We start from the raw sequence: 144,179 nt of genomic DNA on the forward strand, positions 1-144,179 counted from the left end.
TTCAGCAGTGTTACAATTCAAGAATTGTAAATTTATTCATATTCTATTCAGTAAGTTTCCCTGAGGAAGAAATTGAATTTATTTTACTTTTCAAAACCCTAAAAATGAGAGCACATTCTTTATCATAATTGTGACAAATCATAAAGGTCACAAAATTGGGTAAGTTTTTACTAACTGCGAGTTTCAGAAAAAGTATTCCTATTATCTGTGGTTTGTCATGTAAAAGGAGAGAAAGCTTTAATACGTTTGTATTAGAAGAAGGTAGCTCAGGTATTTTCTATGTAGGGGTGTTTTTAAGTTCCCCAAAGAAGATGAGCAACGCTGAGTGAAATAACTTGCCTCACCAAAATTTCAGCTATCAATTTTGAAAGAAATACACCACTGTTGAAAAAATAAATTATGGAATTACCATTATCGTCCTCTGCTCTTTGATATCAGAAGCATTAAATAAAGGTAGGTATAATTGACAAATCCATCCTAAATATGTGGGGCCCCTATCTGCCATCTTGTTGTTGAGTTGGTGCATCATTTGAATGCATTGCCACTAGTATACCAGAATTCTACAGGCAGGTCGAAATCAAAAAGCGCTCCTTATCAGCTGAGCGTTTAAAATGATGTAATGAACCAATTTCCTATGAAAATGTGAGGCATCTCTCTGCTACCTTACTGTTGAGTTGGCACCCTATTGAATTGATGCAGCAACAGTACTCTAGGGTAATAGTGGTGAGTTGAAAGCAAAACGTGTTCACTGTCAGCTGAGCACTTTAAAGACCTGGTTACCGCTTATGCTTTAAAAATATACTGAGGTAGGAGAGACCATAGTCAGGAGTTGATGACATCATCCAGTTTTTTCTTCAAAGAACATTATCTCTGTCATTATTTGACAAAGAAACTTGGCATTTGATCAAATCTTATTATTTTCAGCCTTTCTTACCCATCTTAAAGAAAGTACTCACTCAAATTTTGCAAATGAAATGACAATTCTAATTTTAATTCATCCACAAATACCAATAGGAAGTTACTTACGAGGTCTATCCGGAAAGTATCCGACCTTGTTGATTATCTCGCCATCAACCGTTGATAAGAGGTTGGGGCTTGAGATTATCTTTGCAGGAACTCTCCTGTGTGCAGGTGCACAGCCGGATTATCACACGTCGAATCAGTCGTTGGTAATTCGCTAATCAATGCGTGCTATTCTACTGTGATCGTCGGATTTTGTTTTTCCTAAAAAAGAAGAAGTTCAGGAGAGTGGGGTGGGAAGAGTTTGTGAAGAAGAGCATCGCAAGGGATGCGTCTTGGGTCTACAGGTATGACCCTGGGATAAAAGTGCAATCGTCAGTTTGGACCGCACCTGGGAGACCTCGCCCATACAAAGCTTGGAAGAGTCGCCGCAATGTGAAGACAATATTGACTGTCTTCTTCGATCATGATTGTGTCGCCCATCATGAATCATCACTCCCCAAGGCCCTTTAAGCTGCGTAAATTTTCTTGGTAGCTCTCTCCATTGATAGTAGAACATTGGGGAGCGTATTCATGATGGACGACACCTTCATGATCAAAGAAGACAGTCAAAATTGTCTACACATTGCTGCGACTCTTCCGAGCTCTCTACGGGCGAGGTCTCCCAGGTGCGGTCCAAACTGACGATTGCACTTTTATCCCAGGGTCGTACCTGTAGACCCAAGACGCACCCCTTGCGATGCTCTTCTTCACAAACTCTTCCCACCCCACTCTCCTTAACTTCTTTTTTAGGAAAAACAAAATCCGATGATCACAGTAGAATAGCACGCATTGATTAGCAAATTACTAATGACTGATACGACGTGTGATAATCCGGCTATGCACCTGCACTCAGGAGAGTCCCTGCAAAGATAATCCCAAGCCCCAACCTCTTATCAACTGTTGATGGCGATATAATCAATAAGGTCAGATACGTTCCGGACAGACCTCGTAAAAGAAGAAATTGACCAGGAATTGCAACTTGAATCCTATAAATTTTTTCTCTGCAATTCAATCAAAATTCTGAAGCAATTTTATCAGAAACTTTCCGTTTTAAGCTAGAATTCACCTTAAGAAATCACAATCAGAGTTCTTAGTGTCTCTCTTTTAACAAAAATTTTCCTATACTTTTAGAAACAGAGGAAGATTTATCTTTCACTTGGTGAAATAATCTTGTAATAATAGTCGAAAAATATAAATTGATTATTTCTCATTTTAGTCACTTGTTAAAATCACCTAAATTAATTTAATTACTTATAAGCACCCAGATAAATAAAATTTAATGTTTGAGCCAAATTTTGACATTTTCAGCTCCTGATGAACCCTCAAATCCTCTTCTGTGATGAGCCAACGACAGGTCTAGACAGTTTTAGTGCAATGAACGTGATAAAATTACTACGCCGCTTAGCGAATGAAGGTAAAATGATAATCTGCGCCATTCACCAACCGACATCAGGGGTGTTTGAAAAATTTGATTCTGTGTCTTTGCTAGTCAGTGGAGGAAAATTGGCCTACCATGGTGAAGTTTCCACAGTTTTGGATCATTTTAAAAAGTGAGCACCTTTCAATTTTCTTATGGAGTTCATAAATATTTATCTCCCGCGCGGCAAATAGTTGACAAAAAGGTTTCAGAAAGATTTTGGCAACGTTACTTGCGGTGGCGGCGGAAAGTGACGTGAAAAAACATTGCTGCAACCTTGTTGGCACCCATTGGCTGGGCGAGATAATTTTACAAATACATATGTGAAAATGATTTTTCTAGGTTTCTAAAGGCTTTTTTCTCACAAAAGTGATTTTAGAACAAAGGCCCGAATCAAGATGAAATGAATAACTAAAAACATATAACTGAGACCGCAGTCATGATTCTCTCATCAAGCAGCCTGTGAACATAAAAAAAAAACCCCTAATGCACATTTTCCGGAGTATTCACACTTTATGAGTTAAGAAATCCAAAGTCCAAACATGAACCTAAGGTTGTATCCTGAATGTGAACAAATATTGAGTCTTTTTAATCTAGTGATCACCTGGGAAGAAAAGAGAGTAGCTTAGCTCTGACTCTTGAGAACTAGTCAAAATCTCTTGTTTTAAAGTGTGATACTTTTGAAGACTTTATAAGTACATCAAACATTGATTAAGTGGATCGTATTCAGCAAATTGGAACCAGCGCAGTTACGGTGTTGTAAAAATGTGCTTCTCCATAATTATCTAAAAAATCTTCCAGAATGGCAAACAGTTTTAGCTTCCCATCAAAAAATTGTTAATTTAAAAGGAAAATTATTGTGTAAATTTTAATACTGTACATACACTAAGTATTTTTAAAAGAAAAGATAAAGTTGCACGATTTTGAAAACATTGCAATTGTGGTAGTTCCTTTTTGCTAAATTTGATCCAAGTAATCCTCCCGTCGTCAAAATGCTGAAAAAATTCAGGCTATAGAGTAAATCTTATTGCACTTTTTTTGTCGTAATATAATTCATAAATTGTAGTCAATCGGTAGCAAGGTGTTCAAATTGATAGCTGTTGCTGTTTTGTGTCTGTTTGTGTAAAGTTTTTTAGATAATATTATTACTTTGATTTAATATTCTGTTTTTCAGTATTGGTTTGATATGCCCTCCCACGTTTAATCAGGCTGAATTTTTGGTCTCTACAGTGGCGACTCTCCCCACTGAAGATGTAAATAGCGAGCAGAAGAGAGTGAACCGCATTGCTGATAGCTTCAAACGCTCAGCCGCTTGTGCTGCTTTATTGAATGAGTTGGATGCAATTGGTTTTGGATCCAAAGACAAATGTAACCTCCAATTTTCTGACCTTTGCAAAATGTAGGTATTTATCACTTTGCTCATTACGAGGTATCATCAACGAGTCGAATCGTTTTAAAATGGGCCTGTTGCAAATTTTTGCTAGAGCACAAATAAGAGTTGTTTCTTATAGAAAATGGCTCAAAAATCATAGTGAGCGCATCAGCAAAGTCTGAAATGCACTCCTAACTTCACAATCAGCGTAAGAAATTCACGTTTTTTTGAGCTTCCCGCTTCAAAAACGATACTATGGCACCAGTGAACATTTCGTCAGAGGAGTCGTTCCATTTAAACCTTGCGTACTAGAATGTTTTGCAATACTCAACATAACTGACGATATCCAGACGGATCTTTATCAACAGGAGGAAAACGTGAATGGAAATATGCCAGGTTGTTAATAAATGGCTAGAATTTTGTCCCGGTACCTGAGTTTTGGCCAGTTTTGGCGGATTGGCGTTGGCCATGTTGAATATTGTGTAGTGTCCTACTGCACCAAGGTTGGAAGGAACGACTCCTCTACCGAGAAGTTCACCTGTGCTGTAGTATCGTTTTTGAAGGGGGAAGCTAAAAAAGACGTGAATTTCTTAAGCTGATTGTGAAGTTAGGAGTGCATTTCAGACTTTGTTTATGCACTCAACGTCATTTTCGAGCCATTTTTTGTAAGACACAACTCTTATTTTTGCTCTAGCAAAAGTTTTGCAACAGGCCCATTGTACTGTTGTCTGTTGCACCTGAAAAAAAAAATGTCGTTAGGAAATTAAAATATCTATTCTCTATGAAGTTTTCAACACTCTCGATTATTTTCAGGCAATAGGCCACACACTAAAAACGAAATTAAAAATCAAATTCTTCTACTTTTTTACTTTATCTGATTTCCTTCAGGTTTCAATGATACAGTTTTTCACATCTCAATTCATTTTTTTTTTCTTTCTTTTAATCACTACAGATCCAAGAAAAATTTTTTGTGTATCAAGAAGGAAAGAAAGAAAACTATGCCGTTCTCTCTGCAATTAAATACGTGATAGTTGTTTAAAACATAGAATCATATATGGTATCTAAGATCGGAACGAAATATCCAAGTAGTTAATGAATCAAATAAAAGTTGTGAGTCTGTATGCTTTGTGCTTATTTGCCTATATTGATCATATTTTGCCAATATTATCCATATTATGTTTTTTTTTTTACTTCAGCCAACCAGCAAAACTCTCCACGCAGTTTGTGTGGTTATTATGGAGATCTTACATCAATTTACGTCGCACATCTCAAGCCAACTTTGCTCGATTCTGTTTGTACGCGGTAAGATTTTATGTGTTTTAAGTAATATTCATTCAGGTCAGTTTTTCTCACAAAACATTTTTATAATATTTGACTTTACTTTTCAAGCCAATTTAATGCACAAGCAGTCTCACATTACGACTCATTTTGGGTATGAGAGCTGTCTCAAAACAACTGTAACTAATTCTCTCAGAGAAAAGCTGCTCCAAGCTGCCTGCTTATTGAAATGCAGTTTATAGGAGACCTTTTGAAGAAAAAGTTGTACAAAGCTTGTGAAAATTTTCTTTAAAGGGTTATTCGTTAGTTGGAGGATTTCAAAATTAAAAGGAACACTTCTTTGATAAAAGGATGTACTTGCACTTGCACTCACTTTATGCCTAATTTTTCTGAATCCTTGTACTACAAGGTAGTCAATAATAAATAGTCCATACATTTTTCTGCAAAGAGAAGTGAAAAAGAGATCATAGAGTGAGAGAAATTTTCTCATTTTGCAGCGTTTCTGTGATAAAAGGTGCAACTCATCATCAATACATCAAGTCGCGTAGTAGACATTTCCGTATTTCACGGCTTGTGGGTGATGGCTTAAATTGCTCTTATTTTCTTGTTTCAATCAGAAATGAGACGTGTTTTCAACATCTCATCCTCCTTATTCACCATACAAGTAAAAAAAAAGAACAATATAAAATACATGAATATGTAGTAGGAAACAAATTACCACAGCTCAAGAAAGTTGTGCACCGGAGAAAGAGCATATAACATGTTTTCATAAAAGCTGTACTGTAGTATAACTGTATGCTCTGGACATCTGCAATTTTGATCACTTAATTTTGAAAGATTTTTATGCCAAAATAATCTTAAGGTTGGAGGTCAACTCAACTATTTCAGAAAGTGCATGCTTTTTTATATTTAAAATTTGTTTTATCCTTTCACCGATAAAAGTCCTCAATCATGTATCTAAAATCATGTGTATTTTTTTTTCAATTCTAGTTGGTCATGTTGATGGTGTCAGTTCCATACGCAGATCTTCAAATTAATCAAACTGGAATCCAAAACCTGCAGGGTTTATTGTACAGTGCAATGGCTGAAATTATCTTTAGTTCAGCGTACAGTGTTTTATTTACGTTTCCCGAAGAAATTCCTGTGTTTCTATATGATGTTGGTGATAATGTTTACTCTACATCAGCTTATTATACATCAAAAGTAGTCATGATGGTAGGTGACTTGGTTTTTATTCCTCTGTAGTTTTATAATTTTTATTGTAACTGGCCTCAAAATTTCAATTTCTGTTGAAGAAGCACTTTTTGTCCTTATGTTGCAAAGAAATTTCTGAAAAAATTGTTCATGCTGCACTCACAAAACTTAAATCTTCAGTACTGAGGTAAATTCCATTCTTAGACATCCTCATACAAATAGAAATTAGTTTGAAGCTACTTGATTGACGAGACAGTGTATAAATAAAACAAAGAAAATCCAAGGTCTCACTCTAATATTGATCAGAGATTTACAAAGATTTAATTATCATGTCGTACTACAGATTAATTTGCTCAAGCTCTGAAATCAATTCCCTGTTAAACTGTTGAAAATTGCTGGTAATCCCAGATGAGCTTCATAAGTAATTGTATGGTTTTTTCCATATCATCTTGCAAGCTGTTTTTTATCCTAAGTTTCTGCTCAAAATATTTTTGTGGAAGATTCTATTGCATGTTAAATACTTTTAATTTCATTTTTAGCATAGATTTTCACTCTTAGCATTCTGATTTTCTTTTAGCTTCCAAGGACAATAATAGAAACGTTCTTATTGAGTAGTATCGTTTTTTGGATAACTGGTCTGAGAGGTGGCATTTCTGGTTGGTTCGAATTTGCAATTCGGATGATTTTCGGTGCAATAACTGCCACATCTTACGGTGAGGATCACTTCCATTGAAAAATGTACGATCAATGGGGGGGGGGGGGATATAATCGAAGGAAATCATTTCAATTACAAGTTAATTGCTGGAGGCTTGTAGTATTAGCTTTAAGGTCCTTTCATGCAATTCAATGAGTCCTATAGATATGTATGCCGTTTGAAATGGACATGTGTAGGCCTAGTGAGGAAAGTTGATTTTCTGAGCCACCCACTTGTTCCTATCCCCCCCCTCCCTCTTTCCCCTCCACCCCTTCAACAAAGGCTACAACATTTTCGTTACCTTGGGGCAGCAAAAAATTAAGCTTGGGCATAACAGAGAATTTTTTACACACATCCTGAATCAAAAGTCACAAAAACTGCACAAACTTCAGCAAACAGAAAACAATTAGGTACATGACTATGAAAATAATTCTGAGTAACATTCCAAAACATGTATCTTGGTTAAAACTTGTATGAGACCATAAGCTTGAGTTTTGAGGACAAATTAAGCTTTGTTTGAATTGGAGCCTAATACACAAATCCCATCACCCCCATTGATGCCTGATCAAAAGAAATTCCTATGTAAACTCATAACCAAAGATAAATTTTAAGAAGGACTGCACAGCGGTACAAAAAATGCCTGATCTCAAAGTTGGTGGATTTCAGGTAACGTTATGCACTTTTTTTTAATCCATCATTTAGGTTAATTTGACATTTTTCAGGAAGGAAATAAAATATTTTGTAGTGACGCAAAATCACTAGATCACAAGAAACGGTCCGCCTTCGGGTACTTTTTGCACCCCTGTGATTTTAAAACGTGGCAAACATAAAAACTTTTTAGTAGCTTGCAGAAATAATATTGTTTCAATTTGTTGCAGGTGCTTGCTTATCAGCAACATTTGAATCCATTAACACAGCCTCTTTAGTATCAGTTCCTGTTGATTTTATTGGCTCTACTTTTGGTGGGCTGTTCATTCAATTGCGGTCACTGCCGTTTTACATGGCCTGGATCAAATACATCTCCATGTTCTTCTACACATTTGAGTTGTTGTCCATTCAACAATGGAGAGGCGTAACAGATATTCGTGAGTATTTTTCTCAGCAGTTTTATAAAGCAAGTTGGCATTATCAAGGTTTCCAGGGACCAGGAAAGCTTGGAAAACAGGGTGTCTACAAGTCCGGAATTTCCGGAAAGTCGGGAATTAGTATTGATTTTTTAAAGGTGGTCTGGAAGTACTGGAAAAGTGCGGCAATTCTGCTAGAAAGTCCGGAATTTTTAAGTTTTGTCACAATTTGAGAGAAATTCAAAATGTTGAAATTTTTCGAATTGTATCAAATGGAGGTACTGAAAAAGTACTGAATTTCTCGGGAATGTACTGTAAAAGCACTGATTTTTGGCCAGCCTGTTATAGAAGACACCTTTGAAAGTCCGGAAGATGAAATCAGTCATGGAGAAGTTACAGAGAGTCAGTCATGGAAAATGCGTGACTGGGAAAGTTGCAATATCCCGTGCAAGATCGTGATTTTTTGCATAATTTTTTGGCGCTGAGAGACTGAGCCATGTGGCGCTCTCTTCCAGTCTGCATTGAATTTCCCCCTGGAAGTTCGAGCCCCCACTCATCTGCTACAGTATTTTCCGCTGAGCTTTGTTTATTTTTGCGTTTCTTCTAATTTGGAAAAAAAGGTCAGGGAGAATCGGGTGAAGAATTATAGAGATGAAAAATCCTAAAGTCAGGGGAAACCCAGGAGGTAAGATAGGAGGAGAAGAAAATTTTGTTTCACACCCTGTATTTGATCAATTGCTTTCATGATGGATGCTTTCAAATACAAAGTTTAGAGTCATGCATAAACTCAACCTGATAATCCTATTCTCAGGATGTCCCCTAGGAGGAAGATCAGATAAAAATTTGAAAAAAAAAACTGCCATGAAAAATTTCTGCGAATTCTATCGCCTTGTCTCCACAGGACGTTTCACAGGACTTTTCCCAAGTTCAAAGCGCAGAAAGGAAACTTGTGGGCTTTTTTCCCCGTAAAAAACACAACAAAATTTCTTCTCCTTCTTTTGAAGTTGTTCCTGGGACTCCATAAAGACTCCTAGTCGGTACTGTGATTAGTATTGACTAACTCAATATTTTTCCCAACTTCGCAAGGGAGATTTTTCCGAGGGACGAATCCCATAAAACGTCCCATGGACACAATGCGTATGAGTGTGATGAGATGTTTTCTGTTATGCTGCATTTTTCTATATTCACCAAGTGAGGTTGGTGGTCCACAAAGTTTTCATGATCGTGGCAACAGCTGTTTCGGAAAATGGAACCTTTGAAAAGTAAAACTGAGGGGATTCTGAAATTAATTCTAAATTAAATGGTGGAAGTAGTGTTTGACCACTCAATTTCATCGTCGAATTCTACCCATCTTTGTTAGGCAAAAAGAGGTCGACTGCTAGCCTAATGCTTCATTTTTGGTTAGCTTGAGGCTTTTATCAAATATTTACTAATTCTCGGGTATAAGAATCACCAAAAAAATTTTAATTTTCTTGTACACCAGAATTCTTTTCTAGAAACGAATATCTGGAAACCATTGCTGACATCTAAAGAGAAAACAGTTTCAATTCAGCTGTATTTATTCCTGAAAGGTTTAAAATTATCATCATTTTTTGTGTTTCAATTTCTTGTGGGTAGTTCTCCCTGGATTTTTGAGAATTCTGCTTCATTCTTTTGTACTCATTTTTGTTTCAGCGTGCTCTAAAAGTGTCGACAATGTCTGCTACACAACAGGTGAGCAGGTCCTGCATTCGTATGGACTACAGTCAGAGAACAATACTCTGGATTTCTTTGGACTCATCGTCATGTTTTGCATATTTCATGTCATAGGATTTTTTTCTCTTCTGCGGCGGAGTCAGCAAGTTGCTGCTTACTAATTGCTCATTACTGCATCATATTAACGCACATCTTTTTTATCTCACCCAATTTTTTTCTTGGTTTATTTATTTCTCATTCCTGTTTTGAGAATGAAATTCGATGTTGTTGTACCATTAATGCACCTCTGAACTGTTCTTTAATTTTCTGTTTTTATAGTTGGCTATACAAATTTGAATTTTCTCCCTTTCAAAATTTTAACTGAATTTCGAAAGGAAAAATTCTATCTTCAACTAAGTTTTCCTTAAAAAACAGGAAAAAATTGATGGACATTTATTTTTCTACTTCAATTGAGCGAAGCATAAATCACTGAAAATTTGCTCATAATTTTGTTGGACTGATTATAGCTGATTATTAGAAAATTATTTGGATGTATGCTTTTTCTTTCTTTTCTTTTTTTTGATCGAATTAATAACAAAGAGAGAATAAAGGACGAGCTGATTATAAATTAAAGGAACAATCAAATCTCCTTCTAATTTTATGAGCTTTTACTGATCATAAAAATTTGTTTTGTACATTTTCTTTAAGTTTTTGGTCATTTTTAAATAGATATAAGCTTGAAAATGAAGGTACTTACAAATGTACTAGCAATATATGTGGGAGAAAAATATCAACAAATTGCACTACTTTTCAAATGAAATAAATGAGAAGTGTAATAGTTATGTGCTCGGCCTAATCAAAATTGCAGCTTTGAATAGTTTGTTAATTTTTTTGTAGTTTATTTTCAATTTTTTACTTTATTGGATCAAAGGAAAGTAGTTTCCATTTTTATGCAGTCACATATCCAAATGATAGAAGAAAGTTTCTCTTGAAAGTAATGTAACTATCTCTTTTTTCTTTACTTTTTTTTAGAAAAAAGCCAATTGAAACTCGGATACAATCATTAAAGCTGAATGTTAAAGGGGGTTATCCCTGCATTATATAACCCTTAAATAATAGTCATCTGTTACCCCACTTCACCTCATGGTGACTTGATTTGTTTTTAGTGCTCTAGTCAAGAGGAAAAACTGCCAATTTATAAATAGTGTATCACTTTGCAGAATCATTCACTATACCTTGTAATACTCAATACAACTGGCCAAAATACTCCTCTGTCAAGTTTTATCTAATTTTAGAATGACTCCAACAAGAACTTATGAGTCTTCTTTCTCCATAATTTGTTTTTTTTTTTTTAAATTTTTTTCTTTCTTTTTTTTTTTTGAACTAATGTATCTATTGATTTAACCCCCTCCAAGTGCAGTCTCAGAGGGAAAAAAAAATATTTCTGCATTTTGAGTGAGGATGTCAACAGAAAATATTCTGATGGTCACTACAGAGCCGTCTTGCAAAATTAGACCTCATAAAAAGACAGTTTGTTTCATATCGCAGAGTGTTTTTCACCTAGCTCTCTCATAATCACAAAGTGTCATTTTAGCATTATTTTTTCTCAAGTGAAGAATTTTAACCATGATCTAAGATCTGAGTGCTTAATTAGCCCAATCTGCACAGTAAGTTCCCTACACACCAAGTCTTGGCAGATAATACTCTCAAGTAGTTTAAATTTCATGAATAGAATAATGTTCAGCAAACAAGCATGCGTAAATATTGGGTATATTTTGTAAAATCTCCACCTCTGCTAAAATTTCAAGTGAAAATGTATTTTTTAGAAATTGGCGTATCCATTAGGCTTCTAAGTCTCTCCTTTAAATTACGTATTAATGTCTTGGTTGTTTTTAAAAAGTTAAAACTAAGTTTTAAGTCTCTCAAAGTGCCATCGTTTACAATATTAATTTTACCCTGTATTTAGTTTTTGGCTTTGCAAGCTCTTTTATAGTGATCGGCGACGTCACTATTTATTTTATTTTCACTATCTTTAATTTTTTCTTGGTGTAAACAATTTTATCTTTGCTAACCGGCTGTTAAAAATATACTGTGTATAGAAGTAGGCTTGAATGAATCATTAGGTGCCTTGATAAAATCAAATTGATGACTGAAGTCTGAACCACACATCTCAGTTGCAGAATTTTCATTCCTATTTTATTTTTCTGAAGAAAACTAATCACATTTGCTTTAAATCACATTGCTTTAAATTTGCGCAGATTGCATTCAAGCAGTGAAACAATGATGACTTTGATCAGTTTTTCATTAAAAATATCAAGTATGATTGGAAATTTGCAATATCGCAAACTGAAAAATTCCATATCAGACTTTATCAATCAAAATATTGCAATTTTGTAATTAAATTAGGTCAGTAGGGAGCTATTCTCAGTCAACTAATAATAAGATTGTTTGAAATAAATGTTAAGATCTGAAAGTTCCCCTCTCGTGTTTATGCTCTCTCTTGCTCTTTAAGGAGCATTCAAACGTTCAATAAGCAGCAAAATTGATTTTTTTATCATGTCTTCTTACAACAGTTATGTATTTAAAATCGTGTGTGTTACTCAGGGTTGCTAAAAGAAATTTCATCGAATGAAATTTCATGAAATTTCACAAGAAATTTCATGAAATTTCTTTTTTCCCAATGAAATTTCTTTCGACCGACAAAATGTCAAAAATGCTTATTTTTTCTAACAGAATTTGTTATTATTTTTAAAGAGAATAATATTCGTCAATTAGACCAGTTGGAGCGCGGTCTTCTCTCAGCTTTTCTCTTCTGGTCTTCTCTTACTCTTTCTCTTCTGGCAGTTCTGGCTCATCAAGGGGAGGGGGACCGGGAACCCTAACTTCAAATTTCAAACTGTTAATTTCTGAAAAAAATCAGAGACAAATGAAAAAATCATTTAAATTGTTTCAAAGATAGTTCAAGATCCCTCCCTCCCTTTTGTACAAAAAAAGAAGGATATACTATTCGGGGGTACTTAGTACTCGGATTCTTTATAGTCAAGAAATTTGTTTTGCTCCAAATATGAAAGCTAACGTCTTACTTTATCCGTAAAATGTATTTTGGTGTTCAACCGGTACGGCTGTGCGCTGTGTGTTCAACCAAAATTTAAGAAAAAAAATTCAAAATTATGTTTTTGCTGTTTTACTCAACTTTCTGGGCATTTCTAAAGTTCCCTTTCACAGTTTACCACGTGCATACAAATGAACTTAAGGAGATTCATAAGTTTCAAGGGTTTAATCCTGAATTCTGCGTGTTAAATGAAATTTCACGAAATTTCATGAAATTTCATGAAATTTCATTATGAAATTTCTTTTTATAATCTTTCATGAAATTTCTTAACTCTGGTGTTACTGTTGTCTTTTCGTTAGTTTTTTTTTATATTGTTTTCATTTTATATACTCTCACTCTACATTTAAATGTTATCTCGTTAAATATGAGACTTTGTCTACCTGGGTGAATCAACTCGAAACTTTTTGAGGATTTATTTCTGATAATTTGTGCATAACTTTTTTGAAAAAGTTACAAGAACTCACAATTTTACTCATTGTGTGCCTGAAAAATTTGCTACAAAGAGGTTAAGTTCAGGTAAAATTAAATACCTTTTCTCGGGTTTTTTTTTTAAAGTTATTTTTACAGGAGAAAAATCTTGCCGATTTTTTGTCCAATGCTGTTTCATACTGACCCCTTATTTATCATTTCTAAGTGTTGTTATTGTAAATATTAGGTATTATTAATGCTTATGGCTCAGAAGAAGCTTACCGGTATGAATCATCAATCAGATTTTTATTATTTTTGAATGAACCTCTGACGTATGTATTGTGCCTCTATCAACAAATAAAATTTTTCTTGCCACAGAAGATCTCTGAACCATATTTGCCTCATCCTCCTTCCGGTGTTTCTGTTCAACCATTCAAAGTTCAATTTTTTATAATTTTCTCTTACTAATGAAGAACTCAATTCTGAGACATCATGTCAGAATCACTGTAAGGGGCCGTTCATAAATTGCTCAACGTTAAATTTCGAATTTTTCGACAAACCCCCCCCCCCCCCCCATGTTTAACGCTTTTGTGCTGTAGGTTCCTATCCTTTATTACATAAGAGTAAACTGGCGTATCTCTTTGAGTTCCCCTCCTTTTTAGAGCATTGCGTATCTTTTGAATGGCCTTTCAGATATTAGAAGTCCAAGGATGGAATATAGGGCACCGTAAACTATTGAATATCTGAGCATACAAAGGACCACAAACGTAATATCAAGAAATTCAGTGCGGGTTAAATTTTGTTATTAATTGACATAACATTCCTTATGCTCTCATAAACACAATGAGCTTTAGAATTAAATTTTCTAGGTGGTCATCTCCATTAAAGTGAAGCTGAAAAGTAAATTTTCAGAAACGTTTTGCAACGTTACCGAAAATTTACACACACAACGTTCTTGAAACGTTATTGGTGCAATGTCAAAAATAACAATCCCGAAACATTCGGTGTGTTATCTGGTCAAGAACCAAAGGCAGGAAAGATGTGTTAGGAAAATTTAGACATCGCGAAATCCCCCCCTCCCCCTCATTCAATGAAAATTTTATCTCAGGAAAATTAGTTTTTTATTCTGATGAAATTTTCAAATGCTTTATATTAAATTGAAAATTAAATTCCATTGTTTTGTTTGAACAATTGAAGACCAATACCGACAAGTTTTTTCAAGGGAAGTTTAGCAACGTCAGAAAGCTCATACTGCGCTCTTCCTTGGCATGCAGAACTCGGATCTCATCAATAATTCAAGATGATGAAGGATGAGTGGTGAGTGGGAGCTCTCTAAAAAAAATACCGTGATAGTGTGCCTGAGACTTTTGGTCTGTAGAATTTTGGTATTATACAGATGAGAACTGGTGGTAAAGGTTGAGAACATATTTAAAGATTGGAATTTTCATCAGAAAACTGACACCGATGGATGAATTCATCACATTTTTTATTCTTTGCTGACTGAGTTTTCCCTTAGTGCGCCTTCAATATGGTATCCGGCAATTGTTGTTAGTGCCACGTGGCGTGGGCGTATCCACTTCAATTTTACAAACACAGGTGCATATTGGTATTTTTTGTGAGGGCAATTTACGTGTTCCGAGTTATTTTTTGTTGTCATTGCATCTAAAAGTCTACTGGTGCCTATGTGATATAATTTTATCCATGAATTTACAGTTAGTTCAACAATGCCAAACAGACAATCTATTTTTTGTCCAAAGGGGGAGAGAGGAAGATGTACCCCGGTGGCAAACCATTTTTTCGTGTGAACTTTCTTCCTTTTTTAAGGAACTAGCACCTTCATCTAGAGAAGCTAAGTTTTAAAAGAACATTTCGCAGCGCGTTTTCAGCTCTGTTTGTTAGCATTTTGCTCTCTTAGATTTCTGTAATCATCATCATCATCATCATCATCATCATCATCATCACCATATATAATTCCGTAAGCCTTTTCTTTGCGTCAAAATTCAGCGCGAACCGCCGGGCCGATCCGTACGCGGGTGGTACCGGCTCGACCGTCCCGGTCCCCCGACGGCGGGAAAAATATAGGGATCGGCCGGCGTGCCCGGCCCCCCTCGCCCCCTCGGGAAAAACGGTTGTCCCGTTGGTCCCGTCGGGAGATGCGCGGTTTTTCCTTTTTCCCGTCCTATTTTTCTTCGGTCTGATGACTCGGCTGCCCGGTTCGTTCGTTTCCCTGGAAATGGCCGTGGATGATGGATTTACTGCGGAAGCGTAGTGCACCGTCGACCGTCGTTGTCTCGCAATTTTTTTGTCTTCAGTCATGGAGAATCCGTGTTCAAAGCGTAGGCGTCCTGCGAGGCGTGGGCATGTTTTTCGCAACCCCTCCTTGCGGCGCATCGAACGGCGTGGCGTAATGCGACTGGTGCGTGATTTACCGTATTCGTTTCGACGGAGCATTTACGATGTTAATGAAAGAGATTCTTATAAATTTAATATATTGAGATATATTAATACTGAAGCTTAATATTGAAGAGATGAAATGAGAACGGAAATTTTGAAACACCGCAATGGAGATACGTGGTTTCGCACTTCAGTCGGTGCGATACGGACATCCATCAAGTTTAAAAAAAATGCATCAAGTCCCCGTCACCGCCGACCAACGCGTTTGTCGATCGAATCAACTACAGGTAGTATGAGCAGGGGTCAAAACGCCTTCAATTTTTTGAACGCAATTCGGACATCCGTCGAGGTTGTATAGTTGTATCAAGGCGCCTTAGCAAACGCGTACTATTTTTTATTGTTACATACGAATATAAGTTGAGAGAGGCCAGCCATAATGCCTTCAATTTTACACGTACATATTTTTGGGGAAAATGAGAGACGACGTTTCTCCTTTTGCGACGTTGCAGACTTCCTTAGAAATTTCATTTTTCTTTCTAGAAGCTGGTCAAGATAAAACTTAAATTCTCCATTTATTCTCGTATTCGATAGCAGAAGATTTGGTTCAAAATTATATGAGCTTTGGAAGCAGACAGAGATGCAAAAGCCATACAACTGTTGTACCTCAAAATGTTGGTCATGAAAATGGTTTTGGAGAAGAGGTCGCGAAGTTGGTCTTTGATTCCGGGCTCGGCAAGTCTGAGGAGACCATTATGACAACATCTGTTAAAACATCCTCCTCTTTTCTGAAATGCAAGGCATCACAATACTGGCACTTCACATTTAAAAGTCCGAAATTATTTTCCGGAATAATTTAATTTTTCCAGATTATAAATTTAAATTGTTATTAAATGATGATAAATTCAAAATTCCAATTTCAATTTCCAAAATTTCAGAGCATGTTATATCTTCTTTCAAAATTTATCGTCAATTCAAGTTGCTATTCAATTATAATAAATAACTGGAACGTGGTTGTTCTATGATTTCTTACGAGCAGTTCCCTTTCAGTGTTTAGCGGCCGCGTAGCGGCCTCAGGCCCCTAGTTATGTAATAATTCCATAGATTGCATGGAGTCCTATTATTTTATTAATTATTTCACGGGTATTTGACAACGCCTGAGTCTCTGTTGTGCGAACCATTCACTGTTGCCGTTTATTTGCATTATTAGTGGGAGTAGAGTAACTGAAAAAGTCCGCCACATCACTCTCGCCACATCGCCGTGATGTGATAATGAATGATGATTCTCATGCAAACTTCACTTTCGTCGATAAACACCACCTTCCATATTTTATTTGTCACCACATGGAGGCAGGGACGCAGGGACTAGGTTTTTTTCTAGTTGGCAAAGGTCGGAGGCCTCAAGTGAAGTGGTCATTTGGCAATGCTGTTCGGATCGACGCGACTTTACCCGATTCCTACCGAAGTCTCTCGGCTTCTGCTCTGCCTGCGCCAGCCTGCGCCCTCTCTCTACTCAACTTCATCAAAGCAAATTCAGCTGTTCAAGTGTTCAGTTTCAGCACAGTTCGGACTCTACCTAGGAAGGACTACAAGCGACATTGTAAGTTTAATTCTTACTTGAAATTATTCTTGCAAGCTTTTCCCTGCGATTTTCTTGATCAATGGGGTTATGTTATTTGTTGCGGAAATCTATTTGTCGTGTAAAACCGCCGCCCTTTTGGCTGTATTGTCACGTGGTACTTGACAGTGACTCAACCCTAATATTAGTTACTTATCAGTTATCCTTATCTTGCTCTTGCACTACCCTCTACGCATCCAACCAGCATCTACAATACCAAATATCCTTATCTTATTCGCATATTGAACCCACGTCAGGAATTCTCCATAGGCGTGTTGGCGTGTTTCGTACACTGGTACTTTCTGGCGGCATGACTCGTACATGCTTCAAATATTGATGAGAGTATCCCGGGACACGAAATTTTTAATATCGATGGTGTATGTCGGCAATCACTTAACTCTGTTTGCGACGTTGCAGACTTCCTTTCAGCATTTAAACGGAACACTTCTCGACGGCAATTCTTACAAACTGTCGTGATTTTTCATCTCATCTGTGCAAAGAAAGTTCTGCCAAAACTCCAAGGAATGATGTCAATTTGCTCTCCTTTGATATAATAACCTAGAGGCGAAGATTTTCAGACACCACAAACGAGATATCGACGGTGCAAGTTGGCAATCACATAACTCGTTTGCGGTGTCAGAAAATCTCCGCCTCTATTTTATTTTTTTAAAGGAGAACAAATTGACATCATTCCTTGAAGTTTTTGCAGAATTTTCTTAACACAGAGAAGAAAAATCACCGCAGTTTTAAAGAGTTGCTGTTGAGTAGCTTTCCGTTTAAATAATAAATCATAACAGGAAGTCTGCGACGTCGCAAAGCGAGTTATGTGACTGCCGACTTACACCGTCGATATGTGATTGCTGACTTCCGCCATCGATATCCTCCAGCCAGCTGTGGCTGCTTTTTAACTTTCGTGGTGAAGAATGTACTTACTGCGGCCCGACTATCCAAAGCCCTATATTAACCGAGCAATATGTCGCAATTCGATGTCTTATCGGGCTGATTTAAACTATCAATAATCGGCCTGCAGGATGGCTGTTTAGTCATGATCTAAACAAGTGAGATGTTGCATGTGTGAGGAATTTGCGATTTGACCGATGATTCTTATGCAGAAGTTTGCGAGAATCACGATGGTGCCACTGGTTTTCTCTGAAATCAACTCCCAAGCCTCAAAAAAGCTCTCAAGTTGAGGCCTAAATGGAGGGGATATCCCACGCTATCCTGAGAGTCCACCAATACATCAAGACAAACTCTCCATGCAAAGACAGGCAGCAAATACATTGATAGGGCTGCCACTTTATTTGGGGACTCTAAAACTGAAAACACGGCATTACTGCTAATGTATTTGCTCCCTATCTTAGCATGGAGAGTTCGTCTTGATCTAGAGGTGGACTCTCAGGATGGCGTGGGATATCCCCTCCATTTAGGCCTCAACTTGAGAGCTTTTTTTGAGCTTGGGAGTTGATTTCAGAGAAAACCAGTGGGACCATCGTGTTTCTCGCAAACTTTTACAAAAGAATCAACAGTCAAATGGCAAATTCCTCACACATGCAACATCTCCATTCACGCTTCGCAACTGGTAGACTGGAGTAGTGTAAACTCCATCCTTACGGCCAGTTTCTTGAATTTCAGAGAGAATCTCCGGCGAGAAGACTAAACTAAACTCAATTTCGCAATGCGAGGGGTTGCAAGATCGTTGAAGGCAGCTGTCAGCTGTCGATTTGAGGGTTGACATTTTAGACGCTATGAGTATGACGCCGACATAGACGAACTTGTAACTTGATGCGCTCTACTCGTCGTTACCTTCAGGAAAGAACTGTGCTGCCATTTCCCGGAATTAATTCCGAAATTCGGAACTTTTCCCGGAATTTTCAGCTGTTTGCGGAATTTCTTCGAAATTTGCGGTTTTCGCCGGGTTGACCATTTATTTGATTAAATTTAGGGACTTTTTGATCAAATTTGACGATTTTCGGAACTAATACGGGCGTGTTTCGGAATTCTTCTCGGAACTTTGGCAAATCGGACTGTTTCCGAAAAGAAGAATTATTTCGGAATCTTTTGATAAAATAAAATGGCAGCACTGCGAAAGAACGTAACTGCATTTCATGGTTGCCTAGTTTACTCTAGCTAATTAAATTTAACCAGGAGAAGCTTAGGCCCCTCTTACTGAACATGTCACTAATTGCCTTCTATTTATCTAATGCAAAAGTCAGAAAAAAAATTGAACTATAATTGCACAGGTTCACCCCTGTAAAAAATTGAATTTCAAGAGTCAATTTTTCAACCTCGGAATGAAGTTACGTTTCTTCGTCAGGACAAGGACGTATTGGGTTGCTGCTCATGCGGAAAAAAACCTTTGCCGCGTTTTTCCTAGAAATGGCATTGAAGCCGGCGACCATTTTACGTTTCCATGCGTGAAACATCAAAGGTGAGTAGCAAGGGGGGGGGGGGGGGCATTGTATAAACCCCAGCGACCGGCGACCGATTATTTCACAGAGGCCACATTTTTCGTCGGGTTGGGGCGGAAAATCGTACTTCGAGTATATATACTGAAAATAAAGGCGGCTCCGATCATGTTTGTCTGGTCAGGTAATTCAGTTGGGCACCTACCAAAACTCGTGAATGGCAGCCTCCAGCCACCCCCGAGACCGGGACTGGGCAATTCGACGTACTACGCCATCGTTGCCCCATTGCGCGCCTACCCGAATCCGACCCTCCTTTCAAATACAGTCAAGCAGCACGAGAACAATTTTTTTTTTAATTTCTCACAGAGTTATGTCACAATTCAGAATCTAAGATTAGTGATGGAATTTTGATCAAAATGATGGTCAAATTAATGCAAGTAGGCAATCGATTTTGCAGTAATTTTAGTAGGGCGGATAAGGGGAAAAAGTTCCCAGAATCGTGCATTTCTGGAAGAAAGCATGGAACTTTCAGGATATCATCTTTACCTATGGAAGGTTCAATTTCGCAAGTGAGCCCAAAATTCTGAGGCCATGGGGGCCGGGGGGGCAGGGGGCCCTGATTTCGCTATGTTTTGCCAGATTTTCGCGTTGAATCATTGTTAGAACGCCGTTAACAATGTTAAATGTAATCAAAACTTGTGTAAAAGTCATTAGTAGGCTCTCTCAAACAGTATCCTAAAATTTTATCACTGTCCGATCCTGGAGCACCCCTCAAAATGCCTAAAATTCAAAATGGCGCCCATAACAAGGCCTCCGAAATATCGGTATTTTCACTTGTGCATATCCTGTCATGTGAGGTATCATTTCCCATATAATTTTGGTCGCAGATTTCATATTTGAAGTCAAAACAACCCCCCGGTCAAAATTGGTGCCCCCAATCCAAGATGGCGGCCAGATTTGAAAGGCAGGAGGGTGCATTTTTTAAACTTTTACGCGATAAGGCAAGTGATATGTCATTTCCTATGTAATTTTGGTCGTAGATTTCATTAATGAAGTCAAAATAGTCCTCCGGTCAAAATTGGTGCCCCCAATCCAAGATGGCGGCCAAATTTGAAAGGCAGGAGGGTGCATTTTTTCAAATTGTTACGTGAAAAGGAAAGTGATATGTCATTTCCTATGTAATTTTGGTCGTAAATTTCATTAATGAAGTCAAAAAAGCCCCCGGTCAAAATTGGTGCCCCAAGTCTAAGATGGCGGCCAAATTTGAAAGGCAGGAGTATGAATTTTTATGAGAAAAAAAATCACATGAGATGACAAGTGAGGTATCAATTTATATGCATTTTTAGTCAACAAAACGAATCTAAATGAAATGTAAACAAATCTTTTAAACAAAAATGAAACGAGATAATCAAGATGATTGCCATCATGGCTGACAAGTGAAAAGTGATGGGCCACTAATAGTGAGGTGTCTTACTGATTACTGCACAAAAACTCTGAACTCAATTTCAGATGCCTTAGACATAGAGGATGAACAATTAATAAGTACCGAAAATAATGTAGAAAACTTTCAGTCGGTTTCAGATGGTGGGTCTAAACTCCATCGAGTGCGATTGAAGCATAGGCATACTTACTTACGAATCCATTGCACAAACCTATGTTCCATCAAATTGATGAGCAGACACCAATGTTTCTTTGCGTTTTCGAAGTGATGCTAAACGCGCAAAATCGGAGATGACCGCTGTTCTTGCATGCGTTTACTGGTTTCGGTTCAACTCCTCACATCCATAAAATAGGAACAACAACTTTATTCTGTACGCTTTTAACTGATCCTTACCTGCAAGAATGTAAAGAAAGGTTCTTGGAACCTAATCAAAACCAGGAACGGATATAAAGAGCTGGAATCAATTCGATGGAACATAGGTTTGTGCAATGGATTCGTAAGTAAGTATGCCTATGCTTCAATCGCACTCGATGGAGTTTAGACCCACCATCTGAAACCGACTGAAAGTTTTCTACATTATTTTCGGTACTTATTAATTGTTCATCCTCTATGTCTAAGGCATCTGAAATTGAGTTCAGAGTTTTTGTGCAGTAATCAGTAAGACACCTCACTATTAGTGGCCCATCACTTTTCACTTGTCAGCCATGATGGCAATCATCTTGATTATCTCGTTTCATTTTTGTTTAAAAGATTTGTTTACATTTCATTTAGATTCGTTTTGTTGACTAAAAATGCATATAAATTGATACCTCACTTGTCATCTCATGTGATTTTTTTTCTCATAAAAATTCATACTCCTGCCTTTCAAATTTGGCCGCCATCTTAGACTTGGGGCACCAATTTTGACCGGGGGGCTTTTTTGACTTCATTAATGAAATCTACGACCAAAATTACATAGGAAATGACATATCACTTTGCCTTATCACGTAACAATTCGAAAAAATGCACCCTCCTGCCTTTCAAATTTGGCCACCATCTTGGATTTGGGGCACCAATTTTGACCGGAGGACTATTTTGACTTCATTAATGAAATCTACGACCAAAATTACATAGGAAATGACATATCACTTGCCTTATCGCGTAAAAGTTTAAAAAATGCACCCTCCTGCCTTTCAAATCTGGCCGCCATCTTGGATTGGGGGCACTGTCGCGTACAAGGGTACGACGGCACCATGGGTGAAGGTACCATGTCGCATCGACGGGTTAAGTTGCGCTTTTAGACGGACTGAAACATCTAAGTACCCTTGACGTGGCGGAAGATGTAACGGAGTTGTGGGAGAGCTAGATTGTGGGAGAGCAAGAATTGAACGAAAGATATTTGGAGGGCCGAAAGATTGTATTAAACGAATTTTGAAAAGATTGAAATTACAGAGTCACACTTGAATAAATAATGCCTATGGAGAGAGAATGGCATACGTAGTACTACGGGTTAAGATGGAATGAACCAAGAGAAATGGGCAGCTCAAGCTTTTATAGACTTGGTGACGTCACAGGTGGTGAGACAACAAGTCTACACGCTATTGGCTGGCTATAATCAGTGGAGCTATCAGCTGCAAGTTCAGTAATAAAAGTAATAGGCGATTTAAGGTGATGGCTGGGAGATATGACTGAAAAAGAGGAAAGTGTATGAAATCCAGCCATCCCTAATGATTGAACTGAATATGAATAGAAAATTTATAAGTTGAAGAAAAGAACAAGTTGCAGGTATTTCAGTAGCTGTGACAGGCACCAATTTTGACCGGGGGGTTGTTTTGACTTCAAATATGAAATCTGCGACCAAAATTATATGGGAAATGATACCTCACATGACAGGATATGCACAAGTGAAAATACCGATATTTCGGAGGCCTTGTTATGGGCGCCATTTTGAATTTTAGGCATTTTGAGGGGTGCTCCAGGATCGGACAGTGATAAAATTTTAGGATACTGTTTGAGAGAGCCTACTAATGACTTTTACACAAGTTTTGATTACATTTAACATTGTTAACGGCGTTCTAACAATGATTCAACGCGAAAATCTGGCAAAACATAGCGAAATCAGGGCCCCCTGCCCCCCCCGGCCCCCATGGCCTCAGAATTTTGGGCTCACTTGCGAAATTGAACCTTCTATAGGTAAAGATGATATCCTGAAAGTTTCATGCTTTCTTCCAGAAATGCACGATTGTTATGCTTATCCGCCCTACTATTTGGTATTGAACTTCTTGGACAACTTGTTGAACGCCAACTCCTTTACATATCAACCGATCGCGAAGAATAGTTTCCTAAATATAATATACTGATTTAGTAGAATTCAAATGTACTGAAAAAGATGACAGTGGGCCGGATCCCTACTAATTTTTTTTAGAATCATAAGCCATAGGCACGGGGGAAAAGGGTGAAATATTGATGTCAAGCGGCATATTTGTGAAATGAAACAGGAAAAGTTGGCGCCGGTGCTAGCGTGTGTCAGTAAACCCACAGACCACTCCTAAGTACATTTCTTCGTAAAGCCAGAGCGTAAAGCGCCCTTAGTACAGGGCGGAAGAAGTTTTCCGGTCTTGAGCAATTAGTTACCAGCCGTTCATTTGCATTTTGCACCCCTGAAGGGCGTAAAGCTGCAATTATCCGGTAAGAGCCTCGCCAAGTTTAGCCCTAGCCCCTTTTTTTTATACCCGAGTTGGTCAACCGGACTGTGCTTAAATGAAAGCCTATGGTAAGGCAAACTTCCATGCAAAGTTTCAACTTGAAGTGACCCCTCGTTTAGGCTGTACAGCGTTGCCAATTTTCCAGTTTCATGTGCTAAAATCAAGGATATTGGACTATTAGTCCGGTGCATAAGTAGACTAGTACATCCGAGTTGGTCAACGGGACAAGGCTCAAACGAAAGCTTATGGTAAGGCAAACTTCCAGGAAAAGTTTCAGCTTGAAGTGAAACCTCGTTTAGGCTGTACGGCGTTGCAAATTTTTCATTTTTATGCGCTATACTCCAGGAATACCGGATTCATCATGGTTCTACAAACTAGTATACCCGAGTTGGTCAACGGGACAAGGCTCAAACGAAAGCTTATGGTAAGGCAAACTTCCAGGAAAAGTTTCAACTTGAAGTGAAACCGCGTTTAGGCTGTACAGCGTTGCCAATTTTCCAGTTTTATATGCTAAAATCAAGGAATTCGGGACTAATAGTCCAGTGCATCATAATTAAACAGACTAGTGCATCGGTCTACGAGCTGAATACTACCCTGAGATCGAATAGAAGCGCAACTAAAGGCCATCGTGAACTTTTCGAAGCAGTGTTGCCGATATTCCTCCAAGTAAAATCCAGTGAATCCAGTATTCCTTGAGTATGGCGCATAAAAATGGAAAATTGGCAACGCTGTACAGCCTAAACGAGGTTTCACTTCAAGTTGAAACTTTGCATGGAAGTTTGCCTTACCATAAGATTTCTTTTGAGCCTTGTCCCGTTGACCAATTTGGGTATACTAGTCTGTTGAACCAAGATGAATCCAGTATTCCTTAAGTATAGCGCATAAAAATGAAAAATTGGCAACGCTGTACAGCCTGAAGGAGGTTTCACTTCAAGTTGAAACTTTTCCTGGAAGTTTGCCTTACCATAAGCTTTCGTTTGAGCCTTGTCCCGTTGACCAACTCGGGTATACTAGTCTGTTCAACCATGATGAATCCAGTATTCCTCGAGTATAGCGCATAAAAATGAAAAATTGGCAACGCTGTACAGCCTAAACGAGGGGTCACTTCAAGTTGAAACTTTGCATGGAAGTTTGCCTTACCATAGGCTTTCATTTCAGCACAGTCCGGTTGACCAACTCGGGTATAAAAAAAGGGGCTAAAAAACACCACTTTTTGGCGAGGCTCTTTCGCACCGCGATTAAGAAAGATTAGAATTTGCTTACTTAATTTGTTTATCCAAATACGTCAGTCGAACTGCGAACTTCTTAAAGTTTTAACACCAGCTCGGCTTGACAGTTTTGGATGGATTTTTTTGTGCCCGGTCTCAAAATGTTTGGAGATTACCCCTCGATACTGGGATACCAATAGGTAAACCTATTTTAAGTTTTTTTTGACCAATGTCCCTTTTCCTGTGGATGGCCTGACTGTCACAGATCGACGGCTAACGTAAGGAACCATGTATAAATTTCCATTGCGGTGTTTCAAAATCTCTGCTTCCGTTTTATTTTTCGTTGTGAAACAAGCCAACTGTATGTTTTGAAATTTCCACAATATATCTTGCAAATAGAGGAGAAAAATCAAGGAAGTTTTCAAGAAATGACATCGTCTAGTTGTCCAAAGAAATAACACAGTATGACTGGAAGTCTGCAACGTCGCAAGCGGAGGGTATGTGGTTTCGAACTTTAGCCTTCGATATTGACTGCATCAAGATGACCGAAAACCCCTCAAATACAAATCAATTATTTGAAACATGTGTCAACCCCCCCCCCCCCCAAAAAAAAAAAAAAAAAATCCATCTGAGCATGAAAGAATTGTATATACTTAGGCACCGCCCATCTCTGGTGACTGGAAATGTTTTAGGCGCATTTAATTTAGCTCTGTAAAAAAGTCCTGTAGCCGAAGAAATGAAACTACTCGGTCCGGTAATACTCATAATTTGAACGTTTTTAAATCTCGAAGTTGAGAAGTTCTCGAAACGAACAATGTGCGTGTTAAACTAGTCCATGTTAAGTATTAAAAATTAAAAGATTTTCAATTGAGCCAAAACTTGGAAGAGAAACTTAAGATATAGGCGTGACCGTATTCGTCGTTCCCTGCACCAAGGAACCTAACTTCATTTCAACGTGGCAAAATCGACTCGAACAGTTCAATCTTTTACCTGCTTTATCTCGGTCGAAAATTGTCCGATTTTTGCATGAGGTCGGAAGATCAATTAGTGATATTATCAGTTAGAAATTCTCGAAGTGATCTTGGCAAAAGTGGAATTTGCGCGGAAAAATCTGGCAACATTGAAATGTAGTTAAGTTTCGTGAAAGGAAGGACGTACTAATCATAGATGGAAAATAGTATGTAATTTGTAATTTCTTATTTCGTCTTCTTTTTCTTTGGGAGGATAACCAGCATGGAGACTACTAGTTCAATTAGAACGTCATATAATTTCCCTCGTTCTCCCTCCCTTGAATTGAAACTTTCTTTGTCGAGACAGCCGATGTAGAAGCCTAGCAGTGCGTTATTGAAGCAGGTGAAAAGAGTCGGAACATTTCATTTTCCAACAGAGGCAGGCCCCCCCCCCCCCCCCCCCCAGACCGTGAGAGATACTCCGAGGGGGTGGTGCCCGTTGCCCGTTGCCCCGCGACTGCCCGGAAAGACCGGTCCTCCAAATTTTTGTCAGATATCCTGTGGCGCAATGTTGCCATGTCTTATGGAGGCCATGGGTTCGATCCACATGAATCGATCGAAAAACCAAAAAAACGTGAAACGATGGACGAAATCGGATCCATTCACAGACAGGGTTGCCTAATGGCCTAAATCCACGATCAGCCTGAGCTTAAGTTCGGCGTCAGCTTGATGAGTTTGTTGCTTGGTGATCAATAAACGTTCCGAATTAGATGAATTCCACTCGTCCTCTCACCCTTTATCCATTTAAATACTAAAGTCAGTTGAAAACGATCAAATTCAAGAAATTCGATCGTTGAGCAAATGCCAAACTGACGCTAACTTGAGCTCAGGCTGACCGTGGATTTAGGCCTAAAGTCAGGAAATACCGGGAAACCGGGAAATGTCAGGGAATTAAGGAAAGTCAGGAAAAATGGCGAAAGTGTTAGAAAAAATTGTTAATTCCCCTTTAGCTCTCTAGAATGCAAGTTGACGTTAACAACAACAAATTGTCCCTGAAAACTATTTCAAATTATGTCTTTTTGTTCTCATGGCATATCTTCAATTGTCAGGGAATTTCACTCAAATGTGTCAGGGCAATGTCAGGAAATTTCATTTTCCAAATTTTGTGGCAACCCTGCACGGATTTTGTCGGTCCAATCCTGCGTTTGTCGATCGAGTTACGGGTTCGTCGATTCTTTCACGGGTTTGTCGATCGATTCACGTTTTGTGTTTTTGATCCATTCTTGTCGATCGAATCGACACCGGTTTTTTAATGATTTATGGATCGAACCGGTGTCGATCGGTTCACGTTGGCATTTTTCGGTCGATTCATGTGGATGGAATCCGTACCCTCCGTGTCACATTGGCCCTGCCCGCTAATCCCGTGTCCTGCTCGCTCATGGACTAATTTAGTGGCCACGTTGTGTTGTAGTCTGGTCATGGTTCATATGTAAACAAAAACATTAGCATGTTTCTGATTCGCGCCCTTTGCGCCATGGTGGTGAAATGTTTTCCAAGTGTTGTTTATTGCAATCGATATTCCTCTTGTGCAATGAGTTCCTAGTTGATTTATGACCGGACCGGTCAATGGCGAAGTTTTAATGAATTGACAAAATTAATTAACTTACGAAGAATTTGTATATGAGGTTGAACCAAGAGTTGGATATTACATCGAATGACGCAGTCACCTGAGATCGCCCTCGAAATTTCACGCAATTTTTCACTTGAAATTCCAATAAAATGTCTGAATTTTCATCAAAAATAGCCTGAAATTTCAAATTATTGAAATTGCTCAGGAAAATGTCATAAAATTTCACGTAAAATTCTAATTTTTCATGAAATCTTCCATCTCTGACAGTCACGAAATCAGTCTATCGAACGGCTTCAACTAGAATCTTCAGAAGTTTAGTAAGGAAATACCACAAGCATGGGCGGAACTAGGAATTTTTTGTGGGGGGGGGGGGCACAGAAGGATATATGACTTGCGCTAAGAGGGGTCTGGGGGGCCTCCCCCGGAAAATTTTTGAAAATTAGAACGTCTTGAGAGCAATTTTAAGCCATTCTCAATGACAAATTAAATGGAATTAAATATTACAGATGACGGAAATTTTGCGGACTTGTTTGTAAAAATATCATATCTTCATGTGGGTTTTGATTGAATATATCTTAATTTAACTCTCATGAAAACAAGTATTGCGCTAAAACGCGCGAAAAACCATGACCGGATACAGTCAAACTGCATTCCATGTTCCTTACTCGGAGGAAGCTGCTCTCTTAGCAAGTAATTTTCATTTTTCTGACATCTTTGATCGATTACATTAGGATTAAGCCCATATTTATTACAGTCCATGCGCCTTTTACCTCAAAGTTAATTAGTAGCTTGGGTCCGTGACATTTTTGGAAGGGGTCGAGCAGCATTGTGGGGGGGGGGGGGGGGGCCTTTTTTCCGCCCATGACCACAAGAAGAGACTTTTAGAACCGCGTTTCGCTGGAGATACGTGGTTTACTTTTCTGACCTTTTGTTAAAGTCTCTCCGTCCCAGGTAGATGCGCCCCGTTTCTCACAAGAGATCCGGTAACCAGTACGAAACTTTTGAGAGCGTTTCATATAATGCGGCTGATTAACAATGACTTTCGTTGTAATCTTCCTGATTTCAAGTAATGACTACCGCAGCGAAACATCCAGTAATTGTAACTTGATTCTCCCCGCAATAAAGTATATTGATAACAACGTTTGAGATGGAGAATTTAGCACCGCGCTCTTATGCTAATGTCTAAATAACTGAAAACAGGAGCGAGAAAGCAAGACTGCCTTCAACTCGGTTGATACAATTTGAGCGGCTCCGGAGTTGCAATAGTTGTATCACCGCGCTTTCAGTTTAGCGTGACGTCGGAAAAATTAGCAGGAAAATATTCTGATTTTGGCGGCGAGATAAGTTGCAATAATAGAATGTATCCCTACTCTTCCGCTCATACCAGTAAAACTAGAAACTGTAACGAGGAATTAAGTTCGCCTACAACTCGATGTTTCAGGATTGTAAAGGTGAGGGAACACTTGAAATGCCAGGGAATTTGAAAACAAGTTAGAAAGTCAGGGAATTTCGCTCTGAGTCAGGGAAATTTCCAGGACTGTGGCCTATTGTCAGTAGACTGTGGCCTATTGTCAGTAGCTAATTAAACCATTGAACTCCGATACCGCACTTCAGCGTTGCCGAGTTTCAGGAAATTTCATGCTGCAAAGTGAGTGATGCGAGCACGCAATCCGCGATAGTTGATCTTGAAAGGATCTAATTATCAACACATTTCTGCCCTTGATTTGTTATGTCCTGCCCCTTCCTCTAATTTTCCTCATTCAGGGGTGGAATACCCTTAGAAAGTTCCAAATATTTCCTAAGTTGGAACTTTTATAGAACTTGAAAAAGTGAAATTCCATGATTTCGTGCGCAAAGTTTCATGAAATTTTGTATGGCTGACCTCAATTGAGATTTCTCGTGGAATCGTTATATTCCATGAAATTGACCCTCTGACCCCTCACTTGTTTTATTCTAGTAAATAGCTCTTTTGAAGACGAGGTGAGAATCATCCCCTATTTACCCCACGAAGAAATGCGTTCCTCTTCAGCATAATTTCATTGAGAATTATTCTTTCAATCCCATGGTATTTAGTGATGGAACCGGGTCCTCTCCCCCCCCCCCCCCCCTTCTTTCTTTGAAATTTGGAGGTTATTCATGACACGCAGTGTCATCAATCTTTGTTTACATCGGATCCATCGACCTCCGGAAATGGATAGATTTGATCGATGCGGTTGATCAATAGATCAAACACCATGCATGTTACGGAATCTATCGCAATTTTCCGCAGATTGCTGCAGCTTTGAAACGCTACGCAGCTTCGAATTGCGCATTCAGTTAATTTCCTCTAACTCTTCGTTTCTCAGGTGACGGTAAGGAGTGGAACTTGATGCTCACAAGTCGTAATCGTAATAAGAGCTGCTGAGTTTGACTTCCGAGAAAGAAGATAAATCCTTTTGCTTGGGGTGGTCTCACGATGAAAAAGTTGCTTTTTCCGAGTGAGGGATGTCAGACTATTATGAACCAGAATCTATTAATAGTAATCGCTATCCCGCCCAGTTTCAACGATCGATTGCCTCGATCAATCGAAATTTACCGATAGCCATATGATAAGCGATATAAAATCAATGATCAATAATCTATATCTATACTATAAGCTCCGAGACCTCCTAATTTTGCGTAACTGGTAACGCTTATTATTAGTTCCAGCGTTCTGCCGGGCCGATTTTCATGATTTTTGGGGCAATCGACGGGCAATTGTCTCTAGATAAGCCAACTTTATTTAGATTTTCAAAATATGACCCAGGTTTTTTTATATTACGTGGTAAAGTTGCGAATTCTCCCATTTAAGCAATGTAAATTTATATGTTTTGTCAAAGTTCGTTTGAGCGTTCTACCGGGCCGATTTCCATGATTTTTGCGGTTATCGACAAGTGCTAGCTCCTAGCTGAGCCCGCTCCAATCAGATTTCGGAAATAGGACCTAGGTTTTTTTCCAATCAAGTTATAAAAGTGAGCGAATTTACAGAATGCTCCGCATCAGCTCTTCTTATCAACACAAGATTCGCCCCAGGCATTTCAAGATTAGCGGTGGCCGAGTCGTCCAACACGTCGGATGCGCCATACTTAAAGATGTGGGTTCGATTCCTGACTCCTCAGCTTTCTTAGTGGTGACCTGATTATTACTATTCGTTGTTTTACCGCAATGTTTCATCAATCAGTCATTGCAAAACGCGTCCTTTTGACTTCAAATTTTTTTTTCTTTACTCATCAAAAACAAAAATCATTTCATTCTAAAAGTAAAGTATACCTCATATCGTATATTTTTAGGGGGAAAATAAAACCAATATTGATAGGAGGGTAAAAATAGGGGCGCGAAGCGGCCCATTGATGGCGCGGAGCGCCCTCAGGGGGTTGGGCCGCGTAGCGGCCAGGGGGCACAGCCCCCTTGTACAATACTACCTTCCAGGTGTTAGTGCGATGATAATGAAATGGTGGTGGAAAGCAATAACTATATTAGTTTGTGAGTAACAAGGGGTGAAAAAGAGAGGGGTGTTAGGCGGTGTTGCTAGCTCTTCCACGATGCGATGATGAGCAATACTTAATCCTCGGCATTTCTCGTCCACAACGGCAACAGCGCATCAGCCGTAGCGGGTCATTGACTGCAGCTGCCAGTCTTTTAGAATTTATAATGCAGCAAAATGCAGACTCGTGAAATGGAGGTTTTTCTGAATTTCTGTCAGGGCGGGCCGCGCCGCGGGATACGAACACAAAATAGATCCTTCGCTGTCTCTGGTCGAATAGGGACTTTTTAATGTGTCTTTATTTTGTGAACGGTCAACATGGGAACCATTTGGGCCCACGTAAGCTCGTGGGTAGCCACTGCGGCTTGTCCGTTGAAAATGTCATCTAAAGACATCGAAAATCGATAAATTACATGGCACATATTTCAGGGTGATCCAAAAGTCCCTTCCACCCCCTCTAACTTTTTACCTAATTGAGGCAAAGATTTGAAACTTGGGGGATATTCCTAGGTCAAAGGGAGCTACTTTTTGGCCCCCCAAAAATTTTCAGGGGGCCCTCCTTGGGGGGCAACGGCCCCCAACTTTTAATTTTCAAATGGGAAGACCCCCTTTGTGATAGCTCGTTCTGAAAGAACATAAAAAAAGAAAACTTTTCGCGCAAACCCGAAGTCAATATCTCAAACCGTTTCAAAATGGCGGCCGGTTAAAGTTCAAAATGGCCGAAAATTCACACCGGTTATTTGTCGATGGATTTGCGCGAAAATCGGTATGTAGGGGTATTTTGACACGAGAAAAACGAATTTGACGTTAGATTTTCAAAAAAACCAAAATTTCAAAAATGGCCGCCGGTTAAAGTTTAAAATGGCCGAAAATTTTCACCTCGGTTTTTTCCCGATGGATTTGCCTTAAACTTAGAATTTGAGAGTATTTTGGCATAAGATAAACAAATTTGAACTTAGATTTCTAAAAAAATCAATTTTTGGTCATTTTGAACTTTAACCGGCGGCCATTTTGGAAATTTTGGTTTTTTTGATAATCTAACGTCAAATTCGTTTTTTTCGTGTCATAATACCCCTATCTACCGATTTCCGCGCAAATCCATTGACAAATAACCTGTGTGAGTTTTCGGCCATTTTGAACTTTCACCGGCCGTCATTTTGAAACGTTTTGAGATATTGACTTCGGGTTTGCGCGAAAAGTTTTCTTTTTTTTATGCTCTTTCGAATGAGCTATCACAAAGGGGGTCTTCCTATTTGAAAATTAAAAGTTGGGGGCCGTTGCCCCCCAAGGGGGCCCCCCTGAAAATTTTAGGGGGGCCAAAAAGTAGCTCCCTTTTGACTTAGGAATATCCCCCAAGTTTCAAATCTTTATCTCAATTAGGTAAAAAGTTAGAGGGGGTGCAAGGGACTTTTGGATCACCCTATATATACATAATGTCTCGTCTTATCTTGCCGATGAAGCCAGATACAGTTTCAATAACCAGGCTCGCAGTGCATTCCTTTTTTGTCCGAAGGTTTAACGACTTATTATAATCCTGTTGAAGAGCCCTCAGCCAGCTGTAAACAAAAATGAGGCACTCAAGAGGTTTCGAACGGTTTCATATGTGCTCACTGCACCCACACCCGGGGGATATCCACGAATCTGTGAAGTTGGGAGAGAAAAGAGTCGAGAAATCCGACGAGAATTAAGGTAGAATTCAAAGGGAAGGATGTTAGAGGTGTCGTCAGATAAGTGAGTGTCTCTAAGATGAATAGTTGCGAACGCGGATTTGTACAGAGGCGTAAATTCGTCGTCGGCGCTTGCAAACCGAAAAGAAACAATTCTCAACTTTTCTGACGACACCTCTACTCTACAGTATACCCGTATAAGGAAGAAGACCTTCGGCTCTTCACGAGTGCAGTTGGGTTTTAAAAATATTCTAAGGGTTAAAGTCCACTAACGGCAACACTGACATGGCATGACAAGTCCCGAAGAAATGCCGGACACGACTCATTGTTCTTCGTTGGCTGTCGTTTGGGGCCGCTCTAAAAGTTAGTAACGTTCGGGGGGGGGGGGGGGTGTTACGCCATTTTGTTTTTCCCGAGTTTCACCCGAGTGCCGAAACTTTTATTTACCGCACTAAGTATATTGTTAATTTTTGTGAGGATTTCTAATCTTTCCGCCAAGTTCGCGGTAAAGGCTTGTAAAATTAAATGCTGAACGAGTTACTTGGATGAGGAAGCAATCAGAAACTTCGTTTTACCCACCAAACAGCTAGTTTCCTCATAGTTATGCCCATACGCCGAATTTAACTCGACGCTTTTCTTCATATTTTTTTTCGGGAGGGAACAAGAAGTAATTTCAGTAATGTGGAAGGATCAATTGGACGTATTTCTATCAGACGGACCGAAGCGCCGCAGGGTGAGGAAGGTAGAGGGGGACTTGGATTGGCGGCGGAATCGGGCGTCCGGCTTATTCCGTCCTATACTCGGAATGCTTTTCCATGGCGCTTAGGTCCGTTTGACAGAACGCGCTATCCGGGATTCTAAATTCCTCAAAAGGAACTCAAATTGGCGCTTATTCCCGTTTGATAGAAATGCGTCCAATTTCTTTTCTGAGAAATACATGACAGAGAGGATCGGCAAGTGTCGCCAAGCAGCCCCTCTTGTCATTGTTTAGCGGACTAGCGAGGCCCCTGCACGGGTCATTTCAAGGTTGTTTCAAGGTTGCCTCCGCATACAAGGAACACCCGCGGCCCCGCGGCACAACAGAACGCGTCAAAACGCGGCAAAGGTTGCTTAGATGACCTGATTTGATGACCGAGGCTACATTGACGGCTTCAACTCAGAAAAAACTAAGGGATGCGTCGTTGTCGGGAGCAACAGCAAACCCCCCCCCCCCCCCCCCCCCCCGACCTCCCTTTTTCATTCTAACTATTGTCAAGGCTATTGAGATGAAAACTCGGAGCGATGGAAAAAAGGAAAAGAGAACACCGTGCGGGCCTTAGTCCTTAAGCCCTCCCCCCCCCCCCCCCCCCGAGGGCCGTTCTTTTGGGCCCTTCACTGACCCTTCACTTGGGCCTTTCTCTTTTGGAATCGCGCTGCCCGCATCACCGGCCGCAGGGTGGGTGCAGCGCGTTGTTCCGTGAGGGTCCGGAGGGAGGGGGGGGGGGGGAAGCTGGCGATCCCCATAAAATGAGGCAACCCTTTCCCGGAGTTGCGCGCGGACCCTTTTGAAAACCTGGACTTTCTCCTTTTTTTAGGGCTTTCTTCGTTTTTGTTCACCTGTCGGGCTCCGCGTGTCCATCCCGAAGAAATGTGAGGTGGACGGGGGGGGGGGGGGGGGGCGACGAAGGGACGAGTCCCGGTCGAGATCCCGAACATGTCTTATAGGCGGCGTTGCCGTTTTTACCCTTGTTTCCCCTAATTCAACACATATCTTTACGGTCGGGTTGTTGTCGGTTACTATGGCTAGCTATGGCTGTTTCTATTCATGCTGAATCTCTTGTTTCAAACGGTAGTGTCCAACTCCCCCCAACCATCCCCCCATGAAAGGAAGACATTCCGCAAAACGGAAATAACCTAGATTCAGCCGAAAATATTCGGTGAGATTGGATTTTTTCCTCCGGGGGACCATGCTCTAAACCCGGAAACTCTGAAGAGGCAATTGTACGATTAGTTGTATATTCGGGTTATACCTGTACAAACTCTGCCTCCCTAAGAAAGTGAGACAGAGCGCTAGCAGGTTCTCGAACGGAAAGCAGTGATACCTATGGCTGCCGATCGTGCATTCAGTAGGACTTTCGTGCCTTCTCTTTTCCAGCGCCACTCACTCAAAACTCGGTGAAAGGAAAAAGTTTTCAGCGCATACTATTCAATTCTTGAAAATAATCCTATAGCCAAACTTCCAAAACTTTTGTTCTGCTCATATTGCAATAGGAACGATTTTAAACCTTTGAGTCGGACCTCTTCTGAAATGAACAATTGGTGAAAAAAAAGTGACGTCAGGGTCTGCCGTAACCTCCTCTCTTCCCCGCCTAGGTACCTACCTGACGCCATTCTCGGGCGGTCCCTATCGTGAAGCAAGTAGAAACAAAAGATACCTAAAGTTTCCATCGCGTCAAAAGTTGCACAAAATATCAGACGCGTTAAGTGATGAGTAGGGCATATTGGCACCCTTCCAGTGATAAAAGGGTTTCAAAATAAGGGCAACCGTGAAAGGGCAGGAGCGGTTTAAATAATGTACGGTGATTCGCAAAAAAGTCCACTCGAGTGTGAAATCATCTTTTCAGCTTGAACTACAAGCTTATCCGCTTACCCATCTCTGAAAAATGATTTTTGAGTTATCGAGGCATTGTTATTACCTACTGCATCATCTAGATAAGAGTTATGATTTGATAAAGGTGTCTTTTGGAGCATGAAACCTCAATAATCGTCCATGTAAGCTATGCAGTCAGCGCGAGAATTCACATTGGTTAATGAATTTGAGGTAGAGTTGTGCTAAGTTGCTCACCCACGCGGCGGATCACTGCGTTTTTCGACTGTTGCGATGCTTCATTCAATTTTAGAAATAGAAACTTGGCGTCAGATCAAAATATCTCAATTCTTTTTTTTTTTTTTTTTTTTTTTTTTTTTGAGGAAACCATCAGGTCTAGGTTGAGGCTTAATTTCTTTCTTCTCTTCCCATCTGCTCTCCCTTGTGCACAGCGGCGATTCTTACAAGGTGACAACATTGTGCTTCCTTTTAAGCATATATAAAACAATCGATTCTTGGTGAGGCAGCGTGCGGGCGTGCCTCATCTGAAATCGATATTTTTAATGAATTTAAATGGAGTATTGACATTATTGTCAGCTGGCAAAATCGCTACTGCTTGTGCACACCACCTCATCAGTGAAGCATAAAACGTATGCATAAGCAATACCACCTGAAACTTCTCTGGGGATTTGCTTCATTCTGCATCTGTTAATTTCAAATTTTCCTAAAGTCTGACTAAAAAGGTGACCAAACTCATGAACGTCCCCGTAAAGTTGGTGAGGTAAAAGCATAATGAAATTGGCAACCCTTGTTATCATTGCGATATTAGGGATGGTCACCTCTGTGGAAGTAAACTTCGGACTTAACAGGCAAGCCTTATTCACTCTGGGTTTGAAAGCGAACCCCTAATAAACCTTGATATTTACCAGACCATACTGTGCTAATTTCGTAATTGCACCTTGGAAATCATATACGTCTATTTTGGCTTTTGATGTTTCAGATTTCCTGTCGCATTTCATTTTTCTCTTTATGAATGGTCATCACTCTTGTTTCAAATCCCGTGCGATTCATCAAGATTGTTCTTTGAAAATTTCGCACCCTAACGTCAGAATTAGATTTTCCAAAGAAAAAAAAAGCCAACGACAAAAAATCCTAACAGAGAACGACTCATTCCACCAGGTTAAAGGAAAATCCACTTATCGTGCTCAGATTCCTATTTTTTTTGCGAATTTGAGGTTCGGCAATGTTGCAGTACATTGAATTAATGCGTTTCTCGGAAAATTAACGATGTTGCGATAAAGATCAGTAATGGTGTACTTATACACAACATGCAATGCTGGAATTATAGTCTGGCCGAGATGGGAAGGTCCGTGGAAAGTCGGAATAATTAGCACTATTTTGCAGGGTGGGGGTGTCTCGACCCTCGTCAACTGTCACTTATCGATGTTTCGCGCACGCCGCAGCCACTGCACAGGAGGCTATGGGCCTCGGAGCGGCGGTTTTTCCCGGGATATGAACCTGGAGCCGCAAATTCCTGTGCTAGGCGCCGAGCTGCGCGATGCGGCAAGCGACTCATAAGGAGTCAGCCCTCTGTGCGGTGCGCCACGACACAGGGTTGGTTCAGTGTCTTCATCTCTTACAATGGCTCGAACGCTACCCTTGTTTCTACATAGTGCAATTAATTCCGACTTTCCACGGACCTTCCCATCTCGGACAGACTATAAGCTAAGGCGTGAAAGAAACATTCCAAGTTTCGGTTAGTGTCTCATGCGACGGACACAAAACGAAGTTATTGTAACGCTCGGGCCCGGATGCAACTATTTGGGCTTCACGGATGTCCGTGTTGCGTATGCACGGAAGTGTAGGCGTTTTGACTAGGGACACAATTAGCCTCACCAGCGACGCTCAATGAAGCCAGTCAATGAGAGGAATTCTGCAAAATGTGAAAATATTAAAAGCTTATATTGATGTTAATATAGAACGCAGAGGTTTTAGAATTGATTTCATTGTTTTCCCCGCAAAATTTCCTTCCTGAGGAACCTCTAAAATTTACAATGTGAATCAAGTAACATCACAATTTACAGTTTCAGTCCAATATTTTATTTCCAGCCTTTCTAAAAGGTTATTTTCATTGTGCGGCGGGGTTTTCTGCTAGGATCTAAAATGACAGTGTCTTTAATAATTCCTCATTTATGCTTCGAAGACATCTCTCAGGGGCCGTCCCTTAGTTACGTAACGCTGAATTTGCGGTTTTTTGACACCCTCCCAACCCCCTGTAACGATCCGCAACGCGGTGCTAGGACACCCCCCCCCCCCCTCCGTCTAGGTTTAATTTGTGATCTTACACTCGCCGAGCGGACTGGAGTTTCTATTTAGTGAGGAAAATTAAAAGTATCTCAGGGAGTAATTTTTCATGACCTCTTAGGTAAGACGACCGACGAAAAATTTTATACAGAAACTGGAAAGAAAATAACTTAAACTCGTTTGGCAACGCTTCGCTCCATGCTCTCGTCCTCCTCTGACGCCGCGCCGCGCAACGCTGGAAAAGACAACCCCCCGGCGTTGCCTAATTTAGGGACGGCCTAGGCATTAGTAGATGAAATGCACAATTTGTTTACAGCTTGAATTTACCCACAACTAGGTGGCTCCGCCCCCTGGCCGCCACGCGCCACGCGGCCCCACCGCCGCGCCGCGCGCCGCCGGGGCCAGGAGGATCGTCGAAATCGCCCGGACGAAACGAATTGAAATTGCTTAAGGTGAATTAAGAATTCAAAAAAAAAGGATACCTCATTAACTAAGAGCAAATCAAAAACGGACTTTAAACTCCCCTTACTGACTCTTATCTAGCGCCAGCCGATCGACCTTCTTAATCCCCATCCTCACCCCGTCTATCGAGCGTCTTAGAAATGATTAGAATAGAGAGGATAAGAGAGGATGTACTTTTTCCTTACCATAATTAACTTGTCAACGGTTAGTTAAAGTTTCACAACTGAACTGGTGGGCGACCAATAAGACTTGGGTCCTAATATCCCCAGCGAGGCGTGAATGATCTGTCATGGATATTTCCCCATTTGAAGCTATGGTAAAGGGTTGATTATTAGGGTTTCGTCAGCTAAGTTCACGGTTGTCTACTTTCGGTTTGCAAGCGCCGACGACGATTTTGGGCCTATCCACAAACCCTCGCTCGCTACTATCCATCTCAAAAACATCGGACTCTCGCGGTAATGAATGATTAGCAAAGTAACACAAGCCTGAATTGGTTTTTTAATACTTTCAAACATCGAACAACTCTACTTTTCAGCTACAACGAAATTACAACCACGTAAAGGTCGTGAATCATAACTGAAACATAGTTTGTTTACAATATGATCATAAGACGGATGTTTTCAAGATGGATAGTAGCGAGCGAGGGGTCTGTGGATAGGCCCAAAATCGTCGTCGGCGCTTCCAAACCGAAAGTAAACAACCGTCAACTTAGCTGACGACACCTCTACGGTGTTCATTGCCAACACCCTGTTTTTCGATCTCTTTTCATAGGTTAAAATGGCAGATAAATCGATATATCGCAAAGCATGTCACACCACTGAGCTCAGCGCTTTCTTCCGACCCGGCGCCGGTACTTGGAGGACCGTTATTAATTATCCGGGCGCCTTATAAACCTGATTCTCGGATATGCAGTTCTATTCTCTTCAAATATGTCGCTGATCGTTGGATCTTTTGATTCGTTAGCACCGAAAAATCTTCGGCTGACGCGGTCAAAAGGAGTCAAGTCATAAAAATGTTTCGTTATACTCTCCTCCCGGATGACCGGGCAATTCAATAGATAACGAATTAATTTATGATTTATTTTGCTTACTCTAAAAACCTAGCCGCATTCGACTACCCGCCTTTCGCACTGGAAGATCGTGTATTTGGTTTTATTTGAGCCATCACTTCGAATGACTCGTGTTCAGCCTCTTAAACAATGTACCTACCTTCTATCCCGAATCCTGCATTGAATTGGTAAAGGCCGTTGATAAAATCTGTAACACTGAAAATCGGATTTTTGACTTTCCCCCCAAGGCGTAGCACTCGTAATGTAAGTCTGCAAAAAATTACGTTTGTTTTGTTTGCCTCCCCCTCCCCAGGGCGTCTACAAGTCCGGAAAGTCTGGAAATAGTACTGATTCTCGAAAGGCGGTCCGGAAGTATTGAAAAAGCACGGAAATTCCGCAAGAAGGTCCGGAATTGTTCTCATTTTTGTCGCAATTTGAGCGAAAAATTCCAATTTTTGAAATTTTTCGAATCTCGTCAATTAAGGTACTGAAAAAGTAGTGAATTTCATGGGAATGTACTGAAAAAGTACTGAATTTTGGGCAGCGTGTTTTAGTAGACACCCTGCTCCCGTTCCAAGTAGCGTTCCGGGGTGAATTTTGGATGAACAGTTTCAGCTCGCGTCGATTTTTCATTTGAGATTTTCACAAAATCGGCATTGTACCCAAACCTAGAGCCCGTTTCAGATTACTTTTCCTCTTTTGCCATATGCGCGGGACAGGGAACTACACACACCAAAAGTAAAAAAGTAATGTGAAACGGGTCCTAACTCTTCCCTGATCGTTTCATGACCTTCCTCCACATAAATTGTTTTTGGAGGGGCATTCGGGACCCACGAAGCCTTGACAAATCCTCTTGGATTAATTTTTCCAATTTAAGTTATTTAATGTCCTTGAATATTGGGAAATCGGCGATTAACTAAAAATCACCCAAGCTGTGAAACAATGAGGATTCCGGTAGTGCAAGTTGACCAGTGCATATTCATAGCAGATCGTGTAAACGTGGCCAACGCACCGTGAACTCAAGACGCAGGCCGGCGTCTTGTCGCTTCTCGAGACACTTATATTTGCTGACAGAGTAATTTTATGCATCTACAATGTTGCACTCATGGCCGTGTCTCACCCATGAGCCTTGCACGCTCGCCGCCGCACTGTGGAATGCGGCTGGGAGAGAATGGACATGGACATGTCAATGATTTTGAGGATAGGTGGTGAAACTCTTAGGGTCCAAAAGGGCAGCTAATCTAGGAATTCAAATTATACGGAGTGATTTCCATTTCAAATTCACGGTTGCCACAGTCAGGGAAAACCGGGAAATGTCAGGGAAAATGACGAAAATGTCAGGGAATATATTTTAAATCACCTTCATTTGCTTTCTAGAATGCGTCGGAGGTTTCGAAAAACGAATTTTCCCTGAAAACTATTTTCAATTATGCCTCCTTCTTAATCATCCGTCACCTCTTTAATTGTCAGGGAATTCCACCAAACTGTCAGGGAAATCAGGGAAATGTCAGGGACTTTAACTTTCTAAATTCTGTGGCAACCCCCTGAAAATTGTTTCGATCTGTTGTTGGCAAAGCATCTTCTATTCGACTTATTTTCTGCATGCATTTACTAAGTTTTGCGGTTGAGCGCTTCTTTAAGAACATCGTTGTCGGCTGTTCTTTTGGGCCCTGAGAGCTCCACATTTCGTCGCTCCTCTTATATCGATATATCGGGCGTATATCGATTTTGGGATGAGGTCTGGAAAGCATGACTTTGTATGTAAACCAGGGTTCACGTTGAAATTGAGATTACGTCAGAGAGGCGACGATTTACCCATGTCCGTACTCTCCCTCCCTATGAAGATAAATTGTAGCTTGAGATAGGTCGGTAACGAAATTTTTGACAATTATTGCAATTTCTTTTTGTTTCCTCGCATTATTACTTTTATAGGTTGACTCTCGGAAGAAATTCACAAGATGACACATTGATTCTCTTTCGCTTTTTCATGTTTCGTATTAATGAAAGATATGAGCTTTCTCCACATCATCTCGGTCCACTCACGGTGATTTGGGCATAGAGTACATAGAGTCGTAATGTAAGTGGGTGAGCTGGCGCCACTTTTAAGAATTTTCCAGGACCCGAATTCCAAGACTCCTGTGTGACGCCGGGTCACTTTTTCGATACATAATCGATTTCTTGCGATACACGGGTACCCGGCCATCCGATGTAAACAAAGAAGATAGGAATCACCACGTATTCCATACCGTCATTTTGGATCGATCATGTATCGAAAAAGTGACCCGAACTCGGCGCACACCGGGTTCGGAACTCGTCGAGCAGAACATGGCGCCAGCTCTCCCATTTACATTACGACTCTATGTACTCTATGGACTTGGGCCACTGTGCGCAGCGCCACTTGGCCAATCGACAATCGAATCTGGAGGAGGTTTGCGTCGGACGTTCCCCGCAAGTCGAAGATGTTGCCGAATTTCAAGCGATGAAATGGGTCTCTTGCATTATTCTGCAGACGGGACAAATATAAAACCAACTGAATAAACTGTCCGTGCTTAAAATCACACCGAAACAATAACCTAAGCTGTTTAGTTGGGCGAGGTAGCCGTTAGTTCAGGTCTGGATACACGATCAAATTCCTGATCAATGGAGGATTTGCACCCAAAAATTGTATTGGTTCATCTTAAAGTGCCTAATGAGCTGAGTTTGCAGTATTTTTCATAATTTTTTTTTGGAGATGAGAAATTGGAGAAAAATTGATTTAAAAGTGAGAAAATGTGCCGCCTTATGACGTCATCTGGCGGCATTTCCCATTTAAACACATGTATTTTAGCAGAATCGGTTATTTTGTCATATCTCCTCTAATAATTGCTCAATTTATAAATCAAGGGTATATTCGTGTTCAGTTCATTTCGTAGATTCCACTAAAACACGAAATTCATCAAATTTCAGACCCTTGCAAATTCTCCATTCTGATCAACGTAGACCAGTTGATGACTGATGGTCACCACGCAACAGTCCTCTTTGATCAAAATTGGACGGGTCGTCAAATTTTGGGCAGAATGGAGTGCCATCATTCATCTTTTCCTGCCGCACGAAACATTTCTACCAAGTTATCATTTTAAAACTGAGGAAAGTAATGATTGTAAGACTGATGCCTCCCGACACTTTGACGGTAATTGGCTCGGGAATTCGATCGTGTATCGAGACCTAATTCTACTTTCTCGCCTAATGATGACTGATGAATGCCGGGTCGGGGCGAGCATTAGGCATGGGAAGCGATCTTTGCAAATTAGGTCAGGTTTGATAAACCCAAAGTAAGTGGCAAGTAGTTATGTTCTTGCTGACTCCTCTGACCAATGAAAAAACGACCATACTCGTCGCCATTGGTCATGGCCCACATGGTCCCTTTTCACATGAAATGCGGCCCTGTCCCGTCACCGCACCGCTAAAAACCGACACCGAGACGAGGCATGTCGAGTGTCCTTCAAGTGTGCTGAAGTTGGGCAACTTGGGTGCCTTCGCTTGCAGGTTGAAACCTGTGTATCATAGCAGTTTCCGTCTGTTTCACTATCGGTGCTTAGGCATTCTCGTCGAAAGGGAATCATGTTCGCACTCCCGAATCCAATATGCCGTCTGATGACCGTCAAGGAAGTCGGGGTCTCCCGATAAGAGTTCTCATGTTCGCTCCGTGCGTTGCTTCCCTTTTGCGGGGGCCGGCCGTCGCGTCGCGTCGTCGCCCACTGCGATTCTCTCGAAGAATCAGCAAAGAATCCCCTCTAGTCTACAAAGCCGACCGGACCGCTCTCCGCGCGGTAGGGATGGCGATGTTTTCGAATAAATCGATTTCGGGAAATCGATTTGATTTACGGTAGAAAATCGATTCGATTTTAAAATCGGATGGAAAAAATCGATTTTAAAACACATGAAAATCCACCTTCAACGCTAAAAACAAATTTGAACCTTGAAATAAAACTCGGGTTTCACAGAATTTAGGCCTTTTTGTGCCACATTAACGTAGAAAATTTCGATTTTTTTCAATAATTCGATTTCTGCTCGAAAAATCGATTTCGATTAAAAATCGGCTACCAAAAATCGATTCGATTTTTCCGATTATTTTTTCCAAAAAATCGATTTACCAAAATAATCGATTTGATATCGCCATCACTACCGCGCGGCATTTCTCCAACTTCACTCGGCAAGCGTACCGAGTCCGAGCGCTTGCCCAGTCCCGCACTCCCGCGCTTGAAGTGATTCGTCAAGCTCAAGTGACGTGGTCCAACTGGCATGCGACATATCGAATTGAATAGGTCATAAATCTCGGCTGATTTTGAATTGTTAGCACAAGAAAGACGATAACCCCTGCGCATGAGCCCAATGAATCATTCTCAACCCAAAAATCGGCAAAATTCAGAGGAATGAAAGCAGAATAGTGTTCGGACAAAACCTCGCATTCGATTCAGCCATCGGTTTCTGTGACGAATGCGAGGTTTTTTCCGAACACTTGATTCTGCTGTCATTTCTCTGAATTTTGTCGATTTTGGGGTTTAGAATGCTTCTTTAGGCTCATGCGCAGGGGCTATCGTCCCTTTTTTTGCTAAAAATTCAAAATCTGCCGAGAGTGTTTACTCTATCTATGCGATATATCGCATGCCACTTCGACCATGCTGCTCGAGCTTGACGGATCACCTGAAGGAGGATCTGCGGGATTCCCCCAGTTCCTAAGGAGGATTCGAGAGGTTTCCTCAGTGTCAAAGGGGCGGGAGGTCCAGGGTGGCTCTCCCGGAAAATTTAGAAACAACGAGTCGTTTCAGGAGCAATTTTGAGATGTTCTCATCGTGAGGTTGACCAAACTACAAGTTTTAAAATGAAATATACGTGAACACAGCCGCTCCTTTCTGAATCCCCGAATCGGGAATGTTGTCTCTCGGATCTCTGTGCGGCGGAAATCACGTGAGTGTGTGCGTTATCAAGTCCAGCCTCTGTTATCAGGGGGGCACCCCCCCCCCCCCACCTCATTAATTTTAAATTACCCTGCGGTGATGGTGCTCCGTACGAGTCGAACCCGTGCAAGCGAAGTCCAAATTTCGTAATACTGTGACTCATTGTTAGTTAAAATAATGATATTTTGAAGTACGATTAGTATTTCCAATTTTCCGGTTCATGAAACCCGGAGAGGAATTCGTTTTGCACGGCTCAAACATTCAAATTTTATTTACTGTCGCTCAAATCTCGCGTGTGCAATCATCGCTCGAATTGTGTCTTGACGCGTAGCGAGTGCGTGGCTCTGGCTCGAGAGAAGGGAGGGAGGGGTGTGGGGTGGAGTTAGGGTGCCTCCCGATGTGATTATTTTTTACGATCGACCCCTTCGGTACAAGTTGCGAGTTGTATGTCGCTTGTTTGCGGTCTATCGGTGAAATCCATCTCGAAACAGAGAGCTGATAAGTGTTTGGTCGTCAACTCCAGCGACAGCAACCTCAACGAGCTGAAGTTCAGTTTCAGCCCGTGTTTGTCAACATCGTCAAATTCTCCAACTCGCGTCTGGGTTTCATCGAATCAGGGTTGCCGCAGTCAGCGAAAACCTGGAAATGTCAGGGAAAATGACGGAAATGTCAGGGAAAATTTGCTTAATCACCTTCATTTGCTTTCTAGAATGGGTTTAAGATTTTGAACAAGAAATGCCCGAAAACTATTTTTAATTATGCCTTCTAAACCATCCGTCACATCTTCAATTGTCAGGGAATTTCACCAAAATGGGGGTTCCCATCATCTATATTTTTCTGTTTTTTTGGTACTCTTGTTTTCTTCCTTTACGGGTTTTTCTTTATGGTACTTTTTGCAAAATTTCAATTTTTAATTCTATTTCGTTATGTTCTCATAGGTAGGCACACGTAAATATTTTAATCTTAAAGTCATTCATACTTCTTTTATGAGCAATTGTTTGGTATTATTGTTTTGGTTTCTTGTTCTTTTTAAATTGTAATTGGATCCAGACCCTTATTTCAGTCAAGTAGAAACCGAGTCTTTAAGGTGTGTTCTCCGTATATCTTTGTACATATAAGAGAATGGAACAAATATATAGATAAATAGATAGATAAATAAATGAATAGATAGATAAATAGATGGATGTAAGTAAATAAAATGTGTCAGGGAAATGTCAGGCAATTTCACTTTTTGAATTCTGTGGCAACCGTGTCGAATGAATTGCGTCGATAAATAACTTGCTAGATAGGGATCCATGAATCAAGGCTCCTTGAAATCGATTCGACAATCGAACTGCAGGTCCACTTGCGCCTGATGCGTCGCGTCGGTGCTGCGTCCATCGGATTTCGGTTTCGTCTTTTCCATCGCGGTTTATTTGTCACGTCTGTTCCTTTCCCCGCATCCGTGTAGTAGAGTACCTATATTGAGAGAGTATGGCCACTGGGGTTACCACCTCTGATTGGCTAAGCCATCTTAGGCTAAATGGAGCCCTTAGGACCCAAAAATGGCGGACGCCATAAATTAATGTAATGCAAAATGACTCAAAATGTAGTTTTCTTTGCTGATCGTAACGAGAAATTTACTCAAATGCACTATTGCGACATCTTTACATATTTTTAAGACTAATCGTGTGCAATTTTTGAGAAAAATTATCTGAGATGTAGTAAGGTTGGCAGCAAGTGCGGTTGGTGATAACCGTCAAAAGTTGGCAATGACCCCCCTCCCATCCACAAAAACCAAAACAAAGCACCGCCATTTTTGGGTCCTAAGCCTCTCCATGGGGCCCAGTGGCCATACTCTCTCAATATAGGTACTCTACCGTGTAGCTACCAGAAGCACCCCCAAAACGGACCGAAAAAAAGGGACCGAGTGTCATGGGAGATAACGTGGGGTCACGATTTCTCGAAAATGCAGAGCATTTTGCCCGAACCAACCTATTTTTTCCTTCAGTAGCTCTAGTGTTCCTATACCTTACAAAGTACGGTGCCATGCCATGTTTCCTCTTCATTTCCAGCTCTATTCATCACTAGCCTAGCGCCTGTCTCACTTTTCCATCTTTTTATCTTTTCCTTTTAGCACCTTTTTACCTTTTCAACCCCGCGTCAGGCGGCACCCTTGTCCGCGACTCCGCGACCTCGGTAACTAACCGTAAGCCTGGCACGGATTGTTCCTTACCTTTTTCTTCGCAATTCTACGTAACTTTTCGCGTAGAATCCAAATGCTGAAGTCAAAACTTACCCTTGCCTTTTGACATTTTCGACTTACGGCCCTCCAAAGCCCCACAATTTTTGGGGGGTCGTGCCCCCCAAAATTTTGGAGCAACAGGGGTCATGTGGCACATCAATAAAAAGGTATTGACCTCTCCTCTCAGGAGATTGTTAGATTTTGAAATTTGGATGATTTGGCCGCTTACATCTTCGAATTGAAAATTGCCCCAAAAATGCCCCATAACTCCAAAAAGTGGGGGTTCAGGGAAAAAGTGCAAAGAATGAAATGTTCTAATTTTTTATCGTAGATTCCGAATCCAAAGTCAAAACATACCCTTCCCATTTAAAAATCGCGAGAAACGGGGGTCCCCCCCCCCCAAAAAAAAAAACCTCCCCCAAGTGGCCATTTTGGGGGGCTGAAAATATTTTCATTTGATTCCTTGGGGTCGATTTACCCCATGAAAGTTTTTGTCCCGAAGCTCAATTCTCCGCCGTTTTCGAGAAAAAGATAGTGGACGGGTGGTCTGGATCACCCTGTATGTATTCTTGCACTGACCCTACCCGCGTCAGCACTATAGCCGGACTATAACTACTTTGGATCATCTATGATAGATATTTTAAAGTCGTCCATTGTTGTAAGTTCGAAGGAAGACTTAATCGAACAGGTTTGGTCCCTTTGCTTGCGAGCATGGCCGGCGGGGGTTGGACCGTATTTTTTCGTAACTACCGGAGATAAGGCACCTATATGTCTATTGTTTTTTATTTAATGTAATAACTGTCCCCTACTTGTTAGGCCAAACCAATCTCGAGGTTGGTCATCAGCAACATTCTAATGATACCTTACTCTATATGAAATGATAATTCCCTACACAGTAGTATTTTCCCAGCGGAGGCAGTTTTCCGAGGATATCAGAGTCCATTCTGGCGCTTGTAACATTCTGTTTTGAGATCTCATGGCGCTTGTGCTAATATTTTTTTTTTGTTTTTATTTCTTTAGTAAACGTCAATTAAACAATTAACGAGGGATGTTTGAAGGTTTTTTATTACTAATTTTAACAGCTGAAGTGTTTTAAAACCAAATAAATATGTGCGTTTTTAAACCAAACAGACGTTATCGACGGCGTAAGTGTAAGTCCGCAATCACATATCGACGGTGTAGGTCGGCGATCACCTAACTCGGGTTGCGACTTCCTGTCATACTTTATTTTTTAAACGGAAAACTACTTTGCGGCAATTCTTTAAAACTGCCGTGATTTTTCTTCTCTCACCGAAGAAAACTCTGCATAAACTTCAAGGAATGATGACAATGTGTTCTCCTTTAAAAAAATAACACAGAGGCGGAGATTTTCAGACACCGCAAACGCGTTATGTCTTCCAATCAGAGATGGAAAGTGAAATTTCTTAAGGCTCAAATAAATTTCACAAAAGTTGAAAATTAATTTTTTTTAGATTTATTAATTAAACCTTTGGAGGTCTGAAAGCGTTTCAGATGGTCTTTCTGTTGATGCTGGCTGCAGTAATATGCTACTCTACTGAAGGTGCCAGACACAAAGGGGGGGGGGGGGGTAAAAAGAGAGAAAAACCCCAACCTCATAGCCCCAACCTAATAACCTTTACTTAAACTAAACGAAAACATTTGCAACGCGCGAAAGTTTTAGGCTTGGGGAAAAAAATTTCAAAATTTTGAATCACTGTTTCTAGGCGTTTCTTGGCATCCTAGACTAGGGAATTTGGATTATGAAATAGGTTAGGGCAAGTAGGGTTGGTAGCCTGAATTGAATGGGATTAGCCCTCGAGGGCTATTTGAAGCTCAAAAAAAAAAAAAAATTCCTGGATGCATCCCCAAAATTTTCACGCATGATATTTAACACGAATAAATTTCATGAAATTCTCCCTCTCTGTTTCCAATCCAAAGTCCAAACCCACATTAAGTCATTCTTTATTCCATTATGGCAACAATGGCGCACGATTTATATAGAACACCGGCAACATTGGCTAGCAGAGCAGATGTGAAGAGAGGATTGTCGATTGTCGTCACGGCCTCACGGCACGGGCGCCATTTTCATTGTTCGTTTTCCACATTCCCCGCGGCAGACTGCACGAGTACGATCGTGTTTGCTCTTTCTCATTTCAATTTGTCAATGGACAGTATCTAGGAATTACTTATTCAATTGGTAAGTGTTATCTTCTACATTGCTGATTGTTCAAATTTCTCTCATCTTTATCAAGTATATCTTGCTGAATCCGTGTCATGGTCGTAAACCACTTCTGTCCTCGAGCCCTCATTTCCGTAGGCCTGGAAAGTTTGGCCCGCTCAAATTCTCCCCTCACTCCTCATTTGTTTTGTTTATTTTTCCGTGAACTTTCTAACCCTGCTAATCTTGCTCTTATTATTAAGAAGTTTTGACACTCAGGGCTTGAAATTTCTACGCCACCACGTACTTACGGTGTCGTGCCTTTCGTTGCCACGAGATGAATCCGTGACAGAAGAAGGTTCAAATTAATCTCCAGCCGCCCGATACTGCATATGTTGGTCCTCTTTGATGTAAAATTTTACTTCGTATAGCATTTTGCTAATTTTTCGTTGCTGGAGCCAAGTTTTTTCACGATTACCTTTCACACCACCTCTTTAGGCCTCAGTTGTTGGCCTACTTTTGTTGTTGATAAATATATATGAACGCATGGAGGGGATGGTTTAGTGACAATCACTCATGTCTGAAGGTACACACAGTTCTCCTTTCATACGTACCGTCTATATTCTATTCTATTCCTTCTCGGTTCCTTTAAGAAGTCGCATTTCCTTCTAAATCATGCCTATGCCATTTCTAACCTTGTCGATGAAGACAGGTTAGGTTAGTAATCCAGAAGCCTCTTCGAGCCAATTTGTTTTAAATCATACCTACCGAATCCCAATGTAATAATTTCATGCACATGAGGACCCATACATAACTATAGCGGCTGCTGATCTGCAATTCTTAGGGAGAACGCTCAATTCTGGAGCCTCCTAGAATGCTTGTGCTAAGTTTCAGACTTCCAACGCAATTTCTTTCGGCGAACTGCGTTTATATGAACTGTAAACAGTGTCATTGGTGTAAACAGCGGTTATGAAAATTCCACCATCCTCCCTTGCTGGAATGGCAGGACACTGTGGAGATTCGAACGCACTTGCGATAACTGCCTGCACACTGGCCATGGGCTGCAGCTGACACTCAAATGATACTTAGCGAGACTGGCTCGCCAGAATTCTTTATTTTTTAATTGATTTTGTAATTTGCTCCTCATTTTTGTCTTTGAGGTAACAACGATTTAGTTATTTGTTCAATTGTATTTAATGACTCAGCATTTACTTACTTTTGGTTCATTTCAGTCGTTTCACAAGCTCTACCCCTCCTGGAGACTTGTTTCATGCATTAAGAAAAAAGCGGATGTTACTTTTTTTTTCAAATTGCCATCTTTCCTTCAATTTTTCACTTACACACATAATGAAATGCACGGTTTTTAAAGGAAGAGTTGCTCTTCATGAAAATCTTGATAAGAATCCTTTCAGTTTGACGGGCGGCAAAGTGTCAAGCTTCGAAAACCAAAGCTATGTTTCGATTTTGTATTACTATCAACTCGACTTAAAACATTTTTCTTGGTTAAGTTGAATATGCTGATTTCATACTACTGTGTGCACTGGAAATTTCACCAGTTTTTACTCATGAGATTTACTGCTGCTTGCCTAACACCACCATACATTGATGGGCTTGGTATAGTTCCTGTTCAGTTGTTTTTTATGATCATTAATAGTTCGCCTCTGTATGTTTCAGAAAAATGTCGCAGCCACAGGCACCTGCTGGAAGAGGGCGGGCACGGGCCACTGCCCGGGGCAAGCCACCTCCACAAACGCAAGGCAGAGGAACCGAGCCAAGGCGACCTGGACCACCTGCTAGCGGTCCTGGTCCAAGTACAGCCCCGCCTCAGGTAATTTTTCTTATCTTGGCTGGGAGAAGGAGAACACGGAAGAATATTATACGAGTAAACTGTTCTAGAATGCGAAGACACAAGACATGCAGAGATTTCCCATAGTTTACACTGGCCATTCCTTTTTAAGTGTCCTGTTTTCTGCAACAATTTCGAAGTGGTGTCCTCTTTTTCTGCCGAACATGAATAGCTGCCACTTCACAAATGGTGCTTGTATTTCCATGCCGATCTAACGTGTCTGTCCAATTCTCATGGTTCCTTTTTGTGCTTCCCCAATTTTGATATTAATCAGTTTTTTCAACCTGTGCCAGGGGCCCCTCCATTTTTGTGGCCCTTCCGATTGATCTAATCTCAGGAGTGCAGATTACGCTCATCTTGCAATCTGAGGATTGTGGCAAAGGTTAGGCAAATTTTGGGTTGTGAGGCAACCTTTAAGAATGATCACCCCTGAAACTCTATACTTTACAAATTTTGAGGTAATTTGGTCATTCAACCATGAAATCGGGTCGTTAGCCTCAATCTGAAATCCAACGTTGTGAAGAAAATGGGATGTGCAACCGTTAGACATATGGTCAGCATGTTGTAACTTTCTGCTTTCCTGATGGGTCCAACAGTCGGGAAGTTTCTGCATTGTAGGAAGAAGGTGTAGACATCTCGAAGTAGTTGAAGGGAAGTGCTGGTGAAGCAATGGAAGTACCATTGGCCCCCTATCTTTTGTGTTCAATGAGATGTTTCAATCAGTTATTTGAATCGTTTTGGCAAGTAATGAAACATTATTTTAAAAAGCAGAAACTAAATCCTATCAGAAAGTCAATTGATGTATATGGACGGGGAAACTCCTGAACCACATATCTCATTTGCGATATTTGATAATCTCTGCTCCTAATTAATCTTTTAGAGAAGAATGAATCAACTTAATTTTTTGACACTTTTACAAAACTTTCTTCAAACATATAAGTTACGACCGTTTTGTAGAATTGCCACTGATAAGTTTCTTTTATATAAGTCATTAAGTATGTCTGGAAGCCTGCTGTGTTGCAAGTTGAAATACATGGTTTGAAAGTTTCCCCACTTCTATGTTCCGTATGTTATTAAGTGTTGAAATCCTGTTTCGCGAAACATCTTAAATCGATTTCTATGTAATGAGCACATAATAGGATCTCAAAACATTCTCACCAGAGGTTAGTTCATGATTAATTCAAACAAAGTCGTGCACCCTACATTTGTCTCCTTTACTTGATATTGTCACTTGATATTTTATTTTTTTATCCTTTTACAGCCCACAGTAGCTGGTCGAGCTGGCGCTAGAACTGTCGAAAAAGATGCTGCACAAGGCATCACAAGTGGCATGGGCCAACTAAGTGTTGGTGAGTTTTCAGCTCTTACTTGTTCCTTCTTTTCTGCTATTTCTGGCATGGGTATATCGACTAAGTTGGTCTACAAAAGAAATGTCCTCAAGCACCAAGTCTACTTTTCTTGGTCTATGGTTTAAGTGTTTACACCTCAAAGGTAGACTATTAAATAATTCCTATATAACAGTGTCCTGAGAAAAAAGCTACACCCAAAAAATGCACACGATGGCAGAGGAGCTAAACCACCTATCTGCTGGCTGACAATTTTGCGAGATGAAGAAAAAACTTTGCCATTTGTATTAATTTGAGGTCTGATTTGCAATTTTCTTCATGAATATCAGCATCACTACAGCGCTCCCATGCAGAGTTGGCCAAAACTTGGAACATCAGCCTGAATATTTTATACTGTAGAATGGAACGAAATCTTGAACTCATTTTTGGCAACATCGTGAGTTTCGCGGTATGCCTGTCAGATAGTCCTAGTAGCAATCTAGCCCACAATGAGCCTGTTGCAAACTTTTGCTAGAGCAGAAATAAGAGTTGTTTCTTATAGATAATGCCTCAAAAATCTCGATGAGCGCTTCGGCAAAGTAATTTGCATTTTTTTAAGCTTCCCGCTTCAAAAACAATACTACGGCACAGGTGAACATTTTGTTAGAGGAGTCGCTCCATCGTCGGCGATATTCATCATGGCCGACGCTTGCGCGTAATTCGAGGAGAGTTCAAGGTCAATCAATTCGGGCGTGGAAAATATGAACGTTAACACACCGTTTGTTCTCTGGTCTAATCCAGTTCAGGTGTTATCTCGTCCCATCACACGTGTTTTGGCGGATTGGCGTTGGCCATGATGAGTATTGTTGACGATGGAACGACTCCTCTTACAAAATGTTCACCTGTGCCGTAGTATCATTTTTGTAACAGGAAGCTCAAAAAACCGCAAATTTCTTACGCAGACTGTGAAGTTATGAGTGCATTTCAGACTTTGCCGATGCGCTCATTGTGATTTTTTAGGCATTATCTATAAGAAACCACTCTTATTTTTGCTCCAGCAAAAGTTTGCAACAGGCCCATTATCCAGGATTCATCTTGAAATGTTCTACGTCAGTAGCGAGTATCCATGCTCACTTCCTTATCATGTTTTGAAGCTAATGATTACTTTGAAATTTAAATATTGGAAGAAAAGAAACTCTCACTGTAATCGGTGAGGAAACAGGGTTTGCATTGGTCTGTCTCCTCAATCTCAGTTGAAACAAACATTCCAGTCTTCCTTTTATCATGCTCCTCTACTGCTGTTGGCTCAGCTCCTGTGTTTAAGTCTCTCTTCTAAAAATATGCTTGCATACTTTACCTTCTCTGTTCACGAATCCTCAATTTGTTGGCCAAGAGGGAATATCAGCAGTTTTTAATCCCCACTTGGAAAAAAAAATATCACTACCCAGTAACTGATCTAGAAATTTTGACTCATGTTTGGCATGGCTTTTGGAAACCAAGGCCTATCAGTGAGAAAATTCTGAGGCTGCCATCTAATTCAAATTGAAAGCACATTTTTGCAAGCTCGTCCGACTTCTGTTATTACTTCGGTTCTCCTCTTGAAATTTTGCTTATATTATTGCAAAAATTTGCTAAGTTTACTTACCTGTAGATTACAACTCATACTTTCTGGTCAAGTTGTCATTGTCTTATGAGGAGTATTTTTCCTTTGAACTATTCTTGAAACTTCTAGTTGTTTCAAGAATCGAAAAAAGGAATACATCAAAATTCACAATTGTTCAGTTCCTAAGTGTCAGGGTTTCATCTTCCCTGTTTCACTGTTATGCAACAAGGAGACAGTATGGCTGGTTGTGATGCCCCACACCAGTGCGAATCAAAATCTTACCTCTTTTATCTAGTCGAGCTATAGACCGTATTCTATAACGGTTCGATGTATCGTTTGGTCCAAAGCAATAGAACATAACCTCAAACCAAACTGTAAGGATTTTAATTGGAAAAGCTGAAAATGCGAAATTTCCTGACAATTTCACTTTGCTTTGACATTTGGTACTCAAAAGAATAAAAAATCTGTTTCAAAAGATCCGTTCTCTCAGATTTCTGAATTTACTTTTGAGGCTATGTTTATGTTTAGAACCAATCGATATCGATACAATCTCACCCGTTTGATGTATCGAATACGATCTATTTGCAGCTGTTTAGAGGTTTAATTCATTGGGTCTTTTGAGCTCCGGAAAATTTGGGCTGCAAGGATTGTCTCCCACATTTTTTGGTACCCAAAAAATGATGTGCAGAGCAAAAATCTCCTGTGGAGAAATAAAAATCTTGCATGGTCTTGTAAAACACGTTTGAACGATCTCATTCATTGCCACTATCAAACCTAAAATTCTTGCATCTTCAATGGAAAATGGTGGCCACGACTACCAAGGTACCCAACAGAGACTTTCATAAGTAGCGCATTGGCTCATCAACCTCATCCATTGGCATTCAAGAGAGTGCAAACACTTTCCGATTGATCTTTTCCATAATTTGAATCCCTAAAAGTCTGGAAGTGGAAATTCCGTTCAAAGATCAGTAAAAAATCAGTAATTTAAAGTAAAAAATCTGAATGAAAGTTTCGTTGATAGGTCAGTGGATAAAAGTCAAGGCAAGTAAGAGATGTAAAGTCGGGGAATGGGGAAATTATATAAGTAGGAAAACTGTACACAATCAAGTACCTTGACTCTTCTGTATGAATCGTTGTTGAAATCTCACTTGAGGATAGGTGAAGTTTGGGGTGTCAAAATAGCATACCAACCGACAGTGTTGAGCAGGAAGGAATTGTCCATTGCAGTGATTTCAAAATTGTACAACTGTCATACTGTAAAGATAATATAATGCATGTGCAACAATGAAACTTACAGGATTGTGTCAGGTTTGACCCTCTACTAACAGTTTCCAGAGGGAAAATCAAATCTGTTGTATTCAAATGCAAAGGCATTTTCCCGAAGAAGGTAGTTGCACAATCTTAAAAACACTGTCTTAGGCTTGGTCTTTTCTCCTGAACGCTGTTCTAATTGTACTTGAGACGATAAAAACATTCTGAAGGCATGGATCATGGCCATGGGGAAATCCAGTAAGTAAATTAGCTGAAAGCTGAACTCGATGAAATCACAGGGCCTTAACTTACTGTCTCAAACTGATAAATATCACATTGCAATTCTGCTGTACATTCTTCCTTAATGGATTCTGCTGCTTTATTGATCATGGCAAGTAAATTTTACAGCATTAAGCATGGAACTCTAATCGCTTTTTCAGCCACCCTAATTTTTTGCATCCTCAAGTGGATTTTTCTCCTGATTGCTGTTGTCCAAAACTTTGGGGAATCTAGACCTACAAGCAACTTAGTTCAATACTTTTTATAGACTGAAAAAAAATTTTACTAATGACTTAATAGACCCATTGAATTTGGAAGAATCGACAAGTACAAGAAGATAGATAGGCTACTTACAATTTCTATATATGAAGGATAGGGGGGGTGAATGTAATCCAAATTCCCACAGGAATTGCCGCGTTCACCTCTTTAATCATTTTTTTTATATGTTGCGGTTCCATTTGTGAATTGTATCACTTAGTTCATAGTTGTACTTTCGAATTATTTATTTACTTTCTTGTTTTTCCAACTTCAATTAGTTCATATTTTCTTCTCTGATGCTTTATTTTATGAATCCTCTATATTTTTTCAGGTTCTGCAACCAGCGGCTCAACAACAGGTAATGGCAATGGCGGCAACCCGATTGGTCGTGGTGCTATGCGAGGGCGTCGCCAAATAGACTCAAGCTACGTCCCTGCTGAGCTTCTACAAACAAGAAACAAGACTTTGGCAACAAAACAAGGTACGTTTCTGAAAATACTAGTGCAACCCCATCAGGGGTGCATTGCCTGCCTTGTCTCCTTAGTTGATGCCCAATGATGTGAACATAAATCATGAAGGAAGTCCGATGTGAGATAACTTGGGATTTCCACTCTCTTCTCCACTGCTCCATATCCTGCAATTCTGCCCTCCCAATCATTTTTTCTCCTTTTCCTGGAGTGTGAGGTTGCGAAGTGCTCAAACGTTGGAAGTGGTCCTAAAGATTGATGATTATGAGAGCTGAGGGCATCCATCCCCCCTCGCCCTCTTCCTCTGTATTTTTCGGGGGATACAAATATGGTATTACTTGATGAGTGTGTCAGAGTATCAAGCATTCATATCTTGCTTTGTTGCCTTGTCCTTCATGCCTGTCCATGAAATGTGACAGTTATCAGCAGGCGTGGGACTTGGTGCCCTGAAATATTTCTGACTCTCTATTCAATGAAGTCATAACTATTATCAGAGTTTCTAATATTTTCCTGTCAGCGCCTCTAATAAACTAAGAACTATTGAAAGGAGCTAGCAAAATGTATTCACTACATCATAATGTTTGAAGATTGCATGCACGAGTTCTTATCTTCCTTTTTTCTGAAGAAACATTCAGAGTGCCTCTGTTGACGGTACCTAGATGCTGACCTGCAATTTCACAGGTGAGAACTGCTCCGTCCAAACATGCTTGGTTTAGTTGTCAAAACAAAACAAAGTGCATACAATTTCTCTGGTGGTATTATTGTGGTCAAAACCACATTGGGTGGAAACCAAGGGTGGTTATCTGAAGTTCCATGGAAGCCTCACAAGGAAGTGTCCCTAGCTTTTATTATAGGACCAATTTGACAGTTCAGCGCAGATGAGTGTGAGAGTATGAGTGACTAAATACTCAAGACAAGAATTCTCTACTGAAAGTTCAGTTTGTATCGAAATACCAAGAGTCACCCTGAACTCCAAATGTCATGGTTTTTCAACTGAAAAATTCTAAAAACTGCCACCAATTTTAAATTTTAGTTCCTTAGAATGATGGTTTTAATGTTGAATTCTATCCTTTTTTTTTTATTCTCACGTGAAGTCAGGATAAATTCTGAGTCCAACTCCTGAGAAGCAGAGGATTTGAGATTTTGTGATCACCATTTTGGTCAACAAATCATTTTATGTCCTAATCAAGTTAAAAAGTCTTAGTAATTAAATTTCTAGCTATGGTTTTGATAAAGAACTCAGATTTTCTGGACAAAATTTGTTCTGTTTCAAGTTTTTGTTCCGGAAAATGGGAATTTTTCTATTAAAGATCTGGTTTTTCCAGGTAATGTCTTGGTTTTTCAAAAACTGTATCCATGTTTGAGGAAACCAGTGTCATTTTCTGATTTTTCGAATCCAAATTCTCAAGAACACACTGCTAAAAATGCCTTCTTTCCCTCATGCTCCATTATTTTGAGCCCATCCCTTATTCTTGAAATGACATGAGTGAAAAAAATTTTCCTACGTGTCTAATAGAGCTACTCCAATACTCCCACCTACTATGTATTTGCTGCTGAAGCGAAGAATGATTTTAGTTTTTCCAGTACCTTCAGATCAGTGTTCAAAACTCACATGCGCCTAAGATATCGGTCATGGTGCCTAAAAAAAGAAGGCTATGCGCCAACGTGGCCCCCTAAAATTGCCCCTCCTCCTAAAACAATTCTAATTTTTCTGTTTGGTGATTTTTCGAAATTTCCCTCAAGTTACTGTCACTAGTTTTGTAACTAAAACATCTTGCGTCTAAATTTTCACTAAACGGACCGTGGCTTATCGGCCTAAAGTCAATTTGGCCCCTAAAAATCGAGCTTGATGTGCCACATGGCTCCTGAAACTCAAAGGTGAGTTTCGAACACTGCTGCAGATAAGCAAGATTTCTGTAAGAGGTGGCAGGGTGGCAAGCATCAGGGAAAACCGGGAAATTAGGGAAAAGTCGGGGAATTTTGAACTACCGGGAAAAGTCAGGGATTCTCGTGACTGGTTAAAGCGTATTTTGGTTGATGATCGGTCGAGCAAAAGTGCCGCGGTAGAGCAAACCAGGGCGTTGTTGTTGTTGAAAGCAGTCGTCAGAATCCGACCAATCAGAGATGAGTTGCGAAGAGTTGCCCGGATCATAAGAAAATACGAAAAAGTCACCCCGGTTCTTTGGAGAGGGCGGGAAATATGAAAAGTCTGACAAAAGCTAATTTCAGAATTGACTCATGGCTTTATCTGCTAAAAAATTAAGTCTAGAAATTATAAATGAATGACATGACTGTACTTACTAACTACATTGGCGAATAGTAACTGACCATCCTTTACCGAAATCTTGCCGGTCGGGCCTATTATCGGCCTATACGAGTTGTCGCTGCTCATAATTAAACCAGACTAGAAATTATTATTTTAATTATTAAACACAGAAAAATTAAACGTTTAAACTAACAAATGACAGGTTTGGCGTTTGGCGGTCTTTCTAATATATTTAGAGGTTAGGCATTCGGCATTGATGCTTGTTGAATGCCATCATTCACATCGGGGTTACTCATGATCCTACTTTTTGTAGGGTTCACTTTTGGCTCCAACGTTTGCAAGAATTCCACCGTCCATCTGTCTGGTGAGTCCCGAAAAAGTTTGATCGCGTCAAAGCAAAATACGAAAATAGCATGATCCACCCATTTTGGTTCGACCGATCATCAACCAAAATACGCTTTTAGGGAATTTTCGCGTATGAACAATTGCATACCGTGATGAGCGATACCGCGCTACGTCGCGATCATTCCGCGACCGTGTGATGAAGAAGATCGGCCGTCTCTGTCCAATTCCGCTTGTTACAGCGGATTCAGCGCGCCCGTCCTCCCGCCGCGGCCCCGCGTAGCGCAGCGTCGACAATATCCGCGACAAGGACCTCAACAACCTCAACCAAGAAACATGTTCCTAACCCAAATCTTCTCTGAGTATGTATTTTTGCTCATACTGATTAATATTACTTTTTGATCTGAACTTCTAACTCAATTTCTTCCTTTTCAATTCAATAAATGATATGAACTGTCCCATTTTTCTTCCCACTATACGCCAAGCAATTTTCCCTATTCAAGAGAATTAATTCTTTTTCAGACCAATGTTTACTTCCACGATTCCTGAGTTCCTGAATTCCTTCTTTATTTTAAACGACAAAAGAGGAATAATTCAACATTTGTCTTTTCTTCCTTCATCATGTAGCATTAAAGCCTTTACAGGAATAGACTTAGTTGGCTTTGAATTTTGAATTTATCCAATTATCATATATATAAGCTCCAAGACCTCCTAATTTTGCGTAACTGGTGACGCTTAGTTCCAGCGTTCTACCGGGCCGATATTAATGATTTTTGCGGCTATCGACGGACAATTGTCTCTAGATAAGCCATCTCTTTTCAGATTTTTAAAATATGGCCCAGGTTTTTTTATATCAAGTGGTAAAATTGTGAATTCTCCCATTTAAACAAGGTAAATTTATACTTTTTGTCATAGTTCGTTTGAGCGTTCTACCGGGCCGATTTCCATGATTTTTGCGTAAATTGACAGGTAATAGGCCGTAAATGAGCCCGCTCTAATCAAATTTTGGAAATGGGACCCAGGTTTCGTTAAAATCAAGTTATAAAATTGAGTGAATCTACGGAATGCTCTGGGACTGCTACCGCTATGCGCGGGAGGATGCGCAGTGGTCGAGGAGGTTGCGCAGTAGCTGGGTAGCCTGCGCATCAGCTCTATACTTATCTACACAAGATTCACGGCTATTATCACCATTCGAGCGGTGGCCGAATCGTCTAAGACGTCGGATGCGTCCACTTCACGATGTGGGTTCGATCCCCGATTCCTGACTATCTTAATTATTACCTGATTATCATTGTTCGTTATTTTACTGCAATATTTCATCAAGCAGTCATTCCAAAACGTGTCCTTTTGACTTCAAAAAAAAAAAAAAAAAAAAAAAAAAAAAAAAAAAAAAAAAAACCTTTATTTATTGAAACCAAAAATTATTTCATTTTGAAAGTAAAGTATACCTCATATCGTAATTTTTTAGAGGAAAAATAAAACTAACACTGATAGAAGGTAATAATAGGGCGGCGTGGAGCGCCTTCAGGGGGTTGGGCCGCGTAGCGGCCAGGGGGCGTACCCCCTAGTTTTACTCTACTTTGCAATGACTATGAAATGGTTGCCTCCTTTTTATCGAAGCCGATCAAGATTTGTATTTCATGCTCAACTGCAATAACTGACCAAAAAAACCTTTTCGAAACACTAAAACCATCCAGCAAACAAATCCTGTTTTCATAATAAAAAATGTGTCTCATTTGATGGTTTGCGATAATCACCAAAGGTCAGGGAATTCCATCGGCAAGTCAGGGAAAAGTCAGGGAATTTTGAAATAGAATTTGTCTTGCCACCCTGGGTGGGTTTCCAAGTTGAAGATATCCCTTTCTTTGGAATTCAGCTCGAGTCATTTTCAGCATAAGCAGCAAGAATGGAAGGGGATAGCCCCATTAAATTTATCAGGGAAACAATTTTCCCATCCTTTTGTACCAATCATTGCATGAGCTTTTTATAGTATTCAATGAAGATAGTAGTAAATACCTTGTTATTAGGAAGAAGGAAGAAACTTAGTTGGCATGCAATACTAGTTGATTCAGGGAACCTTAATGTCCTTCCTGATACAGTGGTTGATTATTGTTGATAACTCTGTAATTGTTTTGAGGCTTGGGTGTATCTCTCTCTGTAACACTGACTGTTGGAGTTGAAGGACCAGACCCCCCTCCCCCCCCCCCCCCTTCCATGAAGTGTCAGGTTGGTAAAATCGAACTACAGGCCTGTGAGAAAAAGTATTCTCTTCAGTGATCAACTGGGAGGAATTGAAAGCTGGTACTGCCAAAGGTCCCTGGGGTCTTTATAATAAGGCAAAGAAGGATCCTCGCTTTACAAATTTAGTAAGGATTCCTGCGGGTTGATTCTGAATGTATCTTCACAGTCCTCAACCTCATCCTACTCCCAAAAATGGAAGTTAAAGTCTGGTATGGGCAGCCTGGAACATCCTGTACAATTACTCCTCCTCTGCTTTATAGCACATAGTTATCCACTCAATCAGATAATGCCTTCAAATTTATGTCAGTACATAGGCTGATTTTCCTGTTTGCAGGTTCACAAGGTACGCCGGTAGCTTTATGTGCAAACTACTTCCCTTTGAAAACAGTCACCAATTGGTGTCTTTATCACTATAATGTTAGCTTCAACCCTAGTGATGAAGACCGTGTATTTATCAAGAAGCAGCTGATAAGGGACAAGCTACGAGAGCTCACTCAAGGAAGTGGTTTCCTATTTGATGGAAATAGTCTGTTTCTGAGTGTCAAACTTCCTCAAGATGTAAGTAATCACTTTTCAAACCTTGTGGACAAGCACCTCTGCTCGGAATCCGAACTCAGGATTCTTCCTCTTGTCCTTTAATCTCAACTAACTCCAAGCAGACTAATTGAATTGTTTAGTCAGAAAATTAATTTTTTATTTAAATCACCTCTTCGATGGATCTGGAATGTATAGCAATCGCAGTCTCATTTCAACAAAAAAAAAAAAAAAACTCATCAAGCGTCTAGAATGAATTATCTGTAGGAGAAAGGCATTTTGAACTTGTGAGCTTGATGAGTGGAGTTAGTGACAATAGTAGTTCGTCTTTCACTCATTTTCATGTTGGGTCTTCTTATTTATTAAGTTATTGGACTGGCCTTTTATCTTTTTACTCATCAAGTATCACCCCCCGCAGGCTCAGCGGCTGTTTGATCTGCTGGGAGGTTGTTTTGATGACTTGCAAATGCCCTCAAGTAGTTGAGTTTCAGCACGCTCATGCGTCCACCAAGTTTGTCTTGGTTATTATGCTGTTGTTATGCTATTCCTCACAGTTAAATCGACTTAGGAACAAAAGCAATGATGTTCCTTTTTTTCTTTTTTTCCCCAAGTTTTTCAAGTGCTGAGTCTTTTGGTATATTAAATTCATGGTCAGATGCAGCTATGAAAGAGGTGTGAAGACTAGTTTTGAGATCAAAGTAACCCTAAACCACCATTTTTCCCCCACTATCATAGTTACGCCTGTCCCTTAGAAGTATGTTGAAAGAAATAAACTCAAAACTTGAAAAAAATCGGCATCAGTGGCAGGATGTCTGTAAGTCTGGGGTACTTGGAATTGTCAGGGAATTTCTTCCGAGAGACTGAAAATGTAACAAATTTTGAAACATAAAATCTAGAAAAACATTTGTGTCGTCTACGTAATAAAAAGCAAGAAGTTCTCCAGTCTGGTTCTGGGTTAAATGCTCTGAATCCCACTCTCACTGATGATTGTAGAGGTATAAGTTTCAGCTAGGAATCAAAACTCTTGTTAATGGATCGATTAATATATTTAAAAAATTGCAATGAAGTTGATGTAAAAAAGTTTCATTTCCAGTTCAATATGCGTAAAGTGCTAATTAATATTCATTGAAATGAGGCTGTAGACACCTTACAGTAAACTACACACGCCAATTCATTTGGATATCATTCCCTCACCACTAACGAAGTCCCCTCGCCTGACTGTTGATGTCCAGGACCTGAGAATTCTCAGAGCAACTGATCCATAAGAGAGTGGCTTTAATGTGTGTATGTTGAAGAATTAGTGCCAAAGAAGAAAAGTTCTTCTCTTTTTGTGTCCACATCAATTTAAATGGCACAGTGCTTGTTGATCTGGATGTGAACAAATAGACTAAAGATAAGAAAATCCCTATTGTTCTAAACTCTCAAGGCTAGTCAAGTTTTTCTCAGAATAGTCCGAAATAAAACTAATCTTAGTGCACTTCAGCATAAAATTTTTCTCCGCAAATTTACAAATTCCAAGCTTCAAAAGCATGAGAGAAATGTAAAACTCACCATTTGTCATTTGTGAAATGATAATTTTGGTGGATTTGATCTACATTAATGTAGCGGAGATTTTTAATTCATGGATATTATTTATGTAATTTTTCAGCACCAATTCCTTGTTCACCAATTAATTTTGGACTGGGTCAGCGTATTTAATGCTTTCTATGTGAAATTTTGATGAGGAATCATACGCAGGAGAGCTTTAGTTCTAACCCTACTCAGTGGCCTTTGTGCATGTAGAATTCCATCATTGTGTGAATTAATTTTATATTTTAACCCTTTCAGTTCTGAATTTTATTTTTGCTCTAAAATCGTTTTGAATGATAAATTTAGGCCTTAGAGACCGCTTTGACTAACGTGAAGCGCAATTTCAATTTTTCAGTTTTCCATAAACGCTGTAAATTTATGATTGATAAAGCTGAGAAATACTATCCTACTGTTAAGCCGTTGGCAGACGCCATACAATTGTCAGTCTTTACAGCCTCTGGCCCTAAGTAGTATGTTATCTACCATTTTCTTGAAGATTTTAAATGACCACATGTCGCAGCTGGACTTTCCTGTCTCTCCTGTTCCCTAGTACATGTGCACTTAAGTGATGACTATGCTTTTTCCTGTTACAGAATATCGAATTCATTGCCAAGCGTCACTATGATGAACAACAGTTCCAGGTTACAATTCAGTTTACCAATGATCTTCAACCCTCGGACCCGCACTATCTTCAGGTCTTTGGTGTACTTGTCCGCAAGTGCCTTGGAGCTTTGAACCTCCAGTTAATCGGAAGAAACTATTTTGACAAAGAAGCGCGGGTAAGAGCACAATTCTTCCATCCGCACTTACATTTCTCGTCAATCTAATTTGGAAAGTGGCCTATGATTGTGACTCCTCAATATGTCTGAAATTTGACAGAATATTCTTTCACTTTTAGTCCTGGAACATCATGGAATTCTAGGCAATTATCCTAATTCATGTGAGAGCCCTTCAATTTTGTATCACAGCCAGCAAGTTTGAAAAATATTTAATTTGTCCTCATTATCTCATTAGAGTGTTAAAATTTTATTATCATAGTTTAGTTCTCAATAAAATTCAATTTTTTTATCCCTGTTTCCTGCTGTTCAGGATAATATTGCAGAGTGATTTTAGCTACCATGAGTATCTGAAGTAGAAGGTTGTTAAGTCAGCGAATTATTTATTGGTTCCAAATTTTCAGATAATAGGGTAACGTCTGAAAATGTTGAAATCCAAGAAAAGTACGTGTGACTCGGTTACTCAGGTAAAATAGAGAACGGATGAGATGAGTCTCATTGATTTTCTCTCTTTTTCAGCAAGACATCCCGCGATTCAATTTGTCTCTGTGGCCAGGGTACATTAACTCGATCAGACAACATGAGCGTTCAATCCTCATGTGCGCTGAAATAACCACTAAAGTTATGAGGAAGGATACTGCATTGGAACTTGCACGAGCGTGCTACCAAAGTTCCAAGGATGCCCAGGCGGTAAGTGTTAATATTTTCCCGTCTACAAATTGAAATGGTAGTCCTAGAAAATGAGCATGAAATATTCCTAATTCTCCAGGGCATCTTGAGATATTCACTTTCCAAAAGCTGAGAAATGGGGCTCAAGACAGGTTATGAATTTAAGTACTGTGCTACTTGTTTTCGTTTCAAAATTGCTCAAGAAAAAGGAATCGCACAACAAGAACTCTGAAAACCAACTCCTAAAAAATATGTAAGTGAATACAATCAAAATCGACTAAATGGTAGAAATACAAATGACATCATTTGTATAATCTGATTTCCATTTGAACTGTGTTATGAATACTTGTTTATATCTCGTTCAGAAGTTAATATCGAAACTTAATGTTGTGTGAATTGTTTACTACCAACAATTCGTGGAGGAAGTAAGTAAGTGAAGTTTATTTTAAGTTTTAACCTTGTCTTAATGGCCTGTTGTTAATAATGAGCTTCATTGATTACCTTGTATTTCGTTCTATGTGTAACGCTGACTTTAAATAACTTACTTAGGTCAACTTACACTACTGGTAAGTTGACCCTCATCTGGGAAGCAGTTTCAAAACCGGGAAATGTGATAGAATTTTATTGAATTAGGGCAAATGATTAAAGTGTCTGGATAAAACTATCAAATTGCCTTTATTTGCCCTCTAGAATGGGTTTTGAGTTTTGACAAACTAACTTTGCCTGAAAATTGTTTCTGAGTAGATTTTGTCATTGACCCTGCATTTCTTCAACTATCCAGAAATTTTACCAAAATGTGTCAGGGAATCCCATTTTCTAAAAACTGCAGCAACTTCAATTTCCAAAATATTAATTTTGGTATTTTCATTTTGAATTGTTCAACGTTTGTAAATCCTATTATGGTTTGGCTGTATTTCATCAAAGGGTTGCAAAAGGTTATTATGTATGAACGTTTATTTTTAGATCCTCTTGAAATCTTAATTCTAAATCTAAGGTCATTTATAACAGCTCGAAAGAAGGATGGTTCTTCTTTTGCCGCAGAGACTACGAACATCTGTTACCTGTTGCTTGTGTAGTTCAAAAATTCCTGCACCCCTTTATCTCATAAATCGTCTTACACCCAGGCGGTTCATCTTGAGATGCCTGGAAAAGTATAAGTCTTGTACATTTTTTACGTCCGTGTTTCAATCACATTTTATTGTTTGTTCAGTTCCAAGACACGTTCAAGAAAACTATTATTGGTACGTCAGTCATGACCAAATACAATGACAGAAATTACCGGGTTGATGATGTGGACTTCAAAGTAAACCCCATGTCTGAATTTGATACGAAGGATGGAGGCAAAATGAAATATGTTGATTATTATCAAAACGTGAGTAATATCTTATGGTTCGTATCTGTATCAGCCACTGTCGATGGTGCATAATTTTTAGATAGATCTTTTTTTGTACCGCTAGCTGAGACGCCCTATTTTTTCACCTGTCATACAAAATCTCTAAATTATTCCTATTCCAACTCAGACTTGAGTTTTAGAATTTCCCATCTCTTTTCTCCTTCTCAGCAAAATCTGTAATCAAAACCTTGCGCTGTAAATTGCTGTTTAGTGAAATGTATAGATAAGGAATCGACTATAATCTACAAAGTAGTGAATAACAAACTTTCATTTACCAAAGGACTTTGAATAAAGTAGGAAAATAAACTTTGACACCCTCTAAAGTAGGAAAATAGACTTGGACACCCTTTAAGGCAAGGCCTTGCGTATTTCGGTGAAGTCTACAAGCTGAAAAAATTTAGTGGGGGGGGGGGGGGGGAAAGAACTTCCAATTTTAAACATGTAATACATCTCTTCATGAAAGAAAAATTTAGGGGAAAAATCGAGAATAATGCAATTGAGAAAATTTGAGAAGTTAAGCATACTGGGGAAAAAAGTTGAAGGTTTCATTTTTTCATGTCAATTTGATGAGAGTGACTTTCCACCAAGAACTGATATGAATCACTTTTGAACACCAGTTCTTCGGTGTTTTACGGAAATCATCTGTGCATTGCATTATAATTTGGGACCATGAAATAGCTGCATTGCATCATATATTTGGCTATTTCGTGAGTAAATGGACTATTATGCTCTACTGAACAATTTCTTACCTGGCATGTTTTATGTAGAAACAGCATACTGTCCATTATTTTTCCTATGCAGACATGTATGTGCTTTCATAGGTTAGGTTAAAATAGTAGTTCCTTATTACAAAACATAAACCCAAAGAGGTCCAGAAGTCATCATTTTCCTATTTTCTAGCTGAGGTTTTCTCCTCTATATGGCCTTGACACCCCAACAATGGACGCGGAGTAGAATAAGTGGATGAAATGTGTTAAGTCTCTATGCTAATAACCTCTTCTTGTTTCAGAAATATAATGTTAAAATAACTGATCTCAGACAGCCACTCCTTATATCCAAAAGTAAGGCCAAAGAAATCCGCTCGGGACAAAAAGAATTCGTTTACCTCGTACCTGAGCTCTGCCAGATGACAGGACTGACCGATGAAATGGTCAGCAATATTCAGCTCATGCGAGCTGTAGCAGATATTACTAGAGTTGGACCCGGTGAGCGAATCAACCGTCTTCTCAAGTTAAATGAGAGATTCCGCAAAGTGCCTCAGGTAAGGAAACTTTTGATTTTCTGTCTTTGACCGAAATGCATCAATTTGATAAGCACAGGGGATCAGGAGATACTGGAGTGCAAGAGTACATTCCTACAATTTTTTGTCAATGTTCAGAAGTCTCTTATGAAAGTAGTCAGTTTATTTTGTTTGTTTTTTCTCTGTAATTGGTTTTTGTGAACTGTTAAACAAATCGTATTTTGTCATACCTATGGCTCATTACATAGGACTTCCCACACTCTTCATTATCTCAACATCGTTTTTCCATCTTTCTTCTTTCCTCCCTCCCCCCCCCCCCCTCCAATTAGACTCACTCATCAACTCGGATCATAAGATAAAATTGTTTCATAGTTTGTATTAGCCACTGTTTTCATAAAATTCTCCATCATTTTCTTTATGATAGAAGCCAGTGCAAGATAAAATGAGACTAACTGCTCCTCTTTCATACTGCACTTGCAAACCAGTTGACTCTATTTTACAAACAGATAATCCCAGCACAGCCTCGTCACATACTTGAAGGCTATGCTGTGCCCCTTAAAAGGGCCGTTTTCAAAGATGTGGAGCAAAGTGCTTGAAGAGGGGGTGCGAGGAGCAGAGCTGTTGGGAGCCGGAGCGTCTGTGAGAACCTGGAAGAGAGTGGTAGTGAAAGCCTGCGACAGCACATATTTATGTGTGGGAGCGCGAGAAAGCACAAAAAGCTCTCCTCCAATTGGTTGGTGGCGATGGCGCCACATACTTATGCATCTCTTCTATCAAAGAAACACAAATTAACAGTATTAAGAGCGAGAGGTAAGAGAAGAAGGAAGGCAGAATAAAGTATGTGGTAAAACGTAAAAGGAGGAAGCATTTGGTATTGGAGACTATAGTGTATCCTTGCAGCAGTGGTCTTATCAAGCAACCCCATGACATGCCACCTTCATTTACTCGGCAAAAGATTGGATCTTAAATTGGTGTTAGTGTGAACATGATGACTTGTGGAAATTTTGCGCTATGATAACCTCTGATCAGGATCTGTTGATGACAGCAGTGCTATAAACGAAATTGGGATTCAGAGTGATCACAAAATCGAGTGAGGAGTTTGTGGCGTTCTCCCAATGAATGGACAGAGTTCTGATGCCTCTCTTGATAATATGACTTGATTCATTTAGAAATATTTTTACCGTCTGAAATATTAATTTAAAATGTTGCAATAAAAGGAGGCTGTTTTACGGACAAGATCCATTTTTATACATTTAGATTACACTTTATATTCACATTTTTTCCATTCTGACAAGTATTATCTTGAATGTTAGGTATCGGTGGCATTTGTAAACGTAATTGCGAATTTTATGCGCAGAACTGTCATGAATGAGGTTTTTAATAGGGAGCGTTCATTAATTACATCACCCATCTTTTTCAATTTTTCGACACCCTCCCTCCCTGTCACCTACTGTCATCTACACAGGGTGGCACAAGTCAAGGAATTTTCGCGTATGAACAATTGCATACCGTCATGAGTGATACCGTGTTCGCTGCGATCATTCCACGACAGTGTGGAGATTGGCCGTTTTCGTCGAATGGGGTAGTTGCATGCAGCTAGGATTTTAGATCTGATGACTGTTTCCAGCAGAAAGAACCTTATGGAAGTCCTTATGGGAAATGGCTCTCTACAATCTGATGAAACTTGGATATGTTGCTCAGCTAGTCATCCTGATTATAAGTTCTCTTGGGCCGAAAGAGATCCCACGAGCGGTTTTCAAGATATTCGCCGTTTTATGTGCGAAAATTCAGGTTTTGCTGGCTGGGCAATTGTGCGGCGCTTCTCGTGCCTTTCCCTTCCAGTCCACTCCGGTCGCTCTCCGCTTCCCCGCCACCCATACCCGAGGCTTTGCTCATTGTTGCTAAGCCAGGCGGTCTTTTCACCGTGAGCGTCGGAGTCCGAGCCTCGGGTATGGGTGGCGGGGAAGCAGAGAGCGGCCGGAGTGGACTGGAAGGAAAAGGCACGAGTAGTGCCGCACGATTGCCCGGCCAGTAAAACCTCAATTTTCGCACATAAAACGGCGAATATCTTGAAAACCGCTTGTGGGATCTCTTTCGGCCCATGAGAACTTTTTATCAGGATGACTAGCTAAGCAACATATCCAAGTTTCATCGGATTGTAGAGAGAGCCGTTACGCATATGGACTGTGCGGGGTTCTTTTCGTAATTGCAAGTTCCGAAATTAAGTCGAAGACCCCATAAGAGCCTAATTCAAGTCGCCAAATCGCGGTAAGAAATGAACGAGTTCTATTGGCTGTGACGTCAGTTGGTATACAAGGCCGCCCCGCCCACTGCCATTATCCCTATGCCGACATGTGCTTACCGAGCCGAAGGGTGATCTGTTGTGCTACTTAAGTTTCCAAATTATCTTTTTTCCTCTTAAAATACTGTCAAAAATCATGCCGAAAGGTGCCCAGAACCGCACCTCGATCACAAGCTCAAACACAGCACAATTTGAGATTAGAAAAGTGATAAGAACAAGTCTCTGTTACAGTGTTGGTGTGATTTTTGATCACCAGCGCCTCTGTCGCCAAGTATAGAGTCCCTTTATACTGAGAGCTAAGACAAGGTGAATACTATTCTGATTGGTTCCCGTATGTTAGGCCTCCACTGTGTCACGAACAGGAATAAAGAGTACATTTTCACCAATTGCAAAGATTATAATCTGGAATGGACCAAGGAATTACGGGTTCGACAAGGAATAAACAGAATGAGAGAAGGAACGGAGAAAGGAATTTGAGAGTGGGCTGATCAAAGATTACGAAAAACTTTCAATTTGTGTAATATTTATTCCCGTTTGTGACTCCATAAGAGGAGGTTGCTTGACTCTCAGTATAAATTGACTCTACCCAAGTAAGCCCAACTCGAGCTCTGATTGGCTATGGCGCACGAACATTGGATCTGGGTCCACAGCATGTGATGCCACGAAGTTTGAGTTCTGAAGCGCAGGAAAAGACCCATTTCAAATGGCTTTTGACTTTGAAGAGCTTTTTTCCAAAGTTCTGGCGACAGAAATTTGTTTTAATAAATACCTCAATTCTCAGTAGGCTTGAAACTTTCAGAAATTGAATGAAAAAAATTCCATGTAACTACCCGATTCTGCTTGTTAGCATGGATTCAGCGCGCCTGTCCTCATCGTTTTCCTTACCCTCCCCCCGCGGCCCCTGTGAAAAGGACAAGAAATAAGTTCTAACCTAAATCTTTTTTTCCTAATCTTGCATCAGCATCATCTTTCGTCTGTCCAGTCAATCTGATTAGAAACCATATGGCTGTCCTATTTTTCTCCCCACTCTATGCAAAGCAATTTTCCCTCTTCAAGAAAATTAATTACTTTTCAGGTCAAAGTTTACTTCCATGATTCCTGAGGTCTGAGGTCAAAGTTTACTTCCACGATTCCTAAGGTCAAAGTTTACTTCCACGATTCCTGAGTTCCTGAATTCCTTCTTAATTTTAAATGACTGAAGAGGAATAATTTAATATTTGCCTTTTCTTTCTTCATCATTCAGCCATAAAACCTGCACAGGAATAGACTCAGTTGGCTTTGAACTTTGAATTTATTCATTTATTTTACTCCAATTTGCAGTGATGATGAAATGATTGCCTCCTTTCTATCCAAGAGGATCCAGATTTGTATTTCATGCTCAACTGCAATTACTTACCAAAAAAATCTTTTCAAAACACTGTAACCATTCAGCAAACAAATACTGTTTTCCATGAAAACCATGAAAAAAGTGTATTTGTTTTGATGGTTTGCCATAATTACCCAAGGTTAGGGAATTTTGAAATAGAATTTGACTTGCCACCCTGATCTACCGCTAGACCTCCTCCCCTTTTTTGAGGAACATAATTAATGGAAGGCCACTAGTGTCGGTTGCAACCTCTCACCTTAATGATAAAAGAGTAGCAAATTTTCTCCTGTTTTGCCTAGCTCAACTTCCCTCCGAATTGACATCTCAATTAAAATAAGTCAACATTGACCTTTCTACATACATAAGGCCGCTTTTATAGCGCTGCCTCGCGCTCTGCGACGCCCAATCGCCATTGCCCCCTATCCTCCCAGAGATCATCAGGCAATTTGCACCTTCTGATCTCCTCCTCCACCCCTTGTCGCCAACCTTTCACAGGACGTCCCCGCTGTCGCCTTCCGGGAGACATTGACCTTTCTCTAAGTGAAAACTTCCCTAGGAACAAGGTAGTTCGATTTTTGAAGTGTCTCTGATTTGAACTCCTATTTTTTTTCTCTTACTCTACTAATGACAGTCTCCGAATGTGTATAATTACAGGTCATGGCTGATTTGAAGCAATGGAACATGTCGCTTGACACAGATCTCGTCCAGTTTAAAGGCCGTATCCTACCTCCATTTACTATAAAGGCAGGCAATAACATAACCTACCCTGTTGGCAGAGATACTGACTGGACGAGGGAATTGCGTTCCAATGCGCAGTTTTTCTCTAAAGATATACAAAATTGGGTTGTGATAGTTCCAGAGCGCAACATGCAGAATGCCCAAGGTTTTGTTGGCATGATCATCAAGGCGGCGAGCGGTATGAAGATTCACTTTGCGCATCCTAAATTGTAAGTACACCGATGCATTTTTCTATTTCTTTTGCATTTACCACACACAAGCTTTTTTATTAATTTACCTAGGTTCTTGTGAGAAGTCGAGAAGCGGGAAAAGAATTACGGTTACACAGGCTACCTCACGAGCTAGTGAACACATGCTGTCCTCTTGCAGTAAATAATGCTGAAAACATGATCTTGGTCTTAAAGTAAAGATGAAATCCCAAGGTGTAATCAGTGATCAAGATAATTTCATCCAGTGTTCCTTCTTAACAGGATTTTCTAATTCCAAAATTGCAGGCTTGAGCTCTCGCTAGACTCTTATCCGCCTGTTTCTGGGAAGGCAAAGCAGCATTAGCCTCCTGCCTTGCGTATGGTCGGTCTGATTTCCAACAAGCCACTAATAGCAGATACATTGAATCTTTCATTTAAATTAAGCTAGGAGCTTGCCTTGCAAGTGACTATCATTCAAGTGATACAGTTATTTAAACCTGCTCAATTTTGCCTTTCATCGGAACTATATGCTAAGATGATGAGGAGGGCAGGCAAATGTGAAAGTAAGTCATTAAGGTGATTCTAAATTATCTAAGACAGAGATCAGTTACTATGTTGTCGCTACACAGGCTGTGCCTTTGAGAAGCAGTAATTATCATAATCTACAAATTAATCAATAAAACTGATCCATAACTTTCTGCAGAATTAACACTGAGCAGTTCGACATCAAATTGGTGAAGATTTTTTGAAAATTCATATTGAAAAGTACGATTCCGGAATTTGCTTAGTGACTCAATATGAAGAGCTTTCATATTGGACCCTGAATCGTTCACCTCAGTGTATCAATTTCCGTGAAGGTATTAGCAGGGTTGCAGGAAGTTCTAAGACCTTTCCTCAGTTGCAGTCAACCTTCCCACATTTTTAATATACGAAGGAGGGGGAAAAAGTAGTCCAAGACCCCCTTGACCTGTAAAACTGAATTTTTTCATTTGTTCTCAAGATGCAGCAAATGAATTATGTGGGTTTTTCGTCAAAATGGAGTAAAGGTTTGCTTAATTCACAATCCCACTTCAACTTATTCCCAGGGTGTAAGATTCTGAAACTGAATGGGAGGAAAGGGAACGGACGCTTCCTAAATTTTTGGTCAGGGGTGTCCGGAGTGTCAAGTCCAGAAATAGTGCTGATTTTTAAGGGAGGCCCGAAAGCACTGAAAAAGGGCTGAAATTTTGCAAGAAGGTATGGAAGTTTTTTTTTTTGTCATTTTTGCCGCAATGGGCCTGTTGCAAACTTTTGCTAGAGCAGAATGAAGAGTTGTTTCTTATAGATAATGCCTCAAAAATCACGACGAGCGCATCGGCAAAGTCTGAAATGCACTCATAAATTCACAATCTGCGTAAGAAAATTGCGTTATTTTGAGCTTCCCGCTTCAAAAACGATACCACTGCACAGGTGAACATTTTGTTAGATGAGTCGCTCCATCGTCGGCAATATTCATCATGGCCGACGCTTGCGCAGTTTCTCGCGTAATTCGAGGAGAGTTCAAGGTCAATTAAGGCGGGCGAGGAAAATATGAACGTAAACACGCCGATTGTTATGTGGTTTAATCCTGTTCAGGTGTTATCTCGTCCCATCACACGTGTTTTGGCGGACTGGCGTCGGCCATGATGAGTATTGCCGCCAATGGAACGACTCCTCTAACAAAATGTTCACCTGTACCGTAGTATCGTTTTCGAAGCGGGAAGCTCAAAAAACCGCAAATTTCTTACGCAGATTGTGAAGTTATGAGTGAATTTCAGACTTTGCCGATGCGCTCATCGTGATTTTTAGGGCATTATCTGTAAGAAACAACTCTTAGTTTTGCTCTAGCAAAAGTTTGCAACAGGCCCATTGGAGCTAGAAATTCAAATTTCTGAAATTTGTCAAATTTTGTCAAATAAGGTACGGAAAATGCATTTAATTTTCCTGTGGAGGAGATAATAAATTTCTTGGGAATGTACTGAAAAAGAACATTCTGTGTAGGAACAAATTTTTGACCAGCCTGTTTCGGTAGACACCTTGTTGGTAATTTCCTAGAGATCTGTTGCAAAAACCTGTCTGGTTACCTGAAGGTCTTCGCCTTCGAGGCTTATGAGAAGATATCCATTTTTCTGTTGCTGCTCCTTGTTAAGTGTGCTTTTCGGATCCTCATACCTTCATTACCATGTATCAGACTCCCTTTATTTTGAATTGTTGGACATTTTTGTGACAAGAAGCTCTTTTCATTCATTGTCTTATCCATTCTTATCATTCATTTCCTATGCTCAAATGCCTTGCAGCGTGCCAATCCCTGGTGTTAGAATCTCTGACTACATATCGGCAATCGATAAAGTCCTAGGCGATGGGTTACCCGAATTGCTAATGACATTCTTACCCAACAACAGAGCTGATACATATGCGGCAATCAAGAAGAAGTGTTATATTGATAGAAGTGGTAAGAATTTTGATAACTTTCCTATTTCGAAACCTTCAAACCTATAAGTTGTCAAGTATCAGTATTTCTAAAGCTAGAGAATTCCTGTCGATGAAGCAGACCTATAGCGGATGTTGCCCGTTTTCCTTTCATGCTCTTTATGTTTTAATGGTTTAGCAACATTCTGCTTGAAAATTCTGTGAATGAGGTCTTCATACTCAAAGGAAAATTATTAGAATAATAATTCAGGACCTCATCTTGCCAAGTTTTCCTGTTTGAAAATGTAATGAAGGAGGAAAGAACCCCGCACAGAACATTGGGTCAGCGGCTCTCGATGAAAGTCGATGAAACTTTAATAGATTGATATAAAGTTCATAATTAAGGGAAAGCCAAAAAATTAGCTCATTTTTGCGAGTAGAAGCCGAGATATTCGCAATTAGATCCGGACTATTTTCTATCATGCCGCAGCATGGCAGAAGAATTCTGAGTCCCCTCTCCTCTCGTTGTTAGGCGTTCTCGATCAGACCTCACGTCACTCACGTGAAGATAGGTGCTTATGCGCTCGGCCGGTGCGAATGCCGTACTCCCTCCCTCTCCTCGCATCTGTCAATTCTGTTTCGGCAACTACATTTCAGATTAAACAGGCCGCTGGCCGAGAAGTACAGAACTCCATATTGCACAGGCTGAATGGAGTGTCCTAATAAAAGGAGTGAGTGTAAACAATGCGACATCATAGTTACCTGGTGGGGAGAGGGGGTTTCCTCGCCAAAGTGTTCAAGCAAGGTAAGGCGACGGCAAAGCGGAGCGCCTATTTACCTCCGCCGCACTGAAAATAGTCCGAGTTCAATTGCGAATATCCCGGCTTCTACTCGCAAAAGTGAGCTAATTTTTTGGCTTTCCCTCAATTATGAACTTCATATCAATCTATTAAAGTTTCATCGATTTTCATCGAGAGCCACTGGGCCCATGCTCTGTGCGGGGTTCTTTACACATTGTGAAGTATATTCTCTGAATGCAGTCTCTAAAGGTTTTTTGGATAAATTCCTTGTAATTGGTGAGGAGTCATACCCTTTTCTCATTTTAATTCATTTCTAAATGGCAAATTTTTAACCCATCAAGCTGTTCTTTGGAATACATGCATTGATCAATTTGCAGACTGCATTCCTAGTTGAAGCGCCGTCATGACATCTTTAAGATATCCTGTGTCCTTCCAGCTTATAGAAGATTTTACGGCTAATATTAATTATTTTTTATACTTTAGTCGCAAACCAGGTCATCCTGGACAAAACTACACAAAACAAAGGAGCACTCTCTATCGCAACGAAAGTAGCAATTCAAATGAATTGTAAAATGGGCGGTGCGCCATGGGCCGTACCAGTGCCCCTCAAGGTAATTTCATGCTTTAAAACCATAGGGTTTAGAACTTGATCTTGCAAGGCAATTAGGGAACTTTCATTAGTTTGTCCAGTGCTATTAGGCTACAGGAAATCAAGGAATTGTTTTGAGAATTCTATTCCCAATTGGGAATCCTTGTACAGTGAAACCTCAATAACTCGGTTCCCGGATAAGCCGGTAACCCGCTTTAGTCGGTAGAATCGCCCGGTCCCGTTTATCACCCATATAACACAATGCTAATTAAGTCTGGATAGCTCGGTTTGGTCAGATTCTGAAACCGCTTAACTCGGTGAAATTTTTCCATCTCGACCTGTTTTTCTTCGATCGTCACCTGTGATATGCCCGTGATCAAGCGTAGGTAGTGTTAACGTGTGGGTCGGGTCAAGTTACGCCACGAAGGGTGAGCGAATCTCCGAGAGAGCGCAGCGCAGTGCGAGAGACGACATCGGAAATAGAGAGATAAGGAATCAAAAATACTTGATAACAACACGAAAGATGAGAACAGTAGAGAATAGGATATCTTATACCGCGTGTTGTTAATCTTATCGCGCCTGTGAAAACACGCATGCATAATTAAAATTAAGCAATTTCACGCATCAATGAGTTGACAGGTCCAGTCGGCACCAGCCCCTCTCCCCCCACCATCTTGCATTGCCCTTCCCCGCTCCCCCCAGGAATCTTTCCAGGATTTTAGCGAGTATTGATACGTTGCATTTTCAGTGCAACGACCCGCCATAGCGGGCGGCCGCGGCGCATCACCGCGCGGCACCCCAACAAAGTTTGACCCGATGACTTCATGATGCCCTGACACTTTCAACACGCAATTTCAAGTGCATTTCATGAAATTTTACCATTTAGTACCATTTTCTTCAATCAAATGGCTCTCCAAAACACTCCTATGAGTCACTCTACACGCACGTTTGCGTTTGTCCAATTTAGGGCGCGAAATTTGAAAAAGCGCGGCGGAAAAGTGGCAGTTCGCGTAAGTTAGTAACCCGCTTAACTCGGTAAATTTCCTCGGTCCCGATGCAAACAGAGTTATTGAAGTTTCACTGTACTTAAAAGAGAGTATGGAGGGTTGCCAAAAGTTTGAAAACTCCAACCGTTTTCCAGGTTCCAGCGGTTTTGCCTCACAACCAAACATAAGATTTTGTAGCAAAATGCCGGATTTCCCTTTTAGTTGTGTGGTTTGTCCTACTTTTTCAAAGCATGGAGCAAAAAAAAAAATAATTCCCAACTAAATCAAAAGTGCAATTTGTTTATTAAAAAGAAAAAAAGGAAATCATCTGTTTTGAAAATTTCCTCATAAGTGAAGCTTCGCCTCATGTATCCTAGGGTACCTTTATAGACAGAGTATGGCCATTTCTGTGCTGGTTTTTCATTGCAAGAAAATAGGCTGACTCGATGTTCTTTCGGCCGTAAATAAACAAAAACTAGATGGCCGTTTTCAGCAAGCAAGTTTGAGGTTATGCACATCTTACATCCTCCTGTGATTAAGATGAAAGGCGATTCAACAGTGTTTTCATGTGTTACTCGTAGACATGCTACTTAATATTGTTATTGCTGTATAATTGAAATTTTTGTCAAATTTTAGCTTTTTATCGATGTCACAGTGAGCCGCCATCTTGTTTGTTCATTTACGGCTGTAAGAGCATCATGAAGCCTGAAAATTTGTGGACTACTTACAGAATTAGCTTCCTACTAAGTCCGTTGACACTCTGCAATTCCGTGCCAAAATCAGTTTATCCATACTAAAACACTAGTTCAAAAAATACTTCCAAGAAATTCGCCCACTCCAATGAAGAGAAACCACCACGATAATCCTTTAATCCAAAAATCAAAATTCAGTTTACTGGTACTTCCATCGCTGTAACGCACAATAGTGAGCGCAACTATTTGTTTAATACTGAAAATTGTTTCCTTTTGCATCAAATCTCATACTAAATCCATCATTTTAGAATTTTTTATGTTTCTCAATGCAGTGATGAGATACATTATTAATTTTCCAATTATCAATGCTGTTAAATGTGCAATCTTTCAATTAATGTCCTAACTCTCTGCCTCTTTCATTTCAGAATTTAATGGTCGTTGGCTTTGACGTAAACCACGATACCAACCAGAAAGAGCGATCTTTCGGTGCCCTTGTAGCCTCCCTGAACAATTCCTTTTCCAGGTATTTTAGCGCTGTATCAGCGCACAAAGATGGCGGCGAATTGTCAAGAGATTTCGCTTTCAATTTGTCCCTCGCTCTGCGTGAATACAAAATACATAACAATTGTTTGCCGGAGCGTATTGTCATTTACCGAGACGGTGTCGGTGAAGGGCAGATTCCATATGTGAAGGATACAGAGATAAAAGCAGTAAAACATATGCTGCCGGAAGTTTACAGTGGGTCTCCACTGCCAAAACTAGTTGTCGTCGTCGTCACAAAGAGAATTAACACAAGAATCTTCACTGCCAAACGTGAAAACCCAGTTCCGGGAACTGTCGTTGATGACGTCATCACGTTCCCCCATAAGTAAGTTGCCGCCAATGTCTAGTTATTAATGCTCTCCAACACTGACTCACCTCAGTATTCCAAGTCTCACATTTCCACTGCCAGAGATCACTATTTTTGTGAGTCTATTGCATGAGCTTTGAGCATGTGCTTTAGTGTGTTGTAGGAAGTCATTCAAGTAAAATTGGAGTCCAAAGAATGAGCCCTTGTATTAAGAAAACAGCAAGTTGTGTGTGTTCAATTACCTTACAAAGGAAAGGCTTCCTCAAAATGTTAAATGATAAATATCTTCGAGTCATTCCTTATCAGTTGATCAGATGATGTAATCCTCCTGGCTTCGATTTTAAAGAACAATTTTTTGCTTAATTACTGTGAGAAGTCAACTCCAGCCCATTTTTTAAAACCTCAGACCTATGCCTTAAAAAAGTGTGAGATATGTCTATTCTTAGCATTTTGAAACTTTGTTACGCCCTCAATTATCTCAAAATCATCTATTTCAATAAAACGAAGAGATCGAAATGAAAAGTTGAAGATCTGCAGCTTATATTGTCAAGATCACAAAACAAATCGAGAAAAGAGCCTTCTCGCCATGGAGGTGCTGAAATGAGGCCTTGTCACTAAATTTTGGACAAAAATTCCTTAAACAGTGCAAGAAATATCTCAATACCGTTGCATAAATTGACAAATTTTTTAATTCTAATTATCCTTAAGCCTAGGAGATAAAAGTTTATTTATTTGTTTGCTTTCAAAGCCATAAATGAAATAAACCAATACAATATGTTACAACTAAAACCTGGAAAGCCAACCAGCTTGCTAGACTGAGAATTTGTTGAAACTGTAAACTCAGGTTCATTTAGGATGAAGGAGGCCTAAAATGTTCTCATTTCATTTCTTAAGGAGCCCAGTCGGCCGAAGCGGAACCGTACGGCAATGCTGTGTCGTCGTCATCCCCGTCGGGGGTGCCAAGAAATTGTTGAAACTGCGAAATCTTGCCACCCTGTTAAGTTTCTGCCTAATTATTTTGATGAGCCTTGATTTGGAGTTTAACGACTGAGTAATTTTTTTGCCTTGTCTGTTGCAGATATGATTTTTTCCTTGTGTCTCAGACGGTGAGACAAGGAACTGTCAGTCCTACGTCATACAATGTCATTCATGATGAGTGCGATTTCGCACCAGACCACCTCCAGCGTTTGACGTATGCCTTAACGCATGTGTACTACAATTGGAGTGTAAGTTTCTTTATAATTATTCAAGTATTCTTACATTATTCTTCCGCTTCATAGTGCAGAATGAACATTTGCCTAACAGCACACTGCTGTAAGCTTGTTTATTTACTGTATTCATAATCAGTGCTTGCAATGCATGGCTGACAGCCTCCTGGTTCCATTCAGTTTGCCAGCAAAGTTGCTGTTGCACAAGTTGCGGACACCTAATAACTTCTGTCCCCCCATCATCTCACTGAGGGTGCTCTCGTGACTACTAATCATCTCACACATGCAAAACTAGAAAGTTCACACAAAGGAGTCTCTTTCTTTGGCTTTAGACTCCTTATCCTTCAAAATTTTCCCCTCCATCTGCATTCGTAGGGCCTTTCCTCATTTTTGTGTGTCAGAGCAGGCATTTTCTGCACCCCCGGCGTAACTTAATGAATCCCGATGTTCTCCATAGTTGAAATTTCTGGTAGCTCAGGAATCGTCAACATGTAAGGTTTACAACTGAAGTCAACATGTATGGTTTACAACTGAAGTCTGTTGACAACTAAGAATTTGCAGTAGGTTTCTCTACTGCATTGGAATCCTCAAACATTGCAGGAATGGTGTAGCTACTACATCAGCTTGGAAGCAATCGAAGTTTCATGATATTCTTACTCAAGCACAACTCAAACCTTCCGTAAAGCACCTGAAGGATCCTCTTTGAGCTTTCAGGCCGTCAAAGTGAAGGACAGAAATTCTCATTTCGCTGTAGACTATCAGTTGATAGGTTTTTGATAGTCTCTAGTAAGTGCAGATACAGTATTTAAAGGCAAGCATGGAACTGTCAAGAAGAAAGTGCCTCCGAACCCTGCTTACTAGGGCTGAAAACATTTCGTTTTTTTCTCATAACGGAGTTGATGCTTGCGTTCTAACTAAATATTATTCCATTACTAACTTGACCTTGAATGCTATACCCCAAAAGTTAAGGACATCCATCTCCAAGTCTGTTATTTATTACTTCTGCAACTCAACGAAATGTAGTAAAATTGAATGGCTTACTTGAAGAAGAGTGTAACCGCCAGAAGTCAGGTTTCAAGAAATCCTACCGAACTTACTTCAATGATTCTCCATATTTCTGTTCGACAAAATCAACCAACTTTTGATATACCATCTGAACACGACCACACAAAGAGAATTGCAGAAATTTGGCAAGAATTAAAATTTTTCAATCTTTTGGTGGATATGTTCTTCTTCCACAAAACAGCTTAGTATTGCTATTTTTAGCAGTACCTCTTATGACAGACAAGTAGCTTGCGGGATTGATGAAAAAATTAAACATCGTTGTTTTTTCCTTAAATCACAAGAGAGCAATTTTGCTGCAAACACTTGGTAGCAAGATGTGTCCACCCTCAAAGAATAGTATTCCATCAAAAATTCAATTTCTAATAATCGGGTGGTTACGCCTATCTTCACACTATCTATTCGACTGGCGGGCTGACCACCACCAAATTACAAGTCCAAATAGTTCTTACACTCTGAAAGTTACTGTTGAAGTTTGATACCTGTTGTGATACCTCTTTTCTCTTAGAAAGAGGTGCGAGTACCTTCAGATCTACCCTAATTGAGATATTGCATGTGTAAGGAATTTGTGATTTGACTATTGATTCTTAGGTAAAAAAAAAAAAAACGAGAAACACGATGGTGCCACTGGTTTTCTCTGAAATCAACTCCAAAGCTCTCCAGTTGAGGCCAAAATGGAGGGGATATCCCACGCTATCCTGAGAGTCCATCTCCACATCAAGACTAACTCTCCATGCAAAGAATGGGAGCAAATACATTGACAGGGCTGCCACTTTATTTGGAGACTTTAAATCTGAAAACACAGCAACCTTGCTAATGTATTTGCTCCCTATCTTTGCATGGAGAGTTTGTCTTCGTGTTGAGGTGAACTCTCAGGATAGTGTGGGATATCCCCTCCATTTTGGCCTCAACTTGAGAGCTTTTTTTGAGCTTGGAAGTTGATGTTAGAGAAAACCAGTGGCACCATCGTGTTTCTCACGAACTTTTACATAAGAATCATAGTCAAATCGCAAATTCCTCACACATGCATCATCTCCATTCTGATGAAAAGCACACTGATTTTTCATTTCGCTGATTCAAAACTGCAGGTGGTTATTAGTGAAATACGAACTTCCCCCACCCCTCTCTCTCACACACAATTTTCAATCTTCTTTTTCAGGGTACAGTTCGAGTACCTGCGCCGTGCCAGTATGCGCATAAGCTGGCGTACTTAGTTGGAACCCTTCTCCACCAGGCGCCGAGTGATGGTATGAAGAATCTGCTTTACTTCTTGTAAGAAATAGCGGAGTTTCTCTTCTTTCGCTCTTTGTAATGGTATGTTTTAATACCATGGTATGTGTGAATACAATTTCTTTTCATTTTTTTAATTTTCTCCCCCCCCCCCCCCCCCCCTCCGAAAGAATTTCTCCCAATACTTATCTGTCAAGCTCAACTGGATACTATCATGTAAGTCTCGAAAATTCGCAAAATCTTACACACGATTTTATATTTACGATGCACTCGAAGCTTTACTGACAGACACACCTACAGGATGTTCATTTCTTTGACAGCAAAGTTGGATTACCCATGCGCCTGGGGAAGACTTACTTCGGAGTTGTTTCAAATTACCTTGGATAGTACCTAATCAGGGAACATTTATTTTGAAGAACATCTTTCGTTACATACCCTAGGCGCTGGTATCATTTAATTTTTTTCCATTTCAATTAGGCTTAAGTTTATATTTTGTTTCAAATTACAGACTATTCTTTTTGTTAATTCAACATTGTAAAATTTTTAAATTTGATATTGCTTTTATACTTGTTGTTTCAATTTTCGGACGATCCTTTTGTTTGATAAATTTTGCAGAACTTAAAAATTTGACATTACCTAGATAGTCAACAGTGAACTGACCTTTCTTTATTATTGCCACCTGATCTGCAGTTTGCCAAAACCCATATTTAGTTGCTAACAGTTTAAATGAATAGATAATATAAAGGCTCGAAAATTTGCTGAGACCATTTTAGAACGACTCCAATTCAAGTCAGACAGATCAAGCCAGGCAAATCTTATGAATTTGCAAGGTTGGCCTTCACATTTAACTGTTAACCTCTGCCAAATCATTCACCAATCGCGCCAAACCAGTGGTCACCCTCATGACCACCAATTATTTGTTGGATCATGATGCCCGTTTAATTTGGGCTACATTTTGGCTGATCCTCTTATGTGATCTATCCCAAAAGGTTCATGAATGTTAACGTAAGTAAAATGAATTTTCAAGGTGTAAATTGACGAAAAAAAAGTGCCTTAAATGCAAGAGCCTTTTAGTAGTAGATATCTGGTTTGTATGATCTTTTCTATCGCAGAGGTCCTGAGCCGTTTTTCCGGACCTTACTGAATAAGATTAATTTGCTGCAAAATAAATTAAAGCTGTGAGACAAAACGAACAGCTTCCTCAAATCATGGAATCTCCGCCAGAAATAAAAGCCTGATCTAGTGCCTTTATCTTCAGCTCTGCTGTTAAAATTTCTACAGATCTGCCTCGGACAGCTACAGATATTAGGGTGAAGAAACCATGGTCATTGGTGAGCAAACTTCCCAGGTCAGTTAGGCTAGCAAATCCTCCTTATTTTCTCAGGTGTTCTAGATTTTCAAGTTTATTCTTGAAGTAGAGTTTTTTCTTCAAAGAATTTCTTACTGTTTTCTGTCAAAATTTCTAGAAGATTGATTTTGTCATAGTTTTTCTCACTCATGAAATTATTTTTTTCTACTATATAAATTATTTTGTACAGATTGTTTAATTTTGTACGGTTAGTGGTCTTCGATCATTTAGGGTGATCAGGAGTCACTTTTCTCATGTACAGATTCTTGTTTTGGAAGACTTGTTCTCCTAGATGTATTTTTATATTTTAGTTTTTTTACAATTATAAATTTTCCTTTTTTATTATGTGAGTATTCCATTCCATGGTATCCCGTCTCCTATTTTGGAACAACGAAGATAAGCTTAGTTCTTACATGTATTCTATAGTCCTTATCATGAGACATTTGGGCTGCACGAATATTCGCTTCATCAGACTCTCGCACTATTCTCTAATTGCGAATATTTGCGCTGTCAGGTATAGTGAATTTTAAAACCAACAATTTCAACTATTCGCGCTGTCAGAAGTAACGAATTTTCGAGTGGCCATGGTGAAACGTTGTGAGGACCTGCGCAAGGCTTTCACCCAAGACGTATCCCTGGCATATCCCTTTTGATCTTTACCAACTTTGCCAAGTTTATGGAAAGCGCGCGTGATCGACTTAGGCCCACGTATCCCGGTTGCCCCAAAAGTACCACACATTGTAAGTCAATTGACCAAGACAGAAAGAGGGGAACACAAAAACACATTTTGATTAACACAGAAAAAAATAAAATACGAAAAATGTGTCGGGTGATCCATAGATACTAGCTTGACTGCCTGCGCAGTTATCTTCAAATCCTGGGAATGCATACCTAACTGTACGAACAGTCAAGCCAGCATTCAGGGATGATCTTCTAACACATTTTTAACAGCCTAGGCTATCATAGCATTTCATTGTTCACTGTGCAGGTGTAGAAGCAAATGGAAAATTCCCAGAAGAATTAATCACACTTATTTGTTGACTTAAGTAATGTTTGCGAATTTATACACTTAAAAAGACATTTTAAATTATTCGCTTTACTATTCGTAGTTGTGAATAATTGACTTCAATTCTTCCCTTGGTTTGAAAAATTCACTATTCGTACAGCCCCATGAGAAATTATGATTTGGACATAACGGAATTCTCATCAGTTAAATTGAAAAAGGTTTTGGAAGTCTTGGGAAACAAAAAAAAATAATTTTGTTTTCATGTAAAAAATGTGCGGCAATGCGTAGGGCAAGGGTTCTTATGACCTGAAGATTATTCTACAGCAGAAATTCCGAGTCAGCTCACTGGTGTCGAGTCGGCCATTTTAGCCATTGAGGAATCAGAATTTTTCTTTCCCTTGCACCTCCCTATAATGACAAAATTTTGACTGAAGCTACTTGAATTTACAACTGATAAAGTAAAGGATTTCAGGGGGAAGGGGTGGTCATCACCTTAACTTTACTCATTACTAGAAACATGAGTTCTCTCTCAGGGCTCATGTTGGCAATTTCGGTATTAGTAAGTTTAGAATATTTTTATTGAAAGCATCTTACTAAAATAGCAAATTTTGACTGTAGCTATTGAAATGTTGTCTTTCTCAAGTCTTCAGGAGAAACTCCCTTTAATATCACTCTGTATGGTAACACTTGCACAGTAATAATTATTCCAAAAAAGCTGGACTCCTTGCTTTTTCAATTGAGGAAACTATTCCCTGTTAATTGTTTAATGCCATATTAAGTATCCGCAGGTGTAATTCAACCAAGTCATTTGAAATCTGATCATTATTTTACCTGCCAGCTGAGCGATGTTATGAGACATGTTTCAAGAGAGCAATTCGGCACCCTGATATTAGCACTCCTTTGTCCATTCATAACTTTTCACAAGTTATTCCATGAACAGCGTTTTTTGCCCTTTAGATACTTCTTTCCCAGGATATGTTTGATGGATTTTCAAGAACTTCTATTTTTTCCTCTCTTTTTTTCCCAACTACAGGCAAGAGAGTTTTCTCCAATTGATTTTGAAGAGATAAAAATCAATCTGAAGGACCCTTTGGGTTATATTTTGTTTCAATGACTATGAAGATTTCGAATTCCCAAGAATTCACTCCTCTGGAGCTAGAAGAATCACAAAGGAATAAAAGAAGAGTTTAGGGAAATCCATTCAGTAGAACCTGAGGAGTGCATCGTACCTTAGCTTAAATACAATTTACCTCAAGACCAATCCACACAGGTCAGCCATTCCTGAGGACGAGTTTTAGAACTCCACTGCGCAGTGATGTAGTACTGAGTGCCTGCAATGTATTTCTTATGGGAGCACCCATTGTGACGTAGCATTGAATGCTGCGAGTTAGGGCTGGGCGGGAGAGTGGATTTCAAAAAAGCTGCGCAATTACTGACCTGTGTGGATTGGCCTTGATTTACCTTATGAAGGTAGGAACTCACGATTCCCTTAAATATATTTGTGAAGTTTGGAATGATAGTTCCAGGACAAGTCACAAGAAATTACAGGATAGGATTAGAGAGTCATTAACACCAAACAGAAGAAATGCACCCCAAACTCATCTTCTGATTTTTTATTCTAATTCAGAACACTGACCAGAGGTTTGAAATAGTGAAGTTATCAAAAAGTAATTATAAGAACTTAAAACGGTTACGACAAAAGTAGGAACAATGTATCAACAACAGAGAGAGATTACAATTACCAAACATTTCATGAACAATTTTCAACATATGAAAGAGCTATGTACAAATATACCGTCATCATTATAGTGGGAAAATTTGCTTATCAATGTGTACATTTTGCCATCGGCCTTTGCATACATGTGGGGCTGTTCATTTGATTTTGTGAACAAAGCAACAATTAATTGGCAATAAAACTGACACCGTACCGTCGTCTCTCGCCCAAAGGAACACATCCTGTCAGCACTGTATGAGTACTTATATGAACATTCAATTTTTTAAAAAAAGAACTGTTGTACGAAGTAGTCTGAAAAAATCAAAGTCTTTTTTTCACATGAGTGACAGAAAATTATTGTGATTTTTAGGCAAATTCATGGAATGGTTCTTCTTTAAAACGTTAGAAGCAAAGACATCGAATCATGTAGACCGTGCGTCCGGCTGGGTTCAGTACAGGCGAAGCGAGACAAGTCTCCCAGAGCCCTAGGATGGGCGGGCGCGGAAGGGGGAGAACGTGTGTCCCAAGCACTCGAAGAGACTGCAGAGTGGCAATGGAGAGATCATTCCTGCGCTTGGTTTTTCATAAATATCTCATTTAGAGTCCATTTTCAGACAAAATTTCTGAGGAGAAAAGTTTCAGAGCTTATAATTTTACAACTGAATAGCGATGTTTCATTTTTCCGAGCTAATTGATAACCGAGAGAAAAAGCCTCACAATCCAAAAAAATTCACTGGAGCCCCTACTGTGCGCATGTGCAGAAGTGGGCAACTGGGACACACGAACTCATCGATGCAGGTCGGTGCCACCACTCATCAGCATGCGAATTTCTAAGAGTTGTCTCGCCTTCCATAACACAGGATGCACGGTCTACGTGATTCAATGTCTTTGGTTAGAAGTAAAAAATACCCTGACAGTGCAAACGAGAAACGTTCCTTCATCGAGGAGACATCAATTTACCAAATTTCACGAGATTTATACAACATAATCAATCTGTTAGACATCATAACATAATTCAAATTTTGATGCCGATACCTCATGCAATTCTCCATTTCTGACTATAAAAACATAGGCTCGAAGAGCCAATACAGAATGCAGGAACATAAAATTGGAATTATCACTTTTTTTAAAAAAAAAGGAAAATAATAGAAGAAGATACAGGAAAGCTGAAAAGAACGGTAAAAATTACAAAATTGTATCATCTAAGTATCATTCAATTAGCAAGAAGGTAACACAATTAATTGCTTCACAATTAAGTATTATTGAAAGCAATGCAACTCGGAGACTGAAACAGAGAGGAAATGCGTCAAAAGCACCAGTATTAAAATTTTTACTCGCACTCGCCCCTTCCGGGGAAATTGTTGTCGAATGACCTTGATTGATAAAGCCCTGTCTTGGCGAAGCAATTTATCGATTCAGGTTATTTGATAACTTTTCAACAACCAACCCGCTGCTTGCTCAAAAATGAAACAGTAGAATTAAAATTTTAAAATCCTAACATTCAATTCCTGGAACGGTCTCCAAACCAAGTCATTGAAAGAAGGCAAGATAAGGCGGTAATCTTGAAAATCAAGTTGAAGGCTATCATGAAAAAAATAAAGGAATGGCCACTGACAGGAGGCACATAATTATCCTAGAGTAGTCCTTCATTCACAATTTCAACAGGGTTTCTCATTTTACTATTTTTCTGGTTTACCAGTCAATCCTTTCAAGTTTTTACTGGGTGTTGAGGTAATTACTTGACGCAATGTGCAATCCCATGCACAGATCTCTGTGCATGGGATTGCACACATGAGAATTGATTACAGATCACCCCAAACAATCACTTAAGACATTAATTTGGCCGAGATTAACAGAAATGCACCAAATTTTGACGCGAAACAAATAGGGAGTTAAAATTTAGCTGGTCATAAATTGTGACCTTCCAAAAAAATATTTTGAACGTAATAGAGTCTTCGAACTTAGTCTTCATCATTGACTCTCATGGAGGCAAAGAACTGGTAACTTTTTCTCAATTCAACCTTGATGCACTTTGGTGCGATTCTTTAAGACTTGGTCCAATTTTTCTTTTAACTATGAAGAAATTGTACATATGTATGCACTTGATCCATACTCCTACGATCTCACAGAATTGTTCTCCGCCTGTAGAATAATGAATATTTTTACTAGGAGATACGCCCACTGACCTACCTTAAGAGGAGGCAACTTCAGGGACAAGTCTAGCTGTTGAGAACCGAGGTAATTTTAGGGATAACTTATATGACAGGGATGCGTTGGTATACCCACAATCCTCACACAGGGGTCAACGTAGGGAAAGTGTTTCTGGACGCAATGTTCCAGAGTCTCATTAGACAAAAGAGAATCTTTATTTCAGTTCAAGAGGGAAAAATGTTCACAGTTGAATAGCAATTTTCCTATTTATGCTAAACAATTTTAAAACTTGTGAAAGAGAGTTTCAGGATCACCAAGTAATTTCCTCACTTAAAAGAATAGATAATGGTTCTAGAACAAGGTTGTAATCACACCATCCCAATCTTTCCTCTAACGTTGACTAGATGGCGTTATAGAGACCTCTCATAAATGCAAAAATCTTTGAAAGTGTGCGATAGTTGTGGAAAATGAGCTGGTGGGCTACAATACAACCGTGTTATCTCCTCTCCAGCCGACTTGGTGAGACGAGCTGCCACCATCACCTCTGGTATCGATTTCTCTTCCAACAACAGACTAGTATTTTCATGGTGGATCTTAATCCTTCGAAATAGAACATGCTGAATACAAGTTTCTACACTTTTGTCAAGGTTTTTAAGTAACCTGGACAGTAACAACATTTACCATTGAGGAGTTTTGTGAAACAAGGATATATTAGCAGTGTAACGCTATTAATTACTGCTATTGCGATTTGAAAGCCCAACTGGGATTTTTCTCTCAACCTTCTGTACTTATGTATTCTTATTTTCCGATTAAAATTATGAGCACACAATATTTAGGAAAGCAACAAATGGACCGCGTTAAGGAGAAAGGAAATAAGCCACATCAGCTACTTGCCAAATTAAATTGAGCAATTTAATTTTTTGCATAAAAACGGTTGTGCGGATTTTTGTGCAAATTTCATTGAATTTTCTGCACAGCACGAAGCAAATTGTTTAAAATTTTCAAAGGAATCTGCACTAACGTTCTCTTCTAAAAAATTAAATTGCCCCCTTAAATTTGGCAATAACTGTTGTGGTTTGGTTCCTCTCTGCTAAACGCGGTCCAAATGATACCCGAATTTGCACGATCATAGCAGCACTGCAAAGTTAAACCCTTGTTCCAAAGTGCTCCTCAATTTTTTCTTATTCTTTCCTTAACAAAATCACTGATTTAAAAATGGTTGAACCACACATATTCATGCCATTGGCACCAAGTCGCATCAAGTTTGAACCAATTAAAAGAATATGAAGCTTCATTCCTACGCAAGAATCAATGCTGGCAACAAAGTTTAATAACTATTCTCACATTTAAAATAATTGTTCTCTACTTTGTACTTTTGACAGGTGAAATTTAATTTTTGTTCCCCAAAATGTAAATTGATGAGTTTCCGTTAACCTTGATTCAAGTGATCTAATTCATGTAAGTAAACTAAATACAGCTTTAATATCAGATCAAGCTACAATGTAATTTTAATCTCTACCTGATTAATGGACTACTAGACAAGGTATAAAGAAAAGGGAGACGTTACATGTTTTTCTCTTCAAAACTTACATAGAAAACAATTCACACAAGAAAAGTTTTGAAATCAACTCCTGAACGAGATATTAACAAGTCTTTTAAACACAAATCAAGAGGAAGTTCGATCGTACAAATAACAGCTTTTGTAATTTACCATTAACCAATGTTAATAGAAAACATTTATATCTTGTTCAGGAGTTGATTTTCAAACTTCCTGTAGAGTGATTTGTATTTCCTTGTGAAATTTTGAAGAGAAAACACGTAGCGCTGCATTGTGCTTCAATTCATCCCTTGTCTAGAGGCCCGTTTAAACTAGCCTCTTCACTTAATTCCAATATCAATTCAACCTCTTGATTTGATTGAATATAATTTCATAGAAACACTACCACTTCTACAATATTCATAAAAAAATAGCACTTAGAGATCATAATAGAGACATTCCTTTTCTTTACAGCAATTCAGAAAATTCTTAAATAAAATCTACTTGCTTGGAGGACTTAAATTGGAAGTTTTCTTAAATAAAATCTATTTGCTTGGAGGACGTAAATTTGAAGTTACAATACTGTCCTACCCTATAGAACACACTCACAATTTGAAGAGCGACCGGGGATGTTTTTAGTCTAATGTTTTTAACTTTCAAGGGAAATTTCGACCCCTCCTGTAGCTACAAACTTGAGGAAATTAACCTCATTAAAAATTAATGTAGAGGGATATTGATGAGGGAAACCAAGCCATTGAAATACGAATGTAGTTCTTTCCAGTATTTCATTGCAAATGTAATTTTTTCCAATTTCAGCAGTTAGTACCTATTTATCATCTACAATACTTTAAATATTGAAGTGAGTAAGTAAGTAACCTATACCTGGACATTTTCGAGTTAATTGCGAAAGAAGTAATATTTTTATAAAATTGAAGCGTTGTTGAACTGAAAAAGAAAACTTGCATTTGATTGAAGTTACTCAAGTGAAAAATCACTGTAAGGGACTCTTAAAAAATTACCTTGACACAGTATCTGAGACAGAAAAGTAACTGCCCTTTATTCACTGCCTTGCCCCGCTGTGGAAGAATGCCTGCCGTATGAGCGTACGAGAGTTGGTAAACCTCTTCAGATAAAACATGTATACTTGAAAAAAGTTATGCATATTTTTCCGGGACATTTTCAAATAGTTTAGATTGAATTACAAAAGTTAAAAATTTTGAAGAAGGACATTATTAATTTTCCCGGTAAATTCGTTTTTCCTTGAAGAAATATGGCAACGTCTGAAGGCTCCTACAGCAATCTTCCTTGGCACAATAGTGTATTGGTTGGAATAAATGATAACAGAATGATAGTTTATAGGGGTTGACACATTCTCTGCCAAGGTAGACTGTATGTCTGAAACCATGCCAGTTGAATTGTCAGATGTGCATGCAGACAGGGTTCTCTAGTAAGCCTTGTCTACTAATCTCTCAACAATAATAATACTTTTTCAGCTGTAAAGTGTGCGCAGCAACTGATAACACTGATAAATTTTGACAGCCGTTCAACTTCAGCGTAATTATGACTATGAATATTTGCACCTCTTTTGGCCTCCAAAATGAAACATTGGGAGAAAAAATTTTGGTGAATCTTGATTAACAATTGACTTTGTCCGTAACAAAATGTTCTCAACAGCATGGCACTTGCTCTGTGGGAATGCCAAAAAAAGTGAAATCTCCTGAAAATTTACAAATAGTAACTCCTATTTTCTGTGTTTCAAACATGCATTTTAAACCTTTGCTGCGTACACTTAAAAAGTGAGAAAAATATTTTCCGTCTCCAACTATTTTCGGTCATAATTTAGTAAACCTAGTGTTTTTCCTTAGTAATATGGTAAAAATCATTTAAAGTTGTACACTTAATATAGCATAGGCCAAACAGCTTAAAAACTATTACTCTTCAAGTTTTAAACAAACATCTTTAGGGAAACTGTCTATAACGTACTATACATTTTTTTGATTTCTTGGTACACTGATTAGATTGCACAAGTGACAATAAAAAGGTTTGAGAAGGAAATATCTCGAACTGTGCAGTTTTGTAAAAGCGACTACACAGTAGAACCTTGATTATTTGAACTTATGTTATTTATGATTTTGTATCTCAACTCAAGCTTTTCAGACATGTGATAATACACACTCAAAATATTCAAATCCGCAGTTATCCACTTCAAAGAGGGTTATTCAAAATCGGCGATTTTACCCTATGCTTGGATTTTGCCCGGAGTTGGATATGTTGTTCCCTATCACGAGACACGCCTTTTTCCGGCATTGGCAAGTTCACCCGAAATTTTTCCCGCGCGCTACAGCGTTGCCAAGTTGAAAACAGGCAAATTCCGTAAGTGGCATTAAAATTGAGCTATGAAGTTGCGGTTTTAACGAAAATTCTCTAAAAATTACGCACTTTTAGGAAATGACCATGTTTTTAATGTCGCATTAATTTTAACATGCATTATTGCCAAATTTCCGATTTTTAAATTCGACAAATGTTACATATCCGCAAATACCCAAAAAGCTATCTTCAAATTTGAATAAAAAGTTGTCTAATCGATAGTTCGTTTGATTCCGCATCCATCGATATATTATAGCTCGCTGGGAAACTTTTGGTTCGCGAGATATCATCATTTTTGTGAACAGCTTTATGGAGCGACGACGCTTTTTGAGTCCGGGCGGATAGAAATTTTAGCCTCCAAAAACACCGGGTAGCATTAATTCCATGGTTTCCTATGTAATTTTTGGCGCTGAATCCGAATTTGACCATTTCATAAAAAAATTGTCACCAAGATGTTGCCAAATTTGGCAAAAATTGCTTAAAATCGGCCTTTTTGGCGGATTATAGCCTGTGACTTGCCAGGAGTTGATCAGACGACAAAATTGGTTATTTCCACAGTTTAAACTCGTTAAACTATCTACAAGCTGAGTCAAATTCTTTCTGCTCACGGTAAAATTAAACGCGCGACAAGCAGCAAACTGAAAAAAAGACACCGAAATTGGCGCTTTTTGCGGTTTTTGTCGTAAGTTTCTTGTTTTCCGATTAAGAGAATGTTTCTTAGGAAAATCTGAATTACGCTGAGTGTAACGACAAACTATTGTATTGTTACATATATAGATAAAGAGCCGCTTTAACAGCGGTCTCTCGGGCCCCGCGACGCCTAACCGCCATAGTCCCTTGTCCACCCACAGGTCCTCAGTAATTGGAGCGCCCTTGTTCCTTTTTAAGCCCCTTCTTGTCCTTTCCTGGGCGTCTTCTTCAGTTTGGTGTCGTTACTTTTTTCTATTAAACTCCATTATCTCAGAATTATAAAATAAAATTGTATACTAAATATAGGGTAATGAATAATAACGGTCAAATACCGCCAAAATTCAACGATTGTACGTAATTTTGGCAATATTGCAATGCGTCTTGTCTTGTTTTAATGAAGTCAGTCTGAGGAGTACATTTTATTCATTAATTTTTAGCAGAACATTTTCCATTATTATTTCAAAATGTGGTTTATTGACACGATTCGATAAAACTCACTATTTTATGAATTTTTCTTCTCTGAACTAAATACCCTAGTTATTAGTATATCTAAGTTGAAAATTAAATTATTCTACAGAAGTGTATTATTTTGCAAGAGAGATACATTTATAAAATTTAAAAATAAGAGGTGAACAAAGAATATAGGACAAAAATATCGAAAAAACCAGCGAAAATTAAAGTATTTTGTTTAAGCTTGGCAACATTGGAATATGTTCGATTTTATTTTATTGTTCAATTTTATTAAACTCTGCTCATGTTGTTCATAAGTATAGTCAAGAAACATTCTCTTAATCGGAAAACAAGAAACTTACGACAAAAACCGCAAAAAGCGCCAATTTCGGTGTCTTTTTTTCAGTTTGCTGCTTGTCGCGCGTTTAATTTTACCGTGAGCAGAAAGAATTTGACTCAGCTTGTAGATAGTTTAACGAGTTTAAACTGTGGAAATAACCAATTTTGTCGTCTGATCAACTCCTGGCAAGTCACAGGCTATAATCCGCCAAAAAGGCCGATTTTAAGCAATTTTTGCCAAATTTGGCAACATCTTGGTGACAATTTTTTTATGAAATGGTCAAATTCGGATTCAGCGCCAAAAATTACATAGGAAACCATGGAATTAATGCTACCCGGTGTTTTAGGAGGCTAAAATTTCTATCCGCCCGGACTCAAAAAGCGTCGTCGCTCCATAAAGCTGTTCACAAAAATGATGATATCTCGCGAACCAAAAGTTTCCCAGCGAGCTATAATATATCGATGGATGCGGAATCAAACGAACTATCGATTAGACAACTTTTTATTCAAATTTGAAGATAGCCTTTTTGGGTATTTGCGGATATGTAACATTTGTCGAATTTAAAAATCGGAAATTTGGCAATAATGCATGTTAAAATTAATGCGACATTAAAAACATGGTCATTTCCTAAAAGTGCGTAATTTTTAGAGAATTTTCGTTAAAACCGCAACTTCATAGCTCAATTTTAATGCCACTTACGGAATTTGCCTGTTTTCAACTTGGCAACGCTGTAGCGCGCGGGAAAAATTTCGGGTGAACTTGCCAATGCCGGAAAAAGGCGTGTCTTGTGATAGGGAACAACATATCCAACTCCGGGCAAAATCCAAGCGTAGGGTAAAATCGCCGATTTTGAATAACCCTCTTTTTAAACATTCAACCATTTCAATGCAGCTATTTTGAATGGTTTCAGCCTAATAATCTTGACCAATAGAACTTTGAAGAGGCACATCATAAATTTTTTTCTTCTTTAGATTTGAACTCGTCGAAATTTTGATAATTATCATCAAGAAAGATAAGCTAAAAAGTTAAATTTTTCAAGAAAACACCAATAACTACGTAATGATCTCCATGCTCTGGGAAAGAGGGTTTAGGGAAGACCCCCTCCCCCCCCAGGGAGGGGGTTTGGACAGAGACCTGCACTACAAAAGCGTAACGAATGGGGGTGGGAGGTTGAGAAATTCGGAATTTAGCGTTAGGTATAATTAGGTTAGGTTAGGTTAATAGACGCCACCATAGTGCAATGTTCACATCCTTAATGAAGAACTTAAATGCTTACCTATTTGACCACCCTCCAAGACTTTTTCATCCACAACCCGCTAGTCCCTAATAGTTCAAATAGTCAAGTTCTACTAAGTTCACAAAAAACAAACAAAAACATCAAACACATTAACTAAAGTTTAACATCGCGGCCTTTTCCTCCTGGATCACAGTCTAAACAATTGCTCATCCATGAACAGAAGCTGGCAATGGATGTGATCTGTAGAAGAAATTAGGCTTTTTTATTTAGTACTCTGGACTTTTTAGGAGTGTCTTGTCCATTTCAGATTGGCAGAAATTTACTTTATCACCGCTTGTTGCGGTAGTAATTGCTTGAAGAGAACCCCAAGAACTTCCACTTCTTATTTTAACTGGTAGCAAAACGGATAGTGTAACAGCTGACGTCATGGCACTTTCTATTATCTTGGCAGCTTCAAACACATACTGATCACTGACCTGCAAAAGAAAAAAATTGATGATAGCTGATTACTTATTGAACTGTCGACCTTGGTGCAAGCCGACGAGAAGGAACCTCAAAATACTCTTCCCTGAGTTGGCCGTCTTGAAGCCTTTTCAGATTTATTCATTTATTTTTTCATTTTTTTTATTAAATCACCTACAGATGGGATTTTGAAGACCCTGAATTAGTCTCTGTGGTCAGCTAAGCAAACTGAACTGAAACCTGAAACCCAGAGTGTCTCAGTGTCATTCGGACTAGAACAGCACCAAACAACATACCTGTGCGACTGGTACAACTAAACTGAAACCTAAGCACTGAAGCCAGAACCACGTTATGAACTTGCTCAAAAACGGTCCCATATGCGCTTACAGCTTCACTTCACAGGGATAAGATCACCATCAATTTTTCGCAGTTTGTAATTAGCTGCTTTCAAAGCACCCTTGGTAATGTTTGCATGAATTGGCTTTTATGACTTGTGAAATGGAAAAGGTGTAAAATGAGGTAGGAAAAAGATGGAATTTGTCGATTTTTTAAACACGACGAGGAAGAAGTTCAATGTAAGTTGGGCAGTCTTGAAAAACCACTTTATCTCATTCAGCCACCGCAAAATTTGTTGATTATTAGTTTATATTTCTTTGTGGATTGAGGATTGCCAGAGCTCTTCCTTTCTTGGGATTCTTAATTAAATGATTAGTATATACATAACTAGGGGGCTACGCCCCCTGGCCGCTACGCGGCCCAACCCCCTGAAGGCGCTCCGCGCCATCAATGGGCCGCTTCGCGGCCCTATTTTTACCCTCCTATCAGTGTTAGTTTTATTTTTACCCTAAAAAATTACGATATAAGGTATACTTTAATTTTAAACTTTACTTAAAATTACTTTAAAATTACTTTAAAATTAAAAGGACGCGTTTCGGAATGACTGCTTGATAAAATATTGCAGTAAAACAACGAACAATTTTAATCAGGTAATAATTAAGTATTCCGGGAGACGGGGATCGAACCCACAACTTGTTCTAGATAGACGCTTCCGACGTCTTTGACGACTCGGCCACCGCTCGTCTGTAGGAGGTCAGAGCGAATCTTGTGTAGATAAGTGTAGAGCTGATGCGCAGGCTACACAGCTACTGCGCAACCTCCTCGACCACTGCGCATCCTCCCGCGCATAGCGGTAGCAGTCTCGGAGCATTCTGAAAATTCACTCACTTTTATAACGTGATTGTAAAAAAACCTGGGTCCTATTTCCAAAATCTGAAAAGAGCGGGCTCATCTAGGGCCAATTACCCGTCGATTACCGCAAAAAACTTGGAAATCGGCCCGGTAGAACACTCAAACGAACTATGACAAAAAATATAAATTTACATTGTTTAAATGGGAGAATTCGCAACTTTACCATTTAATATAAAAAAACCTGGGCCATATTTTGAAAATCTGAAAAGAGTTGGCTTATCTAGAGACAATTGCCCGTCGATAGCCGCAAAAATCATAAAAATTGGCTTGGTAGAACGCTGGAACTAAGCGTCACCAGTTTCGCAAAATTAGGAGGTCTCGGAGCTTATAGTATGGATTATTTTTGGAGTTTCAATTTTTAATTTTTGGTAAGGTTAATAATTTTAGTTTCTCTACTGTAGTCTAATTTTATTTACAAATATTTTTTTTGCCACGATAATCTTATGGAAGGTTACTGCAAAGTTGATTTAGCAGGAACGTTGAGAAATTTTCGCAACCACTTATTGCCAAACAGGGTAACATTCAGAACTTTTTTAAATGGAGGGAAAATTACTTAGATCCAAAATCTAAACCAGAGCCTCAACCCAAGCCTTGATCTTTAGGAAATCGGATCTCTTAAACACATAATGGTTCCAAAATTCTTTCCAGGTCTCAGCCCACTTTCTCATACATATACAACACGACAAATAATTAAGGAGAGTCAGTTTTTGAAGAGCTGTCAGTGCTCTGTTAAAGCAGTTACTTTTTCACTACTGCCAAGCTGTCATTGAATTTTGTCCTGACGGTGATGCAAAAACACCGAAAAGCTTTGGTTTGGTATATTTTCAATAAACCACTTACAAGTTTTTTCACTCATGAACTGTGCACTATCTTTTACCTTGCACTCACCTACTACATTATCATTTCTTGAATTCATAAATTATTTTGTCTCCAAAACAGCTTATTCAATTGTTTCCATGTAATACGTTTTCCTCAAGGTCTGAGGAGTAGGAAGGGGAGGAGAGGTGTATTAACCTTAAATATTTTTCACACTGACATGTTTTGTGACAAATTTTTTTAAAGACAATTTAAATTTTGTCCAAATTGCAAGAAACTACTCAAGTCAATTGAGTTGAGAAAAGTTTCTCAGAGTTGCATGCATGTATAGTTTGAATATCCACCTAATCAGTTGTATTGTTTACTGATAAACAATTGCAGAAGTCATTAGTCCCCCGATGATAAATCTTTGAATCAATATTTGACAGATGGACATGGGTGGCTGTTGGTAAAATTTTAGCAATCTTTCAAACATTGATTGATCGTGAAGAGCTGTTGAGGGATACACATACTTCAAAATTATCAGTGAAAACTAAATTATAAAAACCAAAAAATAATTAGTGCCAGGCACGTAGTTCAACTTCATATTGTAGCTTTCTGGGTTAGACCAGGCAACTATCAAATGATGATTAAGAATATTTCTGTCAACAGGTATTTGATTTGAGACTGAGCTAACCTCATAAATCAATTCATCGTGCATTTGCAACACCAAATGCGCGGTGACATCATTTTTATCTTGAGTGAACTGCCGCAGTTTAGTGTCAACTTTGATCATGGCAGCTTTTGCGACATCAGCTGCAGACCCTTGGATTGTTGAGTTCACTGCCTGCCTTTCAGCCTGACCTATAAAAAAATGGGAAAACACATCTGTTGTCGATGAAAATTGCTTTAGGGGTTTCAGTGTTTAAAATTTTGGTAAAAATTGATAGTTAAAATCTAAAATTATAAGAATGTTAAATACTTAGTGCAAAGGTTATACATATTTAAATAGGATAGAGATTAGATTCATTAGTGCAAATTGGACTTAACAGGTGAGGTTGCAAATGGACTGTCTTTTGCAATTTCGAACTATAAATTCTGGCTCATCTGAAAAAACACTTATGTGCATAGGGAAACTAATGGCACATATGTTGTTTTTTAACCAGGCTAGAATCTATAGTTCCAGATTGCAAAGTGTAGTCCAATTATTCATTTAACGCAAATGATCTGATCTTCATGGCTGTTGCTATAGTCTGTTTCACGAAAACTGAGACTTTTTATTTGGCATTAAAATCCGTAAATGGCAACGCATCAGTCTTGGACTTGGGTGCTCGTACTGCTTGCCGGACACCCTCCTTTTGTTCAGCGACCATAGGCCGGCAACCCATCCATTGTAAGGGTAGGAACAATAGGCACCCTTTACCTCTCCTTAATGGGCCCTAGTACCCGGACCAAAATTTTTTTCTTGCTGAAAAATTCATCTTTTGGCGTGAAAATTTAGTTCCAGCGCGAAATTTTGATAAAAACGCACTAAAATTCAGTCCAGTTATCTTAATTTTGAGCTGATACACGGCATTTGCGTGTGACCGCGATTTGCTGCGAAATGCCGTATATCAGCTCAAAATTGAGAAAATTGGACTGAATTTTAGTGCGTTTTTATCATAATTTCGCGCTGGAACTAAATTTTCACGCCAAAAGATGAATTTTTCAGAGAGAAAAAAATTTTGGTCCGGGTACTAGGGCCCATTAAGGAGAGGTGAAGGGTGCCTATTGTTCCTACCCTTACGATGGATGGGTGTCCGGCCTATGGTCGCTGAACAAAAGAGGGTGTCCGGCGAGCGGTACGGTCACCCGAGTCCAAGACTGATGCGTTGCCATTTACGGATTTTAATGCTGAATAAAAAGTCTCAGTTTCCGTGAAACAGACTATAGGTATTTGTAAATATCAGAAGTTTGTGCCTTGCTTGCGTTATATTCAAGCAATTACTCTAGGTTTCTACAGTATTTTCCCAGAAATTTACATATAATACCGTTGTACATCCAGCAATCAAAGAGTAGGTGTACGAGGCTTTCGGGTTTTTGCATGTTACAGATAGAGCAAACTTCATTTAGGCAAATTTTATACGAGGATTGATGTACTTGAATAATTAAGAAGTCTTTGTTATTTAATCTAATTTGACTGAGGAGCCTCTTCTCTTTAAAGTTACAATTGGAGTTTAAGTGACTATTTCTATTACGAGGCTGATTTGGGACAAGTGGTATATAATGAGGAATAAAGGATGATGCTTATATTTTCTCTATGTCCTGTGAACATAACAATTCCTCTGTTTTTTGTAAGTAACAATTAATAATTCCTTTTATCTCAGAGGGTAGTAAGTATTCATCAAGTATATTTTCACAGCCTACTTTACTGAGGAAAATTTTTAGTTGCGAAAACCAATTGAATTTTGGAACATTTACATCACTGAAATCTAGTTCCTTTAGACACTTTAAGCAAATTATAGGGTACCTAGAGTCATCCATACTTTCAACTTTGACTAACCAATTCAGTGCCTTTTTGATAACTTTTACTTCTAGTTTACATTTGCCAGTCTCCATTCTAATGGCACAGTGGGGCGTACATCTTTTCCATCTAAATACTGATTGAAAGAATCTGCTTTGGGCAACTTCTATTTGATCACAGTATCTAAGACCCCAAATTTCAGCGGCATACAAAAGTGAGACCGATGAAATCGAGTCCTACAACCTGTTTATAGTCTCGAAAGATTCATTTTTTGACTTTGATAAGATTTCCTTTATGACACTGGCTGAGATGCTGGCACGACTAATTGCGTCATCCACTTGTTGTACAAATACACCGCTACTTGAAAATTTAACACCTAGGGTATACATCAGGTTGCCATCATAGTAAAACTTAGGTGTCCTGCCGGGGTTGCGCCCTTTGTTACAAATTAAGATTTATGTTTTTTGGTGTTCACTACAAGGTCGTTATCAGTGCAATATTTTTGTACAATTCTAAGCTTTTTCCGGGCATCTACTTCGGATTCAGCAAGAATGACTAAATCATCTGCGTAGGCAAGAAGAAGTATGTCGACTTTAATAGTGATATTTATTCCTCGCACTTGTTTTCTGAGCTCGGATTCAATATCACTGATAAACAGTATGAAGGTTAGCGCGCTGACGGGGTCGCCCTGTAGGACACCATTTACCATAAGTATGTTCAATTCATTGATAATTTAGTATAAAGATTATTAGATCAAAAGTAACTCACTTCTAACACCTGGATTTGTGTGACAGATATTCTCCAACACACGGTAACGTCCAGCTAAAGTGAAAATGCGCTCTGTTTGTCGACACTCTTCAACAACACGTTTGATATATTGTTTGACTCCGGGATAGGCGTCTTTGAACTCCTCAGCCATTTTTGTGGCAGTTTCCACGCTGACACCAAGTTCTGTGCTTAGGGTGTTTGAGCCCATTCCATAGATCAGACCATAACAAAGCTGTTTTGTCTGCTGTCGCATTGTATCCGACACCTACACAGAGACAAAAAAGACGAATCTTAAGAGGCTTTTAAATTGTATGGAAATATATTTAATAGACTTAACCTTCTAAAAATATGAGATACTGTAACTTTTTTTTTTTTAATTTGTCGTAAATTGACAGTTTTCAAAAGTTGTACACTTGGTTTCTTAATCTCTAGTTTTTATCTTTGCTTTGCTTTACTCGTAAGACTTTGAGATGCAAAAGAAACAAGGATGAGATTTTCATAATTCTTAAGTATACAATTAGGAATGATATTTATTTCCAATTAATTATGAGGTATCATGAAATTTTTAAAATACTTGTTGCTTGTCTGCAGACATGTCAAACCACCTAAGTAATTGGTTGCAAAAAGTATTTTCAAGATGAAAGAGAGAGAGAGAGAGAGAGAAAACTGATAATTGTTCCTAGGACCGTTCAGAGTTGTTTTTAAAGGTTCTCAGAAGGGTTACTATAGGAAGTAGACCTTTTATCTGATAACTTATGTGTGGTTGTACCTCTTCTGCGGGGACATGATTCCACTTGGCAGCGATGTTGATGAACACATCTCCAGACAGTAATGCCTCTTTCAATGATTCATCTCCTGATAAATGAGCCAAAATACGAAGTTCTAGCTGCCGAAAGTCAGCCGACAGAAATTTGTTTCCTGTGAACAGTAAGAAATAAGTCATTCGGTGACAAGGAAACACGAAACAAGTTCCATTTGTCTTGAGATACGGAACAAATAAATATCTAGGAAGCATATGATCTCCTCAATACTTCATTTTTAGGTCAAAGCCATTTCAGTAGGAGGCTGATGCTCATTTTTTGATTTGCACTCAATGATAAATTCCGTACAGATTAGGAAATAAGAAATTTCTTATGCACGCAAAGAAAAGAAGTATCATAGTAAACGGGCAATTCAAGAAAAGAAGAGTAGATATTTTACAAAAAATAACTTTTTGATTGCTGTAAATACTATTGAAAAAAAAAAGAAGTTTTGATGAAAATAACTGAAAAGGACCCCGCACACCTCTTATGGGAAGCTGCACCACGACCGATTGCCTTCTGACTTATGTATTTCGATTCTCCTCAAAAAGCTGATCAAAAGTTATGATTCCGCCAACTTTCTACGATGCACCGTTTTCACAAAAAATCAAAGCAAAGATTCAATTATTCGGCGAATATGAATAAAAAAGAACAAAGCATTTGAGGACAGGCCCGATGTAAATAAGGAAAAAACGTAGCGTGTGTCCGTCTTCGTATCTGTACCTGCCGACTCAGGGGCTATCTCCCTCCCGCACTCGCCTGGTAGACGTTCAGACTTTCCTGTTCTTATGCTTCTCAAGAATCTGATTTGGATGGTCGAGCAAAACGGCGTACGGAATCCGAGATAAGACTGCCGCTCGGTGCGGGAGTCCCCATGATTTCCTTGTTGACACATAGCCGCTTGTCAATCGAGCATTGAAATGAGGTATCTTTCTAGCTTTTTATCACCGAATAATTGAATCTTCTCCTTGATTTTTTGCGAAAACGGTGCATCGTAGAAAGTTGGCGCTATTATAACTTTTGATCAGCTTTTTGAGGAGAATCGAAATACATAAGTCAGAAGGCAATCGGTCGTGGTGCAGCTTCCCATAAGAGGTGTGCGGGGTCCTTTCGTGTGGAAAAAGCATTCTTTCAAACTCGGAGACAAGGATTCAGGCAACTGTCTCAAACTTCGAATTTTCCATGACATAAGTAAAATGAAAAGTTCCTAGTTGTTTCCGAGATGTAGGAGGCTGTGACTAGTTTTCTCTTTTCAAACTAATAAATATTTTCAGATAACAACAATCATCAATCAATCATCAGAATCATTGATAAGAAACACAGCTATCAGACAGCTACTTGAGCAGTTGGAGTTAATCATCTATTGCTATGAACATCAATGATGTAAAATGGTGATTCCGCTAAGGGGCCTAAATTCGAAAAAAAGTTCAGTTGTGCGAGGAGAAAAATTCTGAAAGACAGCAGCGGATAGGTATGTTGCTATACATGCAATGCAGTAAAGTAAAAGTATAAAAATAAAAAATCCATTTGGATAGAGCTGTAAGGCCGTAATCTATGCTAGGATGGTACAGCTTATTTCATTCAAGACATGCTAAGCAACAGTACAAGAATTGAAATAGGTAAGAAAGATTTATTACGAATTACTTACATTTCTACATGGGTGTATATTGCCAAAACGTTTGTCAGGAGAAACGTAAGTTATTTTTTTCTTACCCATTTCTATTCTTGTACTGTTGCATCCTGAATGAAATAAGCTGTACCATCCTAGCACAGATTATTGCCAAACAGCTCTACCCAAATGGGTTTTAATTATTATAATTTGAAATTAGACGGCTTGAAAGCAAAAACATATCGTAAGAGTATAAATATATTATGGTACAGTATTTAGTTTATATGCGTAAGTATAGTATAGTAAAGATCAGAAAATTTACAACTACATACTTCTCATTTAGAATAACAAAGAGGAAGTCTCTTTCACTCCACTGTATTGAATCTTCCAAAATACATTTGGGCAGTATTATTTTTTACACAATGAAATATTTAGATTATTTAAAGCACATAACAAAAAAAGTATTTTGTGATGATAAGAATAAAGCACGAATTTAAAATAAAGCAAAAGAACATAGAAGAGAAACACCAGACAAAAAAATATTACCTGTAGTTTTCAACGACCAACCGGTTTGAGTTTTTGAGCTTGAGAATTCAGGACATGACTATTTATGTGGGGTACTATAGACTCGCAAGGGTCATAATCTAATTCCAGACAGACAAAATGAAGATTTTGGGAAAACATATGGCTGCACACGATCAAGACTGGAAACAATTTGAAGAAATATAACCACACATAATGACAAGGCATAATCCAAGCCCAGAAAATGAGAATGTTAGATGTCCATGAAAGGTGCGCGCAAATACCCTCAGAGTGAAACATGATTTATGTAGACATGAAATAAAAAAATTCTTCGAGTGGAGAAATTTTCTCCAAGGACACCTCTTCTTGGTGAGTGTTAGCTCTGAAAATTTTTCAGTGTACTCATATTCACAATGAGACTTCATTTAAAAAAAAATAAATAAAATAAATTCATAGGTAAAGTATAAAGTTAGTTGTTTACACTGAGGATTGGTATGGAAAAATAAAAATTAGTGCATTTTTAAGACAATTTTACCTAAAAAAAGAGGGAGAAGGGATGTAGCAAACCAAATTAGAAGAATAGCAGGCAGGCGGAGAAAAAACTTATAAAAATTACTCTATACAAGCGATACAATGAAAAAGAAAGAGACTTGGCGGTATCTGGACTAGATTTTTCAAAGCTGGCTGCAGCAGGCGCAAACTATAAGATAAGACTTTTTTTATGCTTCATCACTTGGAAATATCCTCACCAAGATCTGCTAAGTTGCTCAACATTGTTACAACACCGCCAAAAATCAAGTAAGAACATACTATTGTTAGGTTGAAAATGCAAAATTTCCTTTATCCTGCGGGAACACCTATTAGTGGTTTAGATAACTCCCTCCTCCCCTCAGTCAATAATCAACAAAAAGGGAGGAAGCAAAATATGCTGAAAGAGGGTTCATTTTGTAAAGGTGTTTTCTTGCGACCCGTAGGTGCTCAGCGGAGATTAGACATGGGTGAAAAAACCAATGATTAGGAATTAGAAAGACAGAGACACGATAAAGAATTTTTACCACACAAATTTTAGAAAAAATGAAGAAGGTAAACTTGGCAAGAGAGCCTTGTTGAAATAAGGGGAGGGGGAGGGAAAATTCAATATATACGGTTTTATCACAAGAATATTCTTTCAGTGGGTCATAATTATTTTGCAGTTGCGTAAAATAAGACAAATGAAGTGTTTAGCAGCAGAGAAGCATGAGCCGATTCCTTAATTCCACAACCGCCCAAAAAATTGTATTAAAATATCTTCAACCCCCAGGAAAAAATGCTTAAAAATGTTAGAGATTTTTAAAGACAGCACAAAGAAAAATTACTGACATTTTGTGGAGTATTCATCCCCAGTCTAAAGGCAAGTCGATAATATACAATATTTTAATTTTTTTTTATTTTTGCAGGTTTAATGGCTCATACCCCAATAATGTGCAATATGTTGTTATGAAATTGAACAATGGGTCACTAGCAAGATAGGAATTAGAATGTAGCTGATGCTACTGGTAGCATGTTCTATTTAGTTTGATCAATCCATTCATCAAACGCAAATATATGACAAGTTAAGCATAAGAGGGAAAAATCTGGCTTTGCATTTGGTTCAGTGGTGAGAAATGTAATCTTAAAACAAAAAGTACACAAATGATGGAAGGATGCAATGGTAGTCAAACGCTGGAAGAATGAAATGTTGCACAATTTTGTAACCAAATGCAGGCAAACATTTTCGTAGTCAAACGATGGGAGAATGAAATTTTGCACAATTTTGTAACCAAATGCAGGCAAATATTTACAGATAAAATTGATTTTACATCATGGCTCCTTTTATACTTCAGACTTAGAATTTTGTAACCTACCTTTGGCAGAAAGGAAGGCTGATCGAGGGCTAAAAAAGTGACTTGCGATAGAAAAATCACGAGGAACCATTTGCAAATTCGGCTCCAACATTGAAACTCGTCCTGTGACAGTGTGCGTGTAACATGAGCCATGAATCTTGCTTGAATTGGAACTTGCCAGCAGCAGCGGATTCAGAACCTGAATGTTTAAAACGTGATTGGCATGTTAGTTGCACAACATAATTACAAAAAATAGCCATTTAGTAAGGCATCGCAGGAGGAGCAATACTATGTTGATCATATGGTGTACCTTTACTTACACTTTGCACAAGTCGATACATAAATATCCTTGCGTCATAGTTTCACAGAGATATGGATAAGAACTGGATTCATAGGTCCATAAAAAATATTGATTAAATTCTGCCTTCATCTTTTTGCTAGTCAAAACGAATGGTAAACGTATGGAATAAGCAAAAATATAATTCAGAAGTCATGTTCCTATCAGTTTGCTCGGCACAGCGAGCGTCACAGGGATAATCTGAGCTTATCAACCTGACAAGCAGTGTTTGCAGCTTAGCATGAACTCTTAGCAGCAGCCATCTGGCCTCCAACTTTTTTTCTTAGGCGCCAAAATGAGAAATTGCCCTTTCAAAATGCTTCAAGTCAGGAATACCCCATTGAATAGCTCAATGCCATAATGTTAGGACAAGACCCGATGGGTCACGAGACTTAACGAAGACAGAGGGGAAGAATGGATGACCCAACACGACGTGGCACCTTGCAGAATGCGCCCAAAAATCCCGAAAACGGAGTTTAACAACGATTTCCTTAGTGGCCAAGGCTCGGCCACTGGTTTCATTTCTTAGCGGCCAAAGGGGACTTCTTACCGGCAAATTTCTGTTGGGCCAGCAAGTGTTTCGAACATTGCTGACAAGGTCAGATTTCTAGGGCTCTGATTCGTTCTGGCAGTAGGCAAAAGCCTGGATTTCGAAGCCTGCGCTCTATCCAACCAATAAGAATACGATGCTCTATCAAATTGAAACAGACAGCATCAATTTAATGGCGGTGCAATCTAATTGAGGAACAAACAACCAATGGTAGCAGCAACCTGGTTGCATTGATGCACTTTGTTTGATCGCATGACCCAGGCTCATAAATAGATGTGAGATAAAGATTGAATATTAACCAACCTTCGAAAGGAGATGATGAATTTTGCGCCACTGAGACATTGATACTATGATTGGGTGCGTTTCTTCTAGTTTCATCTCTGCTACTTTCAAGCTTTTCTTGACCTAAAAAGCAGTTGTTGAGAGAATGAGAATCATTCAAAATACAATACTAGTCCTGACAATCAGACATTCCAATGACGATAGTCAGAGAATAATAATTACAAAAAAACTTGTGAAGGATTCAATTCTATATTGTATTTATATATTATATATTTATATATTATTGTATTATATTTGGATACACTTATTTTGACTACAAAATTGTTAAATCAGCAATTTCCTTTTTTTTCCGTGAGAGATAAGCGAGGGGGAAGTGGGTAAAAAAAATAAAAATAAGGGGAAAAAAAGGAACAAAAAATGGGAAAAATGAAGCAAAATAAAATAAAATCAAACAAAGAGGCTCCATCCGACACAATGGCCTAGTGTCATTAGAGGGTGTTTCATTTTCGTTTTTGGTTTTTTATTTGTTACCTATTTGTCTATAAGTTTTGTATACCTCTGTACTAAGACGAAAATAAATTAAATTCAAATTCAAAATTCAGATATAAAACATTAGCAAGGGATAGGATTTAGACACATTTCTCCTTCATGTGACAACAAACCACCTGCTCCAATCTGTACTGCCTTCTGGCAACAGCCTGCACACTTAGCGGTATTAGCACCTATACAAGCCGTGGTTGGTGGCCCTGAGAGGTGCCATTAGAAAGGCGAGCTGGCTGGCTCCATGATTTTTGCTTTGAGATGTGTATCGTGTGGCTGACGGGTGCGGAGTGGACACAAGTGATCCGAGTGTCATTCGGATAGCCACGACTGCCACTAGAAGTGCAGGCTATTGCCCAAGGGCAGTTTTGACTGGCTTAGCGCCACATCATTATAATTTTTCAATACATGAATGATTCAAGCTTTCATCTGCTTCATTAAAAATTGGCCAATTTATGGAAAATCTAAAATACAAACTTTTATGCACGAGCAAGGACAGGAGAGAAGGTAAACAAAACAAAATAATATTTTCTGACTTTTTACGAGCATTCAGTTTGCTCAACAATTTTTACAGACAAATTTCATGGGAACAAATGAACCTACAAACCTGCTTCCACTCTTTCGGTGAATTCAAGTTGAATTTTTTCCCAGCCAATTTAAATATTTTTTCCTGAACGGCATTCATTGCAACTTCAGCTTCCAGGCTCATGTGATTGGCCAGCGGCCGGTCGAAAATGATTCCAGCCGATTCTAATTGCGCTAAAATTAGTTGACAAGGCATTTCTAATTCTGAAAATATGAACAGAAGCTTTGATAAAAGAGGAAATGATGAGCAATCGGCAGAGAAAAAGTATTTTCTACCCTAAAACGTTTTGGAAAAAGCACCTTAATTTATTTCTACTTCCAGAGTTACTTAAAAATATTACAGTAAAAATGCGAAACGACTTGCTTATTTCTGTTTAAACATTGCGGACTTCTTGTCATACTTAATTTCCTCTTTGCAAAACTGGTCGATGTAATTTCTTGAAAACTTCCCTGATTTTTTTCTCTCATAACAGAGTATTCTAAGTGAAGTTCGAGCTATAAAATTAGCTCATTTTTCTTCAAAAGATTAAGAGCAAAACTTTTGAAACACCCTGATGGAGATGCAAGGGTTTCTGATTTTGGCCATAGATAAGATAACACTTTTAAGTTACACATCAAAACCTTATTAATGTTTCAAGTTTGAAGATATTTTGAAAACAATTGTTTTAAATCTTGGGATTAACCAAGTATCATTTAAAAAGCAAGATAAAGTACAATGTGCACACCTTGTTGTTGCAGATAAATTAAATATAAAAATAATTTCGCTCGAAGCATTTTAGAAGACTCTTTAAAGAAATTATCAGATTAAAAGTAATAAAAGTAATACCTAATTAACATAAAATGTCGAAATGCACATCAAAATATTTGTTGAAACTGGAAACTTTTGATAGTTAATTCAGACCAAAAAAAAAAAAAAAAAAAAAAAAAAAAATTAACCCCTGATCTGTGTGCACTACTTTTCAAGAGACTCAGACTTTTTTAATTAACAACTACAATTATTTCATAATTTTGAGAAAACAGGAACATGATACTTTAATTTGTTACAAATTTTCGCATTACAAAAAATGGATGGTAAAAACGTTGAGATTTGGAAGTATAAATATTGAAACCAGATTTAAAATACTAATGATTTCTTTACATACCTTTGAAGACATGCATCAGATTCCTTTCAGTCAGTTTTGCTTCCAAAGCTCTATAAAGCTGATAAACAATTCTGACATCTTCCACCATACTATTGTGAAGTTTTTCCAATAGGTAGTACTTGGCCTTGGGGCAAAAACCGAGAATGAAAAACGGAAAACATTACACAACAGTGATGAAACTAGGCAAACAAAAAATAGTAAACGAAAAATTCAAATTCAGTATTTTTGTTTGCACCTAGACAAGATATTTAACAGACTCAAGATACGAGCAAAAAGATAAGTACCGAAAACAATTTGGTACATTTCTGCTTTAATTTAATTTTTGGTGGGAAAACCAACAAATACATATTATCATTCAAAATGTTGGACTTTCTTCAAAATTCTATTTTATTATTAATTGTGTGTCACAATTAACTGTGTGTCCAACACAAAATGAGAGCAATTTCACAAGAATATTTTTTCTTTCCTTTTCAAAGAGCACTAAAGTTAAAATAGTTAGCAGATTTAAACACTATATGTTTTTCTGTTCTTCAGCAATCTAAAAGTAATTAGCAATCTAGAAGTTCCAACTCTATTAGAAATCGGGGAAAGATAGGAAAATGGCACTCACCAAAAATTCAAATGAATAGTCGCCTGAATGTGGCTCCAGCAACCAGTGAGCCACTGCCATATCTAGGAAACTGCAGTTCCAAGCAAGATGAAAAAACCTGTTGATAATCTTGTAAATGTACTTGGCATTAACAGTGATGATCGTACAGGCCGAGCAGGAAAATATTTCTTTCAAGATCTCGATCCCACATTCGTCTATAAAACAAAACGAACATAACTGGATCACGGGAGAACAAGGTAAGAGTTAGAACACCTAAGAACATGTTAATTCGTTAAAATTCCACACAGAACATAGCAAATATATATAAGTTTCCATCATTAACTCATAAACTGGAAATATCAATTTGCCTCAGTAGTTTTCCTGTCAAGAGAAAAAAAAAATGACCCTAGATCAAAAAGACAATTTATAAGACACTTAAATATTTGAGAAAATAACAAAGCAGGTTTATTCTATTCCTGTTCCGTCCTTGGGAAAAACCCTTTCACAAAAACGCACAATACATAATATTTAGTTCCATTTCAATATGTACATAATAATTAGGTTTATAAGGACTTATGAAAGTTGCACTTGATTCATGTTTCTATGATTTGGACTGAATTCACTATTTTGTCATTTTGACAACCATAAACTTACTTCAAGCTTTTTAGGTAAAATTTTATTTATCAGCAAATATTACTGATGCATGAGTTTCAGGCGTTTTTATTTAAAAAAATTTGAAGTAACTGATTTCGCCCCATGAATTACTGATTTTGAATAATACTGGTATGAAAACAATTAAGTGGGCACTAGTTTAATTTAAGGCTTGAGAAATTACAGGGTCAAAAATTATAATCACCGTTTGCATTCAAATCCAGATAGTAGATATCTTCTGCATCTGCTGTGAAAGTGAGGATGAGCGATGCGCCATTGAACTTGTTAATTTTACTACCAGCAGAGTTTACACTTGATCTAGTGCTTTTTTTGATAAATTTTCGGCCGATGTTACTTTCCTTGGCGACTCCTTTTACGTACTTCATGCAGAGACACAGACTAGATTTTTGGCGGAGCAGTCTTTCGAAATGGGCTCGGTTCAGTTTGTTGTTTTTACACAAATGATAGACTGCTGCATTGTCTTTCTGCATTACTTTTTTTTTGACCGGGAGTTTCTGGGCTGCCCTGGAACCAAGAAAGAGCTAATACATGTGCTGAACAAAAAAGGATTGAACGTTGAGGCATTTATCAATCAAAGGGCGCAAAGGAGCAAACCGAGTTTACGGTTTTACACAGATGCCCTCAAAAATTTGAAGTGTTTTTATTTGTCAAAACTGGATGCATTTTCTCTAGAATAAGGAGTAAAATGGAAAACAAATTTCAAATATTATACGAAGGTGATTAATACATTAAGAATTTATCATTAGTTTAAAGCATTAAATTTTTGTTTTATTTAGAATCTTTCTGGTAGTAAAAATTTAATTTCAGTTCAGTATCACCCTTTACAGTTACAGTTACAGGCAGATACAGATGTAATTATGCTAAATGGAACTATGTGATTCGGGTTGGCCAACAACATAGTCTCTTTCAGCATAAATATGTCTATTTAATAGTCTGAGATGCTAGAAGCCTCTAAAGACTCAGATATTTTAAGGACTAACAGCTCTCTAACATTTTAAATGAGAATACGGAGTAATAAAAGAAATAGTGTATTTCTGTAGGAAATATGTACTGCGTATATATTCACACTTTCACTTTCTTCAGAATAGAATCACTTTCACTTTTTCCAGAATATATTTTCCTTTTAAAAATTTGATTAATGTATAATTAGCTCTCTGACTTCAAGTAAGAAAGATTTTTTTCTTCCCCCAGAATTATATAGAATACAATACGGCGTTATTGCGTTCCAACTTTAAATCTACTAAAAAACTAAGGAAAGTTATGAAATAAATACATACGGACCAGGTTTCCTGCCGAAGCTGAATCTTGAGCCTCTGGTTGGCTTATTAGTATTAACTTCTTGAGAATTCCCTACAATATCGTCTCCGTTATCACTTCCTTTGCTTTTCCTGATGGAACTTCGAGTTTTTGCTCCAATTTTTTTCGCATTGGCAACCAAACTTGGTGCACCAGTGGGCTTTTGGTATGATGAATTTCTTGAGCTTCGTCTTAATTTTGGATGATTCTTGATCAAAGAAAACTCCTGTGTGTCCGACAAGAAAACATCATCCAAAAGTTTATCAGGTGTGGCAGTTTTGCATGGCCTCGATTGGGTAAGTTTGGCCCCGAGTTTTTGCGAAAGCCGCGTTTGTCGACGGAATTTCTGGGAAACAGGGATCTTGGTTGCCAGCTCATGACTCTTTTTTCTCATTTTTCTGGTCGCGACACCATCTAATTCCTGGCAAAGCTGCGTGTCCAGATTCAGAGTCTGAGCAAACATAGAATTCTCAGGACTGATACTCTTCTGATTGGCGTTGGTATTACTGTTCAAACTTGCATTTGCCGAGTTGATTTGTCCAGAGAAGCTAGCCTCAAACAGATCTGGAGATGAAACTTTATCAGCAACAGAAGCAGATTCTTTCAAATTAGTATCAAGCTTAGGTTTGACTAATCGCGTACTCATACTTTTCCGTTTCCTTTTCTTTCCTGACATTCTTGCTTCTGCTTTCAGTTCTTTAAGCGTCTCCTCGTAAATTAACAAGGAGGACTCTAAAATACTGTCTCCTCCGCTGTCGGAGTTGAACATTTCAATTGATAATCTTTTAGCAGGATTGACTGAATAATTGACATCTGAAAATGGGAGGTTTTGAAACATATCTGCGCTTTTTCTAATGGAGTTAATGTTCTCTGTTATCTCAAGATGCAGTGAGTTTTTAATTTGTTTTTGTTTAGGCTGCACTAAACTGTTTAGTTTTTTTTTTGAGAGCAATAAGGTATCTATCAAGCTGGGAGAGTCGATTTGTGTAGGGTTTGCTGTCAGTATTGAAGCTTCCATGCATCCCGAACTATTTAATATTTTTGGCTTGATAATCGATACTTTGGAGGACCATTTCCTTTCGTCAACCGATGTTTCGAAGAAACTAGGTGAATCTAAACTCTGGGATTTTTTGGGATTTATTAACGATGTTTCTACTATGCTAGAAGAATTTAAACTCTCCGCTTTATTCTCGCTGCAGCCTGACAGTTCCAAATCAAAAGGTGAACTGATGAAATTTTGCGAGGGCACCTTTCCTACAGATTTTGGCCTTAATTCGTTTGTGCTGATCATTTGAAAAACAGAATCGTCTACTTGCATGCAATCAAAAATATCGTAACTTTCCCTCTTTCTTTCTCCAATATCACAGTTTAGATTGATGCTGACAGAACTGGGTATTTGTTCTGAATCGAAAACTTCAGTTTCTTCAATTACTGCTTTCATATTAGATGAATTTTTTATAGACTTACAGGTCGACTGGGTTTCTTCCACCACTTCAAAATTTTGAGACGGTGAAGTCTGACTTACACTTAATTTTTTGGTACATTTCAGGATTTCCTGAGAAGCAATCATGCTAGAATTATCATGCGATGACTTAAAACTACTATTAAAATTATTTGACTGATTTTCCTTAGATTCTCCGTTGCTTTCATGATTGGAAAGTGTATCACAGCTGTCTTGACTAGACTTAAGAAATAATTTCATTTTATTTGATTCAATGTTGGAGCTGCAGTCTGATTCCGTTGAAACTGATGTTCCCATCCCATGATCACATGCAGTTTCATTAACTCTTGTGCTTCCAAACGTTTGACTTGGGGATAAATTTTTATTTGTTGGGTGAGAGGGTGTGCTGGTCTTAGAAATTGTATCACTGTTTGAAGACTCTGGAATGTTAGCTGCTTCATCGCTCTGACTTCTGTCAGAACCCCACTCCACTTTTTTTAATCCTAGTTCATGCTGGAAAAAATAATGACAGAAAGAGTCATGGGTCAAAAATTTAAAATGCCTAAAGCAATGGGGAAATACTTTATGTTGCTTCGTAGGGCTGTGCGAATAGTGAATTTTCCGAACGAAGCGAATGGCGAATAATTTTGGCAACTTTTCGCAAATAGCGAATAATTTAAGTCAATTATTCACAGCTACGAATAGTAAAACGAATAATTTGAAATGACTTTTTTAAGTCTGAAAATTCGCGAATATTACAAAAGTCGACAAAAAAAATGTGATAAATTTTTTTAAGAATTTTCTATTTGCTCATACACCTGCACAGAAAACAACAATGGTAGCCTAGGCTGTTCAGAATGTGTTTGAAGATCCCTGGTTGCTGGCTTGACTGTCCCTGCCCTGCAGGTACGTATGCATTCCAGGGATTTGAAGTTAACTGCGCGGGCAGTCAAGCTAGTATCGAAGGATCACCAGACACATTTTAGTATTTTATTTTTTTCAGTGTAAATGAAAATGTATTTATGAACTTTGTTTTTCTATTTCAAACATATCTGTGTCTTTCAATCCTTAATTTGGGCTCTTTGCTTATCCCCCCAATCGCAATCGCGCTCGCTGTTCGTAAACTCGGCAAAGTCGGTAAAGATCAAAGAAGATCTGCCGTACGCGATGTCTAGGGTGGAAGCGGAAACCTTGCGCAGGTTCTCACAACGTTTCACGATTGCCACTCGGAAATTCGTTATTTTTGATGGCGCGAATATCTGAAAATTCGTTCTTCGTGACGGCGCGAATATTTGAAAATGTCAGTTCAAAAATTCACTATTCGCAACGGCGCGATTATTCGCAATTTGCGAATAGTGCGCGAGACAGATGAAGCGAATATTCGCGGCGCGAATAGTCGGAATTGCGAATATTCGCACAGCCCTATTGCTTCGTTAAATTAAAAAATTGAGTGCATCCTCAAAGTCTGCGTTCCTGAAAGTTTTAATTCATAGGAGGAGAAAATTGAGACACTTGCAAATACTCTACTATTTTGCATTATTGAACCAAATAAATTTCTCAGTTACCAATTAAAAAAGAAAAATAGAATAAATAAAGTTTAAAAAAGAAACTGGTAGATTCTTCGGTTTTAAAGAACAGATGTTTTATCTGTGTTTTTGCCTCTATCTATTCTATTCTGATATGCACTTGAAAATGCTAAGTTCTGAGGCTGAAATTTCAATACACCTAAAAGATAGGGATTCCAATTGATATGAGGAGCTCTCAAGTAGAATCCCAATTGAGGAACATTTGAAAAAGCATTTTAAAATTTTGGCTTGAATTTCACTAAAACATTAAACTCATGAGTCACTTTGAATATTCTCTAGATTATTGTAAAATTTTATAAAAATGTTTCTTCAATAGAATAGCATTAGCTTTAAAAATCATACTTTAATGTGCCAAAAACGTTTGCATACTTTTCTGAGGAAAACTTTTGTACATTACCTTCAAAATTTCTCTTGCTTCCGAGATAGCTAGAGCAGCAGCTTCTCTCTCAGTTAAGCCTGATCGGCCGGCAACCCAGATTCGGCGGCACTGATTTTTCAGGTCTTCTTTATCACTGTAAATATGACAAAACACTCAAAAGGTGACTATACTCCTTCATTTGCAACACATAAAGTCATGAAACTTCTAGGCTAGTAGATCAAACAGATTTTTAATCAGAGCAGAATTATATTTTTCAAATAATCACTTGATGGCGCGCCTTTAAGACAAAAACTACTTCTGGACTTTTCTCTGACACTGTTACAGTTTATTTGTGATAAGTTTAGTGTTTAGCAAATTTTACGAGCTATGCTGATGACTGAAGAAATCAAAAGAAATGAACGAACAAAAATAAAACGAGGGCAAGTAACTACCTCTCAAAAGGGATGGCTTTTCGTAGTGCTTTTTCAACCTGATCTTCTTCAGCAGCTGCCAGATCAGTGAGCGTCTCTATTCCACAATTGAAAAGGGCACGTGCTCGAGATGCATCCAGAGATTGGCATCGCAGTAGATCAATCAGTTCTCGATGAACACCGAACTGAAGACGATCACAAAACTGCGACACGAGAAGTTCAATCGTTGCCCAGCCTAATCTTCGACAAAACTGAGTGACGAGACCTAAATGAAGACAAAAGCAAAATTTAGCAAAAGTGAAATTGCAGCCGTTTTACCTTACTGCCTCTAACTTGTCTTAACTTAAGTTGTCTTAATTTAAAATATTTATCAGAGTAAAAAGATGGGTAAAAAGGCAGAGAAAAATATGCCTGACAATTTAAAATGCACCTCTTTGATCATACAAATTAATTATTTATTGACTAATTTGAAAAACTAGGTAAAAAAAAGTCTCACCTGCAAATGCTGAGGCAGACTGCTGCAATGATTGAATCATCCCTTTAGATGCTTGATATTTGGAGGCCACTTGACTCAGAGGCATTTCATTCACCAGATCTTGTAAGGCTAGGGCAGTGTAAAATCTACGCAGTATTGTCATTTTCTCTAGCTAGAAACAAAAACAAACAAAAAATGTACATCAAATGTCAATCATCCAAAAGAGCAAGGAAATACTTTTTCTTTGCAATAGAGAGGTTTTCGTTTCCAAAACTGACATTCTTTTCCGACTGATCCTGTCTGTGGAGATTATTAACAACGATATAAGAGATTGCGAAGGTGACCTTCTATAAAAGAAGGTTGGATAAATAATCGTCAAGTTTTCTTCTATACCTAACATTTTACTCAAAATATGCACCCAAGGCATATTTAGAAAAAAGAAAGAAAAATCCTTCATCTCGTTGTATCTTTTTTCATTCTTTTGATCATTTCAATAATTCAGAGTAAAAAATTTGCTATATTTGCTAAAATTGCTAATAAAAAATTTGCTATATATATTGCACTATTTACATTTCCTTTTTTCTTGTCATTTTGACTCAAATAAATGCGGAGAAACTCAGTCCTCCTGATTAAAGTGAAGAAAAATCCAACTTTTTTTGGACATTTGACTAAATGAGTGAAATAGCAGATAGGAAATATCGATGCTGAAACTGCAGAAATGCATATTGGGGGTTGCATTGCGGGTTTGCAGACTCTTTGTTATACCTCATTTTCTACCTAGAACTCTATAGAACGTTAATTTTTGAAAACTTTGGTGATTTTCATTCCCTATATGAAGAATAGTTTGTGAAAATTTCAAGCCATAATGTTGACTCAGTCTCCTTTGAGAAGAAAAAAAAAAAAAAAAAAAAAAAAATTAAAGCGGAGATTTTGAAACATTGCAAGCGAGATACGTCTTTTAGAAATTTCACCATTGATATGCTCTTGACATAAACAGACATTGTGAGGGGCGTATGGAATTTGCACTTCGATTTTACAGGCGGCAAAATAAAGAGAAAAATTAAGCAGTTCACCAAGAGACTCAAACAATGTGATTTTCACATTCTCATTCTTGCTCTTGGAATTGAGAGCATAAAATTCCCGCCAGATTAATTTTTTTAGAGAACAAGAGGAGAATTTTGACATTGTAGTCTTACAAACGGTTAAGAAGTTTGGCAGCAGCAGGAACAGACAAAGGGGATGCTAAGAGCGACGGAGTTGAATTTCTGGAGAAGGTAGGCAAGAATTTCTAGAAGAGATCAGGTCCAAAAAGCAAGAGTGCGTCAGATCACGAGAGTCAAAAATGACATTGTATTCGACGTCATGACCAAACAGCTTGAAGGGCTTTGGAAGGATGGGGGACTTCGGTGGCTAGGTGTCACAGAGCACCAGAGAGTGCTATAAAAGCGGATACATTAATTTTTTTTCCCCCCAACAATTATAACATGAGAAAGAGCAACTTACATGTGCAGTGGATTTGTAGTTAACGGTTCCCCGTACAGCTCGCACTAAGAATCGTTCATCAACTCCAACCATCTCTCCCACTTTACGCATACTTGGAGTCAGATTCTCCCACAATGATAGTATGTGGAGCCAGTCGAGCTGGGACCCCCACTGCTCACTAACAGAAAATGGGGTTACCTGAATAAAAAATAGAGACACATTCAGTAAGCCCTAATTACTTCTCAACAGGAGTATTAGACATTTTAAGCTACCGATAACAAGTTAACTGACAAAAGGTATGACTTTCAAGAAAATTCTGGAATTTCAAGAAAGATTTTCATTTTTGAATTAAAACGAGAGAAAGTTTCATTTGAGAGGAGTCATTAGGAAGTTTTTTTATTTCCAGTTCCTTAAGTAATAAAAAAAAATTATTCATTTATTTTATGTGGGGAGAAAAAAACTTAAAAATTCTGCAAGAATGTGACTAGTCACTGACTAATTTTTGCAGTAAATAACTATTGTACACATCAAATCTCTTTCTTGAAGAATATTTCTCTGATGAGCTCTTTCCCTCTCAAAAGAGAATTTTAGTTTTATACCGAATTTTGAAGCGCACTGGCAAAATTATCAATATTCTGTCTGAAAAATTCAGTCTAGACTTCTTCTTCAAGCTAGATTGATCTGGAAATAGCTTAGAGTTACATTTGTAATAATAAAGTAAGCAGATAACCTCTAGAGAAGCGTTCTAAGTGGAAAAGCATGAGAAAGGACTTTACCTGGTAAATGACATGTAATTCGGTGTCCAGGACAAAACATTGTCGTGCTCTATGTAGCTCTTTCAAGAGTTTGATACCTTGATCAGGTGGCAGGGACGCTGAGAGGCACGCATTGGCTAAAAGTGTTGGCGTTAAGCTTTCTTCGGCTGACTTGATAAACTCATTGGTTTCTAGATACTGCAAGGAAGATGTGATTGGATCCAATAAACCTGGAATAAAAATAAGCTATCAATGAGCCTTTGAACTGGGAGAGAATTTTGACAAAAAACTGAATAAGAGAGGTGCTGGAACATTCTAGTGTGCGCTTTAAAGATACGGGAGCTGTGCACACCAAATATATTTGAGGATCACTGGAAACTTTGATTCTTTGTATTGTGCTGTGACGAATATCAAGAAAAAGAGAGATCAATAATTGTGCCTTACATATCAGTTCAACATTGAAAAATCTTTCAGTTCTCATATAAATCTCTCTTATTTGTTCTAAAGTAAAATTGTTTGCTCACATTTGGACCGAGTTTATCAGAAAGGAATCAACTCACATAAAGTTGAAACTGAGAAGAAGAGGTTTGAAGTTTTATTCCTTCATAAGACTCAATGTAGAATGTAATGACTTCAACCTGTCTTTTCACAAACTAATATATATATTTTCAACTTAGAATTTTTGACAGGAGGAAAAATACAACTAAAGAAACTCAAAAACATTCTTCGAAAATGTGGGTTGGTTCCTTCCTGATGAACTCAGTCCATTTCATCTAACAAATAAATACAAATTGGGAGAGAAGTTAATGAACAGATTGTGCAATTCTGGAGAGAAAATAGAAATTTGAAGTTACAGAGAAACATACGGAAAACGGGGGGAGGGGGTGTGGTGCACACAAAAAACAGTGCTGAATGTGGAGCCTACAGGAAAACTAGCAGGGCTGAGCTCCAATGGGCCTGTTGCAAACTTTTGCTAGAGCAAAAATAAAAGTTGTTTCCTATAGATAATGCCTCAAAAATCATGATGAGCGCATCCACAAACTCTGAAATGCACTCATAACTTCACAATCTGCGTAAGAAATTTGCGGTTTTTTAAGCTTCCCGCTTCAAAAACGATATTACGGCACAGGTGAACCTTTTGTTAGAGGAGTCGTTCCATCGTCGGCAATATTCATCATGGCCGACGCCAATTCGCCAAAACACGTGTGATGGGATGAGATAACACCTGAACAGGATTAGACTAGATAACAATCGGCGTGTTTACGTTCATATTTTCCTCGCCCCCTTGATTGACCTTGAACTCTCCTTGAATTACGCGCGGAACTACGGAAGCATCGGCCATGATGAATATTGCCGACGATGGAACGACTCCACTTACAAAATGTTTACCTGTGCCGTAGTATCGTTTTTGAAGCGGGAAGCTCAAAAAACCGCAAATTTCTTACGCAGATTGTGAAGTTATGAGTGCATTTTAGACTTTGCCAATGCGCTCATTGTGATTTTTGAGGCATTATCTATAAGAAACAACTCTTAGTTTTGCTCTAGCAAAAGTTTGCAACAGGCCCATTATACTTAAACACTCTGTCCCTGAATCTAGCACTGCTATAGGAAAAGCTACTCCTGTAGTATTTTTCCATATCTTTCACAAAGCTCCAAATGGTTTTTTGGGGGACGGGGAGGGGGGCTTTATTCATACTATCATGACCGTTAGCGCATCTTACTGACTTTACTTTGTTCTTTCCTCTCCACGCCGCGGTCACAATGGTATTTTCTGTTGGGGATTTTTCTTCTTCTTTACATTTTAACAATTTTAATGTCCTCCCCCTCTTTTCCCCTTTTTACCCCCTCCCCCGAAATCCAAACACTTCCTCTCAAGTGTTCTTCCTGTGAGGCAGATATGACGAGGTCATATGTGGGGGATTATTTTTCTTTCTTTACGATTGATAAACTTTGACCCAACTTACTTCTTCCTTACAGGGGTAAGGGCCCCCTTACCCCTGTATTATCTCCCCCTGCCTGCTTTACTTTACTTGAAGTATTTTGCTCCCTCCGAAGCAGCAATGACGATGTTTCCTGTGAAGAATTGTTTCTTATTCATATTTTTCACGTTTCTCTTTCCACTTCTTTGTTTGATTTATTCTTTCCTACGTACATTCTCTTCCACTTTCTCTTCGCGTGACAACATAACTCCCACCAAAAAGTAGTAAAAAGTAGAAGAAAAGTGAAAAGTAAAGAGAACGAAGCAAAAGAGGGACGAACAAGAGGGGATGGGGAAGAGGAAGAAGGGGGGGAATAATGGAGAAGAGTAGGAGGGTGGCTCAGTATGGCTATTCAGTATTTCAGTACCTAAACATTAGTAATACATTATTTGCCAGAAACATTGTCATTTCTGCTGGGGAGGGAGGAAAATACTTCAAGTAAAGCGGATCGGGCAAGGGGGGGGGAGATAATACAGGGGTAAGGGGGCCCTTACCCCTGTAAGGAAGAAGTAAGTTGGGTCAAAGTTTATCAATCGTAAAGAAAGAAAAATAATCCCCCACATATGACCCCGTCATATCTGCCTCACAGGAAGAACACTTGAGAGGAAGTGTTTGGATTTCGGGGGAGGGGGTAAAAAGGGGAAAAGAGGGGGAGGAAATTAAATTTGAAAATAAGGCGCGAAATTCACCAAAAACAAAAAAGTTCTAAAATTGGCTGGTAACACCTATTCACCTCAATCTGCAAATTATCAAGGGAATGCATTCGTTCAGGGGCCTAAAATTTTGGCAGTGTTCTGACAATAGTTTTTCATGGAAAATTTCATGAAGACTAAAAAGTTCATTGAAAAGTCTAAAAAAGCTCTTCTATGGGGAGAAAAAGTTGATTACAATCTGACTAACCAGAGACCAACACTCGTGACGAGGCAACTAGGCCGTGACTTCAGCAAATCAGGGAATATGGATTCCCTCACCTGTTTACATCACAAATATCATTCCAAAAAGGTCCAGATTTCAGAGACTCCAAAATCGATTTTTGTCATTTCATCGAGCACATTCCGAAAAAATCACCGGGAGCTTAATATAATCGGTATGTTACGAAAATGAGTAAAAAAATTGGGTGGTTCTGACCCATTGCACAAAATTGGGCAGAACTAAGATTAGTTTAAAATCTGTCTAGTTATACTTAGTTTTAAAAAGAACTTACTTTCATTACTGAATCCATTGTCTAACGAAGCAGCAAGTAATGTGCAAGAAGCATAGAGTTTAGCTTCTGCTGTGCTACAAACAACACCACTTGCTATCACCTATAAAAATTAATCAACAGATTAAATGGTGGAACAAAAATCATTACAATTGACTTTGGAGAGACAAAAAAACAGGAACAACCTGGTGGTCAGTGTTTGAAGAAGTTCCTAACCTACATCTGGAAAAACAAAATCAGAGGTACAAGTAGACTACATTATCAATAAGGATTTACTATTTATGACTTATTTTAGAAACAACATATGCGCCAATGGTTTTCCCATCTGGAAAGGAGTTTTTGCAAATGAGCTGAAAATACTAGTTTCTTATGATGAAATAGAGTCCAATTAAGGCTTTACAAATTTATGCGGGTCAATTGGGCTTGGTTACAGAATCGTATTTGGGTGGTTTAAATTTAAAGATTAGCAAAAAAGTATTAAGATTTGTCCAAACGCGAAGTTTCTACTTCCAATTTTGATGGAATATTGTCCTGCAAAAAACACAGTGTACAGCATCATCTACCGCAGTGGTACATCCCACCGTTTTTTCTACTTTAGATTTATCAATTGGTGATTCACTGATTTGAACTGATTGTTTGACAAAAACACGGTTGAAAGCGAGGTGGAAGATACCATGGTATGTACAACCACAGTAGATGATGTCATGCACCATGTTTATCGACAGCCAATATCTCATTTGAAATTGAACAAAGAAATTTGGAATTTGGTCAAAAGTTATTATTTTTTCCCGATCTGTAGGCATGAACCATTAAAACACAAATCTGTGAATAGTACAACTGACCCATTCATAATGACAAAACAGGATTTTTGAAAAACTTGTAAAGACTCTTCAACAAAAAAAATTTACTGCTTATCCTGCCTCATATTTTGACCATGCATTTACCTTAAGTACAGAAAAAGAATGATCAAGGAGGCTGAAAATAATAATATTTGAACAGTGGTGAATAGGAACACAAACCTCTAAAATGGCTCGTTTCAAAGAGTTGGAGATATCTGTACGCCCAAGGCAACTAGTGACAGGAGGCAAGGATGACTTGACTAATTTCTCTCCAATTTTTCTTTCAGCCTTGGTACAAATCAAAAAGCTCTCGCCTAAATAGGAAAGAGAAAATAAATTTAGCAAGTCCAACAATTCAAAAATAAAAAAACAGGATAAATGGTGAGTGATTAAAAAATCTGTAGAAATGCAATGTAGCAAAGAGAAAAGGTAGTCAAAGTCAGACTTGCCATTACAATTCTTCATATTTTCTGATAAGCTTAAGAAGAATTCCTCAAAAAGTAATTTTAGGTATTTAAAGGTTTGTCAAAAAATTATGTAAAGCCCTTGCGCATAACTTACTTATACGATGATATAAATTCTTTATGCATTAATTTCTTTTAGACTTTCAACTGTTTTTGGGAAAAAGTTCAAATTTCTCAAGTTTTTTCTGATCCTTTTAAAATTCCATGATTATTACTGATTGTGGCAAGCCTGTGAGGTACAGTCAGATGTATTTGAAGATGCTGGTGGAAGAAAGGGTCAACTATCATGTTTCTTCGATTTTAAAGATGAAACTTTAATTACCACAAAATCACATACAAGAACTATGATTTCACTAACAAGGGGAACTTCCCAATCTGCCGCCTCCGATCAGGCTGGAAAAATTTGTAAGAACTCTTTGGATGAATCCATTAGGACCATATTCTTCTGTTTTTTCCAATGCGCCTTGGAAATACCCCCAGAAAATTCCGAAAAGTTCCGTTTTGAGCGCACGCATACAGTGAGCATAGGACCCCCAGTATGCACTAGGAGAGCTGTGCGAGGCGAAGGAGCGCTCAAAACGGAACTTTTTGGACTTTTTTGGGGGTATTTCCAGGGCACAATGGAAAAAACAAAAAAACACAGTCCTAATGGATTCATCCAAAGAGTTCATACGAATTTTTTCAGCCCGATCAGAAGCTCGGAAAGTTCCCCTTGTAGGTACAAGTATGTGACAAAATTTTGCATTGAAATCGTAGAGATTTTTCAAAATTAATGCTCTTTTCACTCCCTCTTTGACATCTCATGAACTCATATTTTAAAATTTTGTCAGTTAACTCCTTCTGAACTGGAAGTTACCATTGAACAAAAAATATAGAAATAAGATTTGAGGTACCTTGAGAATCCACACCCATACGCCCTGCTCTCCCGACCATTTGCTTGTATGAAAGAATATCAATTGGCTGGTTACGAAATGATGGTGAACGAATAATCACCCTTCGTGCTGGCAAATTAACGCCTGAAGATAGTGTAGATGTAGCAACAAGCACTTTTAAAGTACCACTGCGGAAGTTCCCTTCTATGATGTTCCTTTCTTCAAGTGTCAAACCTGGAAGAGGACACAATTATAGAAAAAACTGTGTGAACAGATGACTGATGCAAACTTTCATCTTTCCTATTCTCGACCACATTCATACAATTCGTTCATACCTTTTTCATTTTTCATCTGGGATGAATTCACATTACTGGCTAGAGAATGATTGACTTGAAACAGAAGTAAAATAAAAGACAATGAATGGACCAGGGACGATGTGTGAATTAAGCTTCTAAAGGACATATTTCCGCATCAAAATTTAATTTAAAACACATTGAGCAAAAGGGCTTTTCTTAATCCATGAAACGCAATAGATTGAGTTATTTGCACCTCAAAATGGTCCTGCTTGAAATTAGAATTACATGTAACTGTTTGAAAATCACCTTGGAAGCATGGCTGGAACGCAACAGTGGACCAGGATAAAAAAGGAACATTGCAAGTCTGCGGGTTTGATAAAAGAAAAGCCCTTTGTTGAAAACTTCCAAAATCAACTCATGAGTGAGACATTAATATTTGTGGCTCACATTATGAATGCTAAATTCAAACTTCTTGCCCATGAAAAAATGTTAATTAATGTGGATCAAAATAACCATTGAAAACAATCCATACAATGGACAAATAACTGGATTTTGGTTTTGCATCAATTCCATTGCTCCTTCGATACATGGCACTTGGAATCAGGTCAAAAAACAAAATTCACCACACAGAAAAATTCTTCGAGCATAAAACTTCTATCAAAAGTAGTTTGGTACTATGTTTGAAAAGAGTGGACTAAGGTTTTTAAGGAGCTGGAAGTGTGAACTGACATAAACAAAAAAAAAACACTCTTTTCGTAGCTTCAGTTTTGAGATGGATTGAGAAAGTTTGGGTGCATCCCGTATCTTATGTAACATTTTTAGAAGGAAACACATATTTTGGTTGTTAATTTTGTGCCCTGTTCAGTGGTCTATTGTATTAGAATGAAAGAGTAGCTAACGAGTGAGTGACTGATCAAAATATTGAAGTACCTGCATGATGAAAAGAAACACCAAATGAGACGCACTTTTCCAAAGTTTTATCCAGGCCAGCAGGACAGATTTTCAGCTGCTCAAGCATTTCCATTATGGCCTCTCGACTTAATCTTTCCCTCAGATGTGGCGCTATTTCTGTTGAACCACTACCTGAAAATTAGCAATGAATGTTCATCATTGAGTTGTAGAAAAACTGTCCATACCCTTATCCAGATCATACAAATAGAGAGAAAGAGGGGTGGAAACTTTAACTGTTTCCTTAGATCATCAATTTTTGGAATCAAAAGTTAATGGAGGAATTTCTGAAAAAGTTTTTTGCTTGGATGTTCTGAGATAGTCAGATATTTGAATTAATTTTCAAGTTGATGGAAACAGTGCACACAAAATTATCTCAACTAAGACTCAACAGTCTTCCAGAAAGTTAACCTGAATACCTCCTTTCATTGTTCTTCTCTTCCATTTTCCAATGCGTACTACCCTCTTTTCCAAGCTTTTGTCTTTTTACTACGTCTTCCGGGAACTTATCCCCTTTAAAAGTTAGTTAGTTATAGACATAGTTATTTTACTTAAAAATTCTCCTGCACTGGCTAATAATGTCTTCACAGTATTTTAAATTATAAGTTTCAATTGCAAAGAATATTAATATATATAATGTCAATGAACTTAGCAAGGCTTAGAATTTCAAGTTTTACATTTAAAGCCAGCTAAATGCTGTACATATATTCGTATATATTAAAAGTTCCAGCAACATTAAAAGTTTTTAAGGCATTTACATTGATTTTCCTACAATATTAAAGACAGTTAAGCCTCGCTAAGATGGTACCCGTACAAGCCAGAAACCAGCCTGAGTCGGCATAATCGCCCGGTTCCGTTTTCCGTCTATATACCAGAATGCTAAAAGAGTCTTCTCCCATTCTTGCAAAGCCCACCTTTTTTTTTTTCCAATTTGTTCATATTATTATTTTCTTTGCTTTCCCTTTGCCATCGTTTGCAGTGATGCGAATGAGGCGAGAGCGCGACCCTCCTTGCTTACTGAATGACTGTTGACTGTTGTGCGCAAGTCTTCCCCTCCCTATCGCATGTCTCCCACTCTATTCGCTCTCCCCCTACAAAGCACCCACTGCTCACACCATTTTGCCCGCACGCGACCGCCGTTTGCTGAGCGGTGTCATGTGTAGCGTCATCTATGCACGGCCCGAGTAGCAAGAAGGTGAGTTGGCGACCCGTCGATGCCGTCCGACTTGTGAATTTGCAAACAGATGCTCTTAATGAAAATGTAGCGCCCTTGATCAATTGCAGTTGATTATGTACTGCCTAAAATAACCCTTAAATCTACCAGTACATTACATTTTAGCATTCAAAAGCATTTGTTAAAATTTGGGCGCGAAGTTTGAATAAGGGAATAGGAAAAATATGGAGCCCATTAAAGTCGGCAACCAGCTTAAGTCGGTAATGTCCCAACATCCCGATCGAAAACGTCTTAGCGAGGTTTCACTGTACATATTCAAATCCAATATTCCTGAAGACCAGAAATTTAGAATATGGGAAACGGATCATGACTTCTGCTGTTTCACTTTGATTCAACACAAAATACAATTTTTATCTTTTATAGAAGGATGAATTTTCCTCAATAAACCACATCATTTTCGAGAAAATTGGTAACAAAAATGTCTGTACTCACTTACATCATTGACTTCTCCCCGAGATGCTTAAATAAAATGCAAACACCTCTTTTTTATGACTCAATCTAAAGCACAGTGAATTGAAATGATGAAGACATTGAAGCCAAAATGGGTTAATGCGTAAATAACAACATACCTATTCTCATAAATTCTGCAGAAATTTGTGATGCTAAAGTTTCACACCAGTTTTTGGTTTGGCAGAAAATTAAAATAGAATGTCCGGAGAGAATTGTTTCCAGACACAGCCATATCACATCTCCTGAATCATTCTAATAATGTAAAATGTTAGTATATTGACAGGCTTTTAAAAAAATACACACATTTTATTTTAGGTGAGATTTGTTTGCTGATTAGACTTTTCTTTGTAAATTTGTCACGACAATATTGAAACAACTTTTTCGTTCAACTTTCATTTGACGTACAGAAAATCTAAGCTACAGGTTTTAATAAAGTTTCATTTGTCCATGCTGATTAAAATAATATACATGCAATTATACCTATACAAAACAAATGCACGAACTCAGAAAACCTCTAGATTAATTTTAAATCATACTTGTAAAAAACAGAGAAAACAGGCTGGAGATGAGAAAGTAGGAGACAATTTTTATTTTATGCAAGAGTTCCATTTTAAAGTTGGTTTATTCTATTTTTATTTAAATTTAAAGAAGTTTTAGAAAAAATACAAGGTTTTCTAAAGTAAATTGATAAACGCAAAAAAGGTTCAGTATAGAAATACATAACTAAAACGAAGAATTTTAAATTAACTTAGCTTGACATACCTTGATTTCAATTTGTGGACAAACTTTCCGTACTGTACGGAGATTGTCCGTTGTGATTACATCGGACTCAACTTTCAAATATTCAACTAAAGGAATTGGACGGAAATCTGTCTTGAAAAGTACGGCTGATAACCAATTTGCGAGTAGATTCAAATTTGGAAGAGTAGCTGACATGCCAATCACTTGAACCTGGCAGTCACTCATTCTGCAACAGTTGAAAGTGAAGAAGTGAGATTAGACGCAAAGATTACTGATCAGTGTAATTCTTTTCAAGAGTAAACCTTTCGGAACTTTTGCAAAAAACATTAAAAATATAAAACCAAATTTATCTACGTTATTTACATAGATGGTGGCAACATGGAGACATGTGTTAAATTGCAGAAAGCGAGAGACATACGCTAGTTTAATGATCTTTGAACAGTACTATAAACATAAGGATTACTGGTACCAGATTTTTTTTTGAAAGTAGAAGTTTATTAAAAAAATAAAATGTCAGACATTATTTTCAAAATAATGGATGATGCGGTAAATTTGTATAGGACTATAGTCAGCTTCTGCAATGACAAAACCATTTGCTATGAAATTTCAGTCCAACTTAGATTATCTCGGTTTTTGATGGATCAAAAAACGTGTGGCACCTCTACAAATCCAATACATCAAAAGTTAAGGGACCTTCAAACAAAAGAAGACACTAAACTTCCTAAAGAGGAAAAAAATAACTGGATTTTAAAATTGAAACTACCAAAAATTAAGGTTACATTCCAAGCTTACTTTTTGCTCATGTATTTGAGTTTGGTAAGTAGCAATTCCAATAAGTAGCCTCGGTGCGGATCACCGATAAGGTGAAGCTCATCCACGACAACACAGCCAATTTCACTCAGACAGCCCTCTTCGAGTAACCTGCAAAAATTTTTATGGGACAATCTTAAAAAGGTCGGTTTTTAGGGTGAATTTATATATGATTACAGAGACATTAAACACCATTGATACCTTGCTCGTTGAGTGTTTCATTTATCTGGCAAGACAGAGAGGCTGATTTTTTTATTTGTAGAATACATGACTATTTGAAAGACTCATGAGAAAAGTAAATTTCTTTTCTATCATAATGGTTTTAATTGCAATTTTTACTCCTCTTGTAATCTAGCGTATATTTTTGTAACAAATTTCTGGAAAACTGGGACACCTCTGTGCCATGAGGTATTTTATAAATTCAATTCTATTAAAAAATGAGTACGCAAGAAATAACAAATAAGATTTTTATGGCTATGCCTTGCTATTGCCTTAGGCATGTGTTTGATATATCTCATCATGAATACGGCACTAATGTGGCGACTAATGTGCCAAGTTATTGAGTAGAATATATGGATCTAATACTTCTGTAAGGCCCATAAGGAACAAAAGAAAACCTACTGTCTAATTTTCAGATAAAAACTACGATCTTAACAACAATAGAGTTTAAAATGAAGAGGGATCAGCATTCAAGATATACCTGTTGATCAAGCTGTTGGCTTTTTCGATTGTTGCAATAGCTATTTGAACAGATTTTAAACCTCCTGGTGGAGCATGACTACCCATGAAGCCCTCCACTCTGACACCGGTTCCTTTAAATAAATCCTGAAAATAACACAAAGGCAAGAAGGTTAATGGTAATGCTATCATTGTAAGTTATAAAAGCTAAACTTTGGTTGTACATTTTTGTTGCTTACATTTATGGACATTTTTCAAAGAGAATGTAAAAAGTTTGGGGGCTCTAGATTCTTAGACCAAGCTTGCGGCATCAATTGATAATCATATAGACTTCCCACTGACAAACCAAAAACATTAAAGTAGTCGTGTTGATTACCCTAGCAATGAGAGACATGTCGATGTATTTTTATCAAACAGACCTATGTGCAGGGGGAAAGATGGGGTGCGCTTGTTAGTGCTCAGGCCATAAGAAGTAATGGGGAATATAAGTGACGAAGCCGCCGTCGCGCCTCTCCCACGGTTGCTTGACTCATGAGCCCTGTTCTCGACGCTCTAGATACATGCCCACAGCTCATGCACCGTGCACATAGTTCCTTTTGATAGAACGTGAAATCCTGCTTCTCCAATTCAGCAAACGGAACTGTGAGCCAACTAGGTGCGGTACCCATGAGCCGTGGGCATGTTTCTAGAGCAACGTGGACAGGGCTCATGAGTTAAGCGGCAAGAGGGAGAGCCGCCACGGCGGCTTCGTCACTGGCGCTTTATATTTCCCATTCATTCTTGTGGCCCGAGCACTAACAAGCGCACCCCATCTTTCCCCCTGCATAAAGTTCTGTTTGATAGAAATACGTCCATGTGTATGTGATCACCAAGCTTATAGAAAACATCAGATGATGAGGAATTTTAGAAAATCAGGGAACACAGGGATGCAGAGAGATCTTGGCCGTCTCCATTTCAAAACCCCTTCTCCCTCAGAAATTTTTAGGTGATAACCTTTTTATGGCTCTAGGCGTAAAAAGTGCTGCAATTTCGTGCAGGAGTGCAGAAAGTTTCTGACCACGCGACCAGCCCAATGGTGTAAAATGGGGGAACTTCCGCAAGAGCAAAAAAAAGAGGGGAGCCCCAAAGAAAACGGGACAAAATGAGGGCACCCCCATAGAAACTAAATGGGGGAGCCCTGTGCTAAATATAGCATTTTAACCCTTACCACTCATGTGTCGGATGTGATCCGACATTTTTATTTTTCCGTTCCGATCATGTGTCGGACCTGATCCGACAAACCTGTTCACCTCGCGTAAGCTTATGTGTCGGACGTAGTTTGCCGCCTCTGTCTTGTGCAGCGATCCATCGGATGTTTGGAGAAGTACGTCCACAGCTGTCAACAACTGCGTCATCGCGCTGTTTTGCACTAAATTGCGCCTAACCTCTCGTGTGTTTTCGGTGTTGTCAGCTCTCCAAACTGCCATTTTAAATATGATCTGGGTGAGAGGTTAGGTGAATTTATTTGATGAGCGGTAAGGGTTAACAATAAACATGTCAAATTTTTTGGGTAAAAGATTTATTGTTTATCGTCTGCATGGCGAAGTTATCATGAATTTGGGTTAAAAATGGGGGAAGGCTAATTGAATAAAGAGGAGGGCTTGGAACTTCCTGCACCCCTGATTTTGCAAAAAAACACATGATTTTTACTGCGAGTTTTTTTTTCTTTTTTTTTTTAAAAAAAAAAAGGACACAGCGATTCTGCCGTCCTTCCTGTTCTGCAAAGAATCAATCATGATCTGCCCGTTTGTATGGTTTAGAAGTTTTTGACCTCCTGGAAGGTCACTTAAAAAAGCCAGGGTTTATCATTTTAAATTCTAAGAATTACTTAGGTTTTAGTTTTTAGTAATTTTCCGATGGTTTCCTATAATTTTTGGTTTTTCTTTAGAGACTGTTTGATAACATTTGGAGGATTCCTCTCAGAATCCCAAGAAAAAATCATCTGCATGACCTCATTCAGTATCCTTGCAGCTTGAAAAGTTTATTTCCTGTAGCACCACTAATACTGAGCATTATGGACACGATTCCCAATTGTTTCACATTTTTTGTCATTTTCATGAAGTTTCTTAACTTTTGGGTTTATGCTCAGGAATTAAATCCTTTAAATTTTCAAAATTTTTCAGTTAGAGGTAACAAAAAGAAAAGAGAGAGAGAGGAATTATTAAAGAGAGAAAAATAAATCCTGCTCACCTGTAGATGAACCATTTTTTCTCGGACGACTGAAATGAAAGGTAGGATTATTAAGACTTTTTTTTTCCGTTCTAACACAGTTTGAATTGCTATAATCTCAGCTACCATTGTCTTACCTGAAAAAGGGTGTTAAGTCAAATATAAGTAAGGATGGTCGTAGAATGAAGCTGGGTCCTACTTTTTGGCGGGAGAACAAGATCAAAATATTCCAAAAGTTTTCATTAGAATGAGTATCAGTGCAAGACTAAGAAAGAGTGTTCAGCTCGGGCAAGTGCATTGGATTACTAAGCTAGAGTCACATCATGAGACCTGTATCGATTTGGTTTTTTTAACATTTCTTCAGTAGATCACAATTGTGAGTAAGCCCATATTAGAATCCCGCAAATTCCTAGACGGCATCAAAACGCTGTCATGGACATGACGCAAGACATGACACTCGAGTGAGATCTTTGTGCCGTGTCATGTCACTGCTGAGGATCTCTCAGGATGAAACAAGGAAAATCAAGAAAGATTGACAACGACACAGATGCAAACATGACAACCAATCTTCATTGTGAGACATTTGCACGCAGAATCTAGCCTGGTAATGAAAGGATTAAACTAAACTGCCAACTTTCTTGACTCAATATCCAAAAATTTGATTGTGATATCTAATGCAAAGGACTAGATATGTCAGCGTGATTGTTGATATTTTGTGTTTGTCTACCGAATAAGAAAAGATAAAACAGATAAAGACAGGAATGGAATTAATGATTCAGCTTTATCAGTTGCCCTCTTTGTTATGCCTTCATCGGGCACAACTATAAAGGTAACAACTATCGGTTGAAGACAAACTATCAGCAAATCAAGAGGTGCCTTCAATTTTTTGTCAACACTAGATGACAGAAAGAACTTTAATTACCAAAAAAATTCGACAATGGCACTACAGAACTGCAGAGATTGAAAAGCAGAGGCATTTTCCCATAGTACTTATTTTGGATAAGTGAAAAAAAAAGTTGGGCCCTTGATTGGGGTTAAAAGGCTCTAATTTCATTGAATCTTCTGATAAAGAAGAGAGGGGGAGGAAGGGACCGAAACAATCTTACCAGCAGATGTGGGGGCTGAGAAGACCAAATTACTACCAGCGAGAACTCCTTCATGCGTCAAACAATCAAATTGCCACTGGAACATGCTCTCCACACCTTGCTTCTTATATTGCTGAAAATGCCAATACATAAAAAATGTTATCCGTCAAGTGACTAGCAACAGAGAAAATTTCCATGACCTGCTAAAAACCAAAAAAATTGAGATGATGATGCCATGCTTAAAATGGATTGCTTCTGGTCATTTAAAGTTAAAGGACCTACAAACACTCAAGTTCTACGTTTCTGTAGGTGAGAATTATTTAGTTCTAGAGATCTACCAAAAATTAATAATAACTGTTATTAATATATAAAATCTTAAAACTGGAAGGAAGTAATAAAATATAAATAGTGGAATCAGTTTTATCACTTCGGATAAAGAGTAAAAAGAAAATCACTTAAGTTTACCAAAAATAAAGCAGAAAAAGCCCAGAAAAGACCATTGCGACAATCTTTTCTGACAAACCGTTTTAAATCGATTAATTTACTTTCTTCATTTCTTAAAATAATATGGAGTCATCTACAAAAACGGGAACATTGGTCTGAGCAGACAAATCTTTCAAGAAAAAAATTCAAAACGAGCTAGGGCTGGGCCAAAAAATTGTAATCAAGTTTTCAACTTGGAATACTCAAGCATCTCAAAGAATATTTTTAAAGTAATTTGGTTCATTTTTGTACAAATAAAATTTTAGGTTGCTATGATCAAACAATTTTTAAGTGACAAATAAGAATGGGAAAATTGTTAAAGCTCTGGAAAAAGTTTGGAAGAGTGATAATTTGGCGAAAGAGTAAAAGGGTTCAATAAGGATGAAAAAATATTTGAATATGTTGTAACCCACTTAATTAAGAGATTTCTTGAATTAACATTAATGGGCTAAAAAGTTTTGGTTCTAATTCCGCGTGACTCCTGGATGAGAAGAACAATGTAAAGTTTGTAATTACTCCATACCATTTTGAATTTTCTATTATTATTAACATTTTTTTCTTTGTAGACAGCTTGTTCTTTTTGTTTATTTTGTGATAATTTTACACATTTTGTACTGAAAATATGATGGAGGGAAACTGCCCGACAGTAGCAGGGCATTAGTAAGTGGATGCTGGGATGAAGCTCAAGACACATAAAAGAATGTACTAATCATGACTCATACAGAAATGCACTTACTGCTCGCTTCGCTATCACGACAGCAGCCGGATTGTTGAAACTTTAACTGGCTATGTCCGCACGATAAGACAAGACATAGCCCTATCAGCGCCGTGTACTATATCGATTTTCGATTCTTGTCGTGCCGACATAAATTTCAACAATCAGGCTGTAGATAGCCCCAATGGTTTCCTTATGCCAACAGGAATGCCACATTCAACTGTCAACTGCAGAAGAAAATAAAAAACGAGTATGACCTCTGGGAACCTTCATGCAACCTAGTAACACCCTCAGCAATTTTATAAGAAGACTTTGCATCTATGATACTCAATTAGGCTCAAAAATTTTGCTATTTTGCAGAGGAATTAACTACTTTGCATGAGATTTTGACATTTTTTCTGGCTACTTGTGAGAATTTCAAGATCTTACTCTTTCAATTTCTTTCCTTAAAAAATGGGTTCTTTGTTGCACGAATATTGATTTCAAGGCTGTGCAGGTATCAAAGAAAACTTCCTGAGTCTCTAGAAAAAACTTGGAAATTGTCTGAATCTTTTTGAGAAACTTTGTTACCCCATATACTTTCCCCATAAATTTTCTATCTCCTTGCACATTTGACACACGTATTACATACATTATTGTTACTTATTCACAAGACATGTTACTTTCCAGTCAGGGCACACTTCGTACTTTTTGCGCATTCAGCACACTCTGAAATGTTGATTGCTCTAAAACCGTGAAAAATGAGGAAAAATTAAAGGAGAAAATTCTAGGATCCCCCGTGAATTAGTAGGACACATTTTTTTCATCCCTGAAATTAATGGATTAAGACAGTAACATTACCTGAAGAATAGTTTTAGGCAATCCCCAAGATTCAAGCATTAAATTATATCGACTGCTTGAGGACGAAGAGGAAACTGATTCCGACAGATCAGACATCTTTGATTTGAAATCTGAATGCCCACTCTTGATATGCTGTGTGAGTAACTAGACAAAGAAGGACAAGGAAAATAAATTGAAAATGAGGAAGGAAAGGAGAGAATGTTCATCAGAATTCCTGTGGAAGTTTCATAGCTTTTATTCAAGGAGGCAAACATTTTGACAGGAAGCATACTCCATGTGAAATCAATGCCACATCAACATTCTTGATACAGAGAACTCCAGTGATCCGGCTCCGTTTGGACCAAGCCTAATTTACATTTTAAATTACTAATTGGTTAAACATGCATGATTTACAAGCTCCGCTTCATACATAACTGGGTTTGAGAGATGTGTTCAAATGCATTTTGATGCTTTCATTCCTTTCTTCTTTCATGCTTTCTCCTCAGGCAATTTCTTACTGTCACCAGTTTTTTCAGCCACCAGAAGCCTAGTAGCATAGCTAAATGTAAAAAAAGCTTACCTCAATTCCAACATTTAAAATCTTCGATAATGTTTTATTAATTTCAGGGAACACAAATCTGAATGTTTTCTGGCAATAATGTGTGAATTAAGTGAGATGAACCAATTCACAGAAAATTTTGACGAAGACCGTTGGTTGGTATTTTTATAGAAAACATAATGTGTGGCGGAAAATTACTGGGACACAATCTGAGTGACATGACTGACATGAACCATTGGCATGCTGATTACGTCAGTGATGCTCAAAGTAAGCATTGCTTTCTTTCTGATCGGTTGTTAACTTCCCACCTTATTTTAGTTACTCATGTTCATTACAAGTATTTATCAAAACTTGTTCACTTCTTGGATTATTGCATGACTGTTGGACACAAATGGCTAATGAATACGCAGAGCAAATTGGAGGTTCAGCGCCAATAGATGGGCTCCACCTTTCGATAGGCTGAGCACCCCTTCATTGGCCTTAGAGCTTGCATCGCTGGCTAGAACGGTTAGGACCTACTAGAATAATAATAACAATAATCTTTATTTAGTGATAGATTAGCCAATGGATAGCTATGATACACGTCCATAATTTACATACATTAGGAATGCCTCATGAAGGAGGAGCTGCTTAAGACTCTGTAGAAAAGATGCAAAGTCTACATTTTTGAACAAAAGCCTCAAGTTTAGGGGTAGTGCATCAAAAAACTGAATCAATGAGAATTTTATGTTGGATTCAGTTGAGAGAGATGTTGAGAATGGAATCAACTACACTCCTTACTGGACGAGTCCTATCTCCTATCTGGATCTCGAATTGTCTCGCCCCTGACTAGAGTTGTTGATCTGAGTTATGGAGGCCCAAGATCGGCAAAACTTTGTAATCATAATTTGAAACTTTGAAAGCAAACTATGTAATTTGAACTCAATTGAGAACAGATACAGATTTAACTAGCTGAGAACTGAAGCTTATTTGCTGCAACAATTTCGACTTACAATATTAGTAACAGTTGGGCCACATGGTCGAGGAAGAACTGGAGGAAGGTTGATGAATTTGAAAAACTCAAGACTTGGGAACATTCACGATTATTTCAAAGGATGAAAGTCATAGAGGAGGCGATGAGCATTGGACGAATTAAATTAAAAACATTATCTATTAAAAATGATGGCTAAAACGGAATTATATACAAAAACAAAATTTACAACTAAAATTGCGTTAGCATAACGTGAAGCTGAAGCTAAATTTCCCGGTTGAAACGTGAGAATAACAAAAAACGGAATTTCCGATGACGTAGACTGACGTAGGGAAATTCTACATTGATTCTACAAGCCCCTGAGAGCGAGCAAAGATCAACAAATGACAACCAAAGGTAACTTGGCAACCAGGCGACGAATGTGCAAGAAGAAAAAGGGTAAGAGGACAAAAACAAAAAAAGTCGAAAGCAAAAGTGCGAAAGTGCGAAATTGAAGCTCAATGGCGGAGGAATGTGCTGATAGCTGAAGCCAGTGAATCATCTTTTCTGCAACTGCAACCGTCTGTGAAATAACTACAATGTAATTTAGTTTGAGTGTTTGAGTGACAGTGACTGATTATCTCATAGAGTACAGCAAGCTGGTTTGAGAACTATTATTAAATTAACAATTTTCATTTCACGAAACGGCACCGGCACCGGCCAATGTTTGTGTTGGTGATGTAATGTAAATAACTTGCAGTGATATGATAAGCATCCAGGGAGCAGACTCCATGAATAACAAAGTGATCAACATTGTAAAGATTCTCCCAATATCTTCCCCATCTATCTCAAGTATTATTTAAGGTAATTATTTTTATTAAGAGTTGTTGAAAGTAGAGTTGAAAGGCTATCTAGAATATGACAAAATCCTTAGGCTCAGGCCTCAAATTACGATTTTCAAGTTGGAGAGGCAAAGTTAAAATTTATGCTGAATTCTTCACTTTTCTGAGAGGAAAGTCTTTATTTTCAATGCGCCAACCAACAAAATGTTTGCTAATAACATTCATGGATTTCTGTCAGGTCCTGAAACCCTGGGCAACATCATGAGGAGTCGACCAGCAATTATCTCAAAAATTTCATCATGAGTGCATCAATCAAATTCAGTAGTTAAAAACCTTTTATTCCAATCGATATATTTCCAAGTATTTGTGCATGTTTTTTTCTTGTAAAGTCCTGCGGCCGGATTGTTGAAATTTTAACTGGCTATGTCGGCACGATAAGACAAGACATAGCCCTACATGCGCCGTGTAAAATATCGATTTTCGATTCTTGTCGTGCCGACATAAATTTCAACAATCAGGCTACAGTGGACTGTCCTCAGCATATGCCAAATTTTTCTCAAATATTTCCTCACCCATCGAATGTTACTCAGGATGAATTTCAAGTTTTGATAATTATTTGTTTTCTCGCCACGAACTTGATTAGGAGCTGAAATATTGTAACATTATACCCATCTTATTTTGGCCTTCATACAGTAATTTTATTGTTAAGATCTTAATAAAGAAGATCAGTGCTGAGGCCAAGGCTGTGGCAATTGAAGCAATGGAGTGTCAAATGGAGCAGTTACATCAGATGCCAACAGGAGGGTGCAAAAAACACTTAAAGTAATGGTGAAACAGCGAAATTCAGCGGGAAGAAATTGTTACACATGAGGTAAAAAGTGTTAAAAGGAGAGATTAAAGAGAAAAAGGAAAAGGGGTGAAAAGAGGGAGAATTCAGTGTCAAAGCTAAAATGGGGAAATTACCATAAGCAGTCTCTGTTTGCCAATCTACCCCTATTTAAGGGGAGGAGTGGAGCAGCCTGGGCATTTGCCCAGCCTTTTTAGTTGGGCTGGGAAAACCCCTTGTCTGCCGTTTCCTAAGTGAAAAGCTTGGCATGAAAAACGTAAACTTTAAATCTCATCACTTTTTTGCCCGGCCTTGCAATAACCGGAAATTAGGTATACCCTACTCAGTTTATTCTGCAAGGGGGTGAGCAGACTTCAAGTGCAGTTGCATTTATGGGACACCTAAAACAGTGCGAACATGCCAGGCACAGGAAGACTTGAAAAATTAGCCCTAAGGCACTTCTGAGTGTTGAGAGGCATCACCAAGTCATCTACTTACAAATGGACCATGTTAAACAGAAAGGAACCAAGCCACATCAGCTATTGCCAAATTTAATTTTTTACATGAAAACGGTTGTGCGGATATTCGTGCAAATCTCAGTGAAAATTCTCCATGGTATGAAGCAAATTCCTTAAAATTTTCAAAGAAATCCGAACAAACGTTCTCACGTAAAAAATTTAATTGCCCAATTAGACTTGGCAATAGCTGATGTGGCTTGGTTCCTTTCTGTCCAAATGATGAAAAGGCTGGGAAGGTCCTTTCAAGTGTCTAGAAGAACCATGAACCCCCTCCCGAATGCGCTAATGCGCCCTCAGGTATCATTAGGCACGAAAGACTTTCCTCTCGACTATGATATTTGAAGTATTGTGATTTTTGCAGCATTTTTTGCACGACTCGTTGCTGTGAAACATGGAAAATTCTGACCATTGAGAAGAAAAAGAAAATACTCATAGTGCAAAAATGAAGTGTGTGCCGAAAATTTTATAGAGGATTTCCTAGACCCCCCTCACTGAGGCGCCAACAATATCTTTAACTAAACATCGTGTGGTTAGTAGTTAGTGCATTAATAGTGAGTTATTATCTTTGCTGCAGGGGCTGAAAATTCAAGTCACTGCCTTGGATGTAGTCAGAATGCATGTACTTCCTTCCATTGTGGAGTTGGCGATATTTCACTCATATAGTTTTTATTTATTTTCTCGACGTGATGAACCAACATGCATGCTCTGCTTTTCATTTTTCAAAAAATGAGATTATTTTTTAGTTATAATCAAGATAAAATGACAACTTTATCAGTTAGAAAGTTACAGTATTAGCACAGTACAGATCCAAGAACAGACTCAGGAGTCATACATTTTTTTGTGATTTTTCAATCAATTTTTTTCATTTCTTTTGCTCAGGTTTTTTACAACTATCATGATGGATTTTTACAACCTACCTCATTTCTTAAATGAACCGTAAGTAGAAGAAGAGAGAAGTGACCTTAAATGCAACCCAACATCAAAGATTACTTTATTGTTTTCTTTCCAGCTTTTTTTTAAATGTATTTCTCTGGCTTCCTCGACTGATATGTATATCACTCATGTTTACCATCAAATTCTATCCTTTTTATTTGTTTTGATTGTTTTAGAGTTGCGCACATCTAGTTCTCTGATAAGTGTGATTGGCTGGTTAGGAATATTTACCTACCTAACTCCTACTCTCTGCTGGCAACGAAGCTGTACAGTATTGCCGTGCTTCTATGCAAGATGAAAAGAAAGAATCCTCACCTTTGGTTAGTACTTAACTGTTGATTGTTGAGCCTCTTCCTTCTTTCCTTCAATGGAAAAATTATCAATTTTTCATTGTTTTGCGGCTCTCACCCCTAAAAATTATCAACCAAATTTTATCTTTCTTATTTTGGCTTAGTGCTCTTTTTGAAGGAAACCTGAGTTAGCATCATATTTGTGGAGAAAGTTAATATTTTAGACAAACGCGAGCTCTTCTTCCTGTTTTGTCTCCTAAAAAGGGCAGTTTGTGGTCTCTTGTCGTGTAACCATGGTATTCCCTAAGATGCTCCCCAGTAAGAATTTAAAAGCCATTTCAAGTGTCATTTGATGATATTGAAACTGGTCTTTGCAGTTTATGGTGTAGAACTTTCAATAGGTATGGACAATGGATCAAAATTCCTAAGCATAAAAGCTATATCGACGGTGAAACTACCAAACCACGTATCTCGTTTGCGGTGTTTAAAAATCTCCGCTCACATTTTATTTTTTTGAAGTAGACCAAATCAATATCATTCCTTGAAATTTTCACAGAATTTTCTCCGCACGAAGAGGAAAAATCACGGAAATTTTCAAGACTGGACGTTAAGTAGCTTTTCATTTAAAAAATAAGGTATGACAGGAAGTCGAGATACGTGGTTTGGTAGTTTCACCGTCGATATGTACATTGCATCAAACAAACTTTAGTGAAACATCTTTAAAGCCCGATTTTCAATTTACAGGAAAATGGTACCCAATACATTAAAATGATCCGCATTTCATGGCAAGGACCATAGCTCACACCTAAATGCAGTGAATCATCGTCTATTAGGCACAATAGTTTCAATGATCCTTAGTACTTATCATACTTTTCGTACTTACTTTTTTTTCTTCTAGGTTTCCAGTTCAGTTTATGCAGATATTGTATAGAGAAACAAATTCTTAACCAACAGGCTGATCACTGAATTAATAGACAAAGCAATGGAAAAAAGGGGAAAACCTTTCGGTTAAAACAGAGTCTTACAGACGAGTGGGGAAAATGATACACTAACTTTAGGGTGTCTTGTTGGTTTCTATCAGCTAATCTATACTTACTTCCTTTGTCTGTTCCAACCACCCACCTTCACCAATAGGATCACTCCATTTTCCTTTCGTCTTCTTTGTCTATCAATTTCAATTATCAGCCTGCAGCCACCATTCCGTTTATTCTTTTTATGGAAGCCTGAGTCTACAAAAGAATCTCAGCGATCAAAAACTTAATTTTTATCATGCAGAGAAAGTTACCTTTAATTTCTCAACCCTCCAGCATCAGGAGAAGGGGATGTTCAGTTCACTAAACAAATGTCAAATTTATAAAAATTTCAAATTCAGATCCTGAAAGTTAGTAACCTTGTGTCTTGGTCTGCAATATTGCAGACTTTCCATAATTTTTTTCTTCTTTTTTCCCCTACCTAATCAGGAAACTAAAAAGGTGGTCAAATAGTGCTGAGTCCACACTATTTTGCAGGGAAAGCAAGGCCAGAAAGTTCAAGAATTTCAATTAGAATTAGAGCTACACATTTTTTATTCTAATTGAAATTCTTGAACTTTCTGGCCTTGCTTTCCCTGCAAAATAGTGTGGACTCAGCACTATTTGACCACCTTTTTAGTTTCCTGATTAGGTAGGGGAAAAAAGAAGAAAAAAATTATGGAAAGTCTGCAATATTGCAGACCAAGACACAAGGTTACTAACTTTCAGGATCTGAATTTGAAATTTTTATAAATTTGACATTTGTTTAGTGAATTGAACATCCCCTGCTCCTGATGCTGGAGGGTTGAGAAATTAAAGGTAACTTTCTCTGCATGATAAAAATTAAGTTTTTGATCGCTGAGATTCTTTTGTAGACTCAGGCTTCCATAAAAAGAATAAACGGAATGGTGGCTGCAGGCTGATAATTGAAATTGATAGACAAAGAAGACGAAAGGAAAATGGAGTGATCCTATTGGTGGAGGTGGGTGGTTGGAACAGACAAAGGAAGTAAGTATAGATTAGCTGATAGAAACCAACAAGAGACCCTAAAGTTGGTGTATCATTTTCCCCACTTGTCTGTAAGACTCTGTTTTAACCGAAAGGTTTTCCCCTTTTTTCCATTGCTTTGTCTATCAATTCAGTGATCAGCTTGTTGGTTAGGAATTTGTTTCTCTATACAATATCTGCATTAACTGAACTGGAAACCTAGAAGAAAAGAAAGTAATTGTAATTCTTGAACTTTCTGGCCTTGCTTTCCCTGCAAAATAGTGTGGACCCAGCACTTTTTTACCACCTTGTTATTTACAGTTTAGGCCACATTTTTTAGTGTTTTTTCCTCTTCCTGAAACTAATGAATGTAATTTTAATGTGTTATTATTGTGAATGTAAATTTAATATCTTTGTTGAAAGAATATTATTTGAAAATTTAACACAACCAGGTTACCTTGTTCTTCTTCACAAGATTAAAATACCTAAGCACAAAAATTTTAAAACTCTGCTATCGAGATACTTAATTTCCGCATTTTGCAATTTATATGGTTATTACGTCACATTTCTGTATGCTAATTTTTTTTATTTTTTTCATATTTTTTCAGAACTCAGTTTAAAAGTGGATGTTTTAAAGAAATTCTATGGACCTCATTGTTGGTTTTTGCATGTAAGTTTTTGAAAATACTGTTTTGTTCACCCTCTTTTCTATTATGCACCAAAATCAAACAACTCTGTAACCATGGCTGATTTCCGAATAAAACGATTGACTAATTTATTTTATGATGTGGTGAAAGGCAAAAAAACAGTCAACTCTAACAATGCAAACCTCTTCTTAGAAGCCGTCACTCATCAGTCAGGAGCAGTTCAAATCCTCTCCCGCATAGTTGCTAGCGAGCATGCTCTTCAGGGTTTGCTGCTCGCTTTTAGCTCAGATACGTCTCTGGAATTTTTGAATGGTCCCCTGACCTCTTTTTTAATGTACATCAAGGACCCAGAACTGCAGACTCTCTGTGGGGGTGCTGTTGTACGGAAACTTGTGGGAAAGCTAATGGAAGCTCCATTGACTTTCAAAAGTTTTGTCAAAGAAGCTAAAAGTCAAACTTTAAATGAAAAAGCTCTCTGTGCATTCGCATGGCTATTACTACAACTGCTTACACTGCCAACAGTTGAAGCAATCAGTTATCTGCCTGTTGCTGAGGATCCAGCCATTCAGAGAGCTTTAATAAACTCGACTGGGACATCTTCATATGAAACCAGAACCCTCGGTCAACGAATTATCAAAATTGCGAACACATTAGCTGGAAGTTCGACCTCCAAGAATGTATCACTTGGACAACAAGGTCCTGGTGGCAGACACGATAATGACTTTGCTGAGATTCACAACATTTCCATCTATCCAACATCTGACGAGTTGAGGACAAAATCTCCATTCTTACCCAGGGCATGTGATGTGCAACAAAGAGCACAGGAATCCGATGGCCTGGCCAATCATATCGATTGGCAGTTTCGACTTTTAAGAGAAGATATGTTACGTGATTTGCGTGAGGAGCTTGCGATGTGGGGACAGCCCAAAAAACGTAGGAGACTTTTGGTAATTGAAAACCTGTCTATGGCTGGTATTCAATGTGATCAACGTACCTTTTGGTCGCTGATGCTCCGCTGTCGAGATGAACTGCCACCATTTAAAGATCTAAAACCAAATGAGCGTAAGCAGTTTCTCAAAGATAATCCTAAATTTTTAAGGAATGGCTTCCTGGCGTGCTTATTTGTCGGGAACGATTTTATTACACTGGGCACGCTAGTACGCGATGAAAATTTACTAACCCAACTTCCAACGGTACTTTGCATCCAACTTCCACCCAGTGGTATAGAAAAAGTCTTGCTGCAACTCAAAGAAGCCAGCTCAGGTATCCGTCTTCTACAGGTTGACACGGCAATTTTTTCTTATGAACCAATTTTAACACAGTTGAAAGAAATGCGAGAACTTTCGCTGGGTCAAGAAATTGTTGCGTGGAAAGTTGGGGATCCAGTCCCACCACCAGATTACAATCTTAGTGAGGAGTTGTTAGACTTGATGGAACATCTTTATATTGATTGTTCCCATGACTTGCAGTCTTATCTAAGACTGCAAAATTCCACCAAGCTGGATCAAGCGCAGGCAGAATGTTTCCTAACAGCCCTTCAACAGAAAGTGACGGTCATACAAGGACCTCCTGGAACTGGTAAATCTTTCATTGGATCTTTAATTGGTAAAGCAATATACCAATGGAGTACTGAAAAGATATTAATTGTTTGTTATACTCATCATGCTTTGGACGAGTTCGTCAAAGACCTTTTAAACTTAGGTATCCCTGACCAGGAAATCGTTCGTCTTGGTTCAGTCCACAAAGCAAAACAACAAACCAAGTCCCTAGCTTTGAAAGAGCTGCGTCAAACCATGAAACTAACTCGTGAACAGTATAACATGGTAAGTGCCAAAAAATTGGATGTAACGAAGTATGGTAATGACCTCTATAGAGCCTTTGGAGAATTCGCCCAGTTCAACCCCAATCATCGAGACCTACTGGGATTTTTAGAATTTGCGGATGAAGACCTCCCATTTTTTAGTGCCTTTAAAGTGCCTGAAGATGAAGATGGCTACACCTTTGTCACAAGATCTGGGGATAAAGTCAACGATTTGTACTTGGTTCAGCGTTGGGCTAATGGCCAAGATGCTGGTATTTTCAGAGATAAAATACCACGCTACTGTCGTGAAGTCTGGAGCTTACCAAACGATGTACGCTTTCAAAAGTGCCGGCAATGGTACCAGGAGCTGGCTAAAGAACGAGCAAAACAGGTACGAGAAACTGGCAACTTATATAATGACAGTATTGGAGAGGTGGATAAAATCCTTTTGGAAAAAGATCTTGCGGTAATTCGTAGTAAAAGAATTATCGCATGTACCACAACTGCAGCTGCAAAATACAGTGAGGCCATCCAATGTATCTCACCAGGAGTTCTCCTTGTTGAAGAAGCAGGAGAAATACTGGAAAGTCACGTACTAACCGCTCTCGGTCCAAGCACCAAACATCTCATTCTTATTGGTGATCATAAACAACTGCGACCGAAAGTTAGTTACGAGCTAAGTGTCGAAAGAGGCCTAGGTTACGATTTAAACCGATCATTGTTTGAAAGACTCATTTTGAAAGGGTTTCCACACCATACTTTGTATGCTCAACATCGTATGAGACCGGAAATCTCAGCTTTTGTTAGAGAAATGACGTATCCAGAACTGAAAGATGCGCAAGATACTGAGGGAAGGCCAAACCTTCGTGGGTTTACTGATAATATAATCTTTGTGAACCACAGTGAATTAGAGACAGAATTAACTGGATTCCGAGAATTGTGTGATTCCACAGCAACGTCTTCAAAACAAAATCAGTTTGAGGCCAACATGACCCTCAAGTGTGTGAGATACCTCGGCCAGCAAGGCTACAGGTCTGATGAAATTGTAGTTTTGACACCCTACCTAGGTCAGCTTAGGCTACTGTATGATGTTCTAAAAGCCTTTAATGATCCTGTTTTGAATGATCTTGACTCACATGACTTAGTTCGTGCAGGTCTAATGCCAGATGCATCTGCTCAGATTAGCAAACCCGGACTGCGGATTTCGACCATCGACAACTTCCAGGGAGAAGAAGCGAAAATCATTGTTGCATCCCTTACAAGAAGCAATGCAAGCAATGATATAGGTTTTATGTATGCACCAGAGCGTCTCAATGTCCTTATCTCCAGGGCAAGGGATGCTTTGATTTTAATAGGCAATGCTGAGCATTTCATGGGCTCTCGTAAAGGCGGTGATCTATGGACAAGGTTCATTGGAATGTTAAAAGCTGGCAATCATGTTTTCGATGGCTTCCCAGTTCGTTGTGAGCGGCATCCTGATCGCAGCACCCTTCTGAAGAAACCAATTGACTTTGACCTGGAATGTCCAGATGGAGGCTGTAAAGAGCCGTGCGACAAGACCCTAAATTGCGGTATTCATAAATGTCCAGACAAGTGCCACTTACTGCATGACCATTCGAAAATCAAGTGTATGGCAAATGTGACTTCCAAGTGTCCCAAAGGACATGTCAACAAGCGAAGATGTCATGCCAAGAACCCTGATGTTTGCAAGAAGTGTGAAATTGAAGAAAAGAAGGCACGCAAAGCAGCCGATCAAAAGGTGAAGGAACAAGAAGAAGAAGTAAAGCATTTATTGAAGATGGCTGATCTTGATCTTGAGATCCAACGGATAAAAGATGAAGCTGCTCTAAAGGAGGCTGAAAAACAAAGGGAAGCTGCATTAAGACAGAAACAAAAAGAGCTTCAATTGGCGAAAGAAATGGCTCAAAAAAAATTAGCCTCAGACATCAATCAAATACCCAGCACCCCAGCACCAGTAAATCAATCAGTTGTAGCACCATTGGCCCCAGTTGCTGCAGGTACTGGTCAGCCGCAGCCTAAATTGAAACCAGGACCTTTAAGTGGAGCGGAAGCAGATTGGGAAAAACAGAAAAAACTCGAAGGTGCCTCTAATGATGCCATCGATGCTCTGATGAAATTGACTGGACTTGAGGCAGTG

General features: G+C 38.7%; 4 protein-coding genes across 10 annotated transcripts in view; 3 read left to right on the plus strand and 1 right to left on the minus strand.

Moving 5' to 3' along the window:
* The window catches only part of LOC109039900 (protein scarlet), an 18,949-nt gene extending 7,372 nt beyond the window's left edge, over positions 1 to 11,577 (plus strand). For both annotated transcript variants that reach the window (XM_072299002.1, XM_019055621.2), the window contains exons 7-13: positions 2,311 to 2,552; positions 3,594 to 3,818; positions 4,988 to 5,093; positions 6,060 to 6,284; positions 6,841 to 6,976; positions 7,836 to 8,042; positions 9,696 to 11,577. In XM_072299002.1, coding sequence (XP_072155103.1) covers positions 2,311 to 2,552; positions 3,594 to 3,818; positions 4,988 to 5,093; positions 6,060 to 6,284; positions 6,841 to 6,976; positions 7,836 to 8,042; positions 9,696 to 9,877 — 1,323 coding nt within the window. In that variant the 3' untranslated portion in view covers positions 9,878 to 11,577. The remainder of the gene's footprint in view (positions 1 to 2,310; positions 2,553 to 3,593; positions 3,819 to 4,987; positions 5,094 to 6,059; positions 6,285 to 6,840; positions 6,977 to 7,835; positions 8,043 to 9,695) is intronic.
* Positions 11,578 to 17,050: 5,473 nt separating this feature from the next.
* On the plus strand, positions 17,051 to 82,597 carry LOC109039896 (piwi-like protein Siwi). 2 transcript variants are annotated; one of them, XM_019055609.2, is made up of 15 exons: positions 17,051 to 17,206; positions 50,085 to 50,238; positions 51,518 to 51,605; positions 55,304 to 55,453; positions 60,623 to 60,846; positions 62,985 to 63,170; positions 63,687 to 63,857; positions 65,047 to 65,208; positions 66,239 to 66,490; positions 70,792 to 71,084; positions 73,379 to 73,533; positions 74,774 to 74,901; positions 76,983 to 77,425; positions 78,486 to 78,633; positions 80,837 to 82,597. In XM_019055609.2, exons 2-15 carry the CDS (start codon positions 50,089 to 50,091, stop codon positions 80,951 to 80,953), a joined length of 2,667 nt encoding a protein of 888 aa, XP_018911154.2. In that variant the 5' UTR covers positions 17,051 to 17,206; positions 50,085 to 50,088; the 3' UTR covers positions 80,954 to 82,597. The 2 variants fall into 2 exon arrangements, with proteins under 2 accessions (XP_018911154.2, XP_018911153.2); XM_019055608.2 differs by lacking the exon at positions 17,051 to 17,206 and adding an exon at positions 48,292 to 48,449.
* Positions 82,598 to 93,883: 11,286 nt separating this feature from the next.
* On the minus strand, positions 93,884 to 134,473 carry PolQ (DNA polymerase theta). Of its 4 annotated transcripts, none has more exons than XM_072299006.1 (28): positions 134,211 to 134,473; positions 132,681 to 132,824; positions 130,664 to 130,775; positions 129,579 to 129,694; positions 127,372 to 127,496; positions 126,654 to 126,782; positions 125,883 to 126,087; positions 125,240 to 125,372; positions 123,419 to 123,571; positions 122,214 to 122,426; positions 121,037 to 121,170; positions 120,021 to 120,120; positions 116,859 to 117,067; positions 116,104 to 116,280; positions 114,622 to 114,772; positions 114,147 to 114,390; positions 113,734 to 113,848; positions 110,295 to 112,263; positions 109,198 to 109,512; positions 108,363 to 108,556; positions 107,753 to 107,876; positions 106,633 to 106,814; positions 105,507 to 105,608; positions 104,338 to 104,515; positions 100,293 to 100,441; positions 99,524 to 99,788; positions 96,950 to 97,140; positions 93,884 to 94,223 (listed from the first exon to the last, which is right to left on the minus strand). In XM_072299006.1, the coding sequence occupies exons 1-28, from the start codon at positions 134,292 to 134,294 to the stop codon at positions 94,014 to 94,016; spliced, it is 6,423 nt and encodes a 2,140-aa protein (XP_072155107.1). In that variant the 5' UTR covers positions 134,295 to 134,473; the 3' UTR covers positions 93,884 to 94,013. The 4 variants fall into 4 exon arrangements, with proteins under 4 accessions (XP_072155107.1, XP_072155106.1, XP_018911149.2 ...); XM_072299005.1 differs by having other exon boundaries at positions 109,198 to 109,517; positions 110,291 to 112,263; XM_019055604.2 differs by having other exon boundaries at positions 96,950 to 97,116; positions 109,198 to 109,517; positions 110,291 to 112,263; positions 134,211 to 134,472.
* A 159-nt stretch (positions 134,474 to 134,632) lies between these two features.
* LOC109039891 (uncharacterized) overlaps positions 134,633 to 144,179 on the plus strand; it is a 14,869-nt gene continuing 5,322 nt past the window's right edge. The window contains exons 1-4 of one of the 2 annotated variants that reach the window (XM_072299004.1): positions 134,633 to 135,031; positions 136,715 to 136,882; positions 137,463 to 137,606; positions 140,182 to 144,179. The exon at positions 140,182 to 144,179 is cut by the window's right edge and continues 5,322 nt beyond it. In XM_072299004.1, coding sequence (XP_072155105.1) covers positions 140,316 to 144,179 — 3,864 coding nt within the window. In that variant the 5' untranslated portion in view covers positions 134,633 to 135,031; positions 136,715 to 136,882; positions 137,463 to 137,606; positions 140,182 to 140,315. The remainder of the gene's footprint in view (positions 135,032 to 136,714; positions 136,883 to 137,462; positions 137,607 to 140,181) is intronic. The other variant, XM_019055601.2, reaches the window with a different exon arrangement.

Source organism: Bemisia tabaci, chromosome 3 (assembly GCF_918797505.1).
Source record: "Bemisia tabaci chromosome 3, PGI_BMITA_v3".
Taxonomy (NCBI): Eukaryota; Metazoa; Arthropoda; class Insecta; order Hemiptera; family Aleyrodidae; genus Bemisia; species Bemisia tabaci.

What these genes read in the sequence shown, in the direction of transcription:
- LOC109039896 (XM_019055609.2), top strand. Translation starts at nt 50,089, where the DNA reads ATGTCGCAGCCACAGGCACCTGCTGGAAGAGGGCGGGCACGGGCCACT. An exon ending in GTTCCAAGGATGCCCAGGCG is followed by an intron (nt 63,858 to 65,046) that starts GTAAGTGTTAAT and finishes TTGTTTGTTCAG; the next exon opens with TTCCAAGACACGTTCAAGAA. An exon ending in ATGTTGATTATTATCAAAAC is followed by an intron (nt 65,209 to 66,238) that starts GTGAGTAATATC and finishes TTCTTGTTTCAG; the next exon opens with AAATATAATGTTAAAATAAC.
- PolQ (XM_072299005.1), bottom strand. Translation starts at nt 134,294, where the DNA reads ATGTTCCCAAGTCTTGAGTTTTTCAAATTCATCAACCTTCCTCCAGTT. An exon ending in AAAAAATGGTTCATCTACAG is followed by an intron (nt 127,497 to 129,578) that starts GTGAGCAGGATT and finishes TGTTATTTTCAG; the next exon opens with GATTTATTTAAAGGAACCGG. An exon ending in TATGGGTGTGGATTCTCAAG is followed by an intron (nt 121,171 to 122,213) that starts GTACCTCAAATC and finishes TTTCCTATTTAG; the next exon opens with GCGAGAGCTTTTTGATTTGT.